Source organism: Panthera tigris, chromosome A2 (assembly GCF_018350195.1).
Source record: "Panthera tigris isolate Pti1 chromosome A2, P.tigris_Pti1_mat1.1, whole genome shotgun sequence".
Lineage (NCBI taxonomy): Eukaryota > Metazoa > Chordata > Mammalia > Carnivora > Felidae > Panthera > Panthera tigris.
The window spans coordinates 1,284,163-1,398,955 of NC_056661.1; the positions used below are offsets into that span (position 1 = coordinate 1,284,163).

The following is a 114,793-nucleotide window of genomic DNA, read 5'->3' on the forward strand; positions in this document are numbered from 1 at the left end:
CGGAAGCCATGCCAGAGATGTGTGCCGTGCACGGAAAGTGCTGGAAGGCGAGCACTCTACAGAGACAGGCCAAGACGGTGGTGCAGCCAGACACGTGAGCGAAGAGCCATCTTGGAGGCGGTCCCTCTGGGTCCGGGACAAGCCGTCCCGCTGAGCCCTTCCCAGATTCCCGGCCCACAGAATCATGAGAAAATTAAATGGTTGTTTTGAGCCGTGAGCTTTGGGATACTTTGTCATGCAGCCATGAGCTGGAGCACGTCCCTTTGCCCTGTCTTGGTTTTGGATGGTCCCCAGAGCAGGCCCGGGGGCGGGGGGAGGGGGGAGGGCGTCGTCCGTGTTGGACACGCCTCTCTGGGTCCCCAGTCTGGTCTTTTCCCCCCAACACGCACCCAGCTGCATCACCCAGCCCCTATCAGCCCTCCAGGGAAACCCCTCGCGATCGATTGCATGTGTTCTGGCAAACATGGGGACACAGGGCACCCCATCTAAACGCCCCCATCCTCCTCTGCTTCCCTGTCTTCAAGCTCTCACCTCCTGCCCCCCCCCCCCCCAGATGGCTCTGGATTCCCAAACTCTCCTTGCTGGTTGCACAGAGAAACCCCAGCCCTCCCGGGCTCCTGCCCCCAACCCGGCCAGGACCCACCCGACAGGAGCAGCAGAAGCCCGGGAGACAGCCCTGCAGGTGACATCCGGTGACAGAAGGACGCTGCTGGACAGGCTGGAGAGCGGTAGGGAGAACAGGCTGCAGGCAGAGACCTCCCCCCACCCGACCCCCCCCCAAGCGTCAGGAAAACCATTATCACCACCCCCCAGGGCAGGCACCATAAATGCCTACATTTAGTTAACTTAAAACTTTTTTAAACAATGTTTTAAGTATTTATTTTGAGAGAGACCGAAAGAGAGCGAGCAGGGGAGGGGCAGAGGGGGAGGGAGAGAGAGAGAGAATCCCAAGCAGGCTCCGCGCTGTCAGCACGGAGCCTGATGTGGGGCTCGAACTCACGAAACTGTGAGATCACGACCTGAGCCGAAACCAAGAGTCGGACGCTTAACAGACTGAGCCAGCCAGGCGCCCCACTTACACATTTTTTAAAACTAATATATTTTATGTGTTTTCATTCTGGGAAATAAAATAGTTCTGGATATGTCGCAAATATTTGCTGCTTTTATTAGAGAAAGAAAGGCAGAAAGGAGGGAGAGAGATAGGTGTCCTGAGGGACAAGACAGAGAGAGAGAGAGACGGGGCAGGCAGGGGAGGCCAGACTGTAAAACACGGGGAAGGAGTGTGTGCTCTCAGGGCTCTGCGGCCCCAGCTGTGCATGCTGCTTGTTTGCACGGAGGCAAGTGACTTGACCTCTCCGTGCCTCGGTTTCCCCATCCGAAAACTGCGTCCTCCTCCCTGCTTGCAGTGCCTGGAATACCCACTCTGGCCCCAAACACAGGGCCGGGAGCTCTCCGTTCCCACTGGGTCTTTGTCCCCTGCTCTGTCCTTCACTCTAGGGTGGGGGTCCAGGGGACACCCCCGGATGTCACACATTGCTGTGGGGTGTGTTACCCTGGGTGGCCATCACAGGGTGTGAACCCCCAAGGAACCGCACCAGCGAGGGATAAAGGTATGGAAGACAGGTCACACCCTGCCCTGGTCCGTGACACCCCTGCCCCACTATCCAGATGGGGCAAAGTGAGGCCCCGGAGGGCAAGCCAAGCTTCACACGGAGGCGCCACAGTCAGTTTAGATTTTGGGGGCGGGGGGGGGGGGCGGTCCAGAGACCTCACTCATTCAACCTCTCCCTCCACCAGCATCTATCGAGTGCCGACTGTGTACCCAGGGCTCAGGATGTAAGGACTGAGGACGCAGGAACTGGGGACCAACCGCAGGCAGTGCAGAGGCCTGGAAAGGGAGGGTTTGGCCCGCTGGAGGGTTTCTAGCTGGAGACCCACCAGCCTGCCAGGCTCCATACATTGAAACCAAAGAAGAAGAAACACATGAAAGCATTTAGTTCCTCATGTGCATTGACCACATTTCACTCAGCGGCCACACGTGGCTGGTGGCTGCTGTCTTGGGCAGCTCAGAGGGAGAACATGTCCGTCATTCCAGAAAGTTCCGTCAGAGGCCCCCAGCTCGACAGTCCAGTGTGATGCATTTCTATTTCCAAAGGAGAAGAGAGGGGAGGGAGTTCCTGGAGCTAATCAGGGCGCTCTTGCTGCAGCCCCGGGGCGGAGGGCGGAGACACCTGGAAATCGGGCCTCGGAGGCCAGCTGCGCTGTAGCAAAGCCGTGTTGGTTGTGACATTGTAACACAGTTTTGCAAAATGTTACCACTGGGGGAACCGGGCGCTGCTTGAATGCCAGAATCTGCAATTGTCTCGGGAAGACCCTGAAGACCCCGTGTTTGGAGCCCCTGAGGTTTTGTGCCCAGGAGAGGCTCTCGCTCACCTGTCCTTGGTCCTGGCTCCTACTTGCAGGGTCGAGTCACCGAGCCGATGACCTTGGGTGAGGAGCGACCAGGGCTTAGACCCACAAGCTCCGGCGGCCCTGGCACCTTCAGGTGCCGCCAGGAACGTGCTGATAGAACACTGACAGAGCCGCGCTCCGCCCGTGTGTCTGTGACTCTGTTCCGGGGACTTGCCGGCTTCAGGCCAGGTGCTCTCCCCGAGGGCCTCGGGCTCGAGCGTCCTGACCCCCGAGCCAAGGCTGCGGCGCTGGGCAAGAACCCCGTCCTCCCCCACCCTTGTTGGTGTCCCCGCCTCCTGCTGCTTCACAGGGGGTCGCAAAAGGGAAACGGAGTCGGGGGGAGCTGGAGCCATTACCGTCACGTTCCATTTGGGGAAACTGAGTCCTCATGGGGGAAATGATGGACGTGACAGAAACCCTACAGCATCTTCCCGAGGTTGCCATAAACCCCGAGCCCCGCGTGGGGAGGAGTGAAAGGCCCGGGTGACCGAGGGCGTGTGTGCAGGCAGCCGCATGCTGGAAACGGTCAAGGCCGATGGCCCACCTCGCGGGGTGTCCCAGGCCCTGGGAACGCAGTGCCCCGCCCCCCTCACGCTGGCTTACCCCATCCAGGCAGCTTCTTCCTCACGTCTGACTCGATTCCACAATGTTCTCTTCTGGCCTTGCCCAACAGCAGGACCGGCGAGCTGGGGGTGGGGAGGGGTGGGGTGGGGGCACATGGAGGGCTCGGCATGGGCACTGGTGACAACGACAGGGACAAAACCTGCAGGAGTCCCCAGCTCTGAGGGAGGTGCCTGTGTGCCCCCCACCTTGGGGTGCTAAATTACTCCCCGATGTAACCCACCCTACACAGACTTGCTCTGCTCGTCTTTTTAACTTAAATTGAGGTGAAGTTTCCGGAACAAATCGGTGCTGTGTAGTACAGTCACCGTGTTGTGCACCCACCACCGCTGCCTAATTCCAGAAAGTTCCATTGCCCCAAAAGGAAACACTGTCCCCATCAGCAGTCACCCTCTCTCCGTCCCCAGCCCCGGCCCCCACGAGCCCCCTTCCTGTCCGTGGATGAGCCTGTTCTGGACGTTTCACACACGTGGACTCACACACCACGTGGCCTTTTACGCCTGGCTTTTTTTTTTTTTTTTTTAAGGTTTTATGTATTTATTTTGAGAGAAAGAGAGAATGAGCAGGGGAGGGGCAGAGAGAGCGGGCGAATCCTAAGCAGGCTCTGAGCTGTCAGCGCAGAGCCCGACGCGGGATTTGAACCCCAAACCGGGAGATCATCACCTGAGCCGAGGTCAGACGCTTAACCACCTGAGCCTCCCAGGCGCCCACTACTTTTTTTTTTTTTAAGTAAAATTTATTTTTTAAGAAAGCTTTAGCTTTACAGAAAAACTGTGAAGATGAGGGTCTCCATGCGCCCGCCCAGCCCCCGTTGCGCGCACGTAGCTCCAACGCGAGCCACCGTCTTGTGCAGCGCAGAGACCCTGGTCACAGACGTCACCTCCCTGGCGCCTCGGACGTGGCTGGCACCTCCTCTTTCTCAGGTGGAGGCGGGTGGGGCGCCAGTCATCAGCATGGGAAAGGCTCCTGGGTCCTCCAGCTTCAGGATTTTCCTGCCACTCCATGAGCGAGAGAGGGAGAGAGAGAGACGTGGAAGGGGCGGGATCAGCCAGGAAGAAAACACAACTCAACTGGTAGAACAGGCTGTACCTATGCCGGCCCGTCAGGGAGGGGGCAGGAGGGGGCAGGGAGGGGGCAGGAGGGGGCAGGAGGAGGCAGGGAGGGGACAGGGAGAGGGCATCGGTGAGGGTCGGCAGGGCTCCGACCCACCCACATGTCAGGCTGGGCCAGAGCCAGGGAAGGGGCCCAGAGGCACCGAGAGAGGGACTTGGTGGGGGGTGGCCCTGGAGGGTGCTGGTGGCGGTCCAGTCCTGGGCAGGGCAGCCATGGGGTCTCGGGGGAGGGCTAGGAGGGAGCTGAACAGAAGCAGGGGTGGGGCCAGGCTCAGGGATGCCAGGTGGGGGAGGCTGTGTTTTTGAGCCCCGGGTCCGGGCGGGAGGGGTGACCCACAGCCTCTGCTGGCCCAGGCGATCCTAGCGCCTGCCCCCTGGCTGGATCCTGAACACAGGACGCTCAGGGAGGGAAGCAGACACAGGAGCTCCAGGAACTGAGCCTGGCACACTCGAGGACCGGCCCCCCGCCCCACAGGGCCCAGGTCACCTGCAGCTGCCCCGGGTGGCTCATGCGCCCTGCTATCTCATCACCTCGCCTGGCTTCTCAGATGAGCCGGAGCACGCGGCAGCCCAGGCTGACGCCCCCTAACCGCCGACTTCACCGCCCCTCCCCCTCTCCCCCCACCACTGTCTCCTGCCTCCAGGAAGCCCTCCCTGGTCCACTGTCTCCCTGCCGAGATCTGGTCAGCCCCCGCTATCCAGCACAAAAGCCTGCTTGCAGCAAGAATTTAATGATGGCCGAGGGCCAGCCACACGGGACAGGCTGGAATTACCGGGTTTCATCGGGCTGCATCGGCCAAAGATAGCAGCCCCACCACCCCAAGCTGCTCGCCTCTGCGCACCCTCGGCTCCGGGACAGCAGAGGGCCCGGCCTTGGATGCGGGGACGTGATGGCGTCCAAGAGCAGGCCAGCCTGGCCGCTCCCGCTTCGGTCCCGGGCAACTCTGGCTGTCCGCTCGGTCTGGCACAGCCACCCACACGTCGGGAGGAAGCCGGGCCCGCAGCCGCCGCGGACAGACGAGGGCCCGGGCCCCCGAGCATCAGGCCAACCCCCTCGGCGCCCGTCCAAACCCTGGACTCCAACGGCATCGGCGAGACCGACGATCGACGAATGGTTTGGGGCTGCTCGTCACACAACAGAAAACCAGGACGAGGGCCCCCAAGTTTTTATGACTTTTATTAAATCCTTACAAAACAATACAAAAGTCCGGCATTGACGTTGGTGTAAGGAAGATGAGCTGTATCGGTTCACCTGGTGCAGTTAAAGTGCTTGATGTTTCCCCCCCACTTCTGAAAAACTTGAGGTTCTTTTTTTTTTTTTTGTCTTTTTTATACATCTGAACATTGAAACGTTGCCGTTCCCCTCCCCCAGGGCCAGGGGCTGGGCGCCCATTCACAGTAGCGGTTCTGACAGTCCTCTGGGCCACACTGTCCGTGTGACGGGGAGGAAGTGGCTGCCCCACCTTTGGGGGAAAAAAAAAAAAAAAAAGCTCCTCACAGCTCAGCTTTCCAGAGTTAAAACGGCCACGGCACCCGCGGCAGGCGGGGGGTGCGTTTCTTTTTTACAAAAAGGCAGAATCCCCAGTTGCAAAACGTAGAAATCACTGATGGGCGAGAAGCAGGGGGCAGGGCGGCCTTCTCCCCCCCACCCCCCCGGGGTCTTTGGAAAGGCCAGTCCACAGATCCAGGCGGGCGGGGGACGGGAGGGGCAGTCAGTCCCCACCGGCCACCAGAGACTGCCACAGAAGCGGCATGTGAGCTCCCCCAACCCACAAGGCCCCCCAACATTCAAGTATTCAAGAACAGGGAAGGGAAGTCAACCGATGTCTTTAAAAAACGAACAAAACGGGACGAACAACTAGAAGCCGGGGGGCGATCCAGGCCCGGCCTGCCGCGGAGTCTCGCCCAGACCCCGGGGCCAGGCTGCCCTGGTGGGGGGGCTGCAGAGACCCCCCCCCCCCGGCAGAAGCACACGAACATGGAGAAGAGGGAAGCCTGTATTGCATAGTGTTTCCCACCCGAGGGAAGAGGGGGGTCAGTCGCCCCGAGCCCGGCGGTCACTCAACATCTGACCCCGGCGCCAAGGTGGGTGGAGGCGGGCACGGAGGTTCCTGGGTGCCCGGGAGGAGGCCGTGGCAGCTGTAGCCGTGTTCCTGAAGGTGGGCACGCAGAAACGCTGCCCTTGGGGGCGGGGGGCTTTAGCAGGACCCCTGGCTGGGCCCTGGCTCTGAGGAGGAGTAAGGGGGGGGGGTGGTGACAGAGCTTCCTCACCAGACCCAGGGGTGGCGGTGAGGGGCAGGACGTGGCCATGGTCAGACTGAGCCCTGAGAAAGGGCACTCCGGTGCCCAGGGTGGGGGTCTGAGGGACCCCCACGTTGGCTGACGGGCGCCTGTCCAACCCCTCCCACTTCCTCTGACACTGCCCTCCTGGGTGGGCAGGGTCCCCCTTGGAGAGGGCAGGGGAGGGGGCGGCGAGAGCTTAAGGTCAAGGTTCGAGGGAGCCCCGATTGTCAGTCAGAGGCGGGGCCCGGCAGGCAGCCGTGATTGCCACCTGCCCGCACCCAAGCCCCCTCCAGCCACAAGGGAGACCTGAGAAGCCCCCACCCCGCCAAGCGACCAGGGTGCTTCAGGGTGAGGGATTAAAGAGGTGCTGTGTCACCCCGGGGAGACGTGGGGGTGGCCCGTCCCTGCAAATACTGTGAGGGCTGGGGAAGGGGTGCGCTTCTGTGCCCCCAGCTCTGGAAGGCGACAAGTGCCCTCCTCTCCTGAGTCACATCTGGGCAGGGCGGGCGTGGGGCGTGGGGCGTGGGGACCCTTCACAGTAGAGGTGAGTATCTGGGGCTGGGACGGGACAAGCCCGGCGACACACCCTCCAATCTCCTCCCCAGGTGCCTGCTTTGCTTTTAACACCTTTAAAAGGAAAAAAAATGGGGGTGAGACAGAAAAAAGAAAAAAAGCCAACAGCAAAAACCTCATATAAAAAGAGCCCCCCCAACTGAGCTTAGCGCCTCGAAGTCCAGCCAGGGGAGGGCAGCCTGCTGGTCACCGGCTGGCAATAGCTTAAAAAACTTTTTAGATTTGATGGGGGGGTAGGGGAGGGAGTGACCTATGTACAGAGGGAGGGAGGGGTCACGCGTGGTCTCCCACCAGGACCACGGGGGCCGCGGACAGGCTGGCTCGCTGTCGCCTCTGGGCCAGCCTGCTCTGGGAGGGCGGCGACAGCCGCAGACAGCGCGCAGCTCGGACGACCACGGGCTGGCCCTGCTCCGCCTCCTCGGCCGCGTCCTCCTCCCGCTGGGCCAGCTGCCGGTTCATGGCGATGGCCTCAGCCGCAAATGACGTGAGCTCTTTGGCACAGCTGTTCCTGGGGATGGGGCGGTCACCAAGGAGGTGAAAGGTAGCTTCGGGGCCCGATCCCCTTGGGACCCCTAGAGTCTGTGCAGTACCTCGGGGGGAGGGGCTGCAGGCCCCAGCCATGCCCAGCCTCCCTGGGGGACCAGGACCCCCGCCAGGGGCCCAATCCATCACCATCACTGGTACGAGGACACCCAAGCGCTTAGATGGCTTTCCCAGCCCCCCGACTTAAAGACGGCTTGTCATTTTAATCATCTTAACGTTAACCACCCCCGACTTGGGGTCCCCCCCCGCTCTCGGGCCCGAGACCCTCCCCCGTGGGTCTCACCTCTGCAGGACCATGGGTGTGGGCAGGGTGTTCTCCGGAGCGTACTAGAAGGACAGGGGAGAGGCGGAGCTGAAAGCAGAGCCCAGCTGCCTTCCCGGGGCCCCGCTGGCAGCGACGGAGGTGAGGGGGGGTGTATCTGCCGGAGCCCAGCCAGGCCAGGGGGAGGGCGTAGCAGAAGCCCAGAGCGGTTCTCTGGACCCGCACCCTGCCCCCCTCCCCCGCCCCACAGGTCTCCCGGTGCCCCAGAAGGGGCTGGGAGCCCCTCCACCGGCCGGCCTTGACACCAGGGCCCCAGCCTTTGCTTCCTGTGCACTCCCGGTGCCAACGTCTGGTTAAGACTCCTGCCCGTGGGCCCTCCCTGCTCTGGGCAGGCAGCCTGGCTCGGGGCACTGCTGGCCAGAGAAACGCCAGGCTCTTCCCGGCTTGGGGGTGGGGGGACAGGGAGCAGGACTGGGGTTGGCGGGCCCTGCCCGAGGTTTGCCACCTGCCTAACACCTGCACACGACCTCAGCCTGCTCCCTGTGCCAGGCGGGAAGAGGCCCCGATGCCTCCAGGGCACAAGCTCAAGCAGTTTCTGCAGTCCTGGCGCCCGGCTGGAAGCAGGTGGTGGGTCTGACTGCTGCGCCTGGGGCCCCTGCAGACCCCAAGGCTGGGCCTCAGACCCACGTTGCATCTGGGGGTGTCGATGCTGGCCTCCCCGGGGATGCTCATACCCCTGCTCCAAGTCCCTCCCTTGCCCATCGGAGGCGGGCCAGAGGCAGGAGGTCCCCAGCAGGGCTCACTCACCCCCTGCACCCAGGGGTGCTGCAGGACTTGGGCGGCGCTCAGCCTCTGCTTGGCGTCGCGGACGAGGAGCTTTGAGATGAGGTCTTTGGCAGCAAAGGAGATGTGGGCCCAATCCTTCTCGGGAAACTCATACTTGCCCTCCTGGATGCTCTCAAACAGCATATTCTGTGGGGGAGGGGCAAGGGGGTGAAATCAGCTGCAGCCAACTTACCCCAACATCCACACCGGCCTGGACGCAACGGGGTACACCATGACGCTGCTCGGTAACAAGCTGCCGTAGGCCCCAGACCCAGCCATGCAGCCTAACCCGTGACCTGAACAGCTGGCCCCCAGACAGCAAGGCAGGGTGGGCAGGGGCTGCAGTGGGGGCCCTGAGGTCAGCTGGCGGGACCGGGGGCTCTGGGGGGCCAAACGCCTGAGAGGAAAGCAGGCTGGACTAGAGACCTGGCCTCAGGAGAGTGCTCAGTGAACTCTGCCCAAGAGAAGCCAAGCAGCAGAAAGGCAACTCTTGGCAGCCGGGCTCATGGGAGCAGAAGGCCACAAGGCTGAAACGTGATCATCCCAAACCCTAAATCTTAGTCTTGCCCGACGGCAGATTCCTGACCTCCAAATGCTTCCTCTCCTAGACCATAAAACCAAGGAGTCTGTGTAACCCCAGGAGCACCAGGCCAGCACTGCCCCGTGGATGGATCAGGCATCACAGGCCAGGATCTCGGCAGCAAGCAGGCCCTGGGGGAGGGCACAGAGGGGTGCTGGGGGTGGGGGACGCACATGCTCAGAGACTGGCACAAGGGGGGAAGGGGCGCACGCGCGCACAGACCAGGCCTGCGATGCACGGGGCGCACAGGGGACGGGGCGCACGCGCGCACCTGGCAGGCCGGGCAGGCCTCGCCGCGGTCCCAGCCGCAGTCGCTGCCGCAGTGGCCCACGAAAGGCGGGTAGCCGCTGAGCAGGATGTAGAGGATGACACCCAGGCTCCAGAGGTCGCAGCGTTTGTCGTAGATGCTGGCCTCCTCGCTGAAGGCCTCCACCACCTCGGGGGCCATGTACTCCGCTGAGCCGCACTGCGGGCGGGACGAGGCGTCAGGGCCCGTGGGGGGGAGGAGGGGACTGCAGCAGGCCGGGACTTCCCGGCATCACGTGAAGGCCCCAACACTGGGTCACCTGAGCCTGCGGTGCCCGATGCCCAGCCTGGCCAATCAGAGACGGGCTGGGGGCAGGCCCCGCCCTCACACCCGCCCAATCAACAGGTGGCAGGTGCCCACCCGCCCAGCCACCCAATCAGCGGCAGGTGCTGGGAGCCCGCCCCTCCCCTCCCGCCCGTGGCCCCGCCCGCCACTTTCCGCGGGCCAATCAGTGGCTGTTGCTAAGCAAAAGCCCCAGTTCCACGGGCTAGGCAGCAGAGCAGCCAGCACCTCGAGGTTACGCAACGGCAGGGGCAGCGGGCCGCGCAGCCCCAGAGCAGAACGGAGCGGGTCGCTGCGTGCCTGCTGCCTGGGCGCCTCACCGGGGTGAGCAGCTCCGGAGTGGAGATCGGGGAGCAGTCCCCGTTGAGTTTGATGCCGCTGCCCAGATCGAAGTCGCAGATCTTCACAGGGGACACCTAGGAAGGGTGGGAAAAGGCGGTAAGGGAGGGGGGGGGCGGCGGTCCAGGCCAACCCAGCCCGGGCCCTGGCGCAGGGAAGGCGGTTCCCCGGCGCCCCTCACCTGGTTGGGATGCTCGCAGAGGATGTTTTCTGGCTTTAGGTCCCTGTGTGCGATGCCTGCGGTGAGAACCGGGACTCAGTGGAGGGAGAGGAGGCATTTTCTAGGAGTCTCAGGCAGCTGGACAGGGAGCGAGGCTGGACATCCCAGGGAACAAGGGAGCCCCACCACCCACCTTTGTTGTGCAGGAAGTCCAGGGCACTGGCCACGTCCTGCACGACCACGCTGGCCTCCAGTTCGTTAAAGTGCCGCCGCTTGTGAATGTGGCTCAGGATGGAGCCTGGGGCCAGGCCGTGGTGGAGGAAAAACACATACGCGTCACTTCCGTGTCTCCAGGCCACCGCCCGCTTCCACCCGACAGGGAAGTGCCCGCTCTGGCCTCCCTGGGTTCAGAGCCTTCAACCCTGAGCTGCCATGTGGACAGGAAGCTCGGACCCCACAAGCCCCCTCTGATGTGCAGGAGGAGCACATCTGAAAAGTCCTCCCTGGTGGCCGAGCCCACAGCCCATTAGGACACAGCTGCAAACGTCCCCCAGGCCCCACATACCGCCCCGCATCTTCTCAAACACCAGGTAGAAGCGATCCTCCTCCTCAAAGAACTCTATCAGCTCTAGAACATTCCTGAGGTGTGGGGGGTTGGAGAGGCAGGAGAGGAGGGAGGCTTCCTAAGGCCCCTGTGCACCCACAGCCCAGCCCAGGAGGGGCCCACCCTTTCCACCCCCACCTGTGCACAGGAAGGCTGGGACTGGGGCCACGGGCCTGCTTCCACCTTGCCCACTCTGGGTTGCCTGCCTAACGCTGGGTCTTCCCCAGTGCACCCTGCACAGCCTCTGCTACACACTGGATGCTCCCCAAATGCTTGCTGGGGGTGAGGAGGCATTCAGGCCCATTCACACACGGAAAGATGGCTAAGGGCCCGGTTCTGTGGCAAGGTGGGTCACATTACCTGTGTCCCTGGCACTGATACAGCATCTCCACCTCCCGGAAAACCCTGCTCCGAATGTGGCCAGGCTGCTTCTCGATGATCTAAGTCGGGGGGGTGGGGGGTGGGTGGGGGGGGGAGGGGCGGGCAGGAGACAGAGCAGTGGGTCAGCCAGAGCCCCTCCCAAAGCCCAAGGGGCTCCCACCAGAGACCTGCCCTGCGCCACAGCTGAGACCCCATTCGAGCTTAGACCTTAAGTTCTAAGCAGAGCTCTCCTCTTGCGGCCCAGAATTTGCCAGAAGTCAGAACTATGGCGTCAGCACAGGCTGGGGGGAGGGGGGTGGGGGTGGGGGTTGCAACATGTTTCCCAAGTGGCATCAGGGGAGAGACAAGCTGGACAAGAATGGCAGAAAGAGGCGGGCCTGTTCCGCTCCTGACCCCACAGGCCTCGGGGGCATGTTTGGGGCCTGAGACGCCTGCAAAATGCCCCTTCAGGGTGTCAGCATCCCCTCCCTGCCTGGGAGACTGGTGGCCACTGTGCGGACTCCCACACCACACAGGGGACTAGAGTGGCCTTGGGGTGCCTGGCTGCCAGCCAAGCCGTCCCTGCCCACTTTGGTGCCAAGTCCCACCTCCCCTGTTCTGTGACAGTCTGGGCAGCTGCCACGGGCCCCTCAGCCCAGGCCTGTTTCATGCCAGCCCAGATTGGCCCTCCCGTCAACCAACAGGGACAGTCTCCCCGTGACTCCAGAGCCTCCGGAAGCCAGCTTCTGCCCCCGATCCCGCCGGCACCTGGCAGCTCTGGGCCCACCTGCCTCCCGGATTCTCCCCGAGACACCTTCGCCCACAGAAGTGGGGGCAGAAGGTACCAGCTGGCTCTCTCCGGGCCACCTTGGCCCCCGGGCACCCACTGGGAACGTCTTCCCAGGTTGGATGTTAGGCCCCTCTCACTGGGCAGGCGGGGCAGGCCCGGGGTTCCCTGCCGGCCTGGAGAAGGGGAACACGGTGTGCCACCAGCTCACCCCTGCAACAGGCAGGCATGGTGTCCGCGTGCTGCTGGGGCCCAGCCTACGTGCTGTCCCACCTGTCTGGTGACAAACGCACCCGTGCCTCGGAGAGGCAGACCAACCAGATGTCGGGGCCTCGTGACACAATGCCAGCATCCATGCCCTCCTGAAGAACCTCATCCTACCCCTTGGGAATCTGGCTAGGACCCCACCTCATGGAGGAAACTGCAGTCCCTCGGGGGAGAGGGATGACCTTACAGGAGGCCAAACAAGGTCTGACTCAGGCTGTCTAACCCCTCAGAGCCTCGTTCCGAACTGTCGAAGGGGCACAGGAGGCCAGGCTGCCCGACGGTCCTTAAGAGGAAAACACTCAGTGCGTTGCCTGTTTGTTTTACAGAAAGCGCTCAAAGCTAAGCATCCGGTTCTCTGGCACCATCATGCCGCCCGACCTGGAACTCACGGGGCAGGGACGATGGCCACTTTTACCATCAGACTTCTACCAAAGCCTTGGGCTCTGGCCAGCCTCGCTCACCGGGGAGCACCGGTCCTCATGCCTGGTCTGCCAGCCTCCTGTGACCCCAACCCACCCGGATGCAGGGTCACCAGGGAAGACCGGACGGTTTCTCCGAGCACAGGGCCGTACTGCCCGGCCAAGAGACACAGGTTTCGAGGCCACACCCTGGTCTCCCCAGATGCCAAGCCTCCCTGGGCCCCAAGTACAGCATTGCCTTTTAACCCTTGTAACCAACACGGAGAACCGCTGGTCGCTGAGGAGTGGCCTGGGGTGACCCAGCAGGCAAGAGCCAACTCTGACCGAAGCCCCCAGCTCTCAGGCGCCCTGGCACCAGGTCCTCAGCCACCTGTGTAGGGAGCGGCTCCTTACGGTCACTTCCTGCCCAGACCCAGGGGCTCAGAGCAGGCTGACCTAGATTCCCAGGGGTGGCCTGAGTCACTGGCCCTGGGGCCATTTTTAGACACTAGTTTTGCCCCCAGCTGCTGGTCCGGGAGCTCGAAGGCCAGCTCCCTCCTCCCGCCACCCGCGGCCAGGGCCAGAGCCCAGGCGCTGCAGGGAGAGGTGCGGGGAGCCGGCCGGGCGCTGGTGCTCACCTTGACGGCGTATTCCTGGTTAGTGATGAGGTTGACGCAGGTCTGCACTCGGGCGTGGGCACCCTCCCCGAGCACGTCTTCTTGCAGCTGGTAGACATCTGGGGAGCAGGGGTGCGGTGAGAGCCGCGCCGGGCTGGCCGCGTCTCCCTACACCCCCACCTGCAGTCCTCACTGACCTTCGAACCGGCCCGAGAAGCTGTCGGTGGCCCGGCACCGCTTTTTCTTCTTGCCCCTCTTCTTGGCGTCTGGGATGTCGATGGGCTGGCTGGCGGGCATATCTGCACTGGGAGACCCGGAGGTGAGGCCCGCCCTGCTCAGCAGGCAGCCCCTGCTGCCCTCCCGCACCGGCCCTCCCGCACCGCCACCTTCCTCTCCGGCCCTCACCAGGGCGGGCGGGATGCTCCAGGCTGAAGTCGGTCTCCCCGAGGTGGGTCTGGTCTAGGGAGAAGGCCAGCTCGAAAGGGTTCTGCCCCTGCAGGGGACGGGACAGGAGGGCTCTCAGGACCTGCCCAGAGAGTGACCCAGCCTCCGCGTCTGCATCCACAAGTCCAGGGGGACAAAAGCCTGGCTTTGCCTGACTGTAAGGAAATGGTCCTTCTTCCCCCGAACCCCAGGGCCCTCGGGGTGTCCAGGAAAGGGATGCGCTGTGGGGAGGGGCCCCGAGCAGGCAAGAGGGCCTGGCGTGAGTCACTATGGTGCCCAGGCCAGGCCTCGCGGCTCACCCGGGACAACCTCTGCAGCCCAACTGGCCCCCTGGGCTGCAGAGGATCAAAGACAGCAAGGCGGTCAGTGGGAGGGGGTGAGTCACCGGCTTCTGGCTTCTAGGCGGGGTTCCCAGCAGGGGTGACCCTGCCTGCTTTCCCACAGCCTCCAGCACGAGGCCCTGAATTTCTGGCCTCAGTCTTCCCTCTGTGAAACAGGGAGCCACTGCCCTCCTGGTCATGCGCTGCTCCCTCTGAGGTCCCACTGTCGCCCGACCGTGGCTCATAGGACGGGCCTCCAAGGCCTCCGGCTGCAACAGTGTAGACACCGGACTGCCCTCTGCCCAGCCCTGCCCGGGCCACAGCCAGCACTGTCCCGTTTTGCCACCAGGACAGAGCTCCTCACAGGCCCCCATGCCCAGCTAAGAAACCAGCCCTGCAGGGAAAGGCCCACTGGAGGTCACCCGCTAGTCCCCAGGACCGGGGGAAGGGTGCTAGACCCTGAGCAGGGAAGGAAGGCAGCTGGGGCTTGGAGAAACCTTGTATTACCCGCCCCAGAGAGCTGCTGGAATAATCTTCTGCAGAGCAGATGGGCCACAGTGAGGACGGATGGCCCCTGGCTTGAGATGTGAGGCCTTTGAGGCCAGGACACTGAGGCCCAGCAGAGGCCTTCAGGAGATAGCTCTAATTTAGCTCCCTGCACCCTGGCCGACTAGGTGGCCGGGGCCTCAGGTGGGTGAGGGGGCCTCTGTGCACGGTGGTGCTGCTGATGCTGGGTGACCCGAGCCAGGTCACTGCCCCTCCCTGGGGCCTCAGGACAACTGGGGACGGGGCTCCAGCAGGAGGATCATCCAGAGAAGGAACTCCAGGAAAGCCCCAGAGAAACACCAAGGGGCCCAGGGCAGAAGGAGCTGGGCCAGATTCCTACAAACGGGAGGCCCGGAAGCCAGGCCGGCAGCAGAGGGGGCAGGCGGAGGTCAGAGGGAGCGGCTGAAAACACAGGCGCAGGCCTCTCAGCCTCCCCACCCCCCTGTGCAGGGCTGCGAGGAGGCCTGGGCTGGGCCAGGCCAGGCAGACGGGAGAAGGGAGTGCTCCGGCCCTTGGCCCTGCCCGGTGGGGGTCTGGCCTCCGTGGGGAGGCAGGCACACAGTCACCAACGCCAGAAACCGGCACCCTGCCTTGGGCTCCTCCAGAGGTCTCGAGAGGGGCCAGGTCACTACTTCTACCTGGGAGGAGGGGCCCCAGGGTAACCACACAGGGGTGGACAGCGGCGGGGGGGGGGGGGGCGCTCAGGGCCAGCAGCCAGCAGCCGCTCACCTCCGTCTAGTGACCTCGGCCCCGGGCCTGACCCGCGTCTGTGGCTGGGTGATGGAAGGAAGCTGCCTGTAGCTCCTTGGACCGAGGAACAGTGCGAGGACCCTCAAAGGGGCCTACGGGTCCCCTCGCCACCCCCACCAGCCTGTCCCAGCCTCCACCTTGGTGGCTTGGCCACCCCTGATGAAAGCAGCTCCTGTGTCCTTGTCTCCACCTGCAGGGAGACTCGGGGCAAACATCTCTTTCCAAGGCTCCGATTTCCCAACTGAAAATGGGGAAAGTGTGTTGGGAGACGCCCAGCAGCAGAAAGGGTCCCGGCAGTGCTGCTGCTGGACTGGGGCGCGAGGGCAAGGCCCAGCCCAAGAAGCAAGCTCAGCATGGCGGGAGGGGAGTCCCAGAGTGGCTGAGAGGACCTTCTCATAGCTGAGGCTCCCTGGCCAGTGTCCTTCCCACTCCTCAGGACTCCCATGGTCCCACCTGGGAGCAGCCTCCAGTCCCAAGCAATGTGGGCGGGCTGGGCCTGGGGCTGGCCTCAGGCCTCCAGTCAGCAGGCCTTGGCAGGAGGCAGCTGGAATCATCCAGAAAGTTCGAGTTTGCTTTGGCTGCCGTGCTGGCCCCTCACATTGACCCTGTCCTAGCTCATGCCTAGCCCCAGGAGGGAATAGACCACTGCCGGTGACGTCTCGGGTCCACCCCCCGCTTCAGCCCGGCCCCGGACACTTGGACTTGCCAAGGCTGTTGCTCCCCTGGCAGGGGGTAAAGCGAGGATGACAGGCGTGTGGGCAGGGGTGGGGCACGCTGGCCCGAGATGTGGCCGGACAGGCCTGGGAATTCTAACCCAAACAGTCTCAGCTCGCTCCTCCCACCCCGGTTCTGGGAGTGCCTGTGTACACACACACACACACACACACATGAAAGTGCGCCGCACGCACACACGCGCGTGCGCGTGCCCACACACACCCAGGTCCTGCCTTCTTTACAGGGCAACAGGTCCCTGCCCAAGAAGGCCCAGGGAAGCCATTACATAACGCGGCTGGTGGGGTGGGGAGGCCGTTGACATCACTGCGTCCCCTGAGCCAGCCCCGTGGGGCCCCTCCCCAGCACCTGCCCGCCCCCCCCAGACTCGCTCATCTGAGACCAAGACTGCAGCCGTGGGGCCACCGCAGAAACTTCCTGCTCCCACAGGAAATAGCACTTGGGCCCGACTGTCTGGGAGGCGCAGGGCTGAGGGGCATCCAATTCACTCCCTTATTCCAAGGACCACCTAGGAGGGCTTTCTGGGACCTGAAGTCCTACCTCGGATTCCTGGAGGAAAGACCCCACAGACCCACAGGTCCAAGGCGCTGAGGACTGGACTGTGGCCTGAGCTCCCTAGCAGTGCACCGGGGTTTGCAGGGGACACACAACCAGGTGCTCCCAAGGGCCTGGGGGCCCTGACCGCGCTTGGGGTTCCTAAAGGAAAGACCTCACAGTCCCCAGGGCGCTGGGGACTGGACTGTGGCCCGTTGACCACCCCCACGAGCGCACTCCCGGCTGGGGCAGCCCCAGACACACGGCGGGGTGGGGGGGAGGGGCGGGGAGGGCGGGCAGCAGCCACGGGTGGATCCCGGGGGTGGGGGCTACGCGCCCCCCACCGGCCACTCGAGTGGTCCAGCCCCAGGCGACCCCAAACCCACCCGGCCCTCACCTTGAACGAACGGTGGAAGCCCTGAAGTTCGGCTGTTTTCTTCTGCACCATCTTCTGTCCGGGCCCCGCCAGCGGGGGAGGGGACGGCGGGCCCGGGAGAGCGGCCCGTGGGCGGGGGGCGGCCGGGTAGGGGACCCTGCAGGCGGGAGCAGACAAAGGAGAACGTGAGTGGCTGCGGCCAGCGCGCCGTGAGCCCCGGACGCCGAGGCTCCGCGGGGCCCGATCCCCGAGACCGGGTCGGGGCCAGGCCAGCGTCGCCGGGCCGCACTCACCGGGGTCGGACTCGGGCCGGGGCCGCAGTGCCACCGCCGCCGCCGCCCGAGACACGCAGCCCGGACCCCACTGCGCGGACCGCGCGGGGAACAGCGCCGCCGCCGCCGCCGCCACCACCGCGGACTCCTCTGCCTGGGCCGCCGTCGCCGCCGAGAGGAGCCGGGCGCACCGCCCCGCCGCCGCCTTTATAGGCCAGGCTTCGCCCCGCCCAATACGCATGCCCCGCCTCCGCCAATCCCGCCCACAAGCGCACAACGGGGGCGGGGCTGGAGAGCTCTCCGGGCCGCGTGCGGCTGCGCACTCGGGCCTGGAGGGGTTTCCGCGCGCCTGCGCAGTGAGGTGCGCGGGGCTACAGGGGAAGGACCTGGGAGGGATGCTGGCGGTTGTGGGCAGGGGTGTGGGTGCTGGACTGGCCGCCTGAGGCCCTGGGAGGCCCGCGGATCCCCGGCACCGAGCTGAAGCCGGGCCCTACGCTCTGGCAACTCCCCCGGGATGCCGGCCAGGGCCTGGGACACACCGACTCCTTTGGGCGACTTCCCTGCCCTAGAATACACCATGGCTCCCTCTTGCAGCTCCGCAATCCCGGAAGAGCAAGAGCGTGCTGTGGCTCTCTCTTGATTAATGCCACAACCTGGGACCCTGGACCAAGAAAGAGCCCCGGGGGTGGGGGGCAGCCAGGACAGGAGATAAAATGCCATCCCATTTGGGCCGGCGCCCCCGCCACCCAGGCTTGGTAGAATCGGCCCTTCCGGAGCTGGGCCAGCTCCCTGTCCCTGAAGCACTGTGGTGCAAAGTCCTCAGACTCCAAGCCCTGGGCGCATGGAAGCGCAAGCCTGTGGGGTGAACCCACCTCCGTCTCCTCCAGACCTCAGCTCGCCCTGCCACCACCCAAACCCAACTGTCCCCCAACCGGGCCCCGCTGACCTGAAACTGAATTGTCCCCTTCCAGGGGGCTGCCTCTGTGTGCCGCCTGCCAAGGCCACAGCTCAGGCCACACCTGACTTCAGTCAGCCCCAAGTCCTCTGTCCCCTGCGTGTGTGTGCGTGTGTGTGTGTTTGTGTAGACACACACTTTGGCTTCAAGTGCCTGGGGTGTGGCTGTTAGACCTGCCTGCCCCGGAGAGGCCACCTCGAAGCTGCCTCCTCCTCCTCCCTCCCTCCTTTCTTGGCTGTCCCCTCCCACCTCTGCCTCTACAGGAGCCCTCTCTGTGTGTACATGGTTACCTGCAGGTTTTCACGCGCTTCGGGTGGCTCAGGGGGGTACAGATGGGTCACTGCCCCTCCTCAGGTCAGCTCCATAAGAGCACAGCCCTGTCCACTGCCCGTCCAGAGCCCAGCACACGGGGCCTGGCGCAGGGAGTGCTCACTGAATATTGCTGGAAGGAATAGGTGTGTCTGAGCGTCTGTGTGTGCATGGTTGTGTGTTTGTGCCTACGGGGCTTGTGTAAGTGTGTTAGCCTCTGTGGCTTCTGTAACACGGCGTCGCACACTGGGGAGGCCTGAAACAGAAATGCATGCTCTCCCATTCCGGAGACCAGGAGTCTGAAATCAAGGTCTCCGCGGGGCCACACCCTCTCGGAAGGCTCCAGGGGAGGATGCTTCCTGCTTCTCCCAGCTTCCGGGGTTGGAGTCCCTCAGGCTTGTAGACGCCTCCCCCTGCTCCCCGCCTCCACCTTCAGGTGGCCGTCTCCTCTGCGTCTGCTCTTTGCTTCGTGGCACCAGGCCCACCCTACTCCAGCACCCCTCATCTTGTCCAGTTATACCTGCCAAGACCCTGTCGCCAGATGTCACATTCACGGGCTCCAGGGGTTGAGTCGTGGACGTATCTTTCTGGGGAACGTGGTTCAGCCCAGGACAGGAAAGTCGGTCTACACCCCAGTGTGGGTGTTTAGCTGCGTCCGCCCTCACGTGTGCACCTGTGTGGGGTTGCCGTTCACACTGACCTCAGGGAACAGAAACGAACGAGGGCCTCGCCCCGGGGCCATCTTCCCAGGTGCAGCCACGCTCAGGGCCTGGTGGCCGATCCTGGAGCCTGGCCAGTGGGGACAGACTTGTTCCCAAAGCCAGAAGCCGGGCCCAGCACTGGGCACCGTTCAGACAAGCTGCCTCAGCGTCACACAGCCCAAACAGGTGGTCCCTTTGTGGGCCCCAGGCTGTAGGTGGGCAGACAGGACGATGGCCCTGCCTCTGGGGCCTTTCCAGCAGGTCTCCCCAGTAGTAGTGACGTAGTGGCAGGTCATTCTTCGTGGGGGCCGTCCTAGGCACTGCGGGGTGTTGAGCAGTGTCCGTGCCCTCCCACTTGATGTAGAGCACGCCCTGAGTTATGACAGCCACAAATGTCCCCAGACATCACCAGTGTCCCCTGCTGAGTCCTGCAGTCCCTTGCCCCGTGTGTGAGAAGGTGGGGACCGCGAGGGGAGCACACACTTGTATGAGCGCTGGGAGGGGCCGCGATGCACATGGTGGGCCCCCTAAGCGGGTGGGGCCCGTGCGTGACGCGCACACACGTACAGGCTTCTGTGTGCACCCCGGGCTGCATAGGGGTATGTTCAGTCAGTTCGCCCACATACCCTGAGCAGGTCAGGTCAGAGACGCCCCCCCTCCCCCCCGCAGAGATGCCGGAGCCCCTGGATCTGAGAGCCGGGCCTAACCTCGTCGCTACAGGTGCCTGTGGGTGCCTGTGCTATGCAGGCCCTAGCCTGGCCTGCGCCGGTGGCCACAGGGACGGGCAGGGGGAATGTAGGAAGGGGAGGGGCGCCTGTGCCCAGCCTGCAGGCTCTCGGGCCTAGGCCCTGTCCTGCCGTGGGCCAGCCCCACAGATCCCCACAGCCAAAGCCTACCATCTTCCTGGAGGAGGCCCTGTTTATGGGCTGAGGTCCCAGAGGTGCCGGGTGCCCAGGGGCCAGGGAGCGAGGGAGAGAGAGGGCTGGGAGGTACCTGCCAGCCACCCTGCCTCCCTCCTCTTGGACCCCCAGGGGTCTCGCTCCCCGCCTCCGACCTCCTCTGGGGGTGGAAGGAATCTGCCAGGCAGGTGAGGGCAGGAAGACGATGTCCTGGCCCCTGCTCCTCACACCTCCCCAGCTCCTGGTGACTGTCACTGGGGCACGGGGGAGGGTGCAGTCCCAGCCAGGCGAGGCAAAGGACAGACACAGCTGGTGGGCAGGACAGGGAGGGCCCAGGGCAACACCGCTTCCCACCCCTCCGATGCCAGATGCTGAGGGGGTTGCCAGAGCCTGGGAGGGGGGCTCAGGACAGCCCTGGGGGCCCAGGGGCTACTTTGAGGCTCCCAGAGCCGCAGGTACTGGCCTGAAAAAGGAGGACAAGCGGGAAATGATCCCCTGGCTCCTGGGCCTCACCCTCCCCTCCCCCCCCACCTCTCCATGCAGTTTTTTTTTTTTTATTCCAGCCGCCCCTGTGGCTCCCTAGGGGCTCAAGGAGGGGGATGCTGACCCCCTTTCCCGCTGCAGTCATGAAGCCGGCTTGGCAAAGCTTAGACCAAAGGTGCAGAGACTCTGCTCTTTCCAAGAGTCTACACCCAGCCAGGCCCCTGAGAAGCCCCTCGCTTCTGCGGGGTGACTCTCAGCCTATGCCGTATGTGCGCTCTCCCCCACACCCCAGAGGAGACAGCAGGCAAGTCCTGACCTCCATCCTGGGGTCTCTGCTTCTGCCAGCCTCCTCTGAGCCAGGAGGCAAGCTTCTGTGCTCAGTGGTCTCCCCTCTGACCACCCCCTCCTTGGCCTGAGCCCTGGGCCCCTGCGGGGGCTTGGGTGCTCACCTCCTGGGCAGTGCCTGGGGGAGCCCCGGGAACTCAGGGCCTCCACATCCCAGCAGGCAGGGCTCCCAGATTTAGCCAATAAATTACAGAACACCCAGTTAAATGTGAATTTCGGAGAGACAATGAATACTTTTCAGAGAGAGTCCCGCGCATACAAATATCCCAAACCTTATTCATCACTTCTCTGAAATTCAAATTTAACTTGGAAACGGTGGGGTCCTGTAGCTTACCTGACAACACTACCAGGGGGCAACGGCAAAGACCTTTCTCCCCCGGCATTACAAACAAGGCGCCGGTCTGGTGTGAGCATGTGTGAGTGTGACCAGATTGGGGTGTGTAGGTCTGTCTGTGCACGTTTAGAGAAGCAATGAGCCTGGGTCTGTGTGGGGCGTGGGAGCCGGGTGGAGGTGCGTGGCCCATGCACCTGCTGGTGTGCACACGCCGGAGAGAGAGGACGGGGCCTGTGTCCGGGGCTGGGTGCCGTGGGGCATGTCTGGGATGGCTCCAGTGTGCTTACAAGCAGTGCCTTTGGGGGACGGCCCCGGCCTCTCCCTCTCCTGCTCAGAGCTGGGCGCCCTGAGACTCAGAGGGGGCACAGGGCTGCCTTAAAGCCCTGAGCTGGTGTGGGACACCTGGGTCCCAGCGCAGCCTCAAAGGAGGACCAGGGTGCTGGGATCAGGATTGAGAGTTGGGGTGAGCATGGCAGTGGGGGTAGGGGACTCGTGGAATTAGAGTCCCAAGCTGGTGCCCAGCCTAGCCTGTACCCTCTCCACCCATTCCCATCTGTCTGGTCCCCCATGGACAGGAACCCCAAGCCCGAGGAGATCCCCAGAAAAGCGAGGGTCACGAGCTGGGGCTTCTAGAAGGTTGTGGGACCACGCGGCAGGAACATCTGATGCAAGTGGCTGTAAGTGTCCCTTCCTGCTGACTGACTCACAGCCCGCTCCATTCCGGTGGCTCAGCAGTCCTGGGGACGGAGCCAGGGCCGCGGGCCTCGGTGAGGGTGGGGGAAGGGCGGGGAGAAGGGAAAGCAGGGGTGGGCGTGGCCAGGAGTTCTGGGCTGCGCTGCCTGCCTGGCTGTGGGTGTCTCTGGCTGTGGGCGTCTTTCCGGGAGCCACGGGCGGCGCGTGTGGTTTCTTGGGGGGTCAGTCATTGAAAGTCCCTAAGGTGGGGGCAGGGGTGGGGCTGGGGGCTGGCAGGGCAGGCCCAGCAGATGGCCGAAGGCCACCACTCTGCCCTAGTGACCCACGATGGGGCCCTTGGCTTGTCATCTTGTTTCCTCTCCTCCCCGTCCTCCAAGGCACTGGAGGTGGCTCTTGGGGACTCCGGGGCCCCCACTCTCAGCTGACCTCTCCGACAATAACCTGGGGCATCATGTACAAGAGCCCCCGGTTTTGAGGAGGGTGGGGAGCTTTCGGGTGTGCGTGCAGGTCCTGGGAGGCCAGGCCACGGGAGCACAAAAAAAGTGGTAGGTTAGGGAGGGCGAGGGCAGCAGATGCAGGGGGACATCGAATGCCAGGCCAGGCCACACCACTCAGGTCACCTGCCCCAAACCCTCTTGCAGCCCAGGGCCTCTCCCTGCCGGTTGACCCCAGACACCATCTGGAGGCTGCTTCCTTGGGGCTGCTCCTGGCCAGTCTGGGTCCCAGGCTTGGGGGGGGGGGGGGGAGGCACTGAGTTCTGCATGTCCTAGTGACACACAGGTTCCCCTCTTCCTAGGGCCAGGCAGAAGGCAGAGCTGGCTCCATGCCTCAGAAAGCTCAGTCACGCCCTGGGGTCAGCGGAGTGACAGCACAAACACGTCCTGCCCTACTGCCAGCAACCTGTCTGTGGCCGTGAACCCTAGCAGCAGAAGGCACTTTGCGAATGAGATTCAGGCCCCTGAGGTGGGGTTGACCCTGGGTTCCCAGGAGGCCCAGAGTCCTCACGACGTCCTCACGAGAGGGAGGCAGAGGGTCAGAGGCAGAGGTGGGCAGACCCCACACTGCTGCTGGCCGTGATGGAGGGAGAAGCTGCGGGGGGGGGGGGGGGGGGGTGAGACGTGTCTTCCTGGGCCTTCGGGAGGAAACAGCCCTCACCTGGCTTTTAGCCCGAGTCCTGTGTGGGATTCCCGATCTCCACAAGTGTCACAGAATAGATTTCTGCCATTTTAAGCCCCTGAATCTGGTAATTCTTACAGTAGTCCTGGGAGGCTCACACAGGCATTGACGCCTGGCGTTGCCATTTTGCAGATGAGCACAGTGAGGCAGGTCCAGCCAGGCCCACGGGAGGGAAACCTGGCCGAGAGGGCGGAGGACAGTGGCGATGTGTCCAGGAGGCAGGAGGGGCCTGGAAGTCTGGACTCCGGGCCAGTGCCTGTGGCCGAAAGCGGCTGGTGCAGGGACCCGGCTCCAGCCTCCGGGAATGCCCTCCCCCAGGGATGGATTTGCTAATGCTGCTAAAAGCTCCAGCGGATCCGCTGCGGGACTTGTGACCCGGCGCCTCTGGACCCTCCTCGCCCTCTGCCGCCGGACGCCCGCGGCGCCCAGCCCGTTCCCACGCCGTGACCCCCGCCGGGCTTGCCGCCCCCAGGGTCCCTCCTCCTGCTCATCCGCACGTCGGGACCCCGGGGTGGCGGGGGGGAGGGGGGCGAGGGCGCCGACAGGGGCGGGCGGGGTGGACTCCGGAGTCCAGGCCGCTCGCCCAGGGGAACTCGCTGCGGCCGCGCCTGCGCCCTGGCTCCGGCGCTGGGCCCCTCTGCCCCGAGGCGGGAGCGGTTGCCGGGCAACGCGTTTGCGTCACCGAGCCTGGCGTGGTGCCCAGGCTCCCTGGGTGTGGAAGATGGGCCCTGGAGCTGGGCCAATAGGATTCCAAGGACTGAGCGCGGGGGGCGTGGCTGAGCCCCACAATTCAGCCAATGGGATTGTTCTCCTCAGGGTCGCGCAAGAAGGGCCGCGCTCCTTTTAAAGGGACCGCGCACATCTCTCCGGCTTTGCTTGCCCCGAGGGCGCGACCCCAAGGTGAGGGTCGGAGGGCCGGCCCCGGGGTGGGGGTGGGGGGTGTGTGTGTCTCCTTGTGCCTCAGTTTCCTCAGATATCAGAGGCACGTGAACGGAGCATCCAGAGTCCGCTGCTCCCTGGAAGGGAACCCCTGCATTTATGCGGCGCCACGGTGTGCACCTAGACCTCAGGCACCTCCAGCATGAGGATCACCAAGCTCCTCGGCTTTAGGACAAGCACGCCCTCAGAAAGCCACACCGCAGTTGGGAACCTTATTTGTCCCCAGGCTTGGGCCCCTGCGCCCACCCTTCTAATCCTGGGGCCAGGAAACTGCCTTTACAAGGACCCCTTCCTGACCTGCAGGGTTCGGGAGGTTGGTTCCCCTGGGCTTTAGGTCTCAGGCAGTATCCCCTCCAGCCCTGTATCCGACAGCGGAAAACAAAGGGGTGGTGGTGAACACCTGGTCCCCATGGGCTCTGAGGGTCGGTGTCCATGGCCACAGTGTCCCTCCACCCTGGACCGGCCCTCCTTTCTCTCAACTGGTCCAGGTCAATGAAAATACAAATCAGGGGTAAGCAGTGACATTGGCTGATCCTGGGTGCAGACAGCCGCTGAAGTGTTACCCCAAACCACTCACCAGGCTCTGTGTCCCCAGCTTGGAGCGTCCCCCGAGGTGGCCTTCAGGGATTGGAGATGTCTGCGGCCAGGGCCCCTGCCGAGGCTGCTCTCAAAGACTGGGACTGGCATCTGGAGAGGTGGCAGGACCCACAGATTTGGGGAGAAGGACAGCAGGGCAGAGCCCTGGTCCACGTCAGGCTTTGGGGGGTGGACCCAGTCCCCCTCTGGTGGCCTTCCTTCCTGTCCCTGCATCACCCTCACCTCAGCCCCCTTGGACACCACTACCTGGGACGACCTGCTTTGAGCCTGGTTCCCTGGCCATGTAAGATGTCAGCTTTAGGGGAAACTGGGTGGGGGTACCTGGAAACCCTCAGTTTTGCAAATTTTGTTTAGTCTAGAACTAGTTCAAAATGAAGTAAAATTAAAAAAAGAAAGCACACCACTATTATTAAGTAATTTCTTTTTTTTTCTAACTTTATTTATTTTTGAGACAGAGCGTGAGCTGGGGAGGGGCAGAGAGAGAGAGGCAGACACAGAATCCCAAGCAGGCTCTAGGCTCTGAGCCATCAGCACAGAGCCCAACGCGGGGCTCGAACTCACGGATCGTGAGATCATGACCTGAGCCGAAGTCGGACACTCAACCGACTGAGCCACCCAGGCGCCCCAGAATGTGTGTGGTTTTAAGGCACCAAGTTTTGGTGGTATGTTACAGGGGCCCAGGACACCGTCCCCTCCCCCCAGGCTGATCCTTAGGGATGAGCCTGCACCAGCCTCCCCTTGCTGCTGCGACAGAGCAGCACATCTTCCCTGGAAGCTTCTGGAGACTGGACTGACAGAGTACGTTCATTCGACAGAGGGTGCGGTGGGGTCCCCCTGCTCTGGGCTTCTCCTCCAGGACTCCCACCAAAATGCCTGTTCTGGCCTTGGCCTGGCCGGGTGGCTGGAACTCACGGCTGTTCCCAGAGCCGAGCAGAGAACAGTCAGGAAGATCTGTTCACACAAAGAGAGGAAATGGGCTGGACGGCGGAGAAAGGGCCGCGGGGCGAGCAGATGCAGGGTGTCTGCCGGGACCCCGGGCTCATGGCCACCTCCTGTGTCGTGACGGACCAGGGACCTTGCTGTGGGGTCCCAGCCGGCCCCGTACCCATCCCCCACTGAGGTCAAGATTGGGGATCTGGTGCCCGGTGAGAGGGAAAATCAGCAAGCTGGTAAGTCCCGGGTGGAGGTCCCGGGGTGGGGGACACAGGGTGGCCACCTGACTATATCGCCACTTTCCAGCAAAGTGCTGGAGGGTGCCAAGTGTCACCAGTGTGAAATCCAGGTCAACCCAGCATCTGACGGAAGCTCAGACAGGCCTGGGGCTGGGCAGCAAGGTGGCGGGGACCAGCGCCCCCCCCCCCCCGGGGGACAGACAGAGCTGTCTCCAGGCTGTCGTCCCTGGTGGCCTTCCTGCGGACGGCATCCCCATCTAGGGACGGGAGGCCCACAGCAGGGAGGGGCAGAGCCGAGCAGCTGGTTTTGTTTTTCATCCACTGTCTTTGGAAAGAAGGGCAGATGGCTCCAGAAATATCTAGGAACGCACCCCCCTCCCTGGGTGGTGACCGGCAGTGCCATCGGAAGGTCAGCAGAGTGTAATGTAAACAGTGGCTTCAAAACAGCAGACCTGCACAAAACTCTGCTGTGGCTGGGGACAGCAAAGGTGACAACAGCCCCAAAGTCTGACAATTGCACGTGACGTGTCCACCGTGCACGCGCACGCCCCTCAGGTGCCTCCACCGCGCACGCGCACGTCCCTCGGCCGCGAGCAGGCGTGAGAATCGCCCACCTCCGCCACCCTGAGGACAGACCCCGGACCCAAGACGCTCAGGGAGGGAACCACACACGAGAGGCCACACGGGGTGTGAGTCCACGTGTGTGAAACGTGCAGAACAGGCTCATCCAGGGACAGGGAGGGGGCTCGTGGGGGCCCGGGGCCGGGGGAGGGGGTGCCGGCGGGTGGTGATGAGGTTTCTGTTAGGTGAGAATGTTCGGGAACTAGATAGAGGTGATGATTGCACAACTTTGCAAAGGTGCCAAATGCCACCGAACTGTTGACCTCGACTGGGTGACTTGTATGGCATGTCAGTGACACCTCAGTAGAGATGTTTGCCCACGGCAGAAGCCAGCGCGGCGGTGGTTTGTGATGGCGCGTGGTGACCGGGGACGAGGGGTTGACAGCACTGGGCGGGCGCGAAGGGCCGCCTGCTGCCCTGCTAACCCGGATGGGACGCACAGCAGATGACCGCAAGTGCCGGCCAGCGCCTGGCACGTTTCCTGGCCGCGGCGGGTCACCGCAGGCAAGGATCTGCGTGAACGCGGAAGAGGCCAGCGGGCGCGTGAGAGGCTGCCACGTTGCAGATCGAGAGCTGAGCTTTTGAACACGATTGGCAACAGGAGACCAGGCATTCGAGAAAACGCCTCGCTCGCAAGAAACGTCGGATCGTGTGCGCACAGACATGGCTGGGAGGGTGTGAAGTCGGCTGCGGTCTCCGCGCTCCCCAGCGACGCGGCGGGCACCGGCACCCCGGGTCAGGAACGTCCCCTACAGCCTTTGTATCTGGCGGTGGTTCTGCCCCAGGGGACCTTGTCCAGGCAGGGGCCACGTCTGCACATCTGTGGTCATCGCACTGGGGCTCCTGGCATCGAGGGGGTGGGGCCAGAAGTGCTGCTTGACCCCACACTGCCCAGGACGCCCTCCAGAGAAGGATCCGGCCCTGACCGTCGTTGGGGGTGGGGGTGGGGGTGGGGGAGGGGAAGGCAGACCCCGGTCTGGAGAGACTCTCCCCAGGTGGGTGCAGCAGGAAACATCTAGAATGTTCCAGCAGTACTGTCTCTTGGGATGAACGGCTGCAACTACCTCGTCTGGCCCAGTCTCTCTCTTGCTGGCTCTGATGAAGCATGAGGCCGTGTTGAAGTGGCCCATGTGGCAGGGAGCCGAGGGTGGCCTCTGACCGACAGCCAGCAAGAGACTGCAGCCCTCAGTCCTGTAACTGCCGGGAGCCGAATTCTGCCGACAACCACGGGACCTCAAGCAGGTGCCTCCCCAGGTGAGCCTCCGGGTGAAAACACTGAAAAGTAACTTTATTTAAAACAAAAAATTTTTTAATGTTTACTTATTTTTGAGAGAGAGAGAGACAGACAGACAGAGCATGAACGGGGGAGGGTCAGAGACAGAGGGAGACGCAGAATCTGAAACAGGCTCCAGGATCCGAGCTGTCAGCACAGAGCCCGACTCGGGGCCCGAACTCACGGACCGTGAGATCACGACCTGAGCCGAAGTCGGAGGCTCAACCAACCGGGCCACGCAGGCGCCCCGAGATTCTCCCGTTTCAAGTGCGCAGCTCGGGGCTGTCGGACACTCAGAGTTGTGCCCCCCTCATCACTGTGTGTCCATTTGGAAAGAACAAAGCGTGAAGATTTTGGTTTGCGTCTTACGTGAGGTTCTTCTGTGTTCGCGGGAGAATCAGTCTGTGTCTCTTGTGGCGTCGGGCGATGCCAAACTTCCGTAAGAGCCGGTAGTGGCTGTTTTCAGCTCTGTGGGGCTAGGGGTCCCTGTACAGACGCTTGGCTTTGCCACCGTAGCGCAGGGGCCCCCTAGGTCATAGGCAAATGAATGAGCGGAGCCGTGTGCCGATAAAACTTTATCTACCAAAACGGACAGCGGGCTCCATGCAGCCAATCCTGATGGGTGACTGATGTGTTTAATTTTGTTGTGAGCTAGTCTTGGGCGCTTGCTTTAAAGTGTTCATCCTTGCTGTTTTCCGAATTTTCGTTCTTTTGTAGATGATGTTTATCCTGTCTTTGTCTCTCTAGTTAATCTGAAGGGACATATATTAGTTTTCATTTTATTAGTGGCTAACTATCTGCGTGTACGTATAAGCATATTGAACTTAATTTTGCCAATATCATCATCTGTGAAATAGTATCTACGGATTCTGGCCTTAAAAACATGAATATATTCAGGGACACCGGGCTGGCTCATTCGGTGGAGCATGTGACTTGATCTTGGGGCTATGAGTTTGAGCCCCATGTCGGGTGTAGAGATTACTTAAAAATAAAGTCTTTAAGGGGCGCCTGGGTGGCTCAGTCGGTTAAGCGGCCGACTTCACCTCAGGTCACGATCTCGCGGTCCGTGAGTTCGAGCCCTGCGTCGGGCTCTGGGCTGATGGCTCAGAGCCTGGAGCCTGCTTCCGATTCTGTGTCTCCCTCTCTCTCTGCCCCTCCCCCGTTCATGCTGTGTCTCTCTGTCTCAAAAATAAATAAAACGTTAAAAAAAAAATTAAAAAAAAAGAAAAAAAATAAAGTCTTTAAAAAAAAAAAAAGAATAGATCCAATTAACATCGTCTGCAAATGTGAATCTCTGTCTAGAAATTGCAGGAGAATCAACTTAAAATTTAAGAAGCCAGTTACTGAATCAGTTCCAAAAGCAAGAGGCTTCCTATATATGTCAGACATAATCATTTAGAAAGTACAATGGGAAAAAGGACGTCATGGAAAAACATTCATAGTAACAACCAAAAATAACTGGGAATTAACTTTAAAAGAAACGTGCAGATATGAAATGTCCAGAACAAGCAAATATACAGAGACGGAAAGTGGATTCATGGTTGCCAGGGGCTGTGGAGTGGGATGGGGGTCACAGCTCATAGGGACAGTTTTTTTTGTTTTTTTTAGGGTGATGGAATATTCAAGAATTTGATGTTAATGGTCGCACAACTCTGAGTGCACTAACGACTACTGAATTCGTACTTTAAAATGGCGAATTTTACTTTTTTCTTTTTTTTAAGTTTTTTTCAAATTTTATTTTTAAACTTTTAAAATTTACATCCCAATTAGCATATAGTACAGCAATGATTTCAGGAGTAGATTCCTTAATGCCCCTCCCCCATTTAGCCCATCCCCCTCCCACACCCCCTCCAGTAACCCTCCGTTTGTTCTCCATATTTATGAGTCTCTTATGTTTTGTCCCCCTCCCGGTTTTTATAGTATTTTTGTTTCCCTTCCCTTATGTTCATCTGTCTTGTCTCTTAAAGTCCTCATATGAGTGAAGTCATATGATTTGTCTTTCCATCCCTGTAGTTGCAAATGGCAAGATTTCATTCTTTTGAATTGCCGAGTAATACTCCATTGTGTATATATACATGTATATATATATATATATATATATATATATATATATACATGTATATATACCACATTTTCTTTATCCATTCATCCACCGATGGACATTCGGGCTCTTTCCATACCTTGGCTATTGTCGATAGTGCTGCTATAAACACGGGGGTGCATGTGTCCCTTCGAAACAGCACACCTGTATCCCGTGGATAGATGCCTAGTGCAATTGCTGGGTCGCAGGGTAGGTAGTTCTCTTTTTAATTTTTTGGGGAACCTCCACACTGTTTTCCAGAGTGGCTGCACCAGCTTGCATTCCCCAAGATGGCAAATTTTAGAGTATGTCACGTGTATCATTTTTTTTCAGTAGGCACCATGCTCATTGTGGAGCCCAACACGCGGCTTGACCCTCACGAACCGTGAGATCATGGCCTGAGCTGAGATCAAGAGTCGGATGCTTAACTGACTGAGCCACGCAGGCGCCCCTCAATTTTTAAAATCATATGAAGAAAAGAGAAAGGAAAATGCACTGTGCAGAGGTGCTGAGTGCTGGAAATGACAGAGGGACGCGTGTGGCCGGGGTAAATGGAGAGATACGCGGGACCGTAGGGATCGACCTCTGTTCCAGAATGAACCTGGAACCACATTATTATGCAAATTAACCATTTTCACCAGAATCACAGAAGCAAGTTTTCTGGAACTGAAAGGAATTTTAAAGTCCATCGGCAATCTATACTTAGAATAGTCCAGAAGATATTAAAAAACAACAATGAGGAATTTATATTGGCAGATACAACCATTACTCTAACTTTACAAGGTACATTAAAATTGGAGCTGGAGGAAGCTGCTAGAAGACCCAGAAAGAGCCCCGTGTAAATACATAGCACTCCTGATCTGTGCGGAAGGGCCATGCTGTGCTGCAGTAGGGGTTCCTTGTTATTTAAAAAATAAAAATTCCGGAACGCCCGGGTGGCTCAGTGGATTAAGCGTCCCACTTCGGCTCAGGTTGTGATCTCATGGTTCGTGAGTTCGAGCCCCGCGCCGGACTCTGCGCTGACAGCCTGGAGCCTGCTTTGGATTCTGTCTCCCTCTTTGTCTGTCCCTTCCCTGCTCATGTTCTCTCTCTCAAAAATAAACATTAAAAAAAATAAAAATGTCTCTAGAGCCTTACCTCACACCATACGTGGAAATGAAACTCTCAAGTTTATCTAACGTTTAATATTTGAGAAAAGAAGAGGGGCACCTGGGTGGCTCAGTTGGTTAAGCATCTGACTCTTGGTTTTGGCTCAGGCCGTGATCTCACAGTTCCTGAGTTTGAGCCTTGCTTCAGGCTCTACACTTATAGCTCGGAGCCTGCTTGAGATTCTCTCTCTCCCTCTCTCTCTCTCTCCCCCTCCATGCTGTCCCTCTCTCAAAATAAATAAACATTAAAAAAAAAAAACCCAAAACAGACAGGGAGCCAGGGTGGCTCAGTCAGTTAAGCATCTGACTTTTGATTTTGGCTTAGCTCATGATTCACGGTTCAGTTTGTGAGATCAAGCCCTGATCAGGCTCTGTGCCAGCAGCTCGGAGCCTGCTTGGGATTCTCTCTCTGTCTCTCTCTGCCCGCCCCCCACCCCCCCGAACAAATAATAAATAAATAAACATCTACAAAATAAAAAAAGAGGAAAACCATGAAGAACCAGGAGAAAACAGAGGTGAATATTTACATAAAGGCCTCCCCAGCCCAAGTTTGTAAGCTTGTCACTAAGGGCAGAAAATGTCGAGGAAAAGAATGACCAAAAATGTGAAAGCTGGTAAAGAGAAGAAAAAAAAAAAAGTATGTGGAAATGATCATAAACAAAGTTAAACAAGAAACCAGGAGAAATTTGTGTAACGTATATGACAAATTATATGCAAAAAAGCTTTTATAAGCAAGTATTATTAAAGGGTCTCTACACCCAACATGTAAAGAGTTTTTAGAAACCAATAAGAAAAGACCACTTTCCAGGGAAAAAAAGGACAAAGGATATAAAATTGGCAATATAAACGGTCAACGTGCGGTGAGGGTGTTTTCCTATCAAATAGGTAATGACCCAGTTTGGGGAGGATGTAAGGAAGTGGGATCCCTGAACCTGTGTAGATGGGGATGTAAATTAGTGCCCCCTTTCTGCAGGGTACTCCACAACTCATCAAAATGTCCCCCAGGGTAATGCCCTCTGACACACACAGACACCAACCCTGGCATTTTACCTGTATCCACAATCGGGGATATTTATAAAGATCTGACTAGAGAATTTACTGTCGCCAAAGTCACGGCAACAACCAGGAGGCATCGGTTAACCGATGGGGCACCTGCACGGTGCGTGCCTGGGCTTGTCCACACCGCCTGTCCGCCTGCGTCACCCTGGGCCTGCCCCCGCTCCGTGGCCCCCACCTGCCTCTCCACTTGGTGGTCAAGACCAGAACCAGCATCTCGGTCCAGTGCGTCACGGTCGGTTTTTAGGACAAAGAAAGGATCCAAGTCATTCCCACCTTGACTTTGCTTCCACCTCAGGAATCGCTGCAAAGCAACAGGGCCTGGGGAGGCTCCGGCGAGGGCTGGTGCAACTAAGGAGGGGGTTCTGAGGGGTAGAGCCCGCCCCGGGGCGACTTCCAGTGACAGGGGCTCCTGATCTTCTGAGGTGGCCTCGCCCAGCTGTTCTCGAATTACCAGAACGTTCCTTCACGAACACCAGAGCTGCCTCCTGCGTCGTTTCCACGGGAATGATGTAGATTCCCGCCACTCCTAGGAGTCCCTGCTGGCCAGGAGGGGGCTCGGCCAGCGGTCTTGTCCGAGCAGTCCCGCCGTGCCCTCCCTCGTCCTCCCCGTCTGACCACATTTCCATGCCAACGCCTGCCCCCCATTACCTCTCCCGGCTGGACAGCTTCTGGGGTTTTGACGTGAACCACGCACCCCGTTTGGCCTCAGATTCCTGCGTTCCCAGCAGCCCGAGGCAGGGGGGGGGGGTCTTAAGGCCACACACGATGGTTCTCTGACGGTTCTGGGCTCAGAAGTCCTTACACCCAGGTGTGGGCAGGGCCGGTTCCCCCAGAACCCCAGGGTCATCCCGCCTCAGGGACCTTGACAAGGTCCCCTCTGTGCCATGAGGCGACAGGTCCCAGGACCAGGAAGGGGACATCTTTGGGGGTGATTACAAATGACAATAGCAGCTCCCAAATTTTTAGCTGTTTCTGGAAATTGTGGTGCATTTGCAAAGTCGATGGGTAAGGAGGCCATGGCTCCTTTAGAAGGTGTTTCCAGATAACGTGATTCCCGAGAAGCCGCTCAATTCCCACGGAGACAGCACGCCCTCTAGGGGCGAGAAGCCAGCCCTGCCCTGGTTCCTGCGCAGCCCTACCCACCGCCCCTTCGTCTGCTCCCACTTGCCAGAGACCCACGCCTGGGGGCCCCGGAACCGGGCACGTGCATTTGAGAGGGACCCCATCTTGCACAGAAGAAAGAGCAGTCGGGGTGAATGACTCAGGTGTCCGCTCAGAGCTGGCTGCCCAGAAAACTCCTGGCTGGTTCTGCCCTATCACGCTGCAGTGGGTTCAACATTTTCTGGCTCCTTCTCCCGCACAGCCGAAAGGCAGAGTTAAAATTGTGCCTAAGCACTGGCGACAACTGACGAAACAGAAACGGGGGACAGGGCACGTGCCTTCCCCACGGTTCTCAGCCTGCTTTCCGGGGACTTCCATCCTCCCACCCCACGAAATCCTAACTTCACCCATAGCCTGGGCGTCTGTTTACCTATCTGGGGCACTCTGGCGGGCCACCGGCCATCGTGACATCTGGGATCCCTCGCCCCTTGGGGATGAGGGCACCCTGGGGATAATGGCCGTGATGTGTCCCAACACCGCCAGGAAAATGGAAATGACCACCAGCAGCCGCGGGTACAAAAATGGCACAATTTATTCTGATGCTCGGGTGGGAACACCCGTGGGCGGGGAGGATGCAGAGGGTCCCTGCCACCGTCCCCGGCCTGGCCGCACGGCGGGAGCAGCTGGGAACCCTGGGGCGCACAGTGGTTCTGCGGTTTGGCTGTGGTCTTGCATTTGAAGGGGCGACATTCGACTGGACAGTTTCCTCGTCCTGGGAGGCTGTCTTGCCAGGCGCCCCCCTGAGCTGGGCCCCGGAGGCTTCCGGAAGGACCGAGGCCCGAGCTCTTGTTAATTGCACTTGTTCGGTGTCGGGTGACGGTGCCCCTCACGTCTGCGAGCATCCCAGACACCCAGAGGTACTGAGTCGGCACGGTCCACACTGGAAGGGCAGCCACGGCGAGAGGCCACGGAGCATGTGTGGGCAGGCAGAGGCACGAACTCGGGGCAGAATGGGGCTTCCCGCGGTCGCTTCGGTGCAGCCCCCGATGGGGCCCTGGCCACCCCTCCCAGGGTCCGTGGGAGACAGTGGTGGGATCCGGATCCCACAGCCACACAGGGCCACGCAAACAGAGGGTTTTGATGTGAAGCTGGCAGGCTCTGCAGAAGGACTAGTTCCAGCTACCATCTGGCAAGACTCAAAGATCCCGCCCAGGAGAGCGGTTCCAGGGGACTCATCCTGTGTTGTCCACACGGGAGAGGGGATATTTTTCTAAAGGGGGAGGCAGGCTCACGTATAGGAAAAGAAAAATCGTATCTTTCATGATCCACGAAGGGGCCCGGGGGGGCCGGGAGGCAGGCCGTGGGGTCCCTGTCGTACCTGTCGTGAAGCAGACACGGGGCTCCCAGGCGCCGGCTGCCCGCAGGGCACAGGTCCGTGCGGGCCCACTGGGCAAACGCAAGTGCTTTACAAACACAGTGGGTTTTCCCAGGTGCCCAACACATACAACCATGGAGTCCAAGTTCAATGCCGGCCGAGGAGACGGGCTCAAGGTGGCCAGACCCACGGCTGCTGCATCTGGGATCGGGGAGGACTCGACCCTGGCGCTCAGCGTAGCCACGACAGCATGGAGCTCCGATCACTTGCTGGGCTTTCTAGAAAGCATGGGCCCATGTTCCGGAGACGTGGCCCTCAGGCTAGGGTGTCCCCTGGGCACTGCCTCGGTGGCCGCAGGGCCGAGCGGCGCTCAGTGGCACATCCGTGCAGTCATTTCTTTCTGTTAAGAACGAGCGGAACGTCAGGTATCGAGACGAGGAGGACAGAAACCACACCCCAGAAAAGCAGATCCGGTCTCAAGGGACCCGCAGGCTTCATTTTACGCCAAACCGTACGAACAACGGAACAGATAACCGGGTGGGGGGGGGCCCAAGCCATTCTGTGAAGGGCCAAAAAGGCAGTGTTGTCGAGGGCGAGCGGCTGCAGCAACGCGTAAATGCTAAGGCACGAAGACATCTTGCCACGTTCTGCACGACGGCAAGACCCCGGGAGCCTCGGTGTGCAGGAGTAGCGGGCAGATCAGCACCAGCCCACGTCCTTTACACACAGCCTGGGGAAGTCTCGCTGGCCCCAGAAAGAACTGGAAGCATCGATACGGGAGAAATGATGAGGGTATCGAGGCACGAAGGCAAAAAAAAAAATCGGGGCACCTGGGTGGTTCACTCGGTTGAGCATCCGACTCTTGATTTCAGCTCAGGTCGTGAGCGTCTCGTGGTCGTGAAATCGAGCCCCACACTGGGCTCTGCGCTGACCGTGCAGAGCCTACTTGGGATCCTCTCTCTGCCCCTCCCCCACTTCCTCTCTCTCTCAAAATAAATATGTAAACATTAAAATGAACAAGCAAACAAACAAACAGCCTCCTTTAACCGTCTGACTTCAGCTCAGGTCATGATCTCTTGATTCGTGAGTTCGAGCCCCGCATCGGGCTCTGTGCTGACGGCTCAGAGCCTGGAGCCTGCTTCGGATTCTGTGTCTCCCTCTCTCTCTGCCCCTCCCCCACTCCCGCTCTGCCTCTAACTCAAAACGAATGAACATTAAAAAAAAAGAAAGAAAGAAAGAAAGAAAGAGAGAAATCATTGCTTGGTCTCCAGCCAGGCAGTGAGGACAAGGGTGGGGGAGACTGGGATGTCCGGGCCGGCCATCGGGCCGCTGGTGTTTGCAGGGTGACCTCCCCAGGGTCCCCGAGGGCATGGCAGCCGCATCCCCGCCATGCCCGCCAGCGGGGGGCACGGAGCAGCCAGAACCAAAAGTAAGCCCGGGGTGGGGGGTTGGGGGGGGGATGGTGGTCCCGTGTGCCTGCCAGGAACCCGAACGGCCCACTCCACTCGAGTGTCACTGCCTCACAAATTTGGGCCCGGGCCCAAAGAACCCCCCTCCGCTGACTTCGGGCTGTGGAGCCGCGGGCGCCGCCGCCAAGCCGGGCGTCTGGGCCCTGCGGACCAGCCCGGGACCCCGACGTCCCCCCGCCCGCCGGTCCCGGCCCGCTCACCAGCGGCTCGAGCTCCTTGGTGTCGATGAGGCCGAACTCCTTGACGAAGTAGTAAAAGTGCTTGTAGCAGGTGTTGACGTGCGCCTCGGAGCCCATCTGCGCGATGCGGTCGAAGTGGTGGATGTAGACGTGCACGAACACGCGGAACAGTCGCGACAGGATCTTCCTCACCACCTGCAGGAAGTTCTTGGGGAACGGCGTGCCTGTGGGCGGGGCGAGAGGCTCAGCGGGGCGGGGCGCCCACCTCCCCTTCCGGACCCCGCTTGGGTTCCGGCCCGTGGGCGCCAGCGGCGGGCGGGTTTCCGGTGAGGCTTCTGGTCCTTAGCGGACTCCCTGATGGGCTCCCGGTCCTCCTGCCCCCACCCCCGGTTCGTCTTTACCACGTCCTCTCGTTGGCCGGCACCGACGCTTCCTTGGGCCACGGTGGGTCGCGTCAGGCGCCCCCGCGTGCCCCTTCCACCCCCATCCGTTCACGTCCCTCCGTCCCGCGGCACGGACGGGGTGCAGCCAGCCCGGGCAGGTGCGTGCCCGGGACCGGAAAGAGCGAGGGGCCCCCGTCCCCGACGTGAGGGGCTAGCAGCCCAGGGAGAGGACGCACAGAGACGCCGCGCCCTGCGGGAAGCCCCCGTGTGCCGGGCGCACGTCCCCCAGGTGGACACACTGGCGCGTGCGGGATGCGGGTGCGGGAAAGCTCTCAGGACGGCGCCGCAGCGAGAGCGGGACGGCCAGCCAGCGCCCCACGCGGCAGGGCCCACGGGGCTGCCCTCTATCTGGAGACAAGTGGGAGGGACAAGGCTCTCTACGAGCGGACTGTGACCGGTGCAGCCTGACCCTGCGTGTCCCGGGTGCCGCCCTGCTTCCTCCCCTGTATCTGGGCCCAGGTGGCCTCTAGGGGCAGGGGAACGATGGTGCCGGCCCTCGGTCACGGGCAAGCGTCCGAGCGTGGTGAACGGGCCATTCCCGGCCGACTCTGTGGAGGCTTTGCTCAGGCTCACTGAGGCCTGTGCACGTTCCCCGTCCCTCGACTCTGGACGTGAAACCGAACGGTCTGTGGGTCCCTGCGGAGCAGATGCTTTCCTTGAAAGCCCCTGGAAGCCATGCGGTGGGACGGTCACCTCAAGGGCTGGCAGTCCCCACGCGCTGGGGCCCCTCGTAGTGGAAAGAGGCTTTAAGCTCAGAAGGAACATCAGGCCCACAGCAAGCGGACAAACGGAGCCCCGGGGAGCCTGGCTCGGCACCGAACCCACACGGGGCCAGGGTGTGAGGCCGCCCCGGCCCCCGCTGCGCCTCTGTCCTAGGATGGGAGCCGCCAAGGGTGCTCCTGGGTGAAGGGGGGCAGTTTAAAGCAGGCTGGTCTGGATGGGCCTGACACAGAATCTCCCAGGACTAAGCCGCACACGCTCCTGAGGACTCTCCCGTGGGGTGCAAACCCGGCCCTGTCTGTTCTTACAAATAAAGTGACACCGGGACACAGGTGCACCCGTTTGTTTATGAACCGCCCACAGCAGCTTTCGGTCTATGACACAGACGTGAGCCGTCAAGACACATACCGTGTGGCCGGCCAAGCCGGAGAGATTTACCAACTGGTCCCCACGAGGAAAAGTGCGCAACCCCTGGTCTGACATTAAGAGCACAGGCTGGTGGCTCGAGACCCAAGCGGACGCACAAGCGTGAACGGAACCCACACGGGAGCCAGGATGAAGCGTGAACCCCGTCCTTCCCTTGCGAAGCCACAAACCCAGCCCCAGGGGGCGCCCGGCACACGGGACACCACTCTGCGTGAAGCGTTTCCTCTGCCTGCCTGGCCAGGGCCCTGCAAGCCTCAGGGTGACGCTGGCCAGGCCGGACCCCCCACCCGATGTGACCGTGTGGGATGGGCCTGGGGCCCTGAGAGCCTGAAGCACAAGGGCCTGCGTGAGGCCTCAGGGTCCCACTGGACGGCTGCGAGGCACCTGCCAAGTTACTTTTCTCTGCCTCTCGTCGGTGTCCTGTTCGGTAAGCTTAGGAGTCACCTTCCGTGGGCGAGGGGCAGGCTTGGGGCCTCAAGCTCTAGGGTGCCGCCCCCCCCCCCCAAGGAGCGGGTGGGACCTGTTGGGGTCCCAGCAGGGCTGGCGGCCACAGTGACGGAGGGAGTGCACACGCGGAGGGGGCCCCGGGGGCCGGGCCTGAGACCTGTCTGCCCTGCTGCTGCTCGGGGATGCCGTGTCAACGCTGGTGGGGACAGTCGAAGCCGTGTCCCAGGGAGTCTCCCGGTGCCACTGTAACAAACTATCACCGGCCTGGCGGCTTAAATGCCGGAAGCCACAAGTTCCGAGTCTGTTGCTGGCCTGATATTGGTCAAGGTGCTGGAGGCACTGTTCCCTCCGGAGGCTCCGGGGTCAGTCCGCGTCCTTGCTGCCTCTGGAAGCCCACGACCCCTTCCCCCTTCCCCCTTCCTGGCTGCCACGCCACCTTCTCTCTCAAGTCGGATCTCACTCTGCCTCCTTCTCACAAGGGCCCTTGTGACGACACTCAGGCCGCAGCAGGGCGATCCAGAGTCATCTCCCATCTCAGGGTCCTTAACTTAAAGAACAATGTGCCCACCGCGCACGCAAACGTCCACAGAGGAAAGTGCCCACCGCGCACGCGCACGTCCACAGACGACCGTGTCCCCCGCGCACGTGCACATCCCTCGGCCGTGAGCAGGAGCGAGGCGCCCACCCCCGCTGCCCCGCGGACGGACCCTGAACACGACGCTCAGGGTGGGAACCAGACACGAGAGGCCACGCGTGTGAAACGTCCAGAACAGGCTCATCCACGGACAGGAAGGGGGCTCAGGGGTGCTGGGGGAGGGGGTACTGGGGGAGGGGGCTCCTTTCAGGGTGGTGGAATGTTCCAGAACCAGTTGTGGCACTTGCATAAATCTGCGAACATACTACGAAACGCCCCTGAAGTGCCCGCTTCAGACGGGCCGACCGTACGAACGCGAATCCTACCCGCCCGGCCCGGCTGCCCCGACTCACCAACGTGGGTGGGAAAGAGCTCCTCGTTGTTGATCTGCACCTCGATCCAGTCCATGAGCAGGTCCATGTAGCGGGGGGCCGACAGCGCCGTGGGCTTGCGGAACTGGTGCTCGTCTTGCCAGCGGTACTCGTACTTGGGGCCGCCGGACATGACCGGGCAGGACTGCTCCGTGCACTCGTCGCCGATGGTGCCGTAGATGAGGTTGACGCGGTTGAAGAAGTCCACCACGTGCACGGCCACCCAGTCGCTGAGCTCCTCGCCGGGGGGCAGCTGCACGGCCAGCTTCAGGTCGAGCCCCGCGTTCAGCGACGCCTGGGCCTTCTTGTGCAGCTCGAACCGCTGGGTGCCCGGCTCGAACTTGCGCTTGGGCCGGAAAGTCTTGTCCTTGTTGAAAACTTGCTTCAGGAAGGGGTTGGACATGGTGGCCCCGTGCCCGGCCCGTGCTCCCCGGCGAGGCCTCTGCACAGTGGCCCCGGGCAGGGCGCTGCTGTCAGCCGCGGGGACGGGGGACTGGAGATTCGCGGCGTCCCCGGCCTCGCCCGAGATCTGGAACACAGAAAGGGGAGAAGGGTCACCTGTTTCTGGAAACCCTCTTTCGGAAGCACAAGGGGCTGGATCGGGAGGCCCCCAAGACTCGTGGTTTTCAGTTTCACGGAGAGGGCGCCGGTGGACACAATGGTCCGCCACCTCAGCAGAAGGCGCTGAGGCAAAGCCCCCAACGAGCCAGGGCTGGCGGAGTCCCGCTGTACAGCGGGAGGGGTCGTGTGCAAAGCCGCGCAGCGGCCAACGGCGACCGCAGCAGGTCAGTGGTGGCCAAGGGCGAAGGGAGGTCTCCATCCCTGGGACCTGCAAACGGACCTTATTTGGAAAAAGGTGCTTTGCGGAGGTGATTGAGCATCTCGGGACGCGCTCCTCCTGGTTATCCAGGTGTCCCTAGTCCGATAACGGCTGTCCTCGCAGAAGGACACGCGGACACACGGGAGAAGGCTGCATGAGGATGGAGGTCAAGGGGGGGCACCAAGGATTGGCCAGCACCGCCAGGGCCAGGAGAGAGCGGGGAGCAGACCTCACCACCCTGAGGGCATGCGCAGAAACCGCGCTCCCGATGGACGGACGGGAATTCTGGGGGGACACGCTGCCCCACAGGGCCTGCCTAAGAGGCCCGGGCGAGCCCGTCTGGGTCCTGTCTGTCCAAGCTGGGACCAGGATGGGTGCCCACTGGCTTCTGGGGACGCGGCCCTGCCCAGGGCGGTGAGGGCCCTACTCCCCCTACTCTTCCAGCCTCTCTCTGTGCTCCGTGTCCTGTTACCTGGGACAGTACACGCCCCCCGTCAGGGAGTGGGACAGAGCGCAATGGAGCACGTGAGGCCGGGTGCTCATGCGGGACACAGTCACCATGCTGTGCCTGGCACTGCCCATCACCCCACACTGTCCCGGGAGCGAAGGCCGGGCTGCGATGGGGGAGGCCGGGTGCCAGAGTGGCAGGCGGGGCCGGGGTCCTGGGAGTCACCAGACAGAAGGCGCAAAAGGGGAAGCCCGGGGAGAGGCGGAAGTGCCAGGCCCCGCCCTGCGGCCCCGCCCTGCGGCCCCGCCCTGCGGCCCCGCCCTGCGGCCCCGCCCTGCGGCCCCGCCCTGCGGCCCCGCCCTGCGGCCCCGCCCTGCGGCCCCGCCCTGCGGCCCCGCCCTGCGGCCCCGCCCTGCGGCCCCGCCCTGCGGCCCCGCCCTGCGGCCCCGCCCTGCGGCCCCGCCCTGCGGCCCCGCCCTGCGGCCCCGCCCTGCGGCCCCGCCCTGCGGCCCCGCCCTGCGGCCCCGCGTATCCCTCCTCCATTTGCTGCCTACAAGTAACCGTTTAGGACTTCACTGCAAATGCCCACCCCCGCCAGCTTCTCCTTTACTTAAACTGGGGGGGGGGGGGGGGGAGGCTCGTTCCTCTGACTCCACCCCTCAAGATCCAGCACGTAGCTCTAGGAAAGTACCACAGACTCAGGGCTCCTAACAGCCCAACCGTGGTATCAGAAAGTTCTAGAGGCTGCAGGTCCGAAACGGCCCTCCTGGGAGTCCTCGCCTTTCCCGGCTTCCGGGGCGTCACATCTTCGGCCATCAGCCCACATGGCTCTGGCCTCTGCTTCCCTCATCAAGCCCCCTTCTGCAGGGACCCCACTCACCCCCCAGCCCCCACGGCGGCCCCCACAGAGAACGTGCACCACGGGCACTACCTGTCCGGGTGCAGAGGTCCCCAGACTCCTGGAGAACCCGGATGAGTGCACACAGCGGCCCGGGATGCAGGGAGGGTGACCCAGACGGCGGGCTGGCAATGGGGGGCTGGCAATGGGGGCACCTGGGCTCCCAGCAAACACTTAGAGCTGTCATGGCTCCACCACGGCCTGTGGCCCTCTGTTGCCGGGATGTGGGAAGAAGGGGCCTCCCGGGACCCTGGGCCCTGACAAGGCGCCCCCGGAGCCGGCGACTGCATTTCTGGGGCCACGTGCGGCCTGAGCACCTGCCTCGCCAGAACTGGGCCGACTCTGTGCCCGCTGTGGCCGAGCTGGGAGCCCCAACTGAGCGGTTTGGGCCGTGTGGACTCTCGGCCACGAGACTTAAAGAGAGATTGCTCGCAGCTGAAGGGCGCCAGCACCCAAGCATAGCCTCGAGAGCTGGTCCTTCTGCGGCCACCGGGGGCCAAATGGGAGGTGGCAGCAGAGATGGAGGGACCCCACTGCCACCCTCCCGCCTGCTCACAGCTGCCCAACCCGGCCAGCGTCGGCCTTGTCCTCGGTGTGTCCCCAGGGCCTGCTCCCGGGGCTGAGGCAGCACCTGATGTGCAAGAGCGTGAAGCAGGCTCCCTGCCCTGGTGAGTGGGCAGGAGACGGTGGGAAGGATAAGGGCCTCCAAAAGTGTCCCCGTCCTGGTTCTGTGACCGGGAACCTGTCACTTCACGTGGCAGAGAGGACCCTGTCAAGGCCCCTGAGGCGGGGGTGACCCTGGGTGCCCCAGGGGCCCAGCGTCCTGGCGAGGTCCTCACGAGAGGGAGGCAGAGAGATGGGCAGACCCCGTGCTGCTGGCCGGGAGGATGAGGAGGGGCCACGGGCCCAGGATGCGGGGCCTCTGGAAGCCAGAGAAGGGGGGGAAGGGGGCTCCCTGGGGCCCGGGAGGGGGGGGCAGCCCTGCCCACGCCTGGGTGTTAGAACTTTCCAGCCCAGCCCTGCCCACCCCACTTTGAACTCACGACCTCCAGAACTGTGAGATGACAGAGGTGTGTGGCTCCAGGCCACGGAATCTGTGGTCACTTGCTGCAGGGGCCCCAGGAGACTCAGGAGCCACCAGCTAACAGGCCCTGTGGAGTTTCATAACGAGCCTGGGCACAGCGACTCGCTGCTGACGACACCGCGGCAGCCCAGCCTGGCTACCCGTGGGCCCGGGCCCTTCCTGGCTGCGGTGTGGCTGGCAAGGCCTCCCACCCTCTGCGTGGACAGGCAAAGCCCCACCACTCCTCTGGGCCCAGGTGAGCCGCGCTCAAGGCGCAGGAACCGCGCAAAACACAGAAGGTGAGCATCAGGGTCGCAAGAGCTGACCGGAGACAGCGGGGTCAGAGGGACGGAGAAACCAGTGCTCCCACAACAACAGCCGTCACCACAAAGCCCGTCACCAGCGCCAGCGAGGACGGGCAGACCGGAACCCTTGGGCCTGGCCAGTGTGCGCGTAGAAGGCAGCGACCACCGGGGACAACAGCCCAGCACGGGGCTGCCCCGGGGCCTAGCGATGCCTCTCAGATCCACGGGCAAGACAGGCGACAACACGCGCGCACACGAAACATACACGCGTGTTCGCGGCAGCGCAATTCAGAACGTTCACCAAAAAGTGGAAACAACCCAAACGTCCATCAACGGGTGACCACATGAACCAGCTGGGTCTGCCGCGCACGTGCACGTCCTTGGCTGTGAGCAGGAGCGAGGCGCCCACCCCGCCGCCCTGCGGACGGACCCCGAACACACGATGCTCAGGGAGGGAACCGGACACGAGAGGCCACACGGAGTGTGAGTCCGCGGGTGTGAAACATCCAGAACAGGCCCATCCAGGGACAGGAAGGGGGCTCGTGGGGGCTGGGGGAAGAGTGGGGGTGACGGCTGATGGGGACCGGGTTTCCTATGGGGTGATGGAATGTTCTGGAACCAGAGGAGGTGCCTGCACAGCCTTGTGAACTGAAGACACAGGGCTGTGCGCTGTTGATGAGTGGGCGTAAGGCACGCGGATGTTATCTGAGAAAGGGGGGGGCACGGGCAGGCCTCTGTCCGGGGCCCTAAACGGCTGAAGCGTCCCTGTTCGCTCGCACCGAGGCCGGCGTGGCTTGTAACCTCCGCTCACGGGGCCCTGGAGCAGCCACCGAGAGGCACAGAGAGTAGACGGTGCTGGGACGACTGGAAGGAGGGAGGTCCCGTGATGACCCCCGGCCAGTGGCTCGAGGCGCCTGTGCTCTGACAAGGACACGGGGCGACAACGGAGAGAAGCGCATCCGCTTCCCTCCCCAGGGTGGCCCGGGGGCTCTGGCACCATCGACGCTCCCGGCCGCCTTGGTGGATTCGGCTTTACGGTCACCCCCAAGCAGTGCAGCACCGACAGCGGGCCGACCGGGTCTCCCTGGGGCACTGTGGGGTGGCATCCCCGCCCCCCGTCGTGACGAGGGTCCCCTGGGGGCCGAGTCACCTCGGGCGAGACCCTGGATTAGAAGACCATGTCTCCGTACTGCCTGGTCAACGATTACTTAGGTCGGAGTTTCCATCCTGGCGGCGGGTAGGGGGAGGGGCCAGAGCTGGCCCCCTGGGCTGTGGGTGAAGCCACCACCCTTTCTGCCCAGCCGCGTGCCGCCACGACGGGCCCCCTCTCCATTATTCGGGCCTCTGCCGGCCTAACCCAAAGCCAGTGCCAGCCCCCCTCCGGGCCGGGGCCGGTCCCCACTGCGGCCCTGTGAAGCCTGCACAGAACCGGTGTGGCTGGGGCAGCCGACCCTCCCTGGTTCCAGCGGGAGGGCCTGGGCGGTGGGAAGGTGGTGCCTCAGAGGACGGGGCGCAGCCACACCCACCCCGACCCTCTGTCAGACCAGCCGTGTGCCCCTGGTGGGCCTGTGCTGGACACGCCGGTGCGGAACCCGCTCCCCGCCTACGCCCAGTAACGCCCAAGCGGCCTGCACACCTGCCCGGGGGGGTCGCGCTGCAAACCTGGCCGCTCTCAGGCCCCTCTGGGGACAGGTCAAGGGACAGGAATCCCCTGTGGGCCACCTTCTGCTTCTCTGACGACGCGGCTTAAATACTTCCTCGTTCGAGGTCTGTCTTCAACCTGCAGACTCCCTTCCGCTTGAGGAGACAGGGTGGGGGTTATGTCCAGCCAGACGGGGGCCACCGCAGCCCCTCCTGTGGGTCGCCTGATTCCCCGGCTCCTTATTCACCGCGGCTAAGCTACGCCCCGGACAGCAATCCCGGGGGGGCGAGAGAAACACAGCCCGCCAGTGCCCTGTTGTCGCTTTTTACCTGGGGCCTCCCGGGGATGGCTCTGGGAGTTTAAGCTGAGACCCTGTCACCTGGGGACACAGGACAGAAGCACGCCGTGTGACATGGGAGTGCGGCCTCAGGGGTACTGCAGGACGGTGGTCTGTCTGCACGCCTTCGTGCCACGGACCAGACGCACACGGGGATGGTTCTGGAAGGTGGGGCGGGGCAGGGCAGTGGGGGGCTTACAGGGCTCCTGCCTGCTTTCGTCTCTTCTCAGGAAGTGGGAAGGTTTTTTAAGTGGAAGCAATGATTTCCTAAAAAACTTCCCTTCTACCCTCAGGATGGTAGAATTCCCCTCAAAAGCAAACAGCTTTCTCTCAGGAACACATGCACCCCCCTCCCGACCCCCGGCCGAGGGGCGGCGGCCCCCAGAAGGTGCCTTTGCCTTGAGGGGCGGCAGGAGCCCAGGGTGCCGGGGAAGCCCCCCCACCGCCGCCCCTGGTCCCATTACCAGCTCTTCCCGGAACACCTCCGCGGTTGGCGCAGGGGAGGGTGGGGCAGGGGATTCGGTGCTAAAGGCTCCGGGGGCTGTCCTGGTGCTTCCCACAGACGAGATGTGGCGGTGCTCAGAAACTTCTAGACTGAGGAAGGTAAGCCGACAAACTCCCCCGCCCCTACGCACACCCTCCTCACCCCCCCTTTTATTCTGAAAACCAAACACAACACAGTCCCTCTAAGCATCCCCTCCCCCGCCCCCGCCTCGCAGAGGCCCAGAGCTGCGGCTGCCGCTTCCTTCCGGTGCCCCCACACCCTGCCCTGGCCCTGGCCCTGACATGCCGCCGTTAAGGGGACCCTGCCCTGGAGCTGGGGCTCCAGACAAACGAGCCCCAGCCTCAGAGGTCGGTCCCGTATGTTCCAGATCAGCAAACCCCGGCTCCCGGCCCAGCGGCTGAGGTTCGGCTGGAAGGTGCTGGAAGCCCAGGCTCTGTCCTGTCAAAGGCCACACCCCCCGGCGCTGTCTTCTCAGTGTCCCCACCGCTGGCTGAGTGGGAAGGCCACCTGCCGTCCTGCAGGACTCACACAAAGGTGGCCCCAGCCCCCCGCCCCCCCGGGGTGTGCGGCTTTGCTGGCATCCAGCCCTCATGTCTTTGTTTTCGGGGCCAAGTTCCCCAACTTGTCCTGCAGGAAGTGGTTTGCAGAGATCACTCCAGGCCGGGTGCCATCGAGGGGTTCTATATACTCCCGCCCTCCCGGTAGTTCTTTTATGGTTTAACCAATTGTGATATAGTTCACACGTAAGTAACTTATAGTACACAATTCAACGGTTTTTAGTAAGATCGTAGAATAGTGCAATCATCACCACTAATTCCAGAACGTTCTCATCACCTCAAAAGACTGCCCATCAGCAGTCACTCCCCATCCGTCTATCATGGGTGGAATCGTGTCCCCCCCCAAACGGATGTTCAAGCCCTAACCACTGGCACCTGTGAGTGAGCCCTTGTTGGGAAACTGGAATCTTTGCAGATGTCAAGATGAAGTCATACCGGACAGGGTGGCCCTAAACCCAAGGACACACATCTTTACGAGAACCGGGAAATCCGGACAAACACTCGGAGAAGTCGGCCATGTGACCGTGGATGCGTCGGCAAGCCGAGGGACGCCCAGGATGGCCTGTGACCCCCAGGAGCTGGGAGAGGCAGGAAGGGCCCTTCCTGGAGCTTTGAGGGGCAGATCGTAGGGCAAGTAGGAGGCGGGCCGGGGATCTGAGCCCAGGACTCCCGCGCCCACTGCCTGCGCTTGGGGGGTGCTGGGTGCACTGGGGCCGCCGCGGACGCTGGGCCTCTCCCGCCACAGAGGCAGATATACAAGGACTGTGATGAAACCGTGTCCCCTGGGGACAGAAAGCACAGTGTGACAGAGACCAGGGGTGGCTGTCTGCTCAGGAGCCACGCCTCTTCCTTCTAGGCCTCCGCCTGAGGTTTCAAGGGGCCCTTTCATTGAGCAGAGGCCCGCAGGTCAGCAGGGGAAGCCGCTCCGCTCCCGTCCCGACGCAGACTCCACTAGCTGGCTGACCAAGCTTCCTTTTAACGTCAGGATGCTCAGGATGTGGACTGGACTCTGAGAAGACCCTGGTCTGAAACGGACACAGTGCGTCCACAGCAGGCCAGGCCCATCCACTCACAGGTGGCGCTCTCTCCAGGGTGCTGTGCCTAGCTCCCAGCTGTGCCAGGGTCTCGCCTGGGGCCGCTCCGGCTCCAGGGACAGTGGGCCATGTCTGGAGACGTCTGTGGCCGTCACGACTGGGGTGTTCCTGGCATCGAGCATCGAACGGTGCTCAGCCCCCACAGCGCCCGCGCACCCCCAGAGTGACCCAGTCACAGTTCTTATTTTGAACTCAGGAGACACAGAAACGCCCGTCTCCTTCCCAGAATCTGGCTTCTGACGTTGGATTCCCCTTTTTCGCTTAAGCAATCCGGACCTCGAAATTCTAGGAAATCAGGAACAGGGCCCTCCAGCTGGGGCGTGTCTAAAACTTCCCAGAGTAAAAGCCCAACTTCTAAGCCGGCTGCCTGGGGAATTTTTGTAAAACCCCCACTTTATGAAGTGCTGGGGAAGGGAGAACAGCGCCCGGAAACATGATTAAAGGCTGACTTTTCACTGAGCTGTCTTGGCTTTGGGGCATATGTACGTACGAAACAAAGAGACTTAAAACTGTTCAGAAAAGATTCAGGAACTGCACTGGCATCTCTGAGAAGCCCCTGAGGGACTAAAATAACCACTTTTGCTTCTGCTGAGACAGAGGGAGGCGCACCTAGAATTCAACCCGTCAGGTTACTAAGGGCGTCTGGTACTCGAACACCATGCTGGGCGGTGTGCGGGGTAAAGTTGGTAACGGCGCTCTGTCCTTCACGAAAGTTCAAGTAAAAAGTAAGCCATCGAGCCGCACAGAGACACGGGGGAGCCTCAGACGCACAGCACTCGGTGACAGAAGGCAGGCTGAGGAGGCGACACACGGGGTGGTTCCCAGTCCGGGATGCTCTGGACGAGGCAGGACCGCGGAGGCACGGCTGCCGGGGTGGGGGAGGGTGAATGGGAGGAGCACAGGAGTTTCGGGGCCGCGGGTCTACTCCGGACGACACCGTGGTGGTGGGCAGGTGTCCGTGACATTCGTCCGAACCCACGGGGTGTGCCGCACCGGGAGCGACCTCGTGTCCGCTGTGGACCGTGGTTCGTCACGTTCGGTGCTGGGTGGGGATGTCGATAATGGGGCCGCCGGTGCGTTTATGGGGAAAGGGAGTCTATGGGAATTTCCTGTACCTTCCACTCAGTTTTGTTGTGAGCCTAAAGCTGCTCTAAAAAAATAAACTCGACTTAAAATTATGAGTAAGGTTGATTCGATTACGATCCACCAAGCATTTGGTTAAATCTTCCAGTAGTTTACTCTATTTAGGAAGCACCTAAAGCCACAGAGGACAACGAATCCTGGGGAACAGGAGTTGGATACCCATCTGCGGACAGAATGTCAGAAAAAGCACTAGAAATGTGACATCTGCCACAGGCATAGTTTCGAATTTTCCAGGAGCCTCAGTGAAAAGCGAAAAAGTGAAAGGAAGCAGGTGAAGTCGCCGTTAATACCGTATGGCATTTAGCCCCCAAATGCCAAATACCATCTCGACACCTGACGGACACAGAAAACGTCACAGACCCATTTTGCTCTTTGCTGTTAAACATACTTTGTTTCCAAGACTTGTATTTGGCACGTGCGACACACCCCAGGTTGCACGAGGTGCGTTCCAACTGCACACTGGCCACACATGGCCAGCGGCTGTGGCACCGGGAGCCCGAGGGGTGAATGAGAGAGGAAGCCACGTGTGGGGAGACTGGAGTGATGCATGGCTGTTGTCTGAGGTGGGTGCCCCCAGCAGGGAGGGGAGGAGGCGGGCGCCCGAATGGGGCAGGGGGAGCGGGCGTAATCTGTAGATTACAGACCACCCGCCAGGCGACCCCAAACACGCAGGCGCAGGGGTTGAGCAGTCAACTCGGAAGCACGGGGGTCAGGACCTGGGGGAGACTGCAGGGCCCTGTCCCGATGTTGGCCAGGCCTGGGACCTTGGTTACCACTCCCCGCTGAACCTGTAACCGGGCCAATAGGAGCCCCCGAACTTTGTGTGGGGTGGAAGAAGGCAGGAATGAGGAAGCAGCTGGCCGGGACCATGTGTCCAGAATCAAGTCCACAACCAGAAAGTGCAAGTGGACTCGCGGGGTGTGCGATATGCAAAAGTTCACGCCCATCGTACCTCTCCCATCCGCTGCTCCCCGGGGACCCCGCCTCCCCGCCGCCCGCGTCCGCCGCTCCCCAGGGACCCGGCCTCCCCACCGCCCGCGTCCGCCGCTCCCCAGGGACCCGGCCTCCCCGCCGCCCGCGTCCGCCCCTCGGAGGACCCACCTGCGGTCTCACGCCCCCACCGGTCGAGCGGGTCTCGCGCCTGCCCCGCGTCCGGCGTCTTCCGTCCGGTCCCCTCCGCCGCCCAGGAGGAACAGCGCCCGCGGCCCGCCCCCGCCGCCCCGCCCAGCCAGGTCCACTTCCGCTACCGGCCTAGGCCTCCCCGGAAGCGGAGCCGAAGGGGCCGAGGCCTAGAGCGGGGGGAGGGGAATGCTCCCCGCCGCTGCGCTCTCTGTTGCCGGGCAACCGGAAACGGGCGGTGACGTCATTGGCCCGGGCCAGGGGCTCAAGGCCGACCGGCGGAGCTGGCGCAGTGCCAGGAGCGCGAGCGGGTCCGCGAGACAGGGCCAGCCCAGAAGGAAGAGCGTGCGCGTGCGCGTGCCGTGCGCGCAGGCAAGGGGCGCGGCGTGGGGGCGGGGCCGGAGGCGGGGCCGGTGCAGCCCGTTGTCCGTTGCGCGGGCGAGGCCGGCGCTGGGGGCGTGGCGCGGGAGGCGCCGTTGGTTGGTTGGCGGGCGGCGGGCGGGGCGGGCCATGGCTCTGCTGCTGTGCCTCGGCCTGACCGCGGCGCTGGCCCGCGGCTGCCTGCACTGTCACGGCAACTTCTCGGAGAAGTTCTCCTTCTACCGCCATCACGTGAATCTCAAGTCCTGGTGGGTGGGCGACATCCCCGTGTCGGGCTCGCTGCTCAGCGACTGGAGCCAGGACACGATGAAGGAGCTGCATCTGGCCATCCCCGCGGAGATCAGTGAGTGCGGGGCCCCGCCCGGGCGCGCCCCCCCCCCCCCCCCCCCCCCCCGGCCCGGCCAGACTCCCGCCAGACCCCGGCCTGACCCCGGCCCGCGCAGCTCACCGGCCTCCCTCTCCGGCCTCCAGCCCGGGAGAAGCTGAACCAAGTGGCGAACGCCGTGTACCAGAAGATGGATCAGCTGTACCAGGGGAAGATGTATTTCCCCGGTAAGGGGGCGGGCGCCGCGCGCGCGTGGGACACCGAGACAGCTCCCCTCCGCCCAGCGCCGGAGCCTGACCTCCCTCCTGCCTACCCCCACAGGGTACTTCCCCAACGAGCTGCGAGCCATCTTTCGGGAGCAGGTGCACCTCATCCAGAATGCAATCATCGAAAGTGAGCAAAGGAAGGGCTTGGGGAGCGCCGCGGGGGTATTTCAGAAGTCCCTCCGGAGCCAGGGGCCCTGGCCAGGGAGTGGCAGAGGCTGGCGTGACAGGACTGGGGCTTCTGGCTCAGTGCAGCCGGCTCCCAACAGAGAGAAGGAAGGGCAGCTCCCTGAGGCAGGGGCCCTTCCTTCCCGTGGGCACCAGCAGGCGGCCTGGATAAACTCCAGCCCTCCCCCAGCCTGTCCCTGGAGAAGCGGCTGAGTAGGGCTGCTACCCTCCTCCCAGGCTGAGAGCCAGCCTAACCCTAGGTGAGCCTCTGGCAGGGCAAGAAGGCTGGGTCGGGGGTCGCTTGGGGGGGGCTCAGTCGGTTAGGTGTCGACTTCGGCTCAGACCATGATCTCACAGTTCGTGAGTTCAAGCCCTGCGTCGGGCTCTGTGCTGACAGCTCGGAGCCTGGAGCCTGCTTCGGGTTCTGTGTCTCCGTCTCTCTCTGTCCCTCCCCTACTCGTGCTCTCTCTCTCAAAAACACTAAAAAAAAAAACTAAAAATAATAAAAAGGGTAGGTGGGGGCGGGGGACAAGTGCCGTCAGTGCCCTCGTCCCCACACAGGCCGCATCGACTGTCAGCGTCACTGTGGTGAGTGAGCCCCTGCCCGGTCCGTGGGGCACAGCGGTGGCGGCAGCCCTGGAGGCCGAGGCGGGGGGAGCCTGCGGCCGCCTCTCCTGTGTTGCAGGCATCTTCCAGTACGAGACCATTTCCTGTACCAACTGCACGGACTCGCACGTCGTCTGCTTTGGCTACAACTGCGAGTAGGGCTCAGGCTCGGGTGGTGACCAGCAAGGGCCCTGTGCCCGTGGGTCTGAGGCTCTCCTGGGACCCTCCCTGTTCCTCCCTGGCCTGTCTCCACCGGGGTCGGGTGGGGTGGTAGCCCCTCGGCAGGCCCTGAGTTCTGGATTTGGGGCGCCCCGTCTCCACGCCCCGTGTCCCCACAGGTCATCGGCACAGTGGGAAACAGCTGTGCAGGGCCTCCTCCGGTACATGTGAGTTGGGGCCCCTGGGCTCAGGGAGGGGACCTTCTCCTCCACCCCTGACGTTCTGATTCCAATCCTGCTGTCGTTGTAGAAATAAGTGGCACAAGTAAGTCCCCTGTCCCCAAACCCAGCATGACTTATCAGAGGCGGTGTGCTTATGTGCCCTTGTGGGTGAGTACGCGGAGGGCGGCCACGGGAGGCGGCACCTGCTCCAGTGCTCAGGACCCCAGCCCGCCCTTCCTCTGCGCTCAGCTGGCACCAGGGGGCGCAACACCCAAGTTAAAGGTTTCCATAGAGTCTGGTCCTACCCCTGCCCTAAGCAGCTGGTAGGACTGTGGTCAGAGCTGGGGGGGGGGGGGGGGGGGCGGGGGCGGCCCATGATGGATGTGCCCCAGTGGAGGGACTTGGGGGCCACAGGCACAGCACAGCCCTAAAGCTTGGGTCTAACTGGGACCCTGTCATGTCTTTCAGACAGGATGACCACACAAGGTAAGGCCCCCGCCCCGTCTGTTCTCTCCAAAACCCTGGCCTGGCCTTCTGGAGGGGAGCACGAGGGAGTCAGGAAAGGGGTGGCACGGGGGCCTCTAAGTCAGGGATGGACGGGGAGGGGCTGGCTAGGGAGACACAGCCGGCAGGGCTCTCTCTGCACCTGGGACAAGCTGGATGTCACCCCTGCAACCACACCCAAGTGACCACTTCGAATAAACATCGGATCTTCCTCCCCTCTCCTGGATGCACAGAACCACTCCAGCTTTGTGAGTGGCGCAGAGGAGGGAGGCTCTGAAGACCTGGGTGGGCTCTGTAGGCAGGGTTGAGCCTAAGCCAGAGATCAAAACCCAATGGCCAGCTCGCCACAGCCTCCCACCCCCTTTTTGCAGCCCCTTGCAAGAGAGTTGGGCTCGGCCCCGATGCTGTTTAGGGGATGGGTACAGGCCACAAGACCTCCAAGTTGAGCTTTGAGGGTTGTCTGCAGCCCTGTCACATGCCCCAGGCCCGTAGCAAAGACCTTGGTTTGGGGGAGGGGGGGAGGCGGAGCAGAGAGAGAAGATCTGAGGGCACCCATGTCTCCCCCAACAGTCTGATGTCACCGAGTTTCACATGTCTTGAGCCCCCACACCTGGCCAACCTGACTCTGGAAAATGCTTCCGAGTGCCTGACACAGCACTGACGGCCACCGGCCATCGCCAGACTGGCCCTAGCCTCGAGGTGGAGTCAGGACTCAGCTGGACTGCCCCAGCCTGACCCCACGGAGCAGGCTCACTGCTGCCTTGAGTCCCTGCACTGCCATCAGAGGCTGGGACCGGGGCCGGGGAGGGCGCGTGGCTTTGTATATAGAGGGCATCACCGCCGGGCGGAACCGTAGGGCTATTAGAGGCAATGATTAAACGTCCCTGTTTCTCATCACAGAGTATCCGTGTTGGGGCAACCAGGGCTGGGTCCCCAGGAAAGGCACATCCTGGTCACGGGCACTGGGGCAGGGCTGACGGCCCCGGGATTTCCATGCCAATTGTACCGCAACCCGTCTCAACACAGCCGGGCAGGCTTGACAGACCCAAGCCTTCGGCGCGAGCGGGTGCTCTTGACTCGCCACGCCGGGCTAAACCTCAGCCGAAGGAGCACAGGAAGCGTCCCTAGCACGTCGTTTCCTTTCGCAAACACTCATGTGCGTTACGAGAGACCCACGGTAAATGGCTTGATGCGCCTGGCAGGCGAGAAGTCGGGGACTAGTCCTGCCAGGAGCAGGTACACGGAGGTCAGAAGAGTCCGCAGGGCCGGGTGGGCGTGGAACACCACTCCGGCAGGCTGTGCGGGCCGGTGGTCTTACCGGCCAACAACGGCCTCAAGGCGTCAATGGGGCCTCTGCTGCCCCAGTGCTGGTGAGGGAGCGGAGGGACCCGCGAGGGGTCTGGCTCGGGCGGGCGATCATCAGGAAGAGAAGCTGGTGGAAGGCGGGGGCTGCCCGGCACCGGGTCCGCGTAGGGGTCGGACGGCTTTCTGTCTGCTGACCCGGCCTTACCGGTCCTGAATTGTCCCTTGGCCACATGGCGTCAGTAAAGACAGTGGCAATGTGGCAAATTGAAGCACGGGCAGGGCCTGCCTTCCGGCACCTGCTTCTGCCGCTCACCTACACACCCGCCGCTAGTGGGGTTCCCTGGGAAGGGAAAGGAGGGCGCGGTCCGCGACGTTGGTGGACCTCCCATGGGTGGGGTCGTGGCTCCCTGCTGGGGCTTGGACCATGTGTGGGGATGACCTCACCTCCATCACGAAGGGAAGGGCGCGCTCGCAGGTGGGGACAGGGATCCCCAGCACGCTGTGTGACCTCCCGAGGGTGCCCCAGGCAGCTCGAGGATGGTCCGGAGTCCCTCTTGTAACCGGGTGTGCACACCGGCACAGACAGGAGGTGCGACAGACAAACGTCTGTGTTACAAGTTTATTGGATCATCTCGACACAAAATCATTACAGCAGCGTGATATGTCTCTCTGTCCTTTATCTGGGAATGTCGATAGCAAATCAATTCTTATAGAACACATCATACAATTCTGAGGTTCTGGAATCACTGCACAGGATTCTGTAATAGATTACCCTACATGCTAAAGTGACAGTGTTCGTCAAAAGGAAGTTACGTCATTGAGGACCATCATCTCTGACGGGGTGGTCCGGGGTCCCCTTGCCCCGCCCCGTGAGGTGCATTCCAGGGGCCGGGCCCCCGGCCCCCCCCCAGGACCGGGCCTTCCCCGCAGCTGCGGGCACGGTGTGGGACAAAGCCTGGGGAGCATTCGGCGACAGGAGGGACCTAGAATCGCAAACAGTCCCCACCACTCGCCAAACACCACCGACCGAGACACATTTCACTGGACAGGAAAGAAATGTAAACCAACAAGGTCCAGGCCCCACTCCGTCAGGGATCCCGACTAGACCCCACCCCGGGTGGCAGCCGTGGCAACGCATGAACACGTGGGTGGGACGCGGGGAACACGACAGCAGCCTGCACGGCCCCGGGGCCACCGGGTGTCCTGGCCCGCGGCCGCGAGGGAGGAGGGTGAGCAGGCGCCCCCAGGCAGGGAGTGTGGGGGCCGTGGGGCACTCGGGTGGCCTCGCGGGATCAGGGCGCGCCACCCCACACGGTCCACCGGGCGCCGCTGCCGGCTCCTCGGGCAGCCTCGGGGCTCCTCGCTGAAGAGACGGGAAGAGGCAAAGTAGGAACGCCGACAAGATGTGTCAGTACAGCGTGTCACCTCGCGACCCGAGCGGGGGCCGGGGTGGGGGCGGGGGGCCGGGCTCAGCACTCGGCCAGCGTCGCTTTCATCTCCGCCAGCAGGTTGCTCAGCAGCGTCGCGTCGCTGCACTTCCCGTCCACCGACACGGACTTCTCCCCCTGGAAAAGGGGAATCGGCCGTCAGGCCTGTGCAGGGTGTGGAACGCGACGCCCAGAGGCCGCCTCGTGGCCGAATGTGCCATTTGTGTCTGTCACCACCTCCCTCGGTGCTGGTGCTTTGCGGATCCAGACAAGGGAGGTGCCCCGGAGCACCCCCCTCCTCCCCCCCCCCGCCACCGAGGCCGGGACCGGAGAACCCCAATCTGGGCAACGGCCCACCTTCTGGCTGGGGGGCCTTGGGGAAAGCGGCCTGTAAACGTGTCTGCGAGCCGCTGTCCCCCTGGTCCCAGGGCCGGTGCCCGCGTGCGGCAGCTCCGACAAGCGGGACAAAGGTCACAGAGACAGACGGGCGCTGGGACCAAAGGTCAGGCACCTGCAGCCCATGCCGTGTTCCCCGCGGGATTAACAAGGCCCCGGTTACTGAGCACCCAGAGACCCGGGAGACCTCAGCTCAGCTCTGTGGAAAAGGCAGCCAACGGCCAGGCCAGGATGAGGAGGACGTGGCATCTTCCGATGGGACACAGGCTTGTAAGTCCCTACTATAAACACCCCCCATGGGGCGCCTGGGTGGCTCAGTCGGCTAAGTGGCCGACTTCGGCTCAGGTCATGATCTCACGGTCCGTGAGGTCGAGCCCCGCGTCGGGCTCTGTGCTGACAGCTCAGAGCCTGGAGCCTGTTTCAGATTCTGTGTCTCCCTCTCTCTGACCCTCCCCCGTTCATGCTCTGTCTCTCTCTGTCTCACAAATAAATAAACATTAAAAAAAAAAAAAATTAAAAAACAAACAACAAAAAAAAACACCCCCCAACACGCAGTCAGGAGCACTGTTGAAGCAAACAGGAAGACGGAACATCCCAGCAAAGACAGGCAAGATCTCGAGAACGCCCGGCGGACGTTCCAGACCTGGAATACACAGTCGTCAAAACGAGACACCCACGGGTGGGCCCACGGGTGGGCCCACGGGCAGAATGGCTGGCACGGCAGAGGGCGGGGCCAGGCAGGCCCGGTGCTAAGAAGAACCCGGCGCTAAGAAAGGACTCAAGTAACAGCGGGAAACTTCCAGAATTTTGCAAACACTCAAGAGGCGTAGCACACTCCTGACAGACCCAGAGAAGTCCGCGCCAGACACGCTGTGACCTGCTGGAGGCCGACAACCACGAACAACCCGGAGAGGAGACGGCGCCTCTCTGTGAAAAGAATAACGGGGTGCAGCTCTCGTCCAGAAACTGCGACTGTGAAACGAGGCAGTGTGACGATCTTCTGGAAGATTTTACTTTTAAGTCCTCTCGAGGCACCTGGGTGGCTCAATCGGTGAAGCGTCCGACTTTGGCTCAGGCCAGGATCTCGTGGTTCACAAGTTCAAGCCCCTGGTCACGCTCTGTGCTGACAACTTGGAGCCTGGAGAGATTCCGTGTCTCTCTTTGCCTCTCTCTGCCCTTCCCCTGTTCATGCTCTGTCTCTCCCTCTCAAAAATAAATATTAAAAAAAGTGAGTCCTCTCTATACCGAGCGTGGGGCTTCAACTCTAGAGCCCCGAGACCAAGCCACACCCTCCGCCGACTGAGCCCACCAAGGCACCCCAGAAGCGGCGTGATTTTAAAGCACTGAGACAAAGATCTGCCAAGCTAACGCGCCCAGCAAAACTAGCCCTGGACGAGGCTCCGCGGCCCCCAGGCCTGTCCCAGAAGCGGCTGGAGGCAGGTGTGGAGCGGGCGGCATGGCGCGTGCAGGAGAGGGAGGGCAGGGGAGAAGGGGAAGACCAGACGGAGGAGGAGACCCGGGGTCGTCAGTGGGATGACGGCACCCACCGGTGAGAACGCCTTCCAACACAGGAAGGACGCACTCAAGAAGACACGCCGCGTCAGCACCCGTCATGAGAAAGCGAGAGTGGCTTTCTGTCCGACATCAGACCGGAGAACTTCGCAGCAGGGAAAACAACCCGAGATAAAGAAGGAGGTCGACGCGGATAAACAAACAGGTGCACATGTCAAGACGCCACGACTTTCTCGGTCCACACACCTAACAGCAGGCACACAGAGCGAACCCGACAGCTCAGGGGGGACAGACAACCTGACTGTCACTAACCTCACACCACCCACTCAGGCAGCCGCCGGGCCGGCAACACAGACTCCAAGGGCCCAGAAGAATCGAGACCACCACCGGTGGGGCCCGCTCCACCGGCAGAACACTCACTGCCTCCACGCATCCACGAGCGCCACCCCTGCCAGCCACGAATGACCACGTCCAGGGCCAGAACGCCAATCTCAATACTTTCAAAGGACCGAAATCAGAAGCGGCGTGTCCCCCAACCACGGTGGCATCACGCTACAAACCCGAAGCAAAAAGCCATCTGAACACAGGAAACCAAACAACATGCTTCTAAGTGACCCGTGCACTCTACAGGACCTGGGAGCAGGAATCAGAAAACGTTAGAACCGTTTAGACATAGACACGAAATATTTAAACACCCGTGGCGTTCAGCTAAAGCACGGCTTCAAGGTAAACGAAGCATTAAACTCTTCTCGAAAGAAGGAAAACCTCAGCTCCTACCTGAACAAACATGCAAAACAGAAAATAAGCCCAAAGCAGGCAGAAAAAGGGAAGGAAAAAACGAGGCTGAACAAAGTTTATTTATTGCCTTAAAAAAACAAAGTTCCTTAAAGGGTAGCTTTTAAATTTACCTTTGAAAAAAATCAAGAAAAACGATAAACCGCCCGCCAGGACGGCCAAGGATAACGAGAAAAGACACAAACGGTCACCGTCAGGAGCGAAGGAAGGTACCGCTGGGACCCACTGGGCGCCACAGAAGAGACCCACGGAAGACAACCCACGCGGACTCGGCGACTTGGGCGGAGGGACCATACGCCACCGCGGCCGGCCCGAGACGCAGCTCGTGGACCGAGGACCCACGGCCGCCGAGGAAAGGACCCGACACCGCCCGATGGAAACTTTCACCGAGGCCGCCCCCCAGGCCCACACGGCTCCCCTGGAAAGCCCGAGGACCGGGTGAGGAGGCGCCCCAGGACCGGGCGCCCCTCCCGACTCCGACGGGCAGGCTGCCAGGCCTGACGCCAAGACCGGGCCGGGGAAGCAGGTGGCTGGCCTCCTCTCGGAAGGAGGCTCACGAGCCCTCAGCGAAACAGGCGGGCTGAGCTCAGCGAGACGCCGAAACCCAAGAGGCCCCGGGGCCTCGAGAGCACAGGGGAGGGGGGGCCGGGGCTCACCTTCTTCAGCAGGAGGCAGACGTGGTGGCCCTGGATGGAGCGGCTGTACATGGAGGCGCAGGAGTCCACTCTCTCCACCACTGTAACAGAGGGCGCAGGCTGAGGCCCGGGCCGGCCCGCCGGGGGCAGAGGGCCGACCGCGCACGCGTAAAGCCGCCCCATCTGCCGGCCACGTCGGAGGCCTTACCGGAAAAATGGTGATGAAAACAGATCTTTGCTAGAAGGTTCTGGAAGGACATACTAATGCCGTCGACTTTGATTGAGCTCATGCTCAGGTCCCCAGACTCCAGCAACTTGGCAAAGGCGTCACTGTGAGAAGAACACAGGACAGGGAGGCTGACGACCGGTGGGCCCCCAGCCCCAGGCGTGACACCTTCCTTCGTGTGCCTGCGGCTCGAGGTCTCTGACGGTCCTGTACGATGTCACGGGCTAACCCGCGTCCCCCAAATTCCTATGTTGACTCCCGACCCCTGGAGCTCAGGATGTGACTGTATTTGGAAACAGGGTCCTAAACCAGTAAGACCAACGTCCTTCTAAACAGAGGAGATCAGGACGCAGACACGCAGAGGGACGACCGCGTGAGGACACGGGGAGAAGACGGCACCTGCACGCCAACAAGCGTGGCACGAAAAGCGTCTAGCCCTGCCGACCCTCCATCGCGGCCTCTGGCCTCTGGCACCAGGAGAGAACCCGTCTGCCGCCTGGGCCACGAGGCCCGTGCATCTGCCACGTGGCCCGGGCTGGCGGACGCTCGCCAGAGCCGACCTTCTGCGCCAACGGCAGACCGGGCCCTCCTGCCTTAGGCCAGGGGTGTCTGCCAGCTAACTGCGCGACGAGCGGAAGCGGGAGGGAGGTGGGCACCACGCACCTGTAGCAGGGCGTCGTGACCAAGTACGAGGTACAGCTGAAGTGGAGCTTGAAGTCCAGCTTCTCGTGGGTCGACCCTTCATCGTTCTGTGGGAGCGGGGGCACGGGGTGAGGAGGGCGCAGGGGGCCGCGGAGCGGGGACGCGGCCGTGGGCTCTGGGCCCCGCCTCCAGCCCCGTTACCTTGGCAATGAAGGACAGGGTCCCCTTGAGCTTCTGGGCCATGACGATACTCTGAATGGTGAATACAAACTGGGCCTCGTTGGAGATGCCTGGAAGAGGACAAGGGGACAAGGAGTGGGTCCCGAGAGCGGCACGGGGCGCTGCCCAGCTGGGGTCCGGCACTGCCCCCACCCAGGGCCTGTCGTCAGCGTTGCCCGCCCCGGTCGGGAAGCAGGTGACAGGAGGAAAGGGGGCTCCTGGGACTAAGAGGACCTGGGTCGGCGGGAGCCCCGATGCCCTGCCTGACGGCCCACGCACCTGGGGGCAACTGGAAAGGCACGGGGACGCCGTCGTGGACGGAGGAGCCCTCTGGCCGGGCCAGCCTGGTGTTGAGCGAGTCCAGCACGTTGAACTCCATGCCCTTCAGGAAGCTGCTGCTCTGGTTCTCCAGGACGATGGACACGGTGACCTGGCTGTCCTTCTGCAGGCTGCCCTGGATGTCGTAGGTCTGCAGGGCAAGGCCGGCCTCAGCCTCCGGGGCCCGCACGAGGGGCCCGGGAGTGCCGGCAACCCCGCCGTGCAAACGTACAACGCGTCCGAGAGGGGAAAGTGCTCGAACCCTCACGCGAGGGAAACCACTCCGGTTCCATCCGTGGTCCCGGCCGCTCCCGCCCTTTCTCTGAGAGCCGCTGGCCATCACGTCGGCCCTCGGGGCCCCCACAGCCAGCCGGCCCTGCGGGCCCACGTGGCGGCAAGCACCCACGTGCGCCTCTCTCCCTAGAAAGGCTCGCTCACTGCCCCCGAGCCCTACCGCGTCCCTCCTCACGCCCCGAGAAAGGAGCCCAAGGCCGCCCCAGCCCCCCGGCAATGCCCACAGCACTCACCATCTTGATGTAGGAGTTCTCGGCCAGGAGGCAGTAGCTGGACATGGGCTAGGAAGAGAGGAAAACGCTCAGCTTCGGCCAGCGAGAACCCGAGGGCGGCGGCGGCGGCTCACGGGCCGGGCCCGTCGCCAGCTGCCAAGCGCTCCGGTGGGAACGTCTGGACCGACGAGAAGCGGGGTGCGGGGAGCCCCCGGGGGTCCCGGGCAGCGCACGCCTGCACCTCGGGGACGTCCCGCCACACGAGAGCGCCCCCCCCCCGAATCCCACAGCCCCGGGGTCACCCGCCCGCGCCCACCGAGGCCCCACTGCCCGCCGGCCCGCAGACGCGGCTCCTAGACTCGGCCCGGGTCTGTCCCTGCGTCGAGGCCTCGGCGGGCCGTGGGGGCGCCTCCGGCCCGCGGGGGGCGAGTGAAGTACCCCTCACCGGGAGAGGCTCGTCAGCGAGCGCGCCGTTCTCCACGGGCTCTGCCGCCTCTTCACCTGGAGGCTGCTTCTTCTTGGGTTTCTTCTTGTCCTTGGGTCTCTCCTCCTTCTCCTTCTTGTGCTTCTTCTTCTTATGCTTCGAAGCCTTCTGGAGCAGAGAGACCAGGCTCAACCCTCAGCGCTCTCTGGCCGCTGCCGCCCAGCGAAGCACGACACGCACCGAGGCCACTCGGCAGCCCGCGGACGCGTCGTGACGACACGACGTCTCCGAGACGCAGGGCCAGCGAGCCGAGGGAAGGAGCACGCGCGGCAGAGTGCACAGACCAGCAAGCCCCGGGTCCACGGGGAGCAGGCGAGGACCTAGCGGCTCACCGCCGACGGGTGAAAACGCACAGGGAGACCAGCCAGAACCCACGCGTGGACACGTGGCCCGGCAGCTCCTCAGCGCAGGCACAAGAACACACGTCCACGCCAAAACCCGCACACACACCCTCGCGGGAACACGACTCACGACAACCAAGAGGTGAAAACTTCAGTGGGTGAACGGACACGCATGTGTCCACCGCACACGCGCACGTCCCTCGGCCGCAAGCAGAAACAAGGCGTCCGCACCCACTGCCCGAGGACGGACCCCGAACACACGACACTCAGGGAGGGGACCAGACACGAGGGGCCACGCGGGGTGTGAGTCCGCGCGTGTGAAATGTCCAGAACAGGTTCATCCGGGGACAGGAAGGGGGCTCGTGGGGGCCGGGGCTGGGGAGGGGGTGGGGGGTGACCGCGGGTGGGGACGTGGTTTCTTTTGGGGAGAGGGAATGTTCTGGAATTAGGCACCGGTGATGGTAACACAACACGGTGAACGCCCCTGAACCACAGACTGTGAAAATGTGCGACTGCCCATGGGTGAGTTACTACCGAATAAGACGTAAAAGCGAGAAGCCGCCACCAGGACCCCCATGACCCCCGTTCGCGGGATTCGGGAACGACCCTCTCCTGCACAGCCACGCGGCCACTCCACGAGGGCAGCCAAGGCACGCGCCCTCACCTTTTCGGGGTCCCGCTCATTGTCTCCATCCTCGTCGTCGCCTCGCTCCTCTCTCCTGGGCTCCTCGCCCCCTCCCTCAGGGGCAGCGGTGACGGCGTCCGCTCCAGGCTCTCCCTGCAGGAAGCCGGGCAGCAGCGCTCGAGGAGCCAAGTGGCACCCGGGACAGGGTGTCCTCTGCGCCCCCAGCCCCGCATCCCGGCCCGGCCTCCCTCAGCACACGGGGCATCCGGTCGGCACCGAAGCGCACGGCCGCCAGAGGGGAGAGGCGGCCCGGCCCGGCCGAGGGGCTGCAGGCTGGGACGGGGGCCGTTCCTACAGCCACCGGCTGGGCCGGCCCCAACCTCGCCGGTCTGTGCGCCCACGCGACCTTGGGGCGGACAGCCCGGACGTGCACCCGTGTGTCCAGTGGAGGACCGGGTGGGGCCGGCACAGGCCACCAGGCTCTTACCGGGGCCGGGGCCGGGGCCGTGGCGGGCAGTGGGGTGGTGGACAGCCAAAAATCGAAGTCCTCGCCCTGGAACCACAGGAAGACGCGCCTTCGGTGAAGCAGCAACGCAGGCTCCAGAGGAGCACGGGCGGCGCCGCCCTGACCGGACGCGGCCGCTCCGGCTCCACGGGGACCCGCGCGCGGGGAGACCGGGCGGCACCTCCCGCCCTACCGGCGCCACGGCGGGCGGCCCCGGACGGCCGCGCACCGGCACGACCCCCAGGCCTGCCCCGCCGTGGCCACGCGGGCCGGCGTGGGGCGATGTGGCGTTCAGCGTGGGGGGCTGCGGGGGTCCCTGCACCCGGCTGCCCGCGCCCACCTCCTTCTCCTCCTTTCTCTTCTCCTTCTTCTCTCGCTCTTTCTCTCTGTGCTTCTTCTCTTTCTTCCTGGGCTTTTTGATCTTCTTCTCCACGACAGGGACGTCCTCCTTTTCGGGGGACTTGGTAGTCTCGGCGTTTCTGTGTTTCTGGACGGGCAGCCTCTCGCTGTCGGCCAGGGGCCTGGGGGCAGGCGGGTGCATCACAGCGAGCACTTGACGGGGACACAGGAAACAGGACGGCCCGGCTCCGCCCCCGTGCTTACCTGTCCAGGTCGACGTCCAGGGCCCTGTAAGGGTCGTTGGGGTCTTTGTCGTCCTCGTCGCTGGGGAGAGCGTTCTGAGGGGAGAGAGAAAGCGCATCCGGTCCGTCCGGCCCGAGCCCCCCGGGGTCTGTGAAGCCCCCCGCCCCCACGGGCACTCCGTAGGCAAGAGGTCGGGATGCCAGGGGCCCCCCGAGAACGCCAGTGACGGGAAGGCCCGCCCGAGCGTGGCCCCGGGAGCGGCGGTGGTGCCCGCGGGACACCTGCCCGTGGAGGGAACCCGCTCCCCGCCTGTCGTGGCCCCAGCGGGCCGACCTCAGGCATCTCCTCGGTGACGATGTCCACCCGCTGCGCCGGGGCCATGTCCTCGTCGCTCTCTGTGTGCAGCGAGCTGTGGCGCCGCGGCTTGCCCCTCTTGTCCTTGTCCTTCTTCTTCCTCCGCCTCCTGTCCTTCTCCAGCCTCTGCCGGTGCTCCCTCTCCTCCTGCAGCTTCACGTACTGGTCCGACACGGGCATCCCTGCAGGCGTGCGCCCCACGGTGCTCAGCGCCGCCCTGGCCCCGAGAGCCACGTGCGGGAGGCTGGCCCCTGGGGGCTCAGCAGGGCGAGCGGCCCACGGCCCACCGTGGTCTGCGCTAAAAGGGGGCGAGGGAGCTCACAGGGGCTGCCACCGTGGCTGCCCGGGAGCAGGCAGAGGCTTTCCGAGTGCGGACGTGCGGGTGCGTGGCGGCGGGGGTGGGGGTGGCGGTGGGGGCGCGGCAGGGTCCAGGGAGAAACGAGGCGGCGCCAGCATGGAGAGGCTGGGGCCCTTGGCGTGTACCCCCCACTCACCCTCCAATCTGGAACCTACTCCAGCCAAGGATGCAGGAGGGGGCAGGTCCGGGGCTGGTAAGGCCGGCCCTTGGCAGCATCCGGGACCCAGACTCGGGCCCCCACCCCCTCGCTCATGGGTTCCCGGGGCTCACACCCCGCCTGTGCAAATACTTGCCTGGCACTTTCAGGGGCACCGAGAGGTCTATCTGCACCACGGGGATATGTTCCACTCCGGGCATGTCCTGGTACCGCTGGAGAAGCAAGCAGTGAGCATTACCGGGCAGGACGCACGGACAGACGGGGACACCCGAGGTGGGGCCACGGCCCAGGATGACACACGCACGCAGCCGGCGGTGTGCGGGACCCCTGCAAATGCGACGGGGCACCCTGGGGAGCACAGCCCCCTAAGACTGGGGAACGGTCCGTCAGCACCAACAGGCACAGGGCCGAGGCACAGCTTTCTGTCTGGGTCACCTACTTCGAGTTAGAAAAGTAATGCAGCCCGAACCCCCTGCGTGCGCTAAAATCAAAGTCAGACATCACAGGAGCTGGTGAGGGTGCACGCCAGGTGTGGGCCACCTCGGCCCCTCAGAAAGTTGAGCGGAGCCACGAGGTGACCTGGCAATCCCCAGAGGAGGGCGATGGAACACCCATATGGAGCCGCGTCGACCGGGGGGAGCCCAGCAGGGGGAGGACACGGAGGAAGGCAGCAGGCACCACCTGGATTAAGATCTAGAACATTCTAGTCATGTGGAGTACCCCACATCCACACCCGCTCCCGGGTCTTGGTGTTCAGACCCACCTGGCAGTTGGGCCACGTGGACCTACCGCGACAACCAAACACCGGCCTGGAGCTGGGGGCCCCTGGTGTCCTCCCGAGAGCGGATGGGGGCGCTGTGGGGCTCAGGGGTAGGGGAGTGTCTCTCAAGGACGACTTGGGGCCAGCCTCACCTTTTGGGGAGATGGGGAGCTTTTGATGTAGAAAGGGTTGTTAGCCTGTTCCTGCTTCCGGGCTTCTCGACGCTGCAGGGACAGGATTCGAAGTGCAAGTCAGTGAATATGCTCGTGGAACAGACCCTCCCTTCCAGGCGTGGACTGCGTCCATGTTGCAGGCCCCAGGCGGGCCCGGAACGCCCCGGTACTTTACTGGTGGCCCCTGACCAATAGGGAGACCGCAGCAGGAACAAGTGGGGGGACAGCAAGAGCTCAGAAATGACCCCGGGATGTGGAGATGGCCTTCTGTTTCAAGGATGTGAGCTCAGAGAGGTTGGGTGAGCTGTCCGAGGTCGCTCAGTCACGAAGAAGAGCTGAGCTGGGAGTCAGATCACACTGCCTGAAGGCTCAGCCTGCAGATGGGCAGGAGGAGAGCAGGACAGGCCACGAGGGGACCCCTTGTTTCAGGACGATAAGGCATGGTGTGGTGGGGAGCTGAGGGGATGCAGTATCTCTGGACTTTTCTGAGCTGTCTGAATGCTGCATGTTATAAAACCTTCCACCGGAGGGGCGCCTGCAGGGCTCAGTGCGTTGAGCATCTGACTTTGGCTCAGCTCACAATCTCACAATTCATGAGTTCGAGCCCCGAGTCAGGCTCTGTGCTGACAGCTCAGAGCCTGGAACCTGTTTCAGATTCTATGTCTCTCTTTCTGCCCCTCCCCTACTCACGCTGTCCCGGTCTCTCTCTCCCAGGTAGATGATAAACATTAAGAAAAAACATTTTTTTTTTTTAACGTTTATTTATTTTTGAGACAGAGAGAGAGAGACAGAGCATGAACGGGGGAGGGGCAGAGAGCGAGGGAGACAAAGAATCGGAAGCAGGCGCCAGGCTCTGAGACGTCAGCCCAGAGCCCGACGCAGGGCTCGAACTCACGGACCGCGAGATCGTGACCTGAGCCGAAGTCGGACGCTTAACCGACTGAGCCACCCAGGCGCCCCAAGAAAAAACATTTTTTAAAGTAAAATAAAATCTTCCAAGGGCGCGGCCTGGGTGGCTCAGTCGGTTAAGCGTCCAACTTTGGCTCAGCTCACGATATCACGGTCCGGGAGTTCGAGCCCTACGTTGGGCTCTGTGCTGACAGCTCAGAGCCTGGAGCTGCTTCAGAGTCTGTGCCTCCCTTTCCCTCTGCCCTCCCACGCTCGTGCACATGAGCACATGCACTCTCTCTCTCTCTACCCCCAAGATAACCATTAAAAAAATTTTCTTAAAATAAAAGACAATAAAACCCTCCACCCAGAAAGCACGAGTGAAACCCCCTGCCTGCCAAACCAGGCCCTATGACTCTCTCTGAGGAGCTCAGGCCTTAAGAGAAAACGCTTCTCATTTGCACAAAACCCAACCCAGACCTCCCAGGTTGGCTCAGTGCTCCCCTGAGGGTACTGGGACAAAGCTCAGGTCGGACAGGACAGGAACATGCTCAGCCACCTGGGGGCTCAGGGTCCAGGGTCTGCTCTGAGCGAGGCCGTCCGCCCCGGAGGCCCCAGTGGGAACGAAGCCCGGCCTCCCTGCACCCGGTGCTCACCCGGGCCAGCTCCTCCTCCTCTGCCTCCGGCTGCCGCTGCTTGGCATGGCGCTGCTCCTCGTCGTGGAAGATGGCCTTGGGCTTCTCGTCCTCAGACTCGCTGTCCGAGGGCGGCTCGTTGATCCAAGCGTCCAGGTCCAGGCTATAAGATGCAGGGAGGTCACGAGGCAGCTCCAGCCCGAGTGCCAGCCTCGCACGCTCAGGGGGCAGATGAGACAGGGACGCTCCTGTCCTCTCGGAGACGAGGACGCAAAAGCTAGGCCGCCACTTGAGATCATGGCTGCCCAGTGAGAGTCTAGGGGCCCCTCGTGACCCTCCTCGTGTTCTGGGGACCCCATGCTGGCTCATCATACCCGGTATCTGTAGGCAAGGGCTGCCCCGTCTACTTCTGGGGGGCGGCAGCTGGGACAGGGACACCAGTCAAGACCCCACTGTGGTTCTTTCACTGCTCTTCCTGCCATCCTGGACCATGTCCTCTGACAGGCCGCGCCGCTCACCCTTCAGGAACTGGAACCTTCTTCTGTGCCTTGGGAGCCACTGGGTTCAGCTCTCCAGCAAAGAGGGCACTCACTTCTTCTGCTACCGGCACGTCCTTGGCCTGAAGCTTCTGGATGTGCTTGACCAGCTGCAAGACGCAGGACGCCTGAGGAGACCACAGGGGAGTCACAGTTTGGTCACGGAGGACTGGCCCTGTAGGCCACTTAGCACCCTAACGCATTGCCCAGCCCAGGAGAGTGGCTGCCTCTCGTCTGACCCTACTGAGAACGTCTAGAAGGCACCGAGAGCAGCACAAGAGTGGGCTCGGTTAAGTGTCCGGTTTCAGCTCAGGCCCTGATCTCAAGGCTGGTGAGTTAAAGCCCCACATCAGGCTATCTGCTGTCAACATAGAACCTGCTTTACATCCTCTGTCCCCTCTCTCTCTGCGCCCCTCTGCTGTGCGCATGCGCTCTCTCAAAACAAATAAACGTTAAGAAAACATACACGCGTGTACGTATATACCAAAGGCACCGAGAGAAGCCACGGGCCACACAGAAGCACCCGGGGAGGAAGATACCAGCCCTGGCCGCCGGTCAGTCTGCAGGAGACAAAGACTGAAACTGGCCCCCAAACAAGACGGAGTCACAAGCAGAGACAGCACTGTCCTCCGAGACCCAGACAACCCGAAACGGCAACTTCTAGGAGGCACCGGGCGCCGCCGTGCTGCCCGTCCTCTGCGGACTCCGACCCGGGACTCGGCTCGAGTGCGGCTCCCAGCCTGACGCAGGGCTCGAGGCCGGGGCACTGAACGCTTCTGTGAGGTCTGGATAACTGAGAGCCCTCCGCTGCCCCCGGGGCACCAGAAACGGCCCCCCCCCCCCCCGAGCTCCCTCCCACCCGCCTGCTGTATGCAGCACGTGCCAGACCAGTCTCCCTGCAGCAAGCGGCCCGGTCCCCGGCCACCCGCCACCCCACCCGGGAACCTGCTGCCAACCGGCTTGATTCCGATACTTCCCTCGCAGGCCGGCACCTCCCACTCGTTCTCTCTCTCACGACCTGCCCCCTTCTCGCTGCACTCCACCTGCGGAGGACCAACCGGCGCCTCCCCCGCCGGGGGGGGGGGGGGGGGCCGGAACCCGCCCACATCCCCGGGGCCGGGAGGGAGCCTGGAAAGCAGATTTCTCCCAAGATGCCCTCTGGGAAAGGCGAAGCCGGCCACAAACGAGAGACACAGGCTCTTCCGGAGGCAGACCCCCGAGGAACGCTCACCCGCTCCTGGACCTCCAGGTCCGCGCTCTGCACAAACTGGGGCAGCCGCTCCACCATGAGCTGGGTGACGTCCTGGGCCGCCTCCGGCTCCACCGCCTGCTCCTTCTGCTGCAGGATGGACGCGTAGAGCTTGACCACGTTCTGCACGTACACGGCCTGGATGTGGCCGGGTAGGGTAGTGACTTTAGGCCGCAGCATGGCCTCGAGGGTCTGCTGGGGCTCCTGCAAGTGCCTGCGGACAAGAAGGGCCCGATGAGCAGGCCGCCCCGCCACAGGGGTCACGTGGGCGCTCCCCCATCCCCAGGCACCAGGCCAGACGGACAGGACTCTAGGGAAGAAGCCACAGCAACGACGGGACGATGACGGAGTAGCGGCACCAAAAAAAAAAAAAAAAAAAAAAAAAAAAACGAAAAGAAAACAAAACCAGCTCGACAGCATCGTTGTAGCGACAGAACCTCCGCGGCTGCGACGGGCAGGGAGGAGAGGACACTGGGGAGAAACCCCATCACCCCGGGCCACGCCGCGACCGGCTCCTCGCTGGGGCTCGTGGTCGGAAATGTGCACTTGACTGCCGCGCCGTCCCCAGAGACAGCGGCCCAGGAAGGGGGCCCGGGGCAGCCGCCACGCCTCTCCCTGGGGAGCGCACTCACTCGGAGAACTCCCCGCAGATCCAGGCGGCCGCGTAGAGCACCTCGCAGATGCCGTTGCGCTGGGTGCTGCTGGCCACCAGGTGGGCGCTGTCGAGCAGCGCGGACATCTGCGACACGGCGAACTTGCGGATGGCCTTCACGCGGATGGCCACGTCCAGCATCTGCGCGGCGATGAGGTGGCCGTGGCGGGTGCCTTCCAGCCGGGTCAGCTCCACCAGGACGCTGATGTACCTGCAGGAGGGAGCCCTTGAGGAGTGCGCCCCGTGCCGGCGCCCGCCCCCGGGGCTGTGGGGCACGGACCACTGGAAGTTGGTGATGTGCTGATAGTTGCACTGGCTGCAGATGTCGATGATCTTGGTGAGCAGCTCGTCGCGGTAGGTCGTGCCCTCGGCCTTGTCCACGTGGCTCATCAGCTTTTTGACGATCTCCACCAGGTTCTTCTTGGACACCTGGGGGGAGGGGAGGAGCCGGTGAGGGAGGAGCCCGGGGACGCGTGCGGGGAGCGGGGAGCACAGGCCGGGGCGGGGCACACACCATTCCGTACAGGAGGTCGAGGGCCCGCAGGCGGATGGACTCGTCCTTGTCGTCCAGACACTGCAGGACGAGGTCCTTGTGGGCCTGCACGGACTTGGGGTGCGTCCTGAGGATCTTGGACATGGCCAGCAGGCCCAGGTATTTCACTGCGGAGACGGCGAGACCCCGTTAGCACGGACGCGCCTTCACAGCCCTCGGGGCCTGTGCGGAGACAGCGACGACGTGGACGCCGCCAGGACGGGCCGCACGCTGGCCCCCGGGTGTCCTCAACAGTGGGCGCTGCAGGCCAGGTGACCTCCCGCATGCGGCGCGCCACTGTCTCCCCCTGAGCGACCCACACATGGGGTCGCCGAAGCAGGGCACTGAAGCGCGGGCCTCCACGGGCCAGGTCCCAACAGAGCCTGTTTCTGTAAAAGCCTCGCGTGAGCACGTGGCCCGTGGTCACGACGGTGGGGGCGACGGGGCCCTGTCTGGCCCTTCGCGGGACAGGTCCGGCAGCCCCTGCCGCAAACAGATCTGGACTGAAAACGTGGAGCCAGTGCTCCCGGGCCCTCAGAAGCCCCTGACGCTCCGGTCCGGGCTCCGGGGCGCGTGACAGGCCAGAAGCCCTGATAGAGCATGTCTATAGAACACGCAGGCGCACGAGCAAGGCCAACGGGGGAGCTGGCCTCTCTGGACGGTCCCGGGGAGGCCTCAGGCAGGAGACATCAGTGCGGCTCCGGGCCTCACCCTGCAGCTCTCCTCTCACCCCCCGACTGTGTCTCCCCAGCAGCCCCCTTAGCTCCACGCTGGAACTGGTGCTCGGGGACCTCGCCCGGGTCGCACCTCCCCGGGCGCGTGGGCACACGACCCAGAGTCTCAAACTCCGCCAGCTAAACGCGGGAGGGGCCGTCACCACTGAGTCACACACTGAGACGGTGGTGCACGAGGGCAGCGGGCAGGGGCTGCGGCCAAGCGGAGAAAGATTGGCTTCTTTAAAATGCTGCCGAAGCCCGCGGCACCCCGTGCACACTAGGGGGCACAGCGGAAGAGTCCCAGCGCCTGTGCTCGTGCGGGATCGAGAGCCCCAGCGCCACGCAGGCTCCGGGTGCAGGCACAGAGAGGAACTCACAGTTCTGGTCGGAGTCTTCTATCAATATCCTCAATTTCTGGACACAGAGCTGCAGAGGAGAAGGCGACAGTGGTCACGCCTCTGAGACAACAGTGAATCCTGTGACCCCAGGCCTGCCGCGCGCCCTGGTCCGGCTCACAGGTTCCTGGGACCAGGAGGGGCAGGGGGACACCCGGCCCTGCTCCCCGCGGCAGGAAGGTGGCCTGTGGGCTCCAGCAGGGACATAGTTTGGGGACCGCCCACGTACACACTCCAGGGGCACGAACGTGTGTTCCCCTTGCTCCCTTGTCAACTCCATAGACGCGCGCCACACAGGGCCTGGCGCAGGGCACGACGCGTCGTGATAGGGGGGTGGGGGGGCGTACCTGGATGCTGGCGCTGTGGTTCGGCATGCCGGAGGACAGGGAGATGAGCACTGAAACAGAAAACCTTGTCTCAGGGACTCGCCAGTCCTCGCCCCACGTCCTCTGGGGGCGTCGGTCAGGGCGCCACACAGCACGGGCACGCCTGGCACTCTCCCAGGACAGGCCGGCTTGAGACCGCGTTTGGAACCTGACTCCGGGGCTCCCGCCGCCCTCACCGGCAGGGGGCTCGTGTCCCGGAGCTGTCTGTGCAGACACAAGGTTTGTGCCGAGGACCTGCTCCCCTCCTGGGGTCTGGGGTCTCTGCCCGAGCCCGGCAGAGGCGCCTGCTGACCGACCCCCGGTGAGAACCTGAGCGCTGGGTCTCTGTGGCCAAGAACACAGAGAGCCCCGAGGCAGGCACCCCCGTCCAGGGAAATTTCCAGAGCCTGCTCCACCCCCACCTGAGACCCACGACCCTGCAACGTGCCAGGCCCGCCTTGGCCTACTCCTCCCAGATCTCCTGCCCATCACCAAGGATAGCTCTGATCCTGCCACACCTCGGTTTCCCCCATCGACCCCTCCAGACACAGAGAAACCTCTCCACGTTCTGCGTTTGCTGCCTCTGGGTGCCAGCCTGCCCCAATGCCCACCCACCCGCCCTCCCTTTCTACTAGTGTCACTGAGCCTCTGAACACCCATGGCCCACGAAGCTCCAATCACCAAGTGTGGACCCCGGGCCAGCCTCCTGTGATGAATTTCAGGCTGTCCACGGGGCTGTGAGGAGGGACCAGAAGGCTGCCTTCCCAAAAGCTTGGGCCAGATAATCAGGCAGAGAGCAGGTGAACCCATGGGCCACTACATCCAGGAACAAGTGACCCAGACGGCAAACTAGGACACGGCCAGCCGGCCTGGGGGCAACGACTCTGGCTCTGCCAAACACAGCAGGTGGAGGGGCAGACGCACCCCCCAGCACTCTGTGTGGCCCACAGCCGGACTCAAACCACGGAAGCGCCTTCCGATCCCGCCCTGTGAAACCTTCCCGTGGTAGGTTCTGTGCTCGAGAGTTCACGGGGGACGGCACGGGGCCGGAGCCTCGCTCTAGAATACTCAGGAAGGAGAGTCTTGCTGGCAGGGGAGGTGCGTGGCCGAGGGCGGCAGGACGCGGCACTGGAGGCCAGAGGCGGGCAGGGGCCCTGGGCGCATGTGTCCCACGGCCGGTTGTGGCCCCCGGGGGTCCCGATGGGGGAGGGCGGGCCCCTCACCTGCGATGACGGTGTTCACGCACTCGTACAGAAGAGACATGGCGGATGTGCTGGCGGAGGAAGAGCAGAGGGTGAGGACTGGGAGGCCCGAGGCGGAGGCAGGCCTGGTGGCCCCGCACGCTCCCGTCGCCTGGGTCCGCGGCAGTCCCCGGGGGACACTAGCCTCCCTTTCTAACCGCCGGCGGTGACCTCTGATGTCCCCAGAACCCGTTTTGTGATGTCCGTGAGGGAATGCCACCTGCCCTAAATGTCTCTCCGGACCTGGGACGGCCCCCTGCCCCGCCTCAGGGGCCCACACACAGGTGGGCACAGCACAGACGTCCGTGGCCCCAGTGCTACCCCTGGGGGCGTCCAGTACGGCCCAGGGTGACACCCAAGGGCAGGCACCAGGTGCGTCTACTCCACTCTGACATCCTCCGAGGTGACGCTCTTGATCCCGAGTCACCTAAACCTGACAGCATGGCCGCCACCTGTCCCAGAGAACAGGGGCCAGCAGCCCGTCCACACCATAGTCACGAGACTCATGGCTTCCCATTAATCCCCTCTGAAGACCACAGAGCCGCACCACATGCAAAGATGCCTGTCGTTTAAAACCAAAGATGCTCTGAGCCCAAGGCCTCACGCAGGGCACGTGGCGCTAGGTCTGATGTGGCCACGAAACCCCCGTTCCTCCCACCGCCCATCCTTCCAGGTCCCCTGGAGAGCAGATCTCTGGTGCCATCCGCCACTCAGCGTCCGTGATTCAAGCGCAGGCACCCAGAGTGGAGTGGGAGCTCTTGCAACATTCCGGAACTGGCCAGAGACCCAGCCAGACGGCCAGGGCCTACTGGTGAGCTAGGGGTCTTCCTTCCTTTTGTTTTCACTGGTGCTGTTTCCAAAACGGATTCACAGTCCCCAGTGTCCCGGGAGGGCCGGCATGAGCCTCGGTGGCACAGCTCATGGTCCGGAGCCAAGTCCCATGGCGTGTGTTTGCTTCTTGCCACCAGGACTCTCCCCGGGTCCCCCCGAGGGCCCAGAGGGGGCACGGGGCTGCGTGCGGCAGACGAGGTCACATGGGGGTCGAGGGCTCACCTGTGGATCAGGTTGGTGAGAGGCTCGATCAGCTTCTTGCCCAACCTTGGCTCCAAGGGGGTCAGAGCACCAAACTAGGGACGACAAAAGCCGGGGGGGGGCGGTCACTCGTGGCAGGAACAGAACCGTGCGGACTCCGACCCGCACCCACACGCCCAGGGGACTCCTAGGACACGCCGGGGCCGTTTTGTGTGGGAGGAAGGGAAGGTCAGGAGGGATACTTGCCAGTTTGATAATCTTGATGAGGACCCAGTTGTTGGTTGAGGAGGTCATCAGCTTGAAGAACAGGGGGGCAAGGGAAAGGTAGTTTTTGGGGTTACGCCTGGCCAGTTCACAGATGACGTTGACTGCGGCCGACTGGACCCCTGTGAAATAAGGGGGTGTCCCATCAGCAAGGGAGTCCCTTTGCAGCAGTTAAGAGTCTCAACAACACGGGGAGGTACAGCCTTCTCGAGGAGGGGCGTCCTCCTCAGGCTGGTCCCCCCAAGTGCAGGGAGCCCTGCTCTGTGCCTGGCACACTGCCCATCACCTGTGGGCCGGGTTGAAGTCACGTCAGGGCTAGGCTCCCAGCGGCCAAGGCCAAGGCAACAGACACGGCCCGTCGCCTGAGTCTGTGGGCTGCTCCCCTGCAGGTCCCAAGGAACTCCGGGCTCAGGACACCCACCACGCCTGCCGCCTCGCTCCTACTTTCCTAACAAAACTTTCCACGGCCTGATTCTCCTGAAGACAAGGCAGGCTCTCCCGAGAGACAAGCTGGGACTTGCCTTGTGTCACAGAAGCCACCTGACACTGCTCAGCCTGGGGAGTCCTCAACGAAGGAAGGATTTGTAGAGGACAAGTAGGCACGAGCCCCGTGGTGGGGACTGGGGCCAAGACACCGGCATCAAGTCATGAGCGCTAAGGTGTGAACAGACAGCGGGCACTCCCCAGTGTGGGGACGGCGGGGCGGGGGTCTGCTGAGAGGCTGGAAAAAGGGCAGCCCAGAGGCAAGGGGACACCCAGCACCCAGAGCTCGGCGCCTAAACCCCACACCTGGCCCACAAACGGGGCCAGGCTCCTCGGAGAAATGGCGGGTTCCAGGCCAGAGCGCGGGAAGCAGGTGCCAGAAGGGAAGGAGGCGCTGTCTGGAGAGATCCCAGGACACGAGACCGGGACCTAGTGCCCCTTCAACGCTTTCCCTGCAGCATCCTGCACCAGGGGCTCACAGATGCCACGGAGCCCTGCGCCCCCAGCCACCCCCTCGCCAATCGACAAACCGGGATCGGGGTCCTCCAGCTTCTCCTTCAGGCGGGGGAACGCGGGGCGTAGGGACTCGGGGTACTTCAGGAACACCTTGTACATGATCAGGACAGCCTTCTTCCGAATGTACGGCTTGGTGTGCGACATCTGCAGGGATAGAGGTCCGGTCAGCCTCCCCGCCACACCGCTACTCTCCCGGCGCCGGCCCTGCTCACCTCCCCCGCTGCCCCTGTCGCCCTCCCCGCAGCCACCCAGCTCACCTGTCCTGCTCACCTGTCCTGCATCTGCCCGAGTCTCCCCTCCATCACCCGAAGGAAAGCCCTCTCTCCAGCTCATCTGGTTTCTGGCCTCCAAACCAGGCCTGCTCACCTGCTCCACTGCCCCCAGCCCAGGGGTCACATGATAGTGTCGTGGACAGAACTGAAACCTGCTTCCCTGTGCCTGTGACCCCATGTCCGCCCTCCGGAGGCTGAGACCCTTGTCATACACTGGCTGGAACCCGATGAGGGACAGACAGAGGGACGGGGCCCTGAACTGGAAAGCAAGCCTCTGCCTCACGAGCCTCCAGCTGCCGAGGCCCGTTCCCACAGCAGGGTGCCAGGGTCCCCTCCACACGTGACCGTCTCGGACTCTTGTCCTTTCGGGACTCTGCTCTGGCCAGAAAGGCCTCCTGCCTCCGATGCACATGGGCCCTGGGGACCTTGCCCCGAGAGAGCTCCCAGCCCCACGACCCAGCACCGTCTGGGCCGGAAGGGCAGAACTCTTGCTCCGGCTCTCGAGAGCCACCAGGGACACGATGTGAACGAGTGGGCGGGGGCGAGTGTGGGCAAAGTCAGTTACGACCGGGCCAGCTGCATGGGGCAGGGCCGAGGCACACCGGCCCCCGTTCTAGAAGCTGCTGGCACACACAGTCTGAGACCACAGGCTGAGACTGATCCATCCACACGGCAAACAGGCTGACCTGGACGGACGGACCTGTCCAGGGGCGGAACGCAGCCGCCCTTCTGCTCTGCCCAGATAAAACCGGATGGGAAAAGGCCTCCCAATTAGCTGAAGATTCAGGTGTACGGCTGGTGCCCCTGAGGACCACGACTTCTAAGAGGACATCTGCGTTTTAGAAAGATGCTCTGACAGCCTAGAGAGGAGCCCTGGGTGGGGTCCTGGCCCTTCAGGTGACCGAACCACCGGAAGTCAAGTTGTGGCCAGAGGGAAACACGACATCAGGGATGGAGCCGGAAGAACCACGCTAACCACGTGCAGGGCCACAACCGCCACGGCCCGCCACCGGGCCACCACCAGGCAGGGAGGCGGTAAGTGGCAGGGACGCGCCGGGGGACGTGGGCGCTCGCCCCAGGCCCCGGGCAGGGCTAGTGAAAGAAGGTGACGAAGGGATGTGAGGGTGGAGACAGCCGGAGCCTGGGGCCCCACCGGTGAGGGGGTGGGGGACACGTCAACCCGGTGCCCCGTCTCTTCCGGGGGAACCTGGCCCACTCCCACGTGCCCGAGTGTCCCTGGTGTGACGGTTAACCTCCATTTTCCAGGCACCTGGACGGACCAAGTCACGTCACGGGGCAAAGGCCAAGGGGGGTCGGGTACTCTCGCAAACTCACCAGTGTCATGATGTCGTTGGCCAAGTCTCTGGCAAGATCTGGGGTAACAAAACAGGACAGGCCAGTCAGTGCAACGCCAGTGTCGTACTGGCTGGGGCTGCTCAGGTCCTGGAAAGGGAAGGAGGAGGGTCAGCGGGCAGGTGCCACCCGGGCATCACGGGCTCCCGGCCCGCAGTCTGGGGCTGTGCCTGTCTGAGGAGTAGCGAGCAGCAGCCCATTCTGGGACTGTCCCCGAAGAGCTGGGACGGTGGGAGAGCCGTCCCCACCCCGCTGGGCACAGAGGCCCACGGCGGGCACCACCCTCCGCACAGACACAGCCCGGCGTCCCAGGGCCGTGACCACAGGCGGGGCCGAGCCTGTACCAGTGCCTGGCTCGCGAACTGCCCGCCTGTTTGTGATCCCCGACGTGAGGGGAAGCCACATCTGGCCGGCCCTAACCGCCCCCCAGGCCTGCGGCGGGGGTCCCCAGACCAGAACCAGGGGCCACTCCTCCGGCCCCGCCCAAAGGCACGGCACCTACGGCCCAAGGCTCGTGTTTCGGGCGGGCAGCCGCCAGAGGCCTCTGGTTACACAGCGCAGAAGGGCCCGGCCTCCACACCAGGGAAGCATCGTCTGTGCCAGAAACCTGCCCTGGGGATGCTTTCCTAAGGAACCCCCCAAACACCATCTATACGTGGTAAAAACAGACTGAGAGGCATTTTAGGAGTTGACCTTCCAGACTGTGGGGACAACCTGAAGAGGCCAACTTCGGAAACCCACTCCAGCCCAGGCTGACGGGACGGAACCAAGGGGGAGCCCTGGACGGCCAGGCTCCTTCTTCAGTGAGACTTACGCGGGGCTTTTCAGAGACAGAAGTTTCTGGGGAGGACGCCTGCATCACCATTAAGTGGGAGGAGCCCCAGCCGAGGGGACGGGGGTGGGGCCGGTCTGCGGAAGCCGTGTTTCAGAAGTCACGGGTTTATTTAAATGACACACGTGGGGGCTAAGTCGGTTCAACGTCCAACTCTTCATTTCGGCCCAGGTTGTGATCTCATGGGTCTGTGAGATCAGGCCCCATGTCGGGCTCTGTGCTGACAGCAGAGACCCAAGCGACCCACCTCTAGCACACGTCCACGCGGAGACGTCTGAACGGAGGTCCTTACAAAGGGGTGGGTGGGGGCACGGCTGCGCCCTGGCACTGGGCCAGAGACCGTTCTTGCCGGGCGGGCGGGCTGGTGCCTGGGGGTCCAGCAGCCGGAGGGCCCCCCCCCCCCCCGTAGGCTCCCCCAGTGGCCGCTCCCGGCCGGGCTTGCCCCTCGAGGCCCTGTGGCGTCCACTTCTGCCATACAGCCTGACCACCGCTACCTCCGCACGACCACGGGCTCGCGCGCTCAGACCAGTGGCCCGGCCCACGCCAAGCGCCCACACACACCCCGGCCAGGAGCCCGGCCCGGGTCACCAGGTGCCCCCGCGAGGGCGACCGCAACTCACGGGGTCCGGCCCGCAAACCCCACCGCCGGTGAGCTCTGCCTCTCCCTGACACCCCCTCACTACTGCCCAAAAGATGCTCGAAGCTCTGCGGCCGAGGAAGAAAGTTACCACTCGGTGATCTTCGAGACTAAGACACAAAAACTTACACACGACGGAAATGTGTACGCAGCGTGACTAAAAGGGCCCCGGGCAGGGAGGCCCCCGCAGGCAGGGCGTGCAGCCCCGAGGAGCACTCCCAGAGGGACAGGGGCCTGAGACAGCCCTCCAACTCCCAGAGCCCACCCCCCCCCCCCACCGCCGGGGCAGGGAAGGGGGACATCTGGCAACCTCCAGCTTCGCCACTGCCCGAGGGCAGGGAGACGGCCCGCCACACCACTCCTGGGCGTCTCCTGCCGATGCCGTGGCCACGTTCACGAGCCACGGGCTCGCGAAGGGGGTCACGACAGCGAGAGCTCGTGGGCCTCGCTGCTTTCGACTCACCGCTCGTTCGGAGCAGCAGAAAAGCCAGCGTGGAGGATACTACGGGGACAGGGTGACTCGAGGGCACTCGGTGAGGGCCAAGGACGGCCTACCTTGCGGATCTGGTTCGTCGTCAGCATGATGACGTCGGTCCCCTCGTGAAAGCACTGGGAAGCAGCGAGGTAGCCGATCCGCTGTGAGTCAGACACAGGGCGTCACACACGAGGCAGGGGCCGGGCGCCCTGGGGAGAAGCCCCCAGGCCGCCCCCCGAGCTCTGTGCCAAGAAGCCCCCTGGTCAGGCAGTGACAGCCTGCAGCTGGCCGCGGGAACACTGGTGGGTGGGTGCCAGAAAGTCATTCTAGGAGGAGGAGGAGGAGGAGGAAACTGCTCCCGAGTTCCAGACCCGGCCTTTGAAATGCAAGTTCTCATAAGGTCCGCCAGACCACCCGGTCCTCTCCCCAGCATGTGTCCTGACAGCCTCCTGGGCAGCCAGGAGCTCCCTTTACATCGAATTTGTAAGTCATCACAGGCACTGGGTTTTCTTAGCACTCGGGTCCCTCTGCCAGGATGACGCAGACACCTACGTCACACTGGCACACGGACGAGATGCTCTCGTACACGTGCAGAGCGCCTCCCGATTCTGGCAACACAACATTTTGTTTCTTCACCGAGAGTAACCGGTGGGCAGGATGACGGTGTCCTTCAGAGGGAGCGCGGGGCTGACCCAGGCAGTGACCCTTAGGCGGGCGCGAGGCCCTGGGGACCTGGAAATGGTCTCTGCTGCCCGCCTGGTGAGACCCCAGGAAGACTACGGAGTGCCCTCAACTGGGCCACACAGACGGCCGATCGTTTTTCAGAATATTTACGAGTTATGATATCGAGTGAGGAGGCAGCGCTCCAGATCCCTCACAAGCAGGACCCCTGCGAGGTGAAGGAAAACGCTCAGAAAGGACCACGAGACCCTGGGGCCAGGTGACAAGTGGTGGCCTCTGTGCAAGACCGTCGGTGCTTTCTTGTTTTTTGGACAGTTACACATTTATCTTTCCTGGCGTCAAAAAACAGGGCGCCAGGGTGGCTCAGTCAGTTGAGCATCTGACTTCAACTGAGGTCATGATCTCACGGTTCGTGGGTTTGAGCCCCGCATCTGGCTGGCTGCTGTCAGCTCAGAGCCTGCTTCGGATCCACTGCCCCCCGCCCCCGTCCCTCCCCCGTGCACACGCTTTCTCTCAAAAATAAACACTAAAAATGAGATACACATACATAATCCTACAGACCCATCATTTCACTGACATTCCTCGAAGTTGAAAAAGGAAAGCACACAGATGATGCTAACAAATAACGTGACAAACGTGAGCTGGTGATGTCTGAGGCGTGGAGGTTTGATTGGAATAGGCCGCTCGTGTCCCGCACTCTGTTTCTGCGTGGCGTGGCCCCCGGCCACCCTCACCCTCTGCCACCACGCGGTTCAGGTCTCAAAGCAAGCTCGCCCGCCTCACCTTGAACGTGAACTTGGAGGCGCTCATCACTTCTATGATGTTGAAGGCAGCCCAGCTGATGTCATAGCCCAACATCTGTAACTGTTGAAGAGACAGGCGCGCTGATTTTCACTCGCACGCCGAGGCGTGAGCCCCAACGTCCAACATCTGTCTCAGCTCCTACAGGACCGCCACACGCTTCCCGAACAGGCGGGCCTCTCCACGCACACACCCCGGGGCATTTCATTTCTCCTTCTGACGGGCTTGCCTTCCCATTGAAAACCACAGGGCCACGTTAATCACAAACACAGGATGAAGGCCTGTGGTTGAAATACTAGCATCTAGGAGTACTGGTTAAAATTCCCCACACCCCCGAAGTGACGAGGCGCCCCTGGCAAGCCTTCCACCTCCCTTCTGACCAGCAGAGGGGCCAGAAGAGGGGGGCCTGGCCCAGGCCAGGCGGGGCCCGCCATGCCCCGAGCCCCAGGGTCGTCGCGGCGTGCCCTCCCTCAACTTTGTGCCAAGGCCGGCGCCTGGAGCTGATGGTGTCCATGTCTGGCAGGCGGGTAGAAGCGGACGGTGGACGGATAAACGGGTGGACAGAAGGACGGATGGAGGGATGGTGGAGTCTGCAACCTGCCTGACGGCGTCGGGGTTGGGGGGGCACCGCCTGAGCAAACAGTCCGCGGTACTTACGTAGGTCAGCTTGCAGACCGCGTTGGCTTTTACTGCAATGTTGTCTTGCTTCAGCTCTTGCTTGATTTCATCAATGCACTGAGAGATATACTTTGCCTAAAAGGGAAGCAGACAGCGTTGGAAAATCCCAAGTGTCTAAAACGGTCAAGAAAGCAGGCAAACACAAGAGGCCGCCCGCCGTGTGATTCCGCTGGCGTGAAACGCCCCGAGCAGGCACATCCACACGCACAGGAAGCAGGCCGGTGGGTGTCGGGGGCTGGGGAGGGGGGCTGGGGTGACACGGTGCCCTGAAGCTCACTGCGGTGACGGCTGCCCGACTCCTGAACGCACCAGCGAGGAACCGCGCGGGTGACTCGTACGGCACGCGAGCGTCTAGCAGAGCTGGCACTTAAAGAAGCCGCTTCGGCAAGACGCCCGGGGGCCCCTCAGTCCTGAGAGGACAGGACGACGGCGAGAGCCGGACTCCCTGCCACGGAAGCAGGTGCCGCAACATGTTATTCCACTTTCGCAACTTGTGTGCACAGCTGACGTTTCCCTTCTCTTTCTTTCTAAGCAACGTCTGCACTCAACGCGGGGCTTAACTCACAGCCCCCAGACCAAGAATCCTATGCCCTCTTCTCATTGAGCCGTCCAGGCGCCCCCTAGCGGTGGTTTTATGTGTCGCAGCGCTTTAAAAGTTAAAAAAGAACTTCAACGCAGAACAACATTAAGGCACGGGGTCCTCTAGTTTTAACAGCTCGCACTGAAACTCGCACAAGGCGCGGAAGTAACCCCCAGGTCCCGCCGTCCACCCGCTGACGCGGGCTGCTCGACACCCAGCTCTCCCGTCCGGTCCTGCCCTGGCGGCAGCGAACTCATCTGGGCGTCTCCGTGGCGCCCGCTGGCTTCTCTCAACGGGCACCATGGCGGGGCTCGTGCCCGCGGTAGCACAGGGTCTGTGCCTTGCTCGGTCTCCCCCACACACACGTAGGCCACCTCGTGTTTATCCGTTTGAAGGATGGACACTTGCAAACTGCCCACCTTTTCAACTCCAGGAGTCACGCCGCAGGGGTTGCGGGGACACGGTCTGAGGATTCCCTTGGGTTTCCTTGCTGATTCAGCACATCTACCACTCAAACGGGCTTGACCCGAAGCAGTACTGACACACGAAGTCAAGAGCCACTGGCGTGCCCCTCTGGGGGGGGGGGGGGCGCAAGGCTCCTTTCACCCCTGCCCCGAAGAGGCCTCAGAGAGGAGCCACGAAGCGAGTGGCCACCGCAGGGCTCGGAACGAGTTTGTAGGGTCAGTGCCCCAGCCCCGCACGTGCCCAGCACTCCATGCAGCACGAGGAGCCTCCCGTCTGTTATGTTGCCAACAGCAACCACCGCTAGGATGTGCCCGGTTGGGCACCTGCCGGCAGGACTCAGTGGTCAGCCCCTGGATGCCGTCCCCAGGGCGACAGCGTCCCGAGAGACCAGGGTGGCAAGCCCGTGGCGGACTCCTGCTCCAAGTGTCCTGTATGCTGGCCGTGCACCCTGCGTTCCCGTCCCCGTTCCCGTCCCCCAAGGCCACACCCCGCTCGGCCCCGAGACGCTCCTCTGCCTGAAGCACAGGCTCCTGGAGACAGGAGCCATCGGAGCCCTCTCTCAGCCAGGGAGGAGTTCATGAATATTTTACGACCGAGAGTCGGGGCAATGGAGCGAGTGTCACTGTATCCTTCCAACAGGCTTCCGGTTACTAAATCCCACTTGGGAATCTTCACTTGCTGTCCCTGCACACAGATGGCCCTTCCTGCATCCTGGATCATGACCGTTAGCCATGTAAAAGGGGAAAAAACAGGGGGCTGTCTGGCTGAATGGGTGGGGCATCCACTCTTGATCCCAGGGTCGAGAGTTCAAGCCCCACACTGGGCGCGGAGCCTACTCTGAATGAATGAATGAACGAATGAATGAAATGGAAAGAACAGGCAGACAGTGACAAGTGTGGGGGGACTCACGCTTACGCACGGAAGACGGGGCCAGGTGATGGCCCGGCAGCGCTCCCAGGCGCGCACTCAAGAACGGGGGGGCCGACCGTGCGGTGGCAGGACTCGTGACGGCCCCTAAGCACAAACTCAAATGTTCTGCTGCTGCTGACGCGTTTGCACACAGTCTAGGGACCTCCCCACCCCGGCTTTCGGGAGAGCCAGAGTCCACTTCTGCCGCCGTCCACGGAGCTCCCATCAGTCCCAGGCTCCCCCAGATGCGGCTTTAAAACTATCTGGAGACACAAAAGCACCGGGTAATGTCTCTCCTGGCTTTTATCTCCAGCACCCCACAGAGCAGCCAAGGCCTGGGGCTCCTGGCTTCCAGAACCAGAACACGGGGCAGCTGCCACTCAAGGAAGGAAATCCCAGGGGGCGGGGAACTGGTGGGGGGGCGATGGTGCCCACACGCTAACATAGAAACTCAGCCCAAATCCGAGGCTGACCCCAGAGCTAGGCATGCACGGCACGTTCCAGCTAAAGCAAAAAGACACGAACACACTGCACCCGCCCCCTGCCCACAGCGAGGAGGGCAGAGCTGGAGTCTCAGCCCAGACAACAAGCTAACTGCCCCTTAAAGTAACCCTGCCCCCCCCCCCCCCGTCAACACGCCTCAGAGAAAATAACACCGTCTGGAGCCTCCAAAAACGTATCAGTCACAACGTCCAGGATTCGGTCTGAAGCTACTCAAAACAAGAAACAGGATAATGTTACCCGTACCCAAGAAAAAGAGACAATCCACGAACACTGGCCTGGAGGTAGCCCAAAGGATGGAATTAGCACACGAAGGCCGCAGCTTGGCCACTGTGACCGTGCTCTCAGGAAGCAGAAAAAAGGAGGCGCTCACAAAGAGGAGGAGGAGAACTCTCAGCAAACACAAGTGGTATAAAATAAGCAAGCGGAGGTTCCAGAAAGATAATTTCTGGAACAAAGAATGCACGGAACGGACTGAAGGGCAAACTGGAGCTGGAGAGAGAAGTCAGCGCATTGGAAGGTGCGACAATAGTAACCGTCCGGTCTGAAGGGGAGAAAAGTTCGAGGAAAGAGAGGCAGAGCCCCAGGTCTGTGGGACAAGAGCACGCGGCAGGACAGGCATGTAATCGGAGTCCCAGGAAAGGAAGGGGGGACAGAGAACACGTCTGAAACGAGAACGGCTGAAACTCCCCACATTCAGTGAAAGATGTACACGTACAGGTTCGAGAAGCTCAGCACCAACCAACAGAAAACTGAAAGAAAACCACACCCACACATCCCCAAGTCAAAGGGCCAAAAACTGAAGATCAGGAGAGAATCTTTATTTATCTATTTATTTAGGTAATCTCTATGCCCAACGTGGGGCTCAAACTCGCGGATCAAGAGCCACGTGCTGCACTGGCTGAACCGGCCAGGCCGATGACATCTGTCCCTGCACCTCGGGGCACTCCCGGGCGGAGGGACACGTGAGCCTGCTTGAACTGGAGCTGTGGGTAGAGAGGAGGCGCCTGGCTCGCGGCCCGCGCACCTGGGAAAGGCGGGGAGGTGACGAAGGACCGGAGAGCACGTGCTCACGCAGGAGGATTCAGGACTGACCTCGAACGGGGTCGCAGCAAGTCGAAGGAAGGCAAGCGGAGCCCCGTGGCCACGTTAATCTCTCATTTACACGCAACATCACTAACAAGGAACAGGCTGGTCAGGGTGGGCGGGCGGATCGGGATCCGCGTCCAGACAACGCTATTAAAAACCTACGTCAGAAAGAGCTTAAAGCCTAAGGTACGAATAGCTACGTATCCTTGCCGTTTAGTGAAAAAGAGAGAAATCGGAGGGGCGAGCATGATTCGGACTCTCAAACAGCAAACCGAGCACTGAAAGGGACGATGCCCTCTCTGCACCTTCTTCGCTAGAGAATTTAATTTCGAACAAAGGACACAAACTTCCCTTCTACAGGACTCCTCAGGTCTATTGTAAGTAGCCATTTCGACCCTGGCCACCTAGCAGGATTCCCTGCAGCACTCTCTCCCCATAAACGCACCGGCGGCCCCATTATCGACATCCCCACCCAGCACCGAACGTGACGAACCACGGTCCACAGCGGACACGAGGTCGCTCCCGGTGCGGCACACCCCGTGGGTTCGGACGAATGTCACGGACACCTGCCCACCACCACGGTGTCGTCCGGAGTAGACCCGCGGCCCCGAAACTCCTGTGCTCCTCCCATTCACCCTCCCCCACCCCGGCAGCCGTGCCTCCGCGGTCCTGCCTCGTCCAGAGCATCCCGGACTGGGAACCACCCCGTGTGTCGCCTCCTCAGCCTGGCTTCTGTCACCGAGTGCTGTGCGTCTGAGGCTCCCCCGTGTCTCTGTGCGGCTCGATGGCCCGTTTTTAGTGCCGGACGGGCCACGGTCTGTCTGTCACCTGCGTGGGCCACGGTCTGTCACCTGCGTGGGCCAGTTCGTCCATCCGCTCACCTGCTGAAGGGGCAGCACACTTCCTCCAGCCCTTGACGTTTTCACAAGGTTCTCTGGACTGTCCCAAACACGTCAGCTCTGTCCGCGGGCCCCACTGGCTCCCCGGCTCAGGGTCTTGGAGCCCACACCACCCTGTCCATGAGCGTGAGCCCGGGGCCCCTTACGGGCTGAGACCCCCAGAGCCTGGCATGCACGGGAGGTTCTGCCGGAGTGTAAGTCAGTGTTCCGAGCCACTCGAGTTTCTCAGACCAGAAAATGTCAAGTCCTCACGACAACTGGGACAGGGTGGGGACGGCTTTCTCCGCCTTATGAAGAACAACCAGGGTGCTGACCACCATCACCATCATTTCGATACATTTTGACCCCAAAACGTAGGAAAAGTCAGTTGGGAAACGAAGGAAGCTGTTCTACCGACCACACTCGAGTGTCAGCGACAACTCAGGACGCCACGCTAGCGTTTTGCCCTGGACGGGCTCCAACGCCCCTGCGGCCAAGAGGAGCCGCGGCCACCTCGGGGAAGGCCTCACACGCCGCCCCAGACCCACTCGGTCCCAGTAACTGGAGACGGTGTGACTCCGGCAGCCTCCCAGCTCCCCCCCCCACCCCCAACCCTGCACACACAACAGGCGGTGCCTGGCAGCCAATCAAGGTCATTCTTGTCATCTTCGTGGCCCGCATCACCCTCGGCTCTCACACGGGACAGACGACCAAGGGGTACCAAGGTCCACCTAAGGGGCAGGAATGCTCTTCAAAACACTTCGATGCAAATCCATGAAGACAGAAGCAGATCCAGGAGGCTGGGGGAGGGGGTGGGGAAGTATCTGTAGACGGACACGGGTTTCTTTTGGGTGTGACGGAAGTGTCCTAAAGTGACAATGTGCTGACAGCTACGCACCGTTGTTTCGGCGACAGAGAGACAGAGAGAGGCAGAGAGGGAACCTCAAGCAGGATCCACGCTTAGGCTGGAGCCCAACACAGAGCTCGATCTCACAACCACGACATCGTGACCTGAGCCGAGATCAGCCGGAGCAGCGGCCAGAAGCCAGCGGCAGAGAGCTCGGTGCAGGCAGAAGCAAGCACCGGGCAGGGACACGAGGTTAGGTGATAAACTCACCAGCAAAGCAGTTCACTCAAAGAACTTCAGGCAATTACGTTAACTGAACTGTGTAACGTGCTATGTGCCATCACCCCGCAACTTACGAGGATGAGGAGCAAAGCAAATCTGGAAAGCACACCCTCTGCGTCTGCCTGCGAACACTCTTCCTCGATTGCCACACGCAGGGTGGGTCCCCGCACGACCCGGACCCGGCTGTGACGCCGTCAGGTGGCCACACCGCCTGGTCAGTACAGAGCCCCGTCCACATGGTCACCCGCGCTCTGAAAGACCCCCTCCTCTCGGGCCCGGCTAAGGTGCCAAAGCAGCACAGGGAACCCAGGGAAGCACCCGGTCATGGCCGGGTCACGGTCACGTTTACCAGTCGAGTACGTAACAGAGGGTGTGACAAATGACAGGGAGGGCTCCAGGAGGGTCCCGAGTGTAGGAGTGGGCCAGCCGCCGCGTCGCCCTCCCAGCACGGGGACGCTTTCACCAAGACCCTCCCCCAACACACAGTTTGGAGAGGTTTGCAGAGGCGTCATCACCCAGGCGGGAGAGGTCGTTAATTCCATCCCTGGCCCATCTCCCCTCCCAGAAGATGGCCCACCCAGGAGCCACCAAGTCATCTCATTAGAACAAAAGTCACTCCTGTCACCCAGGAAATGCCGAGAGATCTAGGAGCTCAGGGTCAGGAACAGGGTCAGAGACCAAAAAATAAACGAGGATGTTCCTAGTACTTTTATTGCTTAGGAAATTACAAAGATTTTAGAAGCTCTGCCTAGAGCCAGGGATGAGGACCAAAATATAGATTTCCTTTTTTTTAAATTAAATTTTGTTTAATGTCTATTTTTGAGACACAGAGAGAGATGCACACAGCGTGCAAGCAGGGGAGGGGCAGAGAGAGAGAGAGAGGGAGACACGGAATCCGAAACAGGCTCCAGGCTCCGAGCTGTCAGCACAGAGCCCGACGCGGGGCTCGAACCCACGAACCACAAGATCATGACCTGAGCTGAAGTCAGACGCTCAACCGACTGAGCCACCCAGGAGCTCCTATCTCCAGTATCACAATACCACAAGGTCCAACAACATGGTGACAACGTGGGAAACACAGGGTGCCCGGATAAAGGGAAGAATGTTACGGAATTCAGGGAGATTTTTCTTATCAATTTGGGTCAGAGATTCTCCTGGGCCATGTCTGGGGACATCTGTGGTTGTCAGACTGAGGGTGCTCCTGGCATCGAGTGGGCGGGGCCAGGGATGCTGCTCAACCCCCACAGAGTCTGGGCCAGCCTCCCAGAAAATGATCCAGTCCTGAATGTCGGCAGTGCCGAGGGAGAGATCCTGATTTAGGGTAATGACCAATGTTATTAAAGAAAAGGAAAAAAACTGGGGCGCCTGGGTGGCTCCGTCGGTTACACATCCAACTTCAGCTCAGTTCATGATCTCATGGCTTGTCGGTTCGAGCCCCGTGTCGGGCTCTGTGCTGACAGCTCAGAGCCCGGACCCTGCTTTGGATTCTGTGTCTCCCTTGCTCTCTGGCCCTCTCCCACTTGTTCTCTCCCCCACCCCCCCAAAATAAACAAACATCAAAAAAAATTTTTTTTAAAAGAAAGAAAAGGAAAAGAACTCAGTTCAAACTTCATATCTTTACTCTCCCTAGAAGTCACTGAAACAAAAGGATCTCTCACAAACGGAGGGCCTGCCCTGGGCCAGACGAGATACGTGCTTCAACAACGGTCCCAAGACCCGATCCCATCTAGGTTCTACATGCACCTCACAGCCTGGCGGGTCCCACAAACCTCCTGGGCTGAACCCCAGGAAACTGCCATTTTTGAGATGAGAAACAACAGAATATGAGCTCTTGCATACAGTTTAGCCTTTTTTTTTTTTTAAATGTTTATTTATTTTTGAGAGAGAGACAGAGACACAGGGTGAACAGGGGAGGGGCAGAGAGAGAGAGAGACACAGAATCGGAAGCAGGCTCCAGGCTCCGAGCGGTCAGCCCAGAGCCCGACGCGGGGCTCGAACCCACAAACTGTGAGATCACAACCTGAGCTGAAGTCAGACGCTCAACCGACAGGAGTCCCCAGGCCCCTACAGCTCAATCTTAATCCTAGGTTACATCTCATTTCAAAATATTACCCTACACAAACTGAATTTTTAAAGTTCTGAAACACCAGTTAAGTGGTTTGGAAATGTTTATACCCAAGCCAGAACAACACTACTCAGATACTAGTGGACCCAATCAGGGACTGTGCCTAACAATGTGAAGCCACTTCAATGTCGGGGGGGGGGGGGGGGGGGCAAGCAAGCAAATAAACTAAAGCACATCCAGACTAGGGAGATGTTAAAAATATCGTGGGGCGTCTTCACATACTGCATCCTGGGAAGCAGTCAGTAAGGACCACGACCCTACAAGCAAGATGCACACAGAACCTTTTTTTTTTTTAAATGTTTGTTTATTTTTGAGAGGGAGGGAGGGAGAGGGAATGAGCAGGGGAGGGGCAGAGAGAGGGAGGGGACAGAGCAGGCTCTGTGCTGACAGCAGTGAGCCCAATGTGGGGCTTGAACTCATGAACCGTTAGATCATGACCCAAGCTGAAGTCAGACACTCAACCAACTGAGCCACCAGGGCGCCCCCAAAAGAACCTTTTTTTCAAGTAATCTCTACACCCAAGTGGGGCTCAAACTCACAACTCTGAGATCAAGAGTCACCGCTCCACCACTGGGCGTGGCCAGGCGCCCAGGATGCAGAACGAAACCTCAACACTCGGAAATGCCCATCATTTCTCAGCACAGAAAAAACCACTCAAAACACATACCCCAAACTGATTTACAGGGAAGGAGCATTCCCCCATTTCTTTAATAAACATCGAGTACATTTTTAAAAGTATGGGTGTGATTTTACAACCTAAAAAGATTGAAAAAGCAGCTTTCCCCCAAATATGAAGAGTACCCAGAAGAATAACTTAGGGGCGCCTGGGTGGCTCACTTGGTTAAGCATCCAACTTTGGCTCAGGTCATGACCTCACTGTAGGTTTGAGCCCCATGTCGGGCTTTGAACCAACAGCGCGGAGCCTCCTTAGGCTTCTTTCTCTCCCTCTCTCGCTGCCCACTCCTGCTCTCTCTCTCTCTCTCTCTCTCTCTCACAATCAACATTAAAAAAAATTTAAACACAAACTTTAGAAGTCATTTGGGGTCCCCCCCCCGTCATATCCAAAGTTTAGAAGCAAGGATATCCATAAGTGGATTTTGCCCTCCCTGCCAACATTATTTGTGCTGTGTCTTAAGGATTAAAAATAAACTAAGCACCCCAGACACATATGAACTCGACCATTGTTTTCAAACTTTTTGGACTCATTTTGAGAGACGTGTTTCCGTAATAACCCAACACGCGTGCATGCACACGCGTAGCTGAAATAAGCTTCAATGAACGGCAGTGACTCTATGTGCATGTGGGACTGGGATTTTCTAGCTTCTCTTTCAACATAACTCGTTAAATTGAACTCACAACCCACTAAGGGGTCAGAGGCTGAGGTCTGGAAACAGCCAAGCAGACAGCTTCGTGGGTGCCCTGGTGCAAACCTGCATTACGTCACCCACAGCATCCTCAGAAGCACTCGAAGGGGGTGGCTGTCACCCGACTTAAAAATGTTTTTTTTCACGCTTATTTGTTTTGAGAGAGACACAGAGTGCAAGCGGGAGAGGGGCAGAGAGAGAGGGAGACACAGGATCCGAAGCGGGCTCCAGGCTCCCAGCTGTCAGCGCAGAGCTGGACCCGATGCGGGGCTCGAACCCATGGACCTCCAGATCACGACCTTAGCCGAAGTCGGACGCTTAACGGACGGAGCCACCCAGACGCTGCCACCCCCACTTTGTATCAGAGGCACTTCCCTCGTCACCCAGTCAATAAGCCCGAGAACCTGGACGCAAGCCTCCCGATGTGCAACCACACGACTGAATCGCCAGAGATCACGCTGCATTTCCACGTGGCCTTTCAAGGCCCCGTCGAGCCTCATTTGTAGGATGCCGCACCGAAGATTTCGGCTAAAACCTATCATCAAGCCAACTTTGGAGTGCGCTAAACTGCCACGGAGAAAGCGCCTAGTGTCGAGTCCTCACTGGGGTGCGGTGGGGAAGCAGGGGAGGACCCAGTGCAGCCAGAGGGTGCAGAAGCAGCCGAGCGGCGAGGCGACTAGAGAAACACCCCAGCAACCAGCCTCCAGGTCACCCCGATCTGTTGACGAGGAAATGGGGGGGGGGGGCAACACACCACGTCCTTTGGGAATCGCCCACAGGTGGAGGGCAGGACCCACACAGACACGGGCCTTCGAAGACTCTTCCCCCTCCAGCATCCCCGTGGAAAGGGCTCCAAGCCCGCGGAAAGGTGCCAGCGATTCTCAATGAATCAACTTCGGCTCAGGGAACTGCCCGGGGACAGCGTGCTTCCCCCAAACACCAGGCGCCCGAACTGGAGCGGCCTCGGTGCCTCCTCGCAATCCCAGAACAGGCGGCCCAGCGACATCCGCTGACCCAGGGAAATCAGGAGGAGAACCAGCGCACAAAAGAAACGTGCGGTGTGAACAGGTTGCAGATTCACTCGGCCCCTCCCAGCTGGGAGAGACAAAACCCAGGCCAACCAGCCCCTCTCCCGTCACCGAACCTGAAGGCCAGGACCCAGTGAGACGCGCACCGTAACCACCCCTGTGAGCGGTAGCGGCTAACGGTGCAAAACCAGGGACAGCCAAGGAAGGATAGGAGGGTGCAAATGACCGCCCAGCGAGGTCACGCCCGTTCTGAAAAAGTGCAACGCCGGCAGGAACTCCGGCGGCACACGGCCCGGGGGCTGCGGGTGCCTCGGGCAAATTCCCTCCCTTCCCTGCACTTCCCACCCTGGCGTGCCCGACTTCCCCGGCGCCATTGTGAGGAGGGCCGATGGCGTCGGGCAGTGGGACCCGTGGGACCCGTGGGACCCGCACCGCACGCAACAACCGCCCGCCACCGGGCAGCCTCCCCCTCCACCTGGGAAGGCGGGGTGCGCCTTCGTGACCCCCTGTGCAAGTGTGGGCTGACACCTCCTCAAGGAAGCCGGCGGCCTGGTGGCCACTGACCGTCCCCGTTCCTCTCAAATCTAGGTCACTGGCTGGGGGGAGGGGCGCAGGGAAGGAAACGGTGCCCACGGTTACGATTTTACTTGTGGACGGCCTTTTCCTCGCCCCGACTTTCGGCTTTCTGGTTGAAGTCGGCTTCCCCATTCCAGGACCCCCCAGCGGCTTCCTTATTTTGAGTCAGGGCTCCCGCGGTCTCCCCTCCCTCCCTAAGAGGGGCGGCTCCACCTTCCCGGGGACGCGGGCCCAGGAGGCAAGGCCCGATTCCCGGACCGGGCCCCAGAGGGCCACCCGGACGCGTACCAATCCCATTATGGGCTCCTCCGGGAGCGGCCCGCGGAGAGGAGGGCCCCCCAACCAGGAGTCCAGAGGCCTGGAGCGGAGTTAGAGCCCTCCAAAGTCTCTTCCCGGGCCACCTGCGGCGACGGGGAGGCGGGCTTCCATCGCCCAGAAGGTAAACCGAGACTACGGGGGGGGGGGGGGAGGGCACCCAGCGGCAGGGCCCCCAGGTGATCCGACACACACGGGAGGTACGGGAGGTCCTGAGAATCGCTGCTCGCGTCTGCCAGGAGTAAACTGAGGCTCAGGCAGAAAGAGGCGAGCGGCGGCCCGGGTCGCAAGCAGGCGGGGCTCGAGGCCTCGGGGGCGAGCAGGAGGCCGGAGTCGGGGTCCCGGGTGGTACTGGCGTCGGGGTCGGGCAGAGCCAGGCCGGCCCCGTGCGGCGCGCCGGCTCACCTCGTCCTCTTTGTGGTTGCGGATGCCGCGCACCAGGTCCTGCAGGTTCTTGTCGAACATGCGGTCGATGCTGCCCTTGACCATCTTGAGGGCCATCGCGGCGGACGCCGCCGGGCTCGAGCCCCGGGAGGCCCGCGGCAGGGCACCGTGCGGGGGCCCGGGGGCCGCGCCTGCCGCCCGCGGAGCGCTGCGCTGCCGGCTGCCGCGGTGGCGCGGGCTCCCAGGCCAGGTCGGCGGCTGTCCGCGGGGCGGCGGCGGCGGCGGCGGCGGCGGCGGCGGCGGCGGCGACCCGCTCCGCAGGCCGCGCTCGCACTCCCGCTCCCCTCCGGCTCCGCGCCGCGCCGCTGGCAAATGGCGGACAAGATGGCGGCGGGTCAGCTGACGACAGGAGCCCAGGCCCGGCGACCCGCCCCCGGAAGCCCCGCCTCCCCCAAGGGCCCCGCCCCTACATCTCCAGGCCACCACGTTTCCCTGGCGACGCCTGCCGCCCAATGGAAACGCAGACAACGCCCTCACCGTCCGCTTAGCTTCGCACGCTCCGACTTAGGGCTCTTCTCTGTCATTGGCCAGCGGCCCCCATAACTCCACCCACTTCCTTGTTTCGGGTTCTAACCACGCCCCCCAGGAGCGCCCTCCCTGCCCCGCCCCTGAACCAAGTGACAGCAGTGGGTGGGGCCTGCTGTGGGCGGGGCTCCCACGTGGAGCTTCTCAGGCAAGTTCCTGGGAAGGAATCCAGCTCCGCCTTTCCTGAATCGAAAAGCTGACACTGCTCGAGAAGCCCCAAACCCGACGCAGCGGGGAGCGGATGCGGTGCCTCCAGCGCGTCTCTGAAAACCCCGTGACACGGGCCGGACGGGAATAACATGTCCACGTGGAGAAACGGAGGCCGGGAGCTGGAGGTCCAGCGAGGCCGGTTGGCTCCGCACACATTCGTGGGGGCCTAGTGGGTGCCGGGCGACGAGACACGCGGCGCCCGCCCTCCGCGTGCACCCCTACCAGAGCAAAAAGGCAAGCCACCAGCTGGGATGAGACAGTTGCAATGTTTATACATCCGACTAAGGACTTTAATCCACAAAAGCAGAGCAAAACAAAAATTCCTACAAATCACGAAGAGAAAACCAACCCAGTTAAAATATGGCATGCACTTCACAAAAGGCAACGCCCCAGTGGCCAAAAGATAAAAAGCAAAAGTTGCTCTATCTCTTTGGTCATATCGGAGAAACACCAATTTAAAAGACAATGAGACGCCTCTGTACCGGTAGGAGAATGGCTACAATCAGAAAGAATGACACTGTCGAGAGTTGTAATGTTGTGGAGCACCCGAAGTTTTGCTCTTCCTGTCCAGGTAGGAATGTAATACTACACAGCTTCTTTGGAAATCTGCCTGGCTGTCTGTGTTTGTTTTTGTTTTTAAGTAAACTCTACCCCCACCGCGGAGCATGAACTCAGGAGCAGGAGATCAAAATTCACCTGCTCCACAGACTGAGCCAGCCAGGCACTCCTGGCTGTTATGTTTTAAAGATAACACGCGTAGACCCTATGCCCCAGAAATTTCACTACTGTTCCCAACAAGAATGCAGAAATACCTCCACCAAAGACTCGGAGGAGCTGTATTTCTATTAGTCCAAAATCCAAAATAGCCCAAATGTCCATCAACAGAAAATGGATGCACAACTTTGCGGCCACCATACCGTGGAGTACTACGCAGCCGTGAAAAAGGACAGATTACTAATACACAGAACAAAACGGATAAATTGCACAGACACAATGTGGAAGGAAACAAGCCCAACACAAAGGAGTGTGCATGATATGATCCTATCGGTGTCAAGTTCAATTACGGGCAAAACCGGCCTATGGTAAGAAGTATTACATAACTCCTTAGAGGTTACCCAACTGTACAGAAAAAAACTGGAGACTGGATGTGTAAGTTCTGGCATATACATGCAACAGATTCCTGACCAACTGTTAAAAGAATACAGTAGGTAACTGCTATGGGACTTGCCCTCCCACGCTAAACAGCAGGAGAACTGGCTAAAATACTGTAGGCACCATCCGGACTGTGATTAGGCGGGAAAACCCAAACAGAGCACAACAGGTTCATGAAGTGAGGGGACAAAGACGGGAGATGAGGGAGGTCCAGGTGGCTAGAATTTTCAGAACAATGTAGCAGAGATCAGAGAGCTATCTCGAGAAAGAACTTATAAATTTTCATAAGCGTCCCCATGAGTCTTTTGCTGAATGTCACTGCGCGTGCATATGGCGAAGATCCACCAGGCCAGGCCAAAAACCAGCGGCTGAGAAACGGGGGAGAATAAAACATAAACCTCTAATCCAAAAAGTACAGTATGAAAAATGCTCCCTGCATGGACTTAGCAATAGAGTAGACATTGGGAATTGTAGATCACTAGTGACATTGAAAATTTTAGGGGCGCCTGGGTGGCTCAGTCGATTGGGTGTCCAACTTCGGCTCAGGTCATGATCTCACGGTCTGTGAGTTCGAGCCCCGCGTCGGGCTCTGTGCTGACAGCTCAGAGCCTGGAGCCCGTTTCAGATTCTGTGTCTCCCTCTCTCTCTGCCCCTCTCCTATTCATGCTCTGTCTCTCTGTCTCAAAAATAAATAAACGTTAAAAAAAATTAAAAAAAAAATTTTATAATAAAAACTATCCACAGTGAAACACACAGAGGACAAAGAATGCTTACAGGATGAACAGAACCTCAGTGACCCGCAGGATAATATCAGAATCTAACATACATATAATTGGAGCTCCATAAGGAAAGAGGAAAAGGAATGACCAAAAAAAAAAAAAAAAGAAAGAAAGAAAAGAAAAGAAAAAGAAACTAAACAAACAAGGGGCTCCTGGGTGGCTCAGTCGGTTAAGTATCCAACCCTTGATTTCAGCTCAGGTCATGGTTTCATGGTTGTGGGATTGAGCCCCAAGTGGGGCTCCATGCTGAACGTGGATCCTGCTTGGGATTCTCTCTCTGTATCCTTCCCCTTCCTGAGCACTGGCTCACTCGCTCAGTCTCTCTGTAAACAAACAAAAACAAACAAACAAAGCCAAATGGCCAAAAATTTCCAAATATGATGAAAACCATAAACCCACAGGTCTACGAACCTCAATGAATGCCAAGAATAATAAAAAATAGAGAAAAGCAGGGGCACCTGGGTGGTTCAGTTGGTTAAGCACCCGACTTCGGCTCAGGTCATAATCTCATGGTTGGTGACTTCAAGTCCTGAATCAGGCTCTGTGCTGACAGATCGGAGCCTGGAGCCTGATTTGGATTCTCTCTCTCTCTGTCCCTCCCCCTCATGTTCTCTGTCTCTCTCTCAAAAATAAATAAATGAATAAACACTTTTAAAAAAGGTATTATTCTTTTTTTAAAAAATAGGGAAAAGCATACCCAGTCATGTTATAACTAAAGAATTAGAGAATAGAGAACCCAGAAATGGACCCACAAACATATGGCCAACTAATCCAACAAAGCAGGAAAGAATATCCAATGGAATAAAGACAGTCTCTTCAGCAAGTGGTGCTGGGAAAACTGGACAGCGACATGCAGAAGAATGAACCTGGACCACTTTCTCACACCAGACACAAAAATAAACTCAAAATGGATGACAGACCTAAACGTAAGACAGGAAGCCATCAAATCAAGGAGAAAGTGGGCAAAACCTCTTTGACCTTGGCCACAGCACCTTCTTACTCAACACGTCTCCAGAGGCAAGGGAAACAAAAGCAAAAATGAACTGTTGGGACCTGATCAAAACAAAAAGTTTCTGCACAGCGAAGGAAACGATCGGCAAAACTAAAAGGCAACCGACGGAATGGGAGAAGATATTTGCAAATGACACGTCAGATAAAGGGTTAGTATCCAAAATCTATAAAGAACTTATCAAACTCAACACCCAAAACACAAATAATCCAGTGAAGAAATGGGCAAAAGATATGAATAGACATGTCTTCTCCAAAGAAGACATCCAGATGGCCAACCGACACATGAAAACATGCTCAACATCACTCGTCATCAGGGAAATGCAGATCAAAACCACAATGAGATACCACCTGACACGTGTCAGAATGGCTAACAGTAATTCAGGCAACAACAGATGTTGGCGAGGATGCGGAGAAAGAGGATCTCTTTTGCATCATTGGTGGGAATGTAAGCTGGTGCAGCCACTCTGGAAAACAGTCTGGAGTTTCCTCAAAAAACTAAAAATAGAACCACCCTACGACCCAGCAATTGCACTACTAGGCATTTATCCACGGGATACAGGTGTGCTGTTTCGAAGGGACACATGCACCCCCATGTTTATAGCAGCACTATCGACAATAGCCAAAGGATGGAAAGAGCCCAAATGTCCACCGACGACGGATGAATGCCTAAAGAAGATGAGGTATATATATATATATATACACACACACACGCACACACGCACACGCACACAATGGAGTATTACTCAGCAATCAAAAAGAATGAAATCTTGCCATTTGCAACTACGTGGATGGGACTGGAGGGGATTATGCGAAGTGAAATTAGTCAGAGAAAGACAAAAATCGTATGACTTCACTCATATGAGGGCTTTAAGAGACAAAACAGATGAACATAAGGGAAGGGAAACAAAAATAATATAAAAGCAGGGAGGGGGACAAACACTAAGAGACCCTTAAATACAGAGAACAAACAGAGTTGCCGGAGGGGAGTTGCGGGTGGGGGGATGGGCTAAATGGGCAAGGGGCATTAGGGAGGACACTCGCTGGGATGAGCACTGGGTGTTATCCATTGGGGCTGACTCACTGGAATCTACTCCTGAAATCATTATTGCACTATAAGTAACTTGGATGTAAATTAAAAAATAAATTTTAAAAAAAGTATTAGGGGGGCATCTGTCTAGCTCAGGCCCTGGAGCGTGCAACTTCTGACTCGGGGTCATGCGTTGCAGTCCCATGTGGGGTTTGGAGATTATTTCAAAAAACTAAAATAAACCAGAAACCAAAGATAAAGAAAAAAATATTTTTTAAACATCAGAGGAAAAAGACACATTACATACATGGAAACAAAAATAAGAATGACTCAATTTTTTTTTCAATTTTTAACATTTATTCATTTTTGTGAAACAGAGCAAGACCGAGCAGGGGAGGGGCAGAGAGAGAGGGAGGCACAGAATCCAAAGCAGGCTCCAGGTTCTGAGCTGTCAGCCCAGAGCCCAACGCGGGGCTCGAACTCATGAACCGGGAGATCATGACCTGAGCCGAAGCCTGGCGCTGAACCGACTGAACCACCCAGGCGCCCCAGAATGACTGAAATTTTTAACAAACAATTCACACTGGAGGACATTGGGCTACGATATTTTTATGTGCCAAAAGGAACAAAGCAATCAAAACAAAAATGCGAAAATTCTTTACCTAGCAGCAAAGACGACACACATTCCCAGACAAATAAAAGCCAAGTACGTTTGTGACCAGTGGATTGACATTGAAAGAGATGATGTCAAAGGATGTTCTTTGGACAGAAGGAAAATAACAGCAAGCAGAAATGTGGATCTACGCAAAGGAAGGAAGAGCCTAAGAAATGTTTCAAACGTGGGGAATAGGATTACTTCTTCATTTCTTTAAATGATCATTGACTCTACGTAAAAAGTAACGGCAATGTATCATGAGATTTATTCTAGAGCATATAAGAGGTGGGGAGGGGCAGAGAGAAAAAGAGAGAGAATCTCAAGCAGGCTCCGCACTGTCAGCACAGAGCCCCACGTGGGGCTCGAACTCACGAATGGTGAGATCATGACCTGAGCCGAAATCAAGAGTCAGACACTTAACTGATTGAGCCAGCCAGGGGCCCCTAGAGCATTTTTTTTAAGTTTATTTATTTATTTTGAGAGAGAGAGAAAGAGAGAGAGAGAGAGAGAGAGAGAGAGAGAAAATGAGAACACTAGCAGGGGAGGGGCAGAGGAAGAGGGAGAGAGAGAGAATCTCAAGCAGGCTCCACGCCCAGCACAGTTCAATGTCACGATTCTGAGATCATGACCGTGAGATGATGACCTGAACTGAAACCAAGAGTCAGTTGCGTCACCAACTGAGCCACCCAGGTGCCCGGAGCATCTGACTCCTGATCTCAGCTCAGCTCTTGATCCCGGGGTTGTGAGTTCAAACCCGGCGTTGAGCTCCATGCTGGAGGTGAAGACTACTTAAAAAAATAAATAGATTAAATAAAAAATTAAAATAAAATAGGGGCGCCTGGGTGGCGCAGTGGGTTGGGCGTCCGACTTCAGCCAGGTCACGATCTCACGGTCCGTGAGTTCGAGCCCCGCGTCAGGCTCTGGGCTGATGGCTCAGAGCCTGGAGCCTGTTTCCGATTCTGTGTCTCCCTCTCTCTCTGTCCCTCCCCCGTTCATGCTCTGTCTCACTCTGTCCCAAAAATAAACGTTGAAAAAAAAAATTATAAAAAAAAAAAAAAAATTAAAATAAAATAAAACAGGGCGCCTGGGTGACTCAGTTAAGCATCCGACTTCGTCTCAGGTCACGATCTTGTGGTTTATGAGTTCAAGGCCTGCATCAGGCTCTTTGCTGCATAGAGACTGCTTGGGATTCCCGTCTCTGTCTCTCTCTGCCCTTCCCCTGCTCTCGCGCTCTCTCTCAAAAAAAAAAAAAAAAAAAAAACAACAACAACAACAACAACACTTAAATAAAATAAAATAAAATAAAACAAAACAAAGCAATTATAGGTAAAAAATGAAACTGATATTGGGGTGCCTGGGTGGCTCAATTGGTTGAGCATCAGACTTCAGCTCAGGTCATGATCTTGGCAGTCAGAATTCGAGCCCCGCGTCTGGCTCTGTGCTCACAGCTGAGCCTAGAGCCTGTTTCAGATTCTGTGCCTCCCTCTCTCCCTCTCTCTCTGCCCCTCCTCTGCTCTCAAAAATAAATAAAACATTAAAATAAACAAATAAACCTAGCCATAACCATACTTCTATTAAATATAAATGTCTAAACACTAGTCCAGGGACAGAAACTGTCAGCATGGCCCCAACTATAGGTTGGGCTTTAAATATAAAGGCTTAAAAACAATTTTTAAAAGAACAAGATTGAAGGACTATCTGAAGTTTCTTAAAGCTTATTTATTTTTTTTAGTGATCTCTACACCCAACATAGGACTCCAAGTCCCATGCTCTACCCCCGGACCCAGCCAGGCGCCCCTGGAGGGCCACTTGTTCTTAGATTTATTGTAAACTTATAGTAATCAAGACAATAAAAAAAAAAAAGAGAGGGAGAGTCCAAGGAGTAGACTCACAGTTATATTGTCAATTTATTTGCAACCAAACTGCCAAATAACTCAGTGTGGGAAACAATAGCCTTTTCAGCAATCGCTGCTGTAACACCTGAATATCAAAATAGAAAGAAAGTTGTCCTTAATTTTTTTCTTTTTTTGTAAGTAATCTCAACAGCCAACATGGGGCTTGAATTCATGGCCAAGATGAAGAGTTGCATGCTCTACCGGCTGAGCTGGCCAGGCATCCCTATCTCTATTCTTTTTTTTTTTTTTTAATGATTTAATATTAATTTATTTTTGAGACAGAGGGAGAGACACACACACACAGAGTATGAGAGGGGGAGGGGCAGAGAGAGAGGGACGCGCAGGATCCGTAGCAGGCTCCAGGCTCTGAGATGTCAGCACAGAGCCCAATGAGGCACTCGAACTCACAAACCAACCATGAGATCATGACCTGAGCCAAACTCGGTGCTTGACCGACTGAGCCACCCAGGCGCCCTCGCGTCTCTACTCTTAAATTTGTATTATTTTTATTTTTTTAATTCATTTTTGAGACAGAGGGAGACAGAGCATGAGCAGGGGAGGGCCAGAGAGAAAGGGAGACAGAGAATCCGAAGCAGGCTCCAGGCTCTGAGCTGTCAGCACAGGGCCCGACGCGGGGCTCAAACTCACGGACTGCGAGATCATGACCTGAGCTGAAGTTGGACGCTTAACCAACTGAGCCACCCAGGCACCCCTTTACTCTTAATGTACATACACAAATATAACTCAGAATGGATCACAGACCTAAATGTAAAGGCTAAAAGTTTAAAGCTTCTGGAGGAAAACATAAGAGAAAGTTTTTATGACTTTGGGCACGGATCTTTCTTTCTTTCTTTCTTTCTTTCTTTCTTTCTTTCTTTCTTTTCTATAAGATACAAAAAGGACAAACCATTTTTTGAAAGCAATAAGGTAGACTTTACCAAAATTAAAAAGAAAATGCTATTCAAGAAAATGTTTAAAAAGTGATAAGACAAGCACCACCTGGGGAAAGTATTCACAATACACATGTGACAAATGAAAAGAAAATACTAAGAAATAATAAGAAAATAAGCCACACAATTTCTTAAATAAATTAGATTTGAACAGCACATACTTTTACCAAAGAAGATTATGGATAGCCATTCCTTAAGCACATGAAAAGATACTTGGCAGAATTAGTCATTAGAGAAATGTTCCCCAGTGGGTTATCACAGTATATCTATTAGAAAGAATAATTTTAAAAGCCCATTAACACCAAGTATTGGCAAAGATGCTTAGCGATTGGAACTTTCAGGCATGGCTGGAGTAAACACAAAATGGCACCACCACTCTGGAACATGGCTTAGCGGTTTGTTACAAAGTTAAAGATACATTTACCATATGCACCAGCAATTCCACTCACAGGGATTTACCCAGAAGAAATTAAGACACATTTCCAAACACAGACTTGTAGGCAAATGATCATGGCATCTTTATTCATAGCAGCCAAAAAGTGGAAGCTACTTAAGTATCCACCAACAGACAAGTGGATTAAAAAAACATAGGAAAACAATATTGACAGAAAACATATCAGTGGTGGCCTTGAGGGCAGGGATGAGGGGAGGGTTGACTGCAAAGGAGAAAAAACTTTGAGGTGACGGAAATATCCTATATTGGGATCATGATGTGGTTATACATCCATAAATAATGGCCCAAAGTTATCAAATTGTAATTTTATAGTAAAGTGAATTTAATTGTATGTAAAGTATAGCTCAATAAAGCTGAGGTGGGGGGGCGCCTGGGTGGCTCAGTCAGTTAAGCGTCCGACTTCGCTCAGGTCATGATCTCACGGTCCGTGAGTTCGAGCCCCGCGTCGGGCTCTGTGCTGACAGCTCAGAGCCTGGAGCCTGTTTCAGATTCTGTGTCTCCCTCTCTGTCTGACCCTCCCCCGTTCATGCTCTGTCTCTCTCTGTCTCAAAAATAAATAAACATTAAAAAAAAACTTTTTTTTAAAAAATAAAGCTGAGGTGGGGAATGCTACAAGTGGTGGAGGGGGGGACTTTACATTGGCAGGAAAAAAATGGAAAAGATGGAAAAAGGATACACCATCCAAACACTAATCGTAGGAAATCTGGAGTAGCTATATCTCTATTAGGAAAAAAAAAAAAGAATTCAGAACAAAGAATACTAACATGGATAAAGAAGGTCATTAACAATTCATCAAAAGGACGTAACAATCCTAAACATGTATGCCCCTAATAACTGTGTTCAAAATACATGAAGGAAAATTTGACTGGAATGAGAAGAAAAAAGTCAAATTCACAATTATGACAAGAGATATCAATATCCCTCTCTCAATAATTAGTAGAGTAAATAGAAAATCAGTTAAGATATAGATGATTTGAACAACACTATCAACCAACAAAAGCAATATGTACATTCTCTTCAAAAGCACGTGGAGCTATACAAAATTAATTAATTAAAGACAAAAACACATGGAATATTCATCAAGACGATTGGATAATGAGCTGGGTCATGAAACATGTAATACATACAAAATGATTGAAATCATGCAGAATAGTTTCCTACAATGTAATTAGGTTGGAAATTAAAAACAGATATCTGTAAAACCTCAAAATCTCTCTCCCTCTCTCTCTGCCTCTCCCTCTCTCTTTCGAGGTAAACAAATAAACGTAAAGAAAAACCCACATGAGAGCAAGCTGATCTGTCGCTCCCCTTACCAATAATATCTTAGGGGAGACATTTCATTTACCAATAAATATCTTAGGGGAGATATTTTGAGATTATGTAATATCTTGTTTCTCATCCTATTTTTCCTCTAATATTTTAGTGTTTATCGCATCTTTTGAGTTCAGACTTGCAGGGACACAGCATACCTTTTGGCTTTTCTATCTCATGGCCTTCTCCAAAACCCGTCTTCCTCATGCCTCAATATCCTCTTCCCAGAGGAAAACAGTGCTAACAGTGGTTAGCAGTTGGGGATGTCCCCTTCCAGACCCTTCTCTCTACATTTATGCACGTTGGTCTCTACCTGGTCCGTTTGGAGGTGAATGCATTTTCATACAAATGAGACCATGCTGGGGCACCGGACAGTGCGCAGCCTGCTTGGGGTTCTCTCTCTATTTCTCAAAATAAATATAAATAAACACTGAAAAACATGTCAGCGTGCTGATCCGTTGCTTGCCTTCACTTACCGATATGTCTTGGATGCTGTGGTTGGCAGAATAATGGCCCCCAAAGATGTCCACGTCCTAATCTTTTACCATATGAGGTAGATAGGTCGCCTCATATGGTTAAAGGGATTTTACAGATGAGGACCCTGAGACGAGGATGACCCTGGACTACCAGTCGGGCGGGAGGGCAGCACCCTCAGGAGGTCCTCATGAGAAGGAGGCAAAGGGTCAGAGTCAAAGAGATGGGCGGGGCCTCAGGCCAAGGAGGCGGTTCCTCTGGGAGATGGAAAAGGCTTGAGGAGGGTCTCCCTGGGGCCCCAGAAGGAACCAGCCCTGATCACACCCGGGTTTTAGCCCAGTGAGACCCTAGTAGGACTTGTGATCCAGGGTGTACTGAAGAATGGTTTTGAACAAGGGCCAATTTTTGCCTATGGGATTCTGGTAGACTACTGCAATATTTAGGACATCCAGCAGAGAGCAGTGCTAGCCAGGTTCAGAGAAGGGGCCACTGTTCTCTGAAATGATCTTGGCTTGGAGCCCCCAGCATGGCATCTAGCCAGAGGTTTGGACACATGTGATCAATCCCAGCTCCATCCCGACCAGTTCTTTCATCCATAAATGACCCACCCATCCATGCATTATCCATCCATCTGTCCATCCATCCATCCATCACCCATCAGCCAGCCAGCCAGTCATCCTCCTGTGTGTCCATCCTTCTGTCTATTCATCCATTCATTCAATAGCAACATACTGAGTGTCTACTCTGTGCCGACTTTGGCAATGAGCAGGAGAACAAAGTCATGGCCAAGAGAAGTTTTGGGGAAAACGACCAGGCAGATGTCAGGACAAAGTTAGCACGGAAGAACGGAGAGAGAGCTGGCGTGATCGGAGCAGGGCGAGCAAAGAGGGGGACAGAGGAAGGTGAGCTTGGCAAGGTCAGTAGGCATCAGCTTACGGGAGCATTCACCGAGTGCCTGTGCTACTTCCCATATGTGTTCTTCTATTTTGATCTCTGAGATAATGAGTGAGGGTCATTTCAATTTTGTCTTGAAGGCAGAGGCTCAGAGAAGTGAGGTCCATGAACCCAAACCCCACAGCTATTAAGTCTCTAGATTTGAACCCAGGGCTCATGTTTGTTTCCTAATCCCAGCTACCTTTGAACCCAACTGTGTCACCTTTAACAGATTTTCTCATCTTCACTTGGCTTCACTGCTTTGAAGCTCTCTCAGTCCAATAAGGTGAACGCCTGGTGTATGAGTTGACAAGTGTTGTGCTAACGCTGGGTAACAAACTACACCAAAGCTCCGTGGCTTAGACAGTAATCATCTATTCCCATCTTCAAATCAGCGGGGCATCCGTAGAGGTAACTGTATCTTAGTTGGTCCTCGTTCCAAGATTTATGTTGGCCCACCTATATTCCAAGCACGGTGTGCTGTTGAATGTTTAACAGCTATCTAGAGGTGGGGGGAGGTTGTCACCTTCCCCAATTTCTGTGGTGTAAATGCTCCCACCGGAGCTGATTTTCAATCGACCTTTGAGACAGCCCTGAATACAGAGTTGGAAAGAGATGTGCAGTGGTGGACCATCATATACCGTCTGAGTCCATTCGGGCCGCTGGAACAAAAGTATCACAGAGGGGGGCCCCGCGTCGGGCTCTGTGCCGGCAGCTCAGAGCCCGGAGCCTGCTTGGGATTCTGTGTCTCCCTCTCTCTGCCCCTCCCCCGCTCATGCTCTCTCACGCTCTCTCTCTCTCTTTCTCTCTCAAAAATAAATGTAAACATTAAAAAGTTTTTTTTTTAATTTTTTTTAACGTTTATTTATTTTTGAGACAGAGAGCGACAGAGCATGAACGGGGGCGGGGCAGAGAGAGAGGGAGACACAGAATCCCAAGCAGGCTCCAGGCTCTAGGCCATCAGCCCAGAGCCCGACGCGGGGCTTGAACTCACGGACCGCGAGATCGTGACCTGAGCTGAAGTCGGACACTTCACCGACTGAGCCACCCAGGCGCCCCTAAAAAGTGTTTTTTTAATCTTTAAAAAAAAATAGCATACTTTTTCCTGAGTGATAAGAGCACCAGAGAATGAAATCATGCCGTCTGCAGCAGCGTGGATAGGACTGGAAGGTATTATGCTGAGTGAAATAATTCAGTCAGACAAAGACAGATATATGTTTTCACTCATATGTGGATCTTGAGAAACTTAACAGAAGACCATGGGGGGAGGGAAGGGGAAAAAAATAGTGACAAACAGAGAGGGAGGGAGGGAGGCAAACCGTAAGAGACTTTTTTTTGCTAATGTTTATTTATTTTTGAGAGACAGAGAGAGACAGAGTGTGAGCGGTGGAGGGGCAGAGAGAGAGAGGGAGTCACAGATCCAAAGCAGGCTCCGGGCTCTGAGCTGTCAGCACAGAGCCCGACGCGGGGCTTGAACGCACAAACAGTGAGATCATGACCTGAGCTAAAATCAAGAGCTGGGTGCGTAACCAACTGAGCCACGTGGGTGTCCCCCAGTTGGATTATTTATAAACTGTTGACTTGTAAGAGTTCTCTACACGTTCAAAATACAAGTCCCTTATCAGATACCTGACACACAGATATTTTCTCCCTTTCTGTGGGTTGTCTTTTCATTTTCTCAGTGGAGCTCTTTTAAGCACAAAAGGTTTTCATTCTGATGACGTGTAATTTGTCTAAATGATGTACATGCTTGTGCATATTTTTTGGTGGGTAAATGCTCTCGTTTCTCCTGGCTTCACATCCAGGGTCATGGGTAAGTGTATGTTCACGTCTCGTATATGATGTCAGTTTTCCAAAGTGTCGTACGAACTTCCCATCCCTGCAGCAGTGGCGGAGGTTCCAGAGCTATGATATTCGTGCCCACACTTGTCTGTCTCAAGCGTCCAACGAATACACCCACATGGGCGATTGTTACAGTGCCAGCTGGCAGGTGAGGAACCTAGATATTGGAGACAGAGGTGGTCTCTAATGAGTCCTCTGGTTCCAAGTGAGAAAACGCCTTACATTTCTGCTTGTGAGGGGTGGAGTCCCTAGGGCTAGGCCTGGTGTCGGCGTGAATGATTTGGCACTTCTAGCCCCCAGAGACCCCAGTTAGGCTGTTTCAGTCCCCTGGTAGCCGGAGAGGAGGTCCCAGCAACGAACCCATCATCTTACGTCACCTGTGGTCCTGGTCCCTGGGAGGGACCGAGGTGAGGTGGCAACCGAGGTGCAAGCCAGGCTTCCAGGGAGGTGGCCCTTGGGCCCCGGAAGGGCCTGGTCCCAGCCACCGCTCCACCAGGAACTCAGCCAGACAGCGGATCCCTGTCCTTAGTTTCCTCAGCTGTAAAGTGGGGTAATGATATTTATTCCCTGCTGGCCTAATGTCATGGGGAGAAGGGAGAGCAAAAGTGTTAATTATATTGACATTGGTAGTTATGATAATATAATAATGGGCATAATTATGGAGCATTTACTGTAAGCTTCATCTATAGCACCTCGCTTAATGCCCATATGGGGTTCATATCAAAATCAGAGGCTGATGACTCTCCTCCAAAACAGGCAACTGCCGGAGACAGGATTTGAACTCACATTCAACCTAGGACATCCACCTGCAATATTCTCACAGACCGAAGCTGCGATTGGGCCACTAAGTCACTGTCTAAACCTCTATTGGCTAGAACGCCTGCCCACCTGATAGGCTGCTTCCCCAACCTATGGCTGGTTGCTTTGGCTGGGGAGCCAATCCCCGTTAAGGAAGTATGATCACATGACTTTGTCAAGTGATAATAAATATGGCTACTCAGGAAGGGACTCGGGCCCTTTCCCCCCAACAGGCTGGTGTGTGTTTGGCAGGTGTTTGGATTTCTGGGTAGGAATGCCACCTAGGATACAGGACTGCCCATTAAATTTGAATTTCAGGTAAACAGTGAATTTTGTTTAGTGTAAGCGTGACCCATTGAATATTCGGGACATATTTACATAACAAAAATTGTCCATTGTTTGAAATCAACTCTAACTTGGAATCCTGTATATTTAATTGCTACATCTGGCAATCCTAATTCCAGGGACTCTCCACTGCGGACGGTTCATAGGGAGAAGAGGGGAACCCATAGAAGGGAGAAGAAGCTCGTGAGGACTTTTATCCTTGTACGATGGGGACTAAGTCTCTGGGTGGTCAATCCTGGCCCTGCCTGCTCCCACCCATGTTGCAACCCCACTCTTGCCCAGGACCCTTCCCTTCTTTCCTCCCATAAAGAGGATGTGGAAATATGTCTCATTTCTCTCTCCTTTTTTTGATTATCGCAGCATCCACTGGACGTTTGAACAATGAACAAACTTACTGACCCCATTATGCTCAGGCTAGGGCTGTGGCCCGGAGCTACGGGTGGCTCATCCGACATTAGCAAAAGCTAATCCCAGCTTCTTTCTCCGTGTTTCAGAAATAGCCTTTTCCCCACCACCGTCCCCTTCACTTGTTGAAACCCATCTAAAGACCTCCAGGGACACAACTGTGGTCCCAGAAAGTTTGGTTTTTTAACTTGCTACGGCAGGAGACCACATAACAGAGGAGGAATGGAGTGTCTCACCAGAAAAGGAAAAAAAGGAAACAGATGATAAGATTTACGGGAAAAGCAGAGTTTAGGTGATATTTACATGGAGTGGAGTCTGATGGGCTCAAAGCTCAGCAGACTTACGAGTAAAGAGGCTGCCGTGAAGCTTGGGCTAAGATACCGACGCAAGGTCCTGTTTCCTTGGAAACTGTTGTGTGAAATGTTGTGTCTAGACAGCCTAGACGCTCTGCACCTGGTTTGGAAATCCAGAGTACTTCTCTGGGTCGAAGTGACCTGGAGGGCTCAGACCCTTCAGACAAGAGGAAGAGGTTGTATTTCCACCAAGACTGAAAACAGCCAAAACTCTGACAGACTATGACTTTAGAGAACAACATTGTCCCACACTCTGATGTGCTTAACAGAAGCCACTTGTGCAGACTCACATCATGTATCTCTGTCCCATCCTGTGTAACACAAAAATCCACGACGCCCAGCACCCAGACCTGGGTTTCTAACACCATTCTCCAACAAAAGGAACCAGGGCTCCGTGGAGAGATGGCTGGTTCTAGACTGAGGAAATACATAATATGAGCCTGGAGCATCTTGTAATCACAGAAGGGTATGTCAACGGGACACGGGAACCCACTGAAAGAGTCCCTAAAGCTAAAACAACTTTTGCAATGAAATAAAGCAATATTGGATTAAACCCCAAACACGACATGAATATCTATGACTCCGTACTGATGTAAATAAATGATTAAAGAAATAAGTGGAAAATAGCCCTCCCAGACAGAAGAATTCGAAACAATTCACACCAACACTCCATCTTCAAGGAGAGGGAGCGTAACTTCCAAATTCCAAAGCGTGGGCTATGCATAACGGCGTCCTTCCAAAGAGTACAGGATGGAAAGGGGGGAGGGGAGAGTAAATTTACAGTGCAGACACCTGACAACATACCTCAAAGATTAACATCAAGAGTGATAAGCCTTGTTGATAGCTGGACTCTTGATGTGGGATGACCCTTCACCTCTGTGACCTCCTTCCCTAAAACCCATAGCTCCAGACAAGCCCCAGTCGAGAGACATTCTGTGACACGCCTGATCAGCACTCCTCAAAATTGTCAAGGTCACCGAAAGCAAGAACATCTGAGAAACCGCCTCAGCCATGCGGTACCCTGGATGGGATCCTGGAACATAAAAGTGACATAAAATTGGGAAAGTCCTGGAGACAGGAAGTAGGGGATGGGGCCAAAGGGTGGGGGAGTGCAGGGGGGAGTTAAGTGTTTAATGGGGAGAGAAATTTCCATTTGGGAAGATGAAGGGTTTTGGAGCTCGATGGCGGTGATGGTTGCACAACACTGTGAGTGTACTTAATGCCACTAAAATGTACACTTAAAACTGGTTAAGTTGGTAAATTTTAGGGGCGCCTGGGCGGCTCAGTCGGTTGAGCACCTGACTCTTGATTTTGGCTCAGGTCACGACCTCACGGTTGTGGGATTGAGCCCCGAGTACAGCTCTGCCCTGATAGCACAGCGTCTGCTTGGGATTCTCTCTCTCCGCCCCTTCCCCACTCTTGAGCACGCACTCTCAAAATAAATAAAAAATTTAACAGTTTTTTAAAATGATAAATTTTATGGCATGTGTATTTTGCCGCAATTAAGAACAACAACAACAACAACAACGACGACAACAACAACAGACTCCAAGAAACCTATGTGCTTGACCAGATGGCTTCTGGAGGCTCTGCCATGCGGTCAAAATAACAGAAGAGAGTTTTGTTTTTGTTTGTTTCGCCTTGTTTTTCATCAGCACGCTCGAACCAACCGGTCTAATTTGAAGCCAGAACGTGGGGACCCTTGAGGTTGTCCAGGAGTGACTAAGAGACGTGTCATTAAAGGGAGGGCACATCTACTTACTGCACAACCATTGGGACTCTCCAAATGTGAAAGTATTTAGAGATTCCAGGAAAGCTCTAAGCTCTTGGGCTGCCCTAGATTTCAAGGCTGACGCCCCACCTCTCCCCAACTTGATGCCAAGGAAGGACCTGGAAAAGAAAAAAAGGAGTCCTGGGGTGTAGTTAGCGAGACAAAGCAGGAGTCAGAACGCTACAGACCCAAACACTTGGCCAAGACAGGCAAGTGGTGGGGGGTAAGGAGTGGGGGGTGTTTCAGTACCACGGAGAGTTCTGAGCTGCCCAGAAAAAGATCAGCGTCCAGATCCCGTCAAAGTTTGTGGGGGGCAGGTGCAGTGGCCGGGACGGAGGGGACGAAAGAGGTGCAACCTCAGACCACAGCGAGTTTACTGCGGGGGGCATGGTGAGCCCTCCAATAGTTCTGCCTACTTCACTTATTGAGAGACTGGGTCCCCGCTTTTCTAAACCCTATATTCAGCCCCCCCATTGCCCTCCCTCTGCCCACAGGCACTTGGAGTCCTGCGTGTCACAGCACTGGTTCACAGGCTCTGCAGTTAGATCAACCCAGCCTGGCCACTGACTAGCTGCTCGTGGCTCAGGTAAGTCACTAACCCCATCTAAGCCTTGGTGACTTTTTTCACCTGCAAAATGGAATGTTTATAAGGTATGGCAGGTAGATAAATGTCCCTTCCTCCAAGATGTCCACATCCTAATTACAGGAACGCGTGAATAGGTTACACAGAAGAGACTTAAGGTTGTAGATAGAACTGCAGTTGTGAATTAGCCAACCTTAAGATGACAAGTTTATCCTGGATTATCTGGGGGGGACCCAAGGTCAGCATAAGGCTCCTTCAAAGTGGAAGATGGTCAGGGAGGTAGCGGCCTGAGATGCTGCTGGGTCTGACGATGGAGGAAGGACCACAAGCCAAGGAATGCAGGCAGCTTCTAGAAGCTGGAAAAGGCAAGGAAATGAATCCTTCCCTAGACCCTCCAGAAGGGAGTGAGGTCCTGCTGACACCTTGATTTTAGCCCAGTGTGTCAGTCAGGGTTCTCCAGATACAATGTACATATAATAGTAAATTTGTGTGTTTCAATTTGTGGTCCTTTGCTACAGCAGCCACAGGAAACTGACACGAAAAGACTATCCCTCCTGGGATCCTTGCAGGGTCAAGAGAGACTGTGTGCAAAGTGCTTGGCTTAGCCCGGGCATACAGTTGGTGCTCAATAACTGGAAATGGTAGAGTTCCCATTGCAGGGAACTCAGAAACCCTGGGCTTCAGAGATGACAGTGGCCTGGATCCTGGAACAGAAGGAACCTACAGTTCTTCACTGCTGTCATTTCTGAGACTTTAAGGGGAGCCCCAGGAGCCAGCAGCTCCATGATTTCCCCGCTGGGGGAAAGTTGGTGAATTCACTGAGATTTTCCAAAGCACCTGACAATCAGATGTTATTCTGTGCATGCTGGTCTTTAGCATGAAAAAAAAAAAAAAACCTTAAATGTTTTAATGTTTATTTTTGAGAGAGAGAGAGAGAGAGAGAGAGAGAGAGCGAGAGCAGGGGAGGAGCAGAGAGAGAGGGAGACACAGAACATGAAGCAGGCTTCAGGCTCCGAGCTGTCAGCACAGAGCCCGACGCCAGGCTCGAACCCATGAACTGTGGGATCATGACCTGAGCTGAAGTTGGACCCTCAACTGGCTGAGCCACCCAGGCATCCCTGAGCTCCTGTAATCTTAAGCAGGGGGTCAGCAAACCACAGTCCCTGGGGCCGAATCCAGCAGGAGAACATTGGGGAGCTTTCTGTTACATTTGGGGGCCCAGGGGTGCTTTGCCCCAGCCCCCTGCAAGCATGGCAGGCATGATTAGGCAGCTGTTTCCAAAAGGCACATGTTATGTCTTGTGTCAGGGGCTGGCGCACTTTCCGCAAAGGACCAGGGAGTCGATACTTTGGCTCTAACAGCTCAACTGTCCAGTGGTGGTGGAAAAGCAGTCTTGGATGATGTGTAAGTGAATGCGTGTGTTTGTTTCCAATAAAACTTTATTTACAAAAATAAGGGGTGGACTGGATTAGACCCTGTCCTAAGCCAACTCTCCTTAGAGGAGAAAGTATGGGCCCTTAAAGCCCCTCCCAAAATATCTTCTAGAGGTCTGGACGCTTCCGTTCTTGTCCTCTTACCGTGAGCTCACCTACTGGAGGATGAGGCCAGAAAATAGAGATGAGCCAGCCCACCTAAAGCCCTTTAGACCAAACAGCCTACCGCTGACCCACTGAATGACCACGTGTGTGTAAAAAGACCCAGGCAAGACCGCCAGGAGAGCTGTCCAGCTGGGCTCAGTTCAATGTGCTAAACTTACAGAGCAAGGAGCAAACTACATGATGGTTGTTTGCAGCCACTGTGTTTCATAGCGGCTTGTTACGCAGCAGTGGATGACTGATACACGTCGTTAGGCCTAGAGTTCACAGAGCCGGGATGTATGTTTTGACAGCTCTACCGGGAGACCCTGCAAAGTCACATGGCCAAGGGTGTGCACGTGCGTAGGCCCATCGTCGGGAGACTCCAACAGTCTACTTGTCCCTTTCCAGTTGCAACCCCTGCGATGTGTTTCTTGTGAGCCAGAAAGAGCCTACTTATATGCAAGCGTGTTTATGTCTGTATATATGTATATATTTAAATACAAACATGACCTTGCTCAGCTCGCTAACCCGCACCTTGCTTTCTTCACATCACACATCGTGTAAATCTTTCTCCGCGAGGACATCTTTCCACAGTTTCATCTGCTGGATGACCTTTAACTTGGCATACAGCTTTGTAATCCTTGTTCCCTGCAACACAGATGCATCCCGTCTTGCCAAGAGTGATCTCATTGACCCTAGGAGCAAGCAAATGACACAACAGGAATGCAGACTCCCAGAGGGTTCTGTATTTCTGGGGCAGAAGCCTACCCTGGTCTCAAAATCTGGCTGTTATGATTATATTTGCTACCGCTTTTTAAAAAATCGTGATGGGGCTCCTGGGTGGCTCAGGCGGTTGAGTGGCTGACTTTGGCTCAGGTCACGATCTCACAGTTTGTGAGTTCAAGCCCCGCATCAGGCTCTGTGTTGACAGCACGGACCCGGCTTGGGATTCTCTCTGCCCACCCCCTCAAAACTAAAACAGCCATTTAGGAAAATAAATAAATAAATAATTGTGATAAAATACACTTAACATTTACCATATTAACCATTTAAATTTTTTTTTTATTGAAGCACAGTTAACATACACTATATGTTAGTTTCAGGTGTACAAAATAGTGATTTGAAAATTATATACATTATGAATCGCTCACCCCCGTAATTGTGGTCACCGTTGTAACGTTTCCAAGTGCACAGCTCAGTGGCATCAGCCGTGCTCACACTGTCGTGCAGCCGCCCCCACCATCCATCTCCAGAACTTTCCATCTCCCCAGACTGAGACCCTGTCCCCATGAAGCACGGACTCCCCCCCACCCCACCTGGCTCCCACCATCCACTCTCTGACTCGGTGGACGGGACTCCTCTAGGGACCCCCTGTGAGTGGGGTCACGGGGGACGTGTCCTTCTGTGTCTGGCTTCTGTCACCGCACACACTGTCCTCCGGGTCCATCCACGTGGTGGCAGGTGGGAGGACGTTCTTCCTTCCTGAGACTGGATCCTACTTCAGCATGTGGATGGACACACCGTGTTCACTCGTCTATCAGTGGACGCTCCGGGTGTTTCTACCTTTTGGCTATTGTGAATCACGCTGCTGTGAACATGGGTGTACAAGTGTCTGTTTGAGTCCCTGTTTTCAATATTTTTGAGTATATACCTGGGAACGAAACTACTGGATCATACAGTAACTCTATGGTTAATTTTTTGAGGACCTCTAAAACCGTTTTCCATAGAAGCAGCTGCATTTTACGTTCCCACCACCCCAGACCTGGTTTCATTTATTCGGTTTCATTTATTCTCGTCTTTCTTCTTTTATTATTTATTTATTTATTTAAAAAAAATTTTTTTTTTCTCAACGTTTTTTATTTATTTTTGGGACAGAGAGAGACAGAGCATGAATGGGGGAGGGGCAGAGAGAGAGGGAGACACAGAATTGAAACAGGCTCCAGGCTCCGAGCCATCAGCCCAGAGCCCGACGCGGGGCTCGAACTCACGGACCGCGAGATCGTGACCTGGCTGAAGTCGGACGCTTAACCGACTGCGCCACCCAGGCGCCCCTATTTTTAAAATTTTTAATGTTTATTTATTTTTGACAGAGAGAGAGAGAGAGAGAGAGAGAGAGAGAGAACATGAGCGGGGGAGGGGCAGAGAGAGAGAGAGGGAGACAGAATCCGAAGCAGGCTCCAGGCTCTGAGCTGTCGGCACAGAGCCCGACGCGGGGCTCGAACCCACAGACCGCGAGATCATGACCTGAGCCGAAGTCGGACGCTCAACCGACTGAGCCACCCAGGCGCCCCTATTCTTTCTTCTTTTCATATGAGGGGTGACATACGTACAAAACAGACAGAAGTGCACTCGCTACTCTCAAGTGACTCTAGCTTGATGTATCCCACCCCCCCCTTCCATCTCCAAGTCACCAGCACCCGGACCACAAGCTGGAACACAGCCAGCCCCTTCTTAGTCAACACCGCAACCCCTAGAGACAACCTGTACCTGACTTCCAACACCGTTCGTTCATTTTCCTGGTTTTGACCTTCGCATAAACGGAGTTAAGAAGTCCGTCCCTTTCGGGGATGGGAGGCGGATGAAACAGGGGCAGTGCACCCTTCCGATGAATGGGGAGAAGCGCAGAGAATTGTTGAGTCGCTACGTCGCACACCTGAACCTCGTGTAACACTGTGTGGAAGCTACATTGGAACTAAAAGTTAAAACTTGATGATGAACAAAACACCAGCCAAACAAATGAACTAACTGCTCAAAAAAGAAGAAGAAAAAAGGTAAGTCCCTCTCGTGCTGTTTCACTGCCTTTACCTGGCCACCGCGTCGGTGGCCCGCCCACGCTGGCGTGTGTCACTTCTTGCCTCTTCGGCGCCGTGTGGCATCCCTTTCCCTGCGTACCACCACACTTTCTCCACCCACTCTCTTCTGGAAGGACATCGACATCATTTCCAAGGGGCGCCTGGGTGGCTCAGTCGGTTGAGCGTCCCACTCTTGATTTTGGCTCAGGTCACGATCCCAGGGTCTTAGGATGGAACCCCACGTCTGCTTAAGATTCTTTCTTTGCCTCTGCCCCTCTCCCCCACTCACTCTCTCTCTCTCTTTCTCAAATAAATGAGATGAAAAAAACTTTCAAAAAATCATTTCCAGTGATTGACTATTGTAAATAAAGTCCTTGTGAACATTTCAGTGCACGTCTTTTCTTATCATTATTATTATTTTATTATTATTATTTTAGAGACGGGGGGTGCAAGTGAGTGATGGGGAGAGAGAGAGAGAGAGAGAGAGAGAGAGAGAGAGAGAGAGAGAATCCCAGGATGGGCAGAGAGAGAGAGAGAGAGAGAAGTGGGGCTCACCTGAAGTCGAGCTTGAGTTCACAAACCGTGAGATCATGACGTGACCGAAGTCAGATGTTCAACTCCTGAGCCACCCAGGCGCCCCAGCGCACGTCTTTTAGTGTGGACTCAGACACATTTCTCTTGGGCATGCACTGAGGGGGGCATCCCAGAGACGTGGGGTGTGTGCAGTCAACTCCAGTGGATCCGGCCGACAGCTTTCCAATGGATCACTCCAGCTGGGATCAGCAGGAAAGGTGTTCCGGTGGCTCCCCGTTCTTACCAACACTAGACGTTGTCAGCCTGTTTAGTTTTGCTTCCTCGGGGGAGGGGAACGTCCACCATCATGTAAAAGATAATAGTAGCCAGGCGGCCAATGTCAACATCTGGGTCATAGGTATCGACCCGCTGAGATGTCATCTGATGAGAATAGCCTTCTATCTCTGTTTGGGTCTTCCTCCCCCAAACCCCATAACCCCACACCAACTAGAAGAAAAATGGGGCACCTGGGCGGCTCAGTCGGTTAAGCGTCAGACTCTTGATTTCTGCTCAGGTCATGATCTCACGGTTCCTGGGTTCAAGTTCTGAGTCCGCGCAGAGCCTGCTTGGGGTTCCCTCTCTCCCTCTCTCTCTCTCTCTGCCCCTCCCCTGCTCACTCTCTCTCTCAGTCTCTCAAAAACAGGTAAACTTAAAAAAAAAGAAAGAAAGAGAGACAGCAAACATCAGAAAAACAAACCAATTGAGGGACCAAATGCCTGACTAGTCCTCCTGAAAACTTTCGAGGTACCAAAACCTTCACAGCCCAGAGGACACTGGGGCAGAAAAAGATGTTAGGGAAAAACTAAGGAAATTCAAATAAAAATTGGGCTTTAGTTAGTAATAATGTGTTGATATGGGTTCCTTGGCTGCTACAAGTACATCTTACTAATGTAACATGTGAAAATGGGGGTGGGGGGGGACAGGATGCCAGGGCATAGGAATATCCTGTACCAACTTTGCAACTTTTTTGTCAATCTTAACTCTTCTAAAATTAAGCATGTATTTAACAAAGGTAATAATGTATGTCTTTGATTTGAACATGTCCCAGTCTCTTTCCGTGTTCACAATTTTGAGATCTGGGTGCATCTTACAATCAATGACAGGAGTTGCCCACCAGCCCCCTGAGAAGGTGTGGGTCGTCTGCCGGTGGTTTACTCTAGAGCTCAAGACTAAAATCGTGGGTGGAAGTCTGAAGGCTCCGGGAGAATTTAGAACCATAGGACAGGATGAGTCAGGTCACTTGGGGACCGGATTTGCCCCTGCTGCTGCCCTGACCTTTTCTGTTGGACATGACCTCGGTGTCGAGACTCCAGCAGCCAGAATCCGCACCTCGTGCGTGAGGACTGTCCAGGACTGTGGCAGGCCGGAAGTGCTGGGGAACTCACAGCCCCCCTTCCACCAATGACATCCCCTTCGCCCCCCCGGGGACGCTAATCCCAAGGGACGTGTTTGCGCACCCCACAATCTCTGTGGTGGTGGGGCTCCCACTGTGGCACCTGGTGTCAGAGGCACCGTCTCTTCCTGTCTCCCCCCCCCCCCCACCACCACACTCTTCTCTGCACTTCTCAAA

General features: G+C 58.9%; 4 protein-coding genes across 15 annotated transcripts; 1 reads left to right on the plus strand and 3 right to left on the minus strand.

The window, feature by feature from the left end:
• Positions 1-5,344: 5,344 nt before the first annotated feature.
• Positions 5,345-17,497, minus strand: MKNK2 (MAPK interacting serine/threonine kinase 2). 2 transcript variants are annotated; one of them, XM_042977621.1, is made up of 14 exons: positions 17,367-17,497; positions 17,095-17,230; positions 13,758-13,864; positions 13,569-13,675; positions 13,393-13,490; positions 11,303-11,382; positions 10,904-10,977; positions 10,532-10,636; positions 10,360-10,415; positions 10,160-10,255; positions 9,522-9,716; positions 8,653-8,817; positions 7,867-7,910; positions 5,345-7,548 (listed from the first exon to the last, which is right to left on the minus strand). In XM_042977621.1, exons 2-14 carry the CDS (start codon positions 17,143-17,145, stop codon positions 7,314-7,316), a joined length of 1,413 nt encoding a protein of 470 aa, XP_042833555.1. In that variant the 5' UTR covers positions 17,146-17,230; positions 17,367-17,497; the 3' UTR covers positions 5,345-7,313. The 2 variants fall into 2 exon arrangements, with proteins under 2 accessions (XP_042833555.1, XP_042833557.1); XM_042977623.1 differs by having other exon boundaries at positions 13,569-13,670; positions 13,777-13,864; positions 17,367-17,495.
• Positions 17,498-33,771: 16,274 nt separating this feature from the next.
• MOB3A (MOB kinase activator 3A) lies at positions 33,772-49,312 on the minus strand. Of its 5 annotated transcripts, XM_042977627.1 has the most exons (5): positions 45,272-45,390; positions 44,465-44,625; positions 39,277-39,823; positions 36,275-36,477; positions 33,772-35,005 (listed from the first exon to the last, which is right to left on the minus strand). In XM_042977627.1, exons 3-5 carry the CDS (start codon positions 39,695-39,697, stop codon positions 34,976-34,978), a joined length of 654 nt encoding a protein of 217 aa, XP_042833561.1. In that variant the 5' UTR covers positions 39,698-39,823; positions 44,465-44,625; positions 45,272-45,390; the 3' UTR covers positions 33,772-34,975. The 5 variants fall into 5 exon arrangements, with proteins under 5 accessions (XP_042833561.1, XP_042833560.1, XP_042833559.1 ...); XM_042977626.1 differs by lacking the exons at positions 44,465-44,625; positions 45,272-45,390 and adding an exon at positions 49,208-49,312; XM_042977625.1 differs by lacking the exon at positions 44,465-44,625 and having other exon boundaries at positions 45,272-45,374.
• Positions 49,313-49,667: 355 nt separating this feature from the next.
• Positions 49,668-52,746, plus strand: IZUMO4 (IZUMO family member 4). Of its 5 annotated transcripts, XM_042977632.1 has the most exons (10): positions 49,673-49,949; positions 50,078-50,158; positions 50,253-50,324; positions 50,924-50,950; positions 51,048-51,123; positions 51,307-51,354; positions 51,437-51,451; positions 51,817-51,834; positions 52,086-52,100; positions 52,423-52,746. In XM_042977632.1, exons 1-10 carry the CDS (start codon positions 49,736-49,738, stop codon positions 52,511-52,513), a joined length of 657 nt encoding a protein of 218 aa, XP_042833566.1. In that variant the 5' UTR covers positions 49,673-49,735; the 3' UTR covers positions 52,514-52,746. The 5 variants fall into 5 exon arrangements, with proteins under 5 accessions (XP_042833570.1, XP_042833569.1, XP_042833567.1 ...); XM_042977635.1 differs by lacking the exon at positions 52,423-52,746 and having other exon boundaries at positions 49,669-49,949; positions 52,005-52,095; XM_042977633.1 differs by lacking the exon at positions 51,437-51,451 and having other exon boundaries at positions 49,670-49,949.
• Positions 52,747-53,762: 1,016 nt separating this feature from the next.
• AP3D1 (adaptor related protein complex 3 subunit delta 1) lies at positions 53,763-90,950 on the minus strand. 3 transcript variants are annotated; one of them, XM_042977631.1, is made up of 32 exons: positions 90,770-90,950; positions 79,385-79,480; positions 78,710-78,790; positions 77,326-77,406; positions 75,284-75,391; positions 73,691-73,820; positions 72,660-72,799; positions 72,435-72,508; positions 71,364-71,413; positions 70,123-70,172; positions 69,758-69,806; positions 68,647-68,792; positions 68,413-68,561; positions 68,113-68,343; positions 67,463-67,694; positions 66,214-66,359; positions 65,717-65,858; positions 64,152-64,223; positions 63,376-63,451; positions 62,704-62,906; positions 62,392-62,465; positions 62,129-62,309; positions 61,771-61,836; positions 61,323-61,436; positions 60,279-60,425; positions 59,855-59,902; positions 59,289-59,478; positions 58,992-59,080; positions 58,812-58,897; positions 58,131-58,252; positions 57,944-58,023; positions 53,763-54,722 (listed from the first exon to the last, which is right to left on the minus strand). In XM_042977631.1, the coding sequence occupies exons 1-32, from the start codon at positions 90,863-90,865 to the stop codon at positions 54,627-54,629; spliced, it is 3,645 nt and encodes a 1,214-aa protein (XP_042833565.1). In that variant the 5' UTR covers positions 90,866-90,950; the 3' UTR covers positions 53,763-54,626. The 3 variants fall into 3 exon arrangements, with proteins under 3 accessions (XP_042833565.1, XP_042833563.1, XP_042833564.1); XM_042977629.1 differs by having other exon boundaries at positions 60,279-60,422; positions 90,770-90,933; XM_042977630.1 differs by lacking the exons at positions 53,763-54,722; positions 57,944-58,023; positions 58,131-58,252 and having other exon boundaries at positions 60,335-60,425; positions 90,770-90,936.
• Between the last annotated feature and the right edge of the window lie 23,843 nt (positions 90,951-114,793).

Coding starts and splice junctions, on each gene's coding strand:
- MOB3A (XM_042977626.1), bottom strand. CDS start 39,697: ATGTCCAACCCCTTCCTGAAGCAAGTTTTCAACAAGGACAAGACTTTC. Junction 36,478..39,276: donor GCTCTTTCCCACCCACGTTG/GTGAGTCGGGGC, acceptor CCCCGCCCACAG/GCACGCCGTTCCCCAAGAAC. Junction 35,006..36,274: donor CCAAGGAGCTCGAGCCGCTG/GTGAGCGGGCCG, acceptor CGTTCTTAACAG/AAAGAAATGACTGCACGGAT.
- MKNK2 (XM_042977621.1), bottom strand. CDS start 17,145: ATGGTGCAGAAGAAAACAGCCGAACTTCAGGGCTTCCACCGTTCGTTC. Junction 13,865..17,094: donor GCTTCCACCGTTCGTTCAAG/GTGAGGGCCGGG, acceptor CGTCCCCTGCAG/GGGCAGAACCCTTTCGAGCT. Junction 13,491..13,568: donor CTTCTCGGGCCGGTTCGAAG/GTCAGTGAGGAC, acceptor CCTGCTCCCCAG/ATGTCTACCAGCTGCAAGAA.
- IZUMO4 (XM_042977632.1), top strand. CDS start 49,736: ATGGCTCTGCTGCTGTGCCTCGGCCTGACCGCGGCGCTGGCCCGCGGC. Junction 50,159..50,252: donor GGGGAAGATGTATTTCCCCG/GTAAGGGGGCGG, acceptor CTACCCCCACAG/GGTACTTCCCCAACGAGCTG. Junction 50,325..50,923: donor CCAGAATGCAATCATCGAAA/GTGAGCAAAGGA, acceptor GTCCCCACACAG/GCCGCATCGACTGTCAGCGT.
- AP3D1 (XM_042977631.1), bottom strand. CDS start 90,865: ATGGCCCTCAAGATGGTCAAGGGCAGCATCGACCGCATGTTCGACAAG. Junction 79,481..90,769: donor GCAACCACAAAGAGGACGAG/GTGAGCCGGCGC, acceptor CTTCCCTTTTAG/GCAAAGTATATCTCTCAGTG. Junction 73,821..75,283: donor CCAACGACATCATGACACTG/GTGAGTTTGCGA, acceptor CTATCCCTGCAG/ATGTCGCACACCAAGCCGTA.